This window comes from Xiphophorus maculatus, chromosome 4 (genome assembly GCF_002775205.1).
Source record: "Xiphophorus maculatus strain JP 163 A chromosome 4, X_maculatus-5.0-male, whole genome shotgun sequence".
In the NCBI taxonomy this organism is placed as follows: domain Eukaryota; kingdom Metazoa; phylum Chordata; class Actinopteri; order Cyprinodontiformes; family Poeciliidae; genus Xiphophorus; species Xiphophorus maculatus.
The window spans coordinates 12411492-12531619 of NC_036446.1; the positions used below are offsets into that span (position 1 = coordinate 12411492).

Consider the following 120128-nt stretch of genomic DNA (forward strand, 5'->3'; position numbering starts at 1 on the left):
ATTACTCCTGGTGTTCCTCTTCATGTGATTTAAAACTCATGTCACGTTCTTAGTCTCAGTTCAGGGAAAATATCAAGTGAACAAACTGAACAATGAATGTAAAGACAATCAGCCAGGAAATGTTTCTTTTTCATGCATTTATTTATTTTCATTTCTGAGGTGAAGAGAAAGCTCCATTAGGGAGGTCAAGATCATGTGAGAAAAAAAATCTATTGGTTTATTCTAATTCTTCAAACATGTGGATCAAACTGATGAAGATACAATTATAAAATTTGAGAAAGGAAATTTGATGAGAATTTTATTTCAAAATATTTTATGTTTTAGTCGATCCCAAGTGTAGTTCTAATCCAGTCCTTGTATTCACACACATTCAAGATGGTAACTGGACTCTCACATGCATTTGCTCCACCAAGAGAAATCACACCATAAATCATGTGGTTGTGCATCGCTGCTCCACCAGGGTCACCCTGTAGAAAAATTTATATCAATATATTTATTTATGTTTTAAAACATTAACGTCTAATAATTGCTGCAGAGAGATATTCAAGAAACAAACTTACATAGCAGATATCCTTGTTCGGTGCTGCAGCATAGAATACATGCCCACGTGTCGGCACGTTGAGGAAAGTCCGAACAACTCTCATGTCGACACATTGAAGATGTGGTGGAATAGCAGCACCAGGGGGTACTGTAGAGAAACATGAGAATCATAAACATGTTCTTCACTCCACCTTCTCTGTGTAACCGGGTGGTTTTATTGGAAGACGTAGTTTACATCTAGTGGTTGTAAATTCCCACCGTGGTTTGGGTCTTTGAACACATCTCGGCCCCGTTCCCCACCGTCACTTCCGTTCACAGCCTTGTCGGGCTCATTAAGCGTATATAGGCACCGGGTGTGCACGCCAATCTGTGTGTGTTTGTTTGGTCCGTTGGTTGAGTTGGCTCTCAGGGCTGATGAGCGCTGGCGCCGTGCTCATCGGGTTGCTGTGAGTGTTCGGATCGTGGACATTTAATACTGGTAGGATAAATGGGTTTTTATGTCACTACTCTACCTGTCTATTATTGTCAGCGGATGCGTCATTGTTTTCTTTTGGTATTGCAGATTGCTGCTGTTGCCTATTGTGCTCCCACAAACTATTCAGAACCACAAACCGTGTAGAACCAGAACAGCATAGCTCCTTATTTTTATTAGCGTACTGGGCACAACCTTAGGACGGGGTTGGGGCAATGCGGGATTTGTTTTTCTTTTTTTCCTAACATTATTTTGTGTTATTTTGTGTTTCTACTAATCTGGTTTGCATTCGTTTGGTTCCAATTGCTTCTAGTCTTGTCCTGGGTTTTTGAGCCTATTGCGTTTTAAATTAGAATAATAAAGTCTATTTTTAATATTGTAAAAGAATGTATAAATAAAACATATTTTGTATACTATTTCTGTTTCCTCATTCTCAGCCAGACCTACCTGGGTAACATTAATTGGGAAACTCTAGACCACTTGATATTTCAGTAGTTTACCAGTTGGCTCTAGGGCCACGTCCTCAGTCACAATCCGGGTTCTTTCCCCCGTGTTACAATTTTCTGGCGTTGTCGGCAGGATCTGGCTGTTTGAACAGATGGTATACATATTTTTACATTCATTTCTGATACCGATAGTGTTGGTTCTGTGGTAGTGGTGCTTTAGTAGAGAGCATTATTGCTGTATTTATTCATTGTTTGGAGCGCTTAGAGTGTGGGAGCATAATAGTGCAGCAGTAGGCACATCGTGGGACCTGGCTGGATATTTCCGCCTGTGAACGAGGATCAGCGTTCCTGGTGCGATGGCTGAGGAACTTCAAGAACTCCGGGCTCGAGTCCAGCAGTTGGAGGCCGAAAGGAGCCGTCTGCAGCAGGAGAGGGATTCTGCACGAGCAAATTCAAATCAACAGGATGATGAACAAGCTGGCCCGAGTACAAGTGGAGCTCCGATGAACACTAGGGCAACTGATCGCATAATCTACCTGCCGAGGGAGTGAAAGTGTCCAATCTTTCGAGGAACTCATGGTGTCGGGGTGGAGGAGTGGATAGAAGAGGTTCGCACCAGCATGCGAGTCCGCCATGTTGGACCCACAGATCAGGCTGCTTTCATTTTTGACCATCTTGAAGGTGAAGCTCGAGATGAGATTAAATATAGATCCTCAGCTGAACGTGAGAATCCAGAAACTGTTTTCACCATTTTAAAAGAACTGTATGGTTGCCAACAGTCATATGTCTCATTACAGGAGGACTTCTTTTCACGGAGACAATTAGATGGTGAATCTTTGCAGGAATTCTCTCATTCATTGTTTTGCTTGATGGACAAAGTTAAATCTAATTCTCCTCATGCTATGGCAAATGCTGACATTTTACTTCGTGATCAGTTTATTCAAAATGTTAGTAACTCTGACCTGTGTCGAGAGCTAAAGCGTTATGCTCGTGATAATCCGAGGTGTACATTACTGGAGGTTAGAGCTGAGGCAATTACGTGGGAGCGTGAGGGCGGGGTGGAAAATAAAAGTAGCGTTGTCCCCTCTTTTTGTGCTGTACAGAGTGCCAGTGTGTCCCCTCCCCAAATTGACTCTCCCACTGGTTCTGTTGCCTCTCAACTTGCTACTTTGACTGTAATTGTACAAAAACAGCAGGAACAGTTGGACCAGATTAGTCAATCCCTTGCAGCTATGCAGCAGCCCCCTGTGGCTAGGCCTCCCAGTTCTAGTAGTGTGATTTGTCACAAATGTCAGCAACCAGGCCACATTGCCCGGTATTGTACCACTCGTGGCCGTTTTAAGTCTCCACGCACAAGTGGTGCCCCTCAGGTTCAATCCACCCCTAGCCATCAGCGGGCGGAAAACTAACTCCCCCTAGTGTTAGGAGCCAGACATTAGGAGGGGGTGGTTCAGGCTCGGTGGGTCCCCAAATTGAAGAGGTGAAGGAGTGTTTAATTGCATCGTGCCCTCAAGTCACTGTAAAACTATCTGGAGTTCCAGTCCAGTGTATTCTTGACACTGGTTCTATGGTTTCTACCATTTCAGAAAGCTTCTTTAAAAAGCATTTTCCAGATAAGTTAAAAGTATGCCATTGGTTAGAGTTGAGAGCTGCAAACGGTTTGAATATTCCTTACTTGGGTTATCTCGAGCCTGATATTGAGGTGTGTGGGATGGTAATCCCCAGAAGAGGGATCCTTGTTGTTAGGGACCCTCCAGGTCAGGCTAGTTCACCTCAAATACCAGGCATAATCGGGATGAATGTAATAAAGGCCTACTATCTTCAGCTATTTGACCAGTATGGCACTGATTTGTTTAAACTCCCATCTGTTCAGGGGGCACCGTCTCCCTGGCTTCCTGCATTTCAGCTATGTCAGCAGACTGAGGTTCAAGAAGGCCATATTCAAACCAGTGTTGCAAAACTTCGTGGTAGAAGACCAGTTGTAGTCCCTGCAGGCACTATTAAGTTTGTGCCTGCCACATGTTCAGCCATGTTAGCGCTGGCTGGGGCAGCATTAATTGAGCCGTTGGATGTAAAGTTTAGCTTACCTGAGGGTTTGTTAGTGTCTCCTTCCCTTTTGCAGGTTTGTCGGGGCACTGTTTATGTTCCTGTGGTGAATGTAGGGGTGTGTACAGTCACACTAAGACCCCGTTGTGCTCTGGGTCTCTTGTCTCCTGTGAAAGTGGTCAGTTTACCGTCAGAGTTGCAGGAAGTTCCTTGTGCACAGGAGCAAGTCGTGGCTACAGTCAGGTCCCATACTGCTGAGACTGGTTCGGTTGGAGAGAAGATAACATCACTTAATCTCTCTATGCTGGACAGCGAAGAGCAGCATAAGGTGAGAACATTGTTGCTAAAGTATGAGTCTGTGTTCTCTGCTTTTGATGGTGACCTTGGTATTACTAATTTAATCGAGCATAGCATTCCATTGTTAGACAATGTTCCTGTGCGGCAGAGGTATCGGCGTATCCCTCCATATGAATATGAGGCAGTTAAGTCCCATATTAACCAGCTGCTGGCAAACCAGGTTATCAGAGAGAGCAGTAGCCCTTATGCATCACCAATTGTCCTGGTCCGAAAGAAGGACGGCAGTCTTCGCCTATGTGTGGACTATAGACAACTTAATAAAAAGACCAGAAAAGACGCTTTTCCACTGCCCCGAATAGAGGAAACATTGGACTCCCTATCAGGCGCCCGCTGGTTCACAACCATGGACCTTGTTTGTGGCTATAACCAGGTTCCAGTTGCAGAGAATGATCGCTCAAAAACAGCCTTTTGCACGCCTTTTGGCCTGTTTGAATTCAATCGCATGCCATTCGGGTTGTGTAATGCACCAGGAACTTTTCAACGTTTAATGGAGAGGATGTTCGGGGCTCAGCATGGTCAGTCACTCTTGCTATACCTGGATGATATTATTGTGTTTTCTTCCAGTGTTGACCAGCACCTGGCACGGCTGGAGGTGGTGTTAAGTCGCCTGAAACAAGAAGGATTGAAGGTCAAGTTGGAAAAATGTGACTTCTTTAAAAAGCAGGTGCAGTACCTGGGACATCTCATCTCTGAGGACGGCGTGGCCACGGACCCAGACAAGATTGCAGCAGTGTCAAACTGGCCTCACCCTACAAATGTCTCAGAGCTGCGGTCGTTCCTGGGATTTGCCAATTATTATCGAAGGTTCGTAGAAGGTTTTTCTCAACTGGCTGGCCCCCTCCATCGTCTTGTTTCAGAACATGCTGGGTCGAAGGCGAGTCGAGGATGAGGAAAACTATTGGGAGGGGCATGGTCAGAAGAATGCGAAAGGAGCTTCCAGGAGCTCAAGGCCAAGCTTGTAAGTGCTCCCACTCTCGCTTTTGCTGATTTTTCCCTGCCTTTTATTTTAGAGGTCGACGCCAGCCACCATGGACTAGGAGCTGTGTTGTCTCAGGAACAGGGTGGCCGAGTACGACCCATTGCATATGCCAGCCGCAGTTTGCATGCTGCTGAGAAGAGTTATAGCTCCATGAAACTTGAGATGTTGGCCATGAAGTGGGCTTTGGCTGAAAAGTTCAAGGAGTACCTGTGGGGCCACCGATGTGTCGTTTGGACTGACAACAACCCACTGAGCCATTTGGACACTGCCAAATTGGGTGCCACGGAGCATCGATGGGTTGCTGAACTTTCTGCATTTGACTATACGGTCAGATATCGTCCAGGCCGTGTGAATAAGAATGCTGACGCCCTCTCAAGGCAATCAACAAGTGGGGACAGAACACAACTACACCACCACCTCCCAGGGACAGCCATTCCAGAACAAATCTGTGAGATGTCGAGGGTGGTGCAGGAGGATGCTGTGCAGTTGGCGATCACTGTCCTTCCATCCCGCAGCAGAGAAGATCTGTGCCTACTTCAAGGGGCTGATCCGTCCATTTCAGCCTTCCTGGAGTTTTGGCAGCAGCACAGAGTGCCGAGCCGGGCTGAGAAGGAGCGTCTAGGGCCGGGCGCCCGTGGACTTCTGAAACAGTGGGACCGAATTGTCCAGAAGGAAGGCCTTTTGTATCGGCGCACCTGGAGACCAGATGGTGGAGAAGAAGTTCTTCAGTTTCTTCTCCCAGAGAGTCTAAAAGCAGAGGTGTTGCAGGAGCTTCATCAACATCATGGCCACCAGGGGGTCGAGAGGACGACTGATGTAGTGAAGCAGAGGTGTTTCTGGCCAGGAGTGGATAAAGATGTAAAGGATTGGTGCCAACAGTGTGAGAGGTGTACCCTTGCTAAGAACACCCAGCCAAGAGTTCGAGCGCCTATGGGTCACCTGCTTGCTTCAAGACCAAATCAGCTGCTGGCCATTGATTTTACACTTTTGGAACCAGCCCGTGATGGAAGGGAGCTTGTGATGGTGATGACAGATGTATTTTCGAAGTTCACCCAAGCCATCCCTACTCGTGATCAGAAAGCGACAACAGTGGCAAAGGTCCTGGTTCGTGAGTGGTTTTACCGTTTTGGAGTGCCGGCCCGTATCCACTCTGACCAGGGGAGGAACTTTGAAGGTGTCCTAGTACAACAGTTATGTGAGTTGTATGGAGTTCAGAAAAGTCGCACCACACCTTACCACCCGCAGGGAAATGGACAATGTGAACGTTGTAATCGAACTATGTTCAATCTGCTTCGCTCCCTAGCTCCAGATGAAAAGCGAAATTGGCCAGAACATCTCCCACAGCTGGTCTTCCACTATAACACCACTGCCCATCAGTCGACTGGTGAATCTCCTCACTTCCTTATGTTTGGACAAGAGCCCCACTTGCCAGTGGATTTTCTGCTTGGCCATCTTCCTGAGCCCACAGAAGCAAAAGTGTGTGATTGGGTGGCAGAGCACAGGAGGCGCCTAAATGTGGCCATTGATGTTGTTAAAGGCAGAGTGGAGTTGGCAGCCCACAGGAGAAAAGTGAGGCATGATGAGAAAGTCCGGTGTGAGCCACTTCAAGTTGGACAACGAGTGTATCTGCGTGATGTTGGCCCAGGGCGCAGAAAGATCCAGGATGCCTGGGGGGCTACAGTGTACAAAGTTGTGAGGGCGCCAAGTTCAGGTGGTGTTGTATATTCAATTGCCCCAGTTGATAAGCCTCACCTTGTTAGACAAGTGCACCGTACCTCCATAAAGCCTGCCCTGTCACCTTCAGAGACCTGCTATGATGACTGGCCACAGAGTGCACCAGAGGAGAACAGTGATGAGGAGGATGTGGAGTCGGGATCTTGGCTGGTGTGCCGAGAGGCTGTTGGTAATCCACCCAGGCCTGTGGTCCCAGAACCATCAGAGAGGCCTCCAGCTCGAACACCTGTTCAGGTGCCGTCAGCTTCGCAAACTCCTCAGAGCACTAGGGCTGCCCCTAGAAAGTCCACCCGTAAAACTGCAGGCAAGCACTCCAATCCTCAGCATCTCCCAAGATCAGCTACGAGTGAAGACAGAGGGGCTGCTGTTTCTCTGGTTCCAGGTGTTAGCAGCATGGCTACAGCCATTTTTCGACCTTGGTCATAGTTTTACTTAATCGGTGGGTCACCGATTCATAGAGGGGGGGTAGGATGTAACCGGGTGGTTTTATTGGAAGACGTAGTTTACATCTAGTGGTTGTAAATTCCCACCGTGGTTTGGGTCTTTGAACACATCTCGGCCCCGTTCCCCACCGTCACTTCCGTTCACAGCCTTGTCGGGCTCATTAAGCGTATATAGGCACCGGGTGTGCACGCCAATCTGTGTGTGTTTGTTTGGTCCGTTGGTTGAGTTGGCTCTCAGGGCAGATGAGCGCTGGCGCCGTGCTCATCGGGTTGCTGTGAGTGTTCGGATCGTGGACATTTAATACTGGTAGGATAAATGGGTTTTTATGTCACTACTCTACCTGTCTATTATTGTCAGCGGATGCGTCATTGTTTTCTTTTGGTATTGCAGATTGCTGCTGTTGCCTATTGTGCTCCCACAAACTATTCAGAACCACAAACCGTGTAGAACCAGAACAGCATAGCTCCTTATTTTTATTAGCGTACTGGGCACAACCTTAGGACGGGGTTGGGGCAATGCGGGATTTGTTTTTCTTTTTTTCCTAACATTATTTTGTGTTTCTACTAATCTGGTTTGCATTCGTTTGGTTCCAATTGCTTCTAGTCTTGTCCTGGGTTTTTGAGCCTATTGCGTTTTAAATTAGAATAATAAAGTCTATTTTTAATATTGTAAAAGAATGTATAAATAAAACATATTTTGTATACTATTTCTGTTTCCTCATTCTCAGCCAGACCTACCTGGGTAACATTAATTGGGAAACTCTAGACCACTTGATATTTCAGTAGTTTACCAGTTGGCTCTAGGGCCACGTCCTCAGTCACAATCCGGGTTCTTTCCCCCGTGTTACATCTGTAGAGACAGAAACAAAGATTTTATTCTTATAACTTCAATATTTCTCTCACATCGCTGATTATTGGGGCCGGTTGTTGTTGCTCCCTCTCCTGCCAGCTGAACAACATGGCCTCTAAAACACAATAAGAATAAAGTGTAAAAATACACGATAACAATGTAGAAAATGTATTACTATGAAGAACAATGAAAGAACAGAAAATAAATCCATGAAGGACTTCATCCACTGACAGGAGTGTCCACCTCCAGTCCTCAGTGTGTCCTGCGTCCTTTACATGTGTCTCTGGTCCAACACACCTGAGCTAAAGGAGTTCTGGTTCTTCTGGTGGCTGATTACCTGACTCAGGTGTGCTGAAGCAGAGGCAGCAGGACTGGAGGAGTGGAGACAGAAAACCTGAAGACATGTTTTTGATCAGAGAAAAACTTACACTCTAATTTTATGCCTGCAGTCTGGTAGCGGAGCAAGTGGGAAATCTGTTATTGATCTCTCAAGCGCCAGCAACATGATGTCGTGCTGCCTGCCTCCTTGAGTATAAATCACAGGAGCTTGTTGGATCATCCTTCTCTGCTCCCCAGCAGTCCGTGGATGAACATTTATCACTATTGCATTAGTCCTGCAGAAAATATTAGATTATAATGAACAGACAGAAAATCTGATCATCTGCAGATAAAACTGTTTTCATATCTCTTTCCTACCATCCTGGCTCAAACGCCCAGCAGTGAGCTGCAGTGAGAATCCACCAAGAGTGGATCAGAGATCCTCCACAGTGGTGCAAATGAGTACCATTGCTGCTCTCCAGCCGAACATGATAAAGACGCTCTGTGTCAGGACAGTTTTGACCTCCAATGATTCTCTTCTGCAGAGAAACATCTGAGTTCACTGAAACACCTGAAGAAGAAAAAGGAGGACTTTACTCAGAAATCAGGTGCAAACATGGCAGCAAGAACAGAAAAAGGATAAACAGTTAAAGATTAAAAAGCATCGCAATTTATATGCAAAGAAGTTTCAGCCTGAAACAGAAACAGAGAGAAGTTTGAGAATCACGTGGGCAGCAGCCTCACTGGAACCAGTGGAAGTGTGTCCAGTGTGTCCAGTGTCTCCGACTCACCCAGACCCAGCAGCAGCAGAACCTTCAGCAGAGCCATTGCTGGTCCAGCTTCCTGTGAATGTCTGCAGTCCTGCAGCAGCTTTTAAACTCTGTTCATGACTTCCTGCTGGAAAGAAAGTCACCAATCACAGGACAGACACTGATCTGTGCTCTCATCTGCATACAGAGACACTTTAACATCTCATTGTTCTAAAGAAACTTGAAAAGAGTTCTCTTTCCATTGACAGATTATTTCATTAATAACATAACATTTCCCCTCTTATAACTTAAATGACTTCATCAATATTAAGGAATTGACTCAAAAGAAGCAGCTAACCTATTTTGCCTCAAAGTTCCTTCTAAGTTAGTTTTGCTTTATCTCAAATGAACTGAGAGATTTGCAGTAAAAAATAGACTAAACATAATTTGAAATTTTCCATTTTTGAAGTGCACAAGCTTGGAGTGAGTTTTGCTCAAGGGAAAACTTGATTGTAAAGTTGATGAAATAAAACTGATTTTCTGAGTAAAGAGCGACTCACCCTTGTTTTCAGGTTGATAATTTTTTAAAAGAAAAATCTGCTTGGTTTCCAATTTACAAAAATTCACATCTGCCTTTGCTGCTGAAACTAGAATCATTTTGTTTACTGATGAGCTGTGAAAATGATCCTCTATAAAAACAGGGAAGGGTTTGCTTCTTTTATATTGAAAAAGAACAATATTACTGTGCTGGGTGGTGAAGAGCATTTGCATTTGTTGTAAATGCAAAATCACAGCAAAAAATTTAAACTCAGAAATTCACCCAATTAATTGAAAACAATTCTGATCTTTAAAACACATTCAAAAGAAACCAATGGTAAAATTTTAACTGGTGATTCTTTTTATTAAAGACACAAAAATCTTTCATCACCCATCATTCTTTGCTTTCACAGTTTTTCTTGATTGCTTTGATACATTTGTGAACACACGAGGCTGAACAGCAGCACTTAGGGTCAAAGTGACACATTTTGTTAGCAAAAGACTAAAATAATGCCACAACATTTAAAATATTACACAAAAGTAAATATCACTCTATATCAGTCTGGAAATAAACATGACATGTTCCAATTAAATTTTACATAATAAACGACAAAATACAAAACTTGATCTTCAGTGAACCTCTGAGGTTTTCAAAATGTGGGAGATCAAGTCTACATTCTAGTGTTCGTACTAGCCTCTGTGCAAGTCTCTATTTGGACAGTGATTATTGATGTCATGAGTTGTGATTGTTGCCATTTTATTTTGTGACAAAGTTAGGCTTTATTGCAATTTTCTGGCCGATCAACAATCTTTAAAAACCCTTCACTTGAAGGGGTGTGTTTGCGTGTTTCTGCAAAATATAGAGTAAACGTCGATAAGTTGGCAACCATATGGTGAATATTGTAAAACTTGAATGGGGAGAAGGCCTGGTGGCTGGGACAGCCTTCTCTCATGGTGGACAGTGGCTGATTTTTGTGACTTTGTAGGTAGATAAGGTTGGTGGATAGGATCAGGTCTACAAATAAATCACTGCCAAGTGATAGAAAGGGATATTACAGTATATATTCTGTATATATAACAAAGAAAAAACTGTGTTGTCTGTCTACCCCTTTATTATTGACACCTGTCTCTTGTTTCCCCTGATAGTTTTGGTACTATGATTAAGTCAGTGCTTCACCAGCTATGAACCTCATTGCATGTCACTGCTGTTAAATATGAAGAATAAAATGAACAACAAAATCACTACTTTAGAAAGAGTTAAATAAAATATTCATGGTTGCATAGAAATAAGTTCATATTGTTAAAACTATTTGGACAGTGATTATTGATGTCATGAGTTGTGTTATTGTTTCCATTTTATTTTGTAACAAAGTTAGTCTTATTTGTGGTTCTTAAAAAAACAATTTTTATTTATATTTAAATGTTTACATTACATATATTCATTCCAAACTGACCATGATGGACAGAGTGTCTTCAAGGTCCAATGTATTACCACCATCTCTCATGATGTGTGTGGTTGAAGTGTGAATCCAAATGCAGCAGGCAGGAGATGTAAAAGTTCTGCTGTAGATTTAATTAAAAATCAAACTTACAAAAAAACAAAATCCAAGTCACAAACAAAATAAACCAAAACCAGAGACATGGAAGAAGGGATAAGGATCAGTGGCGTGGAGTAACAAGATGAACCAGCGAGTAACAGTCTGTGATTTGACTAATTAGAGACATGATTACACATTCATCTGCTAATTGGAAAAACAAAAAACATCTGTTTTATGTGGCTAAAAGTTAGTTTGGTGTAAAGTGGAGTTAATGTGCTAACAAAGATCAAGTTAAGGACAAACATCAATACAAAAAAATAGAAAAAACCCCCCTACATTGTGAAAAACAAAAAGACTATTGTAACTAAAATGTCCTTCGTAAAAGAAACTATGAATCTTGTGATTTTATAGATAAGAAATGTTGCAAGAAATTCATAATGAACACTCTGTTATGGACACAAGGACTCTTTGTCTTTTCTCTGTTTTATCTGCTCACATGTACACAGGGTCATGCTGAGGCCTTTGGAGGGGCAGGGTCTCAAAGTTAAAAAGGAAAAGAACAAGATCTTAAAATATCGTAGAACAATATAGCAACAACCCAAATTAGCTTTTTTTTTATCTTTAAAACAGTTTGCAGCCAAGTTGTTATGAAGGTTAAACAGTCAGATATTATTAGGGTTTAATTAGTAAAATAGCAGCAAATTTACTTATTTCATAACTTCATAACCAGAGACCTTCTCTCCTCTGGTCTGTTTAACAACTTCAGTCTCAGATCAACTCAGCCCTCCAGGACTGTCAGCAGCAGAAACAGCAACATTAAACCTATCAGGGAAACATAAACTACACTTGCTTTGCATTGTCCCCACATGATGACAATGATATAGTATGATCCGATTAAATATTAGATTATTGACTAATATGGGTTGTTGCTATGTTGTTGTACAATGTTTTAAGATCTTGTTCTTTTCCTTTTTAACTTTGAGCCCCTGCCCCTCCTAATGTTTCTGCACGGCCCTGTATGCATGTGAGCAGATAAAACAGAGAAAAGACAAAGAGTCCTTTTGTCCATAACATAGTGTTCATTATGAATTTCTTGTCTATAAAGTCATAAGATTCATAGTTTCTTTTACGGAGAACATTTTACTATAGTTCCATTAGATTTTTTTGTTTTTCACAATGTTGCATCAGGGCTTTTTCCAGTATTTTTGCATCAATGCTTGTCCTTAACGTGATCTTTGTTAGCACATTAACTCCACTTTACACTATTCAATTAGCAGATGAATATGTAATCACGTCTCTAATTAGTCAAATCACAGACTGTTACTCGCCGGTTCGTCTTGTTTCTCTACGCCACTGATGCTCATCCCTTCTCCCTGGTTTCCTCATGGTCTCTTCATGTCTCTGGTTTGAATTTATTTTATTACTTGTTGTTTTTGTAAGTTTGATTTTGAATTAAATCTACAACAGAAATTGTACATCACCTGCCTGCTATATTTGGGTCCACACTTCAACCACACACATCATGATAGACGGTGGTACTATATTGGACTTTGAAGCCACTCTGTCCATCATGGTCAATTTGGAATGAATATATGTAATGTAAACATTTAGATATAAATAAAAATAGTGTTTTCAAAAACCACAATAAAGCCTAACTTTGTTACAAAATAAAATGGAAACAATAACACAACTCATGACATCAATAATCACTGTCCAAATAGAGATTTGCGCAGAGGCTAGTACGAACACTAGAATGTAGACTTGATCTACCACGCTTTGAAAACCTCTGGGCTTTACTGAAGATCAAGTTTTGTATTTTGTCATTTGTTATGCAATGATTGATTGGAACATGTCATTGTGAGGTGCGGTGGTGAAGGTGGTGAGGCAGACGCTGTAGACCCAGGTAAGATGAGTAATGAAGGTTTTAATGTAAAATAATCCAGAAAACACAGTCCAAACACCTGGCAGCACGGCTGAGCAGAAGCCAAGGCTCAACTCCGGTAGCAACAGCTTAACCCAGTGGACATAGCAACAGAATAACGCTGACAACGACGAGGACCCGACAAAGACACAGACACACAAAATACACAGGAGGTAATTAGGGAACGAGAAACACCTGGGAGTAATCGAGGAGCGAACAGGACAACACGGAGACACAGAAAACTCAAAATAAACACACAGAAAAACACGGAACATGACAATCATGTTTATTTCCAGACTGATTTAATATAATATTTGCTTTTGGGTAATATTTTAAATGTTGTGGCATTATTTTAGTCGTTTGCTAACAAAATGTGTCACTTTGACTTTAAGTGCTGCTGTTCAGCCTCTTGTGTTCACAAATGTATCAAAGCAATCAAGAAAAACAGTAAAAGCAAAGAATCATGGCTGATGAAAGAGGTCTGTGTCTTTAATAAAAAGAATCACATTGCATAAAATTTTACCATAGTTTCCTTTTGAATGTGTTTTAAAGATCAGAATTTTTTCAATTAATTGGGGAAATTTCTGAGTTTAATTTTTTTGTTTTAATTTGCATTTACAACAAATGCAAATGCTCTTCGCTAAGCAGCACAGTAATATTGTTTCTTTTTCAAAATAAAAGCAGCAAACCCTTTTCTGTTTGTAGAGAGTAATTTTCACAGCTCATCAATAAACAAAATTATTCTAGTTTGGGGAGCAAAGGCAGATGTGAATTCTTGTAGATTGGAAACCAAACAGGGGCTGCACAGTGGGCGCAGTTGATAGAACTGTTGCCTTGCAGTAAGAAGGTTTCGATTCCCAGCCCGGGGTCTTTCTGCATGGAGTTTACATGTCCTCCCTGTGCATGCGTGGGTTCTCTCCAGGTACTCTGGCTTCCTCCCACAGTCCAAAAACATGACTGTAGGTAAATTGCTCTCTCTAAATTCTCCCTAGCTGTGAGTGTGTGTGTGAATGGTTGTTTGTCCTGTCTGTCTCTGTGTTGCCCTGCGACAGACTGGCGACCTGTTTAAAAGCTGCTGCAGGACTGCAGACATTCACAGGAAGCTGGACCAGCAATGGCTCTGCTGAAGGTTCTGCTGCTGCTGGGGCTGGGTGAGTCGGAGACACTGGCGACACTGGACACACTTCCACTGGTTCCAGTATGGCTGCAGCTCTCTGTGACTCTCAAACGTCCCTCTGATTCTGTTTCAGACTGAAACTTCTTTGCATATAAACTGTGATGCTTTTTAATCTATAACTGTTTATCCTTTTTCTGTTCCTGCAGCCATGTTTGCTCCTGATTTCTGAGTAAAGTCCTCCTTTTTCTTCTTCAGGTGTTTCAGTGAACTCAGATGTTTCTCTGCAGAAGAGAATCATTGGAGGTCAAAACTGTGATGACGGCGAGCGTCTTTATCATGTTCGGGTGGAGAGTGGCAATGGTACTCATATGAGTCGCTGTGTAGGATCTCTGATCCACCCTCAGTGGATCCTGACTGCAGCTCGCTGCTGGCAGTTTGGGTCAGGATGGTAGGAAAGAGACATGAAGACAGTTTTATCTGCAGATGATCAGGTTTTCTGTCTGTTCATTATAATCTAATATTTTATGCAGGACTATCGTAGCAGTGTTAAAAGTTCATCCATGGACTGCTACTCAGCAGAGACAGATGATCCAACAAGCTCCTGTGATTTATGCTCACAATGGCCGGCACCATGACCTCATGTTGCTGAAGCTTGAGACAGCAGTAAGAGATGTCCCATTTGCTCGGATACCAGACTGCAACAATCGTCTTAAAAAGTAAGTCTTTCTCTGATCAAAAACATGACTTCAGGTTTTCTGTCTCCACTCCTCCAGTCCTGTTGCCTCTGCTTCAGCACACCTGAGTCATAACAATTAATGTAAAATGTATTGATACATTTTATTCTTATTGTGTTTTAGAGGCTATGTTGTTCAGCTGGCAGGAGAGGGCGCAACGACAACCGGCCCCAACAATGAGCGATGTGAGAGAAATATTGAAGTTATGAGAATAAAATCTTTGTTTCTGTCTCTACAGAGAAGGTCAAGTGAAGAACATGTTTATGATTCTCTTGTTTCTCTACAGTGCCCCCCAATGCTCCTATTCCAGCACATCTTCAGTGTGTCGACATGAAAGTTAGTCAGGTTTCCAGATCGTTGCAGACACATGGGCATAAATTTCTTGCTTCCGCACCGAGCAAGGATGTATGCTATGTAAGTTTGTTTCTTGAATAGCTCTCTAGAGTGAATGAGGACTTTTCTGTTTCACAATATAAATAAAAATATTGATATACATTTTTCTACAGGGCGACGTTGGTGGAGCAGCGATGTACAACGGCATGATTTATGGTGTGATTTCTTTTGGTGGAACAGATGCTTGTCAGAGGCCAACTGCAATCTTGGATGTGTGTGAATATCTGTGGTGGATAAAACATACAACTGGACTTAAATAAAACATGAACTATCATGAAATAAAATTCTCAAAATTTTTTTCTCACATATAATTTTATCTTCATCAGTTTGATCCACATTGTCAGGTCTAAATACCTATTAAACAAACACAGGAAAGACAAGAGAGTTAGATTCTTTGTTTCTCGCGAGGAGAGCAGACAGAGATGTGCTTTCAGTGACAAATCTCCAACTGCTCTGAAACACATCTGTCTGCTCCTCTCTTTTATTGCTTTTAGGAACCCTCTCACACTGAGCGCTGCAACTCTCAAAGGGCGGGGAAAACAATTCATCACATAGTTGCAGCGTTAATAACATTCACTATCTAGACACATGTTATCTACATTCTAGATCCCTTTTGCTCCAAGCACGGCGTCGAATCGGACACGTTGTATAGCTTCAAAGCAACGGCTTTGTAGCACAAAGAAGAACAAAGCAGAGTTTATTGTAGTACTGTAAAACTCTGCTGGGAGCAACTAACACCTCTGTCTTGTAGGAAGTCCTGCAGGGCAACAGCTGCTGAGAGTAGCTGTCACCTCTATTTCCCAGGGAAGCCTTAGGAAGGAATCAAAGTTATTTAACACACAGAAACATTACTTATACTAAGAGTAAAAGAGAATAAGCATATAAGTAAACATTATCTAAATGTAACTACAAGGCTACATGATACAACGAATATTTGATAATACTAATAATACAATTTACCCAACACACATGTTTGTAGAATTAGAATAAATTAATTGTTTTGTTTTTTTTCTCACCTGATCTTGACCTCCCTAATGGAGCTTTCTCTGCACCTGAGAAATGAAAATAAACAAATGAATGAAAAAGAAACATTTCCTGGCTGATTGTCTTTACATTCATGGATCAGTTTGTTCACTTGATATTTTCCCTGAACTGAGACTAAAAACGTGACATGAGTTTTAAGTCACATGAAGAGGAACACCAGAAGTAATTTATTTATTCAGTTTTTGTCTTTATTTTACATCAGAAATTAACATCCAGCATCTAAATTCTGCAGCTCTGGAGTTACTCTTCCTGATTTAGTTCTAGAGAACTTTAAACTGCAACAAATAATAATGTAATGTAAAAATAATAGAAAAAGTTATCACATTTTTAATAAAGATACAAAGAAATAAAAAGTTAAATAAAATCATTTTAAAAGTCAAAATCTGGAATGAAAAAAGTTTTAAGAAAATATTTAAAAACAGGTAAAACTAATTAATGGTAGCTTCTGGTTGCCACAAATATAACATAAAGATGATAGAAAATTGTCCTCTTTTGCAGTTAAAGTGTCATTGTTAATTTATAATTTTTAAATGTAGAACTTTTTATAGGCTTACATGAAGCTATAAAAAAGAACTATGTTAGCATAAAAATTGCCTGCAAAATAACATAGGAAGTGCAAAAATATTTATTTTCTTTCACTATTGAAATTAAAATCTAAATCACATGTTTATTATGTAAAACGTCTCAGAAATTACAATTTGATTTTCAAAAAATTAAACATAACAGAACTTATCTGTAAATTTTAAAGTACCATTTGATAAAAGTTAAAAGATGTTAGTACTGCATTAAAATATATTAAAGTAAAATGTAATTAAATACTTTGTTTTTCACTAATAATAATACATCAAATTAAACAGAAAAGAAGGTTTTCATCATCAAATATGATGGCGTTATTAATTCACAAATACAAATAATAGTATTAATTAACTATTTCAACTTATTTCTATGGAACCAGGAATATTATGCTGTTATTAAATTATACAAACTCTTTCTAGAGTAGTGATTTTGTTGTTCATTTTATTTTTCATACTTAACAGCAGTGAGGTTCATAGCTGGTGAGGCACTGACTTAATGATAATCAGATTTACAAATATAGACACCTGCTATGTTACTATTTACGTACGGCAGGTAAACCACCCTCCAGGCCCGGCCCAAGCCCCATAGGGCCCTAAGTGAAATCTGGTTTTGTCATTTGCCAGCACCGACCCCAACCATTCCAAGCTAACCGTTTCAAACAATTCGACTGTCACCTGGTCAACAGGTAGCACGGCTGATAGCATGGCTGGTTTCAAGATTCCTGGCTACCCAGCCGTCTCCAGAGCCTTCCGCTGTTCCCTGGTCTTCTGAACCTTCCTCTGGCCTTTGCCCATCTGAGATCCGTCTATGTCTCCGCTTGCCTCCATCCGCCGCAGTCCGCTCATCTCTAGTTCACAGTGGGGCCCCGTCTCCTGCCAGTGCTCCCTTCGAGTCTCCTAGTGCTCCTAGTCTGCCCAAGCTCTCCTAGCCTGCCGGAGCTCCAGATCTACCTGCCGGCGCTCCGGGTTCTCCTGTTAGTGCTCTGCAGCCTCTTCAAGGGTCTGTGCGGCCAACCTGACTGAGTTTGTTTGTTTTTTGGTTTGGACTCTTGCCTTCCATTCGACAGCCCTCTGCCCACCTTGGTTGAGTTTTTTTGTTTTGGACTTTTGGGCGTCTAGCAGCCACCCTTAGCACTAGAATGGCTAGAGTTAGTCCACTTTGACGTATACCTATATCGGCTTCGATAGTCCAACTGGCCTGAAGGATTTTATCTAGCAGGTGCTTTTGTTCAGTAAATAGGGCCATTACCTTATCAGTACCCTGGTAATGGCCTCAACGCATCTCACAGTTGCACAATAGACTTAGACTTCGACTTCGACTTAGACTGACTTTGTTGTCATTTTCAATGCACAGGGTGTATAAAGAACGAAATTTCGTTGCATACGGCTCAGGATAATGTTTGAAGTTCCAATGTTGTGAGTAAAATAAAAGTCTGATGGCAAGTAGGAAAAAGCTGTTTCGGAACCAGGTGGGCCTGCACCGGATGCTGCAGAACCTCTTTCCAGAGGGCAGCAGGGAGAACAGTCCATGGTGGGGGTGTGAGGGGTCACTGATGATGTTTCGGCCTCAGGACACGCATCCTGCATCGATGGTTGACCTGACACTTCGCCCTTTTGCCTGAGCTGGGTGTGGAAGGTTGTTGCCGAAGCAGTTTCTCCTTGTGTGCCTTCTTCTCACTCACATGAGAGTTACCGAACTCTTTTGCAAGCTCAACCAGGAAGTCCACCCGTCTCTCCTGCACCCCAATGCATGCCTGATAAAGCACATGTGCATTCAGTGCTGCCATGTCAATCATGTTTGCCAGGTTTGCTGACCAGCTGTCACATAGTGATGGAACCTTGGTCACCCCCCGCAAGATTATGACTGAAATAAATGCCATTAGTTCTTGTGAACTAAATAGGTGAAGCAGTCACCTATTTATCCTCCACAGCACAAAAGGCTGCATGCAAATTTGCATGTGCAAAGTCTCCCAGATTTCTTTTGCTTACACTTTTTGCATGATTTTTTTGAGGTGGATCAACACAATTAATTTGGTTAGTTTATTTCTAAACTGTCATGTTATACCCTCTTAGCTTTATTTCAAAGAGAAACATTACTAATTTCTTTTAGAAAAACCTTTGCATATTTTTTGAAACAGATTCTATGTTTTGCAAACTCTATGTACATTTGGCAAAATGACCTGGATAATGCAGCACAACATCATGGATCAGCTGCAAAAGGTCACATCTCTCCAAAAACACTTCATGTATGCTTCAAAACTAAACTGAAGAGCACTACCTACAGGAGACCTGATCTCCTGCAGGTATCATAGATACCCACCCCCAACATGGACTATTCACATTCCTACCTTCTGGCCTGACGGTCAACGACCACATTTACAATTGAAGAAGGGATGCTAATTTGAGCCATCAGAGTCGTCAGGGTGGACTCCGGCCTATTGGCCCTGCTGAGCCGATATGGGAAGGACTCGAAAACTGTATCATCCTAGTGTTAAAGGTAGGAGGGGTACTGTGTTGTCTCATGTGAGTTCCAGGGACTAACAGGTTTGGTCTGCTGAAGTGCATTTTCATATGCTAAGCTATTCGTATGCTAAGTAGAGTAGTTAACACCTCTCGCCAGCCTGTTGCCCCGCACCTCCACCACGCTTTTTCATCTGTCGGCCATATTGGATTTAGCTAAATTTTTCTGCACTTGCAGTTAATGGCCAGTAGTTGGCAGTGTATTGTATGATGTACTAGTGACCACTTTAGTGCTTGGTGTGCATTTACAAAATAAAAACGCATATAAACACAAGGAAATGGCTTTTGGATAGCTGTCCAGTATGCATGAAATGGGTTATATATAAAATGCATGGACTGAAATACTAACAGGGTGGTGTTTCTGGTGTTTCTCAGTCATGAAATATATTTGGAGCTTCAGTTGTGCAGAAGTTTGTGAAGTCAATATCCTACCTGTGAGACTCCGAGTGAACTTAGTTCCTATGAGTTTCAGACAAAGTGTGTAAGTTTAGGACATATTTGAAATATGTTTTTAAAAAAATGTTTAAATGATGTCATGTGGCATATTGTAATGAATCCTACAGCAAGGCTGCAGATAGTAAACCATATAAAAGGGTTTTATACAGTCTATGTTTATGTTACATTCATGGAGCAGTCTGTTGAGTCTTTTTTAAAACAATGTTGTAATTATATGTTTAATGTAAATTATAGATCATGTGTTCTTTCTTAAATCTGTATTTATCTCAAATTTTGATAACACAGGTCACAAAGTATAAAAATACCATTTTAAAATGACCAATTTTACATCTTGGTATTGATAAAGACATGTTGTGGGAATAAAGCTTGTAAGAATTATTAACCAAGACACACGTTGTTGTAGTTCACCCATTTTCCCCTCTGTGCACCACCCAGGTCCGTTTACCAGTTTAAGACCTGACTAAAATCCTAGTATCATTACCTTGAGGAATAATGAGCTTTGGTTAAATATAAATCAGGGTTTAATGCAGAAAATGTTCAAATGTTTCATGTCATCCAATTGGAACAGATACAGAGTGACTTTCACCGTCCAGCGCTGGGCTCCACTCAGCTCACCTTAGAATAAATACCAAGTGAAGCAAAGATTGTAGAGCAAGTTCTGCTTTATTTTCTCCTCATTCTGCTCTCTCTAAGGTGTTTTCTGCCTTAATCAGTTTTTGTTTATGTGTGACTGTCGTCACTCTTAAATGTTATGGTTGTGTCAGTGTGCAGCTGAGTGCATGTGAGCAGATAAAACAGAAAAGACAAAGAGTCCTTTTGTCCATAACAGAGTGTTCCTTTTGAATTTCTGGTAACATTTCTTGTCTATAAATTCACAAGATTCATAGTTTCTTTTACGAAGGACATTTTAGTTACATTCGTCTTTTTGTTTTTCACTGTGTAGCATCAGGGCTTTTTTTCTATTTTTTGTATTCATGTTTGTCCTTAACTTGATCTTTGTTAGCACATTAACTCCACTTTACACCAAACTAACTTTTAGCCACATAAAACAGATGTTTTAAAATAGTTTTTTAAGAACCACAATAAAGCTTTTTTTTTTTTTTTTTTACAAAGTAACATGTCAACAATGGATTTTTTCCTTAAATCTTCAAGTTAAGAACTAAAATATAAGGATGTTTTTATAGCCAACATATTTGCTGTAAATGGTGCATGTTGTATATATAAAGTCAAAGTAATCATCTCAGTAAATACCTGTCAAAATATTGCCACTGATGCATGACGTCCACTTTAGTGGACAGGTAATTATTTTGTAATTTCTCCAAATATAAAGTTGTTATTTTTAAACTACATCAGTAGCATCAATCTTTGGGGATTGCTTCATGTCACAATATATTTTTTACCTGCAAGAGTTTCTACAGTTGAAGGACGGACTGGATATTCTTGAGTTGGTCAGCATGCTTTTTCATCTGCTGCCAATGCTGACCACGTTAGTGTTCTGTAGTTACAAAATAAAATCCCAGATAAACAGAAGAAAATGGCTTTTGGATAGCTGTCCACTCCCTGCTATACATGAAATGGGTTATGAATATAATGGATGGTCTGAAATACTAACAGGGTGGTGTTTCTCAGTCATGAAATATATTTGGAGCCTCAGTTGTGCAGAGATTTGTGAAGTCAATATAGTACCTGTGAGACTCAGAGTGAACTTAGTTTCTGTGAGTTTTTGTCATACCAAATATGTAAGTTCAGGAAGCACAACTCACAGCTTGTTCCATGTTTACTGGATCTCAGCATTTCAGATTCTGGATCCATTTCATTTCAAGGACAATTTGACAAAAACCTATTTAGACAAGATTTTGCATTTAGCCAACTTCAACAAGACTGAAGCTAGTATGGAGGCTAGCAAGGGGGTTAGCATGAAGGCTAGCATGAGGCCTATCAAGGAGACAAGCATGGAGATTAGCATGGAAACTAGTATGGAAGCTAGCATCAGCGCTAGCATAGAGATTTGCACAGAGGCTAGTACGAACACTAGCATTTAAACTAGATCTCCCACACTTTGAAAACCTCTGGGCTTCACTGAAGATCAAGATTTGTATTTTGTCATTTATTATGTAATAATTAATTGGAACATGTCATGTTTATTTCCAGAATGTATTAGAGTAATATTTATTTTGTGTAATATTTTAAATGTTGTGGCATTATTTTAGTTTTTTGCTAACAAAATGTATCACTTTGACCCTAAGTGCTGCTGTTCAGCCTCGTGTGTTCACAAATGTATCAAAGCAATCAAGAAATATTGTAAAAGCAAAGAATGATGGGTGATGAAAGATTTTTGTGTCTTTAATAAAAATAATCACCAGTTAAAATGTTCACAATAGGTTTCTTTTGAATGTGTTTTAAAGATCAGAATTGTTTTCAATTAATTTTTGTGAATTTCTGAGTTTAAAATGTTTGATGTAATTTGGCATTTACAACAAATGCAAATGCTCTTCGCTAAGCAGCACTGTAATATTGTTCTTTTTCAAAATAAAAGAAGCAAACCCTTTTCTGTTTTTATAGAGGATCATTTTCACAGCTCATCAGTAAACAACATGATTCTAGTTTCAGGAGCAAAGGCAGATGTGTCTGTCCTGTGATTGGTGGCTTTCTTTCCAACAGGAAGTTGTGATCAGAGTTTAAAATCTGCTGCAGGACTGCAGACATTCACAGGAAGCTGGACCAGCAATGGCTCTGCTGAAGGTTCTGCTGCTGCTGGGGCTGGGTGAGTCAGAAACACTGGAAACACTGGAGAAACTTCCACTGGTTACATGGATGCTGCTCTCTGTGACTCTCAAACTTCCATTTGCTTTTTAATCTTTAACTGTTTATCCTTTTTCTGTTCCAGCAGCCATCTTTGCACCCGATTTCTGAGTAAAGTCCTCCTTTTTCTTCTTCAGGTGTTTCAGTGAACTCAGATGTTTCTCTGCAAAAGAGAATCATTGGAGGTCAAAACTGTGATGACACGCAGCGTCTTTATCATGTTCGGCTGGAGAGCAGCAAGGGTGATAATAATTACCGCTGTGGAGGATCTCTGATCCACCCTGAGTGGATCCTGACTGCATCTCACTGCTGGCAGTTTGGGCAAGAATGGTAGGAAAAGGACATGAAGACAATTTTTTCTGCGGATGATCAGGTTTTCTGTCTGTTCATTATAATCTAACATTTTCTGTAGGACTAACATAGCAGTGTTAAAAGTTCATCCACGGACTGCTGGGCAGCAGAATCAGGTTATCCGAGACAATCCTGTGGTTTATACTCACAATGGCCGGCAGCAGGGCATCATATTGCTGAAGCTTCAGACACCAGTAACAGATGTCCCACTTGCTCGGCTACCAGACTGCAGGCGTCGTCTTAAAACGTAAGTTTTTCTCTGGTCAAAAACATGACTTCAGGTTTTCTGTCTCCACTCCTCCAGTCCTGTTGCCTCTGCTTCAGCACACCTGAGTCAGGTAATCAAGCAACCAGCAGAACCAGAACCCATTTAGCTCAGGTGTGTTGGACCAGAGACACATGTAAAGGACACAGGACACACTGAGGACTGGAGGTGGACACTCCTGTGTCAATGGATGAAGTCCTTCATGGATTTATTTTCTGTTCTTTCATTGTTCTTCATAACAATTAATTTTCTAATTTGTTATCTTGTATTTTTACATTTTAATCTTATTGTGTTTTAGAGGTGATGTTGTTCAGCTGGCAGGAGAGGCAGCAACGACAATCGGCCACAATAATCAGCGAAGTGAGAGAAATATTGAAGTTATGAGAATAAAATCTTTGTTTCTGTCTCTACAGAGAAGGTTGAGTGAAGAACATGTTAATGATCCTCATGTTTCTCTACAGTAAGAAATCCTGGTATTCAAGCACACCTTCAGTGTGTCGACATGAGAGTTGTTCGGGCTTCCCAATTGCATCAAACACATGGGCATTTATTCTATGCTGAAGCACCAAACAAGGATGTATGCTATGTAAGTTTGTTTCTATAATATCTCTCTGCAGTGATTAGAAGACATTTCTGTTTTACAACATAAATAAATATATTCATATGAATATTTCTACAGGGCGACGCTGGTGGAGCAGTGGTGTACAACGACATGATTTATGGTGTGACTTATTTTAGTGGAAGAGACTATGTATGTCAGAAACCAACTGCAATCTTTGATGTGTGTGAATACCTGTGGTGGATAAAACAAACAATTGGACTTAAATAAAACATGAACTATCATGTAATAAAAATCTCATCAAATTTCATCTCACATATAATTTTATAATTGTATCTTCATCAGTTTGGTCCACATCTTTGTAGAATTAGAATAAATCAATTTTTTTCAAATTTTTTTTCTCACCTATTCTTGATCTCCCTAATGGAGCATTCTCTGCCTCAGAAATGAAAAATAAATCAATAAATGCATGAAAAAGAAACATTTCCTGGCTGATCGTATTTATTTTCATGGTTCAGTTTGTTCACTTAATATTTTCCCAAAGTCTTAAAATGTGACGAGTTTTAAATCACATGAAGAGGAACACCAGAAGTAATTTATTTATTCAGTTTTGTCTTTATTTTACATCAAAAATGAACATGCAGCATCTAAACTCTGCAACTCTGGGGTTACTCTTCCTGATTTAGTTCTAGAGAACTTTAAACTCCAACAAGACCAAAGAGCTGTGCACAAAATTAATGAAACAGAAGTTACATAATGCAACATTTAACAAGTAATAAAATCCTAATAATTTAAGATAATCATCACATTTTTAATAAAGATAGAAAGACATAAAAAGTTAAATAATTAAAAACATTTTAAAAGTCAAAATCTGGAATGAAAGACGTTCTAAGAAAATATTTAAAAACCAGTAAAACTAATTAATGGAATTTAAAAAAAAATCCTTCTTAGAGTTTTCCAGACAACAGTGGACCACACAAATTACTCACATTTATTTTTTTTGTTCTGTTTTAACCATTAAACAATCTCCTCTTCAGTTCAACCTTATAAGTGGAGACACATTGTTGATGTTATCATTATAAATTAGCTTACAATTAAGTATTGGCAAAGCTCAATGTAATTTTCACGGCAGGCGGAGCTTTGTTGTTAGCAGCTGCTGAAAGTAACTAAAAAAGTTACTTTTAATGTAGCTTAGTTACTTTCCAAATCAAGTAAACAGTAATCTAAGTTACTTTTTCAAGGAGTAATCAGTAATCCGATTAAAGTTACTTTTTCAAAGTAACTATGCCGTTAACTTGGAGACGCATCCGCCTTCACCAGCTTGGTTCTCAAAGCCGATGATTCTTTTCTTGTTTTTAACTGAAGTTCTTCCAGCTCGAGCGCATGATTTTCTTGCAGCGCATCCACCTCTGCTTTCAGAGCGGCTCTTTCCACCTCGGCTTCCATCAGCGCCATTGAAGCCACATGGGAACTCTTACTCCCTGCACTAGAAGCTTTACTCATTATACTCAGCGCTGTCCTGGCTGCCTTGCTGCCTGGTTTAGCTGCGGACCCAGATAGCCTTTCAGAGTCTTTGCCGATCGTTTGCTGCGCAGTCAGAAATGCCTCAGAAATGAAAAATAAATCAATAAATGCATGAAAAAGAAACATTTCCTGGCTGAAACGTTATGGTCATGAGATGCCGCCTTTGATTCAACGTCAAATGCTGAACATACTTCGCTCCTCTGTGCGTCTGGATCTGGCATAGTTACCGGAAAATCCATCCAATTTTTGATTTTATCCAAGAACTGCACACTTCTTTCAAAGTAAAATAAAAAAAATTTAGGTAAAGCTTAAGACTTTCACCTGATTGATGTTTATAATTACTTACATTTTATATATGTATGTATATTTCTAAACTTTGACTCAATTCCTTATTAAAAAATAAATAATTAGAGGGTTTTCATTCCAAGCTAACAGTCTGCCGTCTTGTTATTCCACGCCACTGATCCTCATCCCTTCTCCCTGGTTTCCTCATGGTCTCTTTGTGTCTCTGGTTTGGGTTTATTCTTATTCCTTGTACTTTGTTTTTTTGTAAGTTTGATTTTGAATTAAATCTACAACAGAACTTTTACATCTCCTGCCTGCTGTATTTGGGTCCACACTTCAACCACACACATCCTGACAGATGGCGGTAATGCATTGGACTTTAAAGCCACTCTGTCCATCATGGTAAGTTTGGAATGAATATATGTAATGTAAACATTTAAATATAATTAAAAATAATTTTTTTAAGAACCACAATAAATCCTAACTTTGTTACAAAACAAATGTCAACAATTGATTTTTTTCCTTAAATGTTTAAGTTAAGAACTAAAATATTATAATGATTTTATAGCCAAAATATTTGCTGGAAGTGGTGCATTTTGTATATATATAGTCATTGGTGGCATAGTTACTTTGAAAAAGTAACTTTTGGCATGCTGTGGAGGCGTAGGGGATAGCGTGACCCGCATTTGGAGGCCTTGAGTCCTCGACGCGGCCGTCGCGGGTTCTAATCCCAGACCCGGTGACATTTGCCGCATGTCTTCACCTTCTCCTTCCACCTTTCCTGTCAGCCTACTGTCATATAAGGGACACTAGAGCCCACAAAAAACCCCTTGGAGGGGAGAAAAATAAAAAAGTTACTTTAATTGGATTACTGATTACGCCTTGACAAAGTAGCTTAGGTGATTACTGATTACTTGAATTGGAAAGTAACTAAGTTACATTAAAAGTAATTTTTTAATTACTTTCAGCAGCTGCAAACAATGCTCCGCCACCTGTGAAAATTACATTGATCTTTCCCACTACTTAATTGGAAGTTATTTTTTAATGGTAACATCAACTATGTATCTCTGCTAATAAGGTTGAACTGAAGGGGAGATTGTTTAATGGTAACGATAGTACAAAAAAACCTTTGTAATTTATGCGTGTTTTAGTGTGTTACACTATTGTCTGGAAAACTCTAAGAAGGACTTTAGAGTCCCCTCTCCCACCAGCCTCCATGTTCTGAGTTACAACCCTGTGTTTAGTGTCAGAGAGCAGCGCAACTTGTGCACTGCAAAAACAAAATTTACCAATAATTTTTAGTCTATTTTCTAGTTCAAATCTCTCAGTTCACTTGATATGAAGCAAAACTAACTTACAAGTAACTTTGCTGCAAAATATATGAGCTGTTTGTTTTGAGTAAATTCATTAATATTGATAAAAAGTTCTTTCATTGGTTGATAATTTAAGTTATAATGGGGAAATGTTTGGTTAGTGAAAGAATATGTCAATGGAACAATAACTTTTTTTAGAACGATGAGATCTTAAAATTTCTCTGTATGCAGATGACAGCGCAGATCTTTGTCTGTCCTGTGATTGGTGGCTTTCTTTCCAGCAGGAAGTCATGAACAGAGTTTAAAAGCTGCTGCAGGACTGCAGACATTCACAGGAAGCTGGACCAGCAATGGCTCTGCTGAAGGTTCTGCTGCTGCTGGGGCTGGGTGAGTCGGAAACACTGGACACACTGGAGACACTGGAGACACTCCCACTGGTTACATGGAGGCTGCTGCTCTCTGTGACTCTCTAACTTCCCTCTGATTCTGTATCAGGCTGAAACTTCTTTGCATATAAACTGTGACGCTTTTAAATCTTTAACTGTTTATCCTTTTTCTGTTCTTGTTGCCATGTTTGCACCTGATTTCTGAGTAAAGTCCTCCTTTTTCTTCTTCAGGTGCATCAGTGAACTCAGATGTTTCTCTGCAGAAGAGAATCATTGGAGGTTATGACTGCCATGACACGGAGCGTCTTTATCACGTTCGGCTGGAGAGCAGCAAAGGTGATAATAATTACCGCTGTGGAGGATCTCTGATCCACCCTCAGTGGATCCTGACTGCATCTCACTGCTGGCAGTTTGGGCCAGGATGGTAGGAAAAAAACATGAAGACAATTTTATCTGCGGATGATCAGGTTTTCTGTCTGTTCATTATAATCTAGCATTTTCTGTAGGCATAACATAGCAGTGTTGAAAGTTCATCCACGGACTGCTGGGCAGCAGAATCAGGTTATCCGAGACAATCCTGTGATTTATACTGACAATGGCCGGCAGCAGGGCATCATATTGCTGAAGCTTCAGACACCAGTAACAGATGTCCCACTTGCTCGGCTACCAGACTGCAGGCGTCGTATTAAAAGGTAAGTCTTTCTCTGATCAAAAACATGACTTCAGGTTTTCTGTCTCCACTCCTCCAGTCCTGCTGCCTCTGCTTCAGCACACCTGAGTCAGGTAATCAGGCCACCAGCAGAACCAGAACCCATTTAGCTCAGGTGTGTTGGACCAGAGACACATGTAAAGGATGCAGGAAACACTGAGGACTGGAGGTGGACACTCCTGTGTCAGTGGATGAAGTCCTTCATGGATTTCTTTTCTGTTCTTTCATTGTTCTTCATGACAATTAATTTTCTACATTGTTATCTTGTATTTTTACATTTTAATCTTATTGTGTTTTAGAGGTGATGCTGTTCAGCTGGCAGGAGAGGCAGCAACGACAACCGGTCCCAATAATGAGCGATGTGAGAGAAATATTGAAGTTATGAGAATAAAATCTTTGTTTCTGTCTCTACAGAGAAGGCCGAGTAAATAGCAGGTTTATGGTTCTCATGTTTTTCTACAGTAAGAAATCCTGCTATTCCAACACATCTTCAGTGTGTCGACATGGAAATTGTTCGGGTTTCCCAAGTCCATCAGGCACATGGCCATGTATTCTATGCTGAAGCACCAAACAAGGATGTATGCTATGTAAGTTTGTTTCTTCAGTACCTCTCTGGAGTGATTAAAACACTTTTCTGTTTTACTACATAAATAAATATATTGATAGAAAGTTTTCCGCAGGGAGATTCTGGTGGAGCAGTGGTGTACAACGACATGATTTATGGTGTGATCTCTTTTGGTGGACCAGACTACGCATGTCAGAAACCAGCTATCAACATGGATGTGTGTGAATACCTGTGGTGGATAAAACAAACAATTGGGCTTAAATAAAACATGAACTATCATGTAATAAAAATCTCATCAAATTTCATCTCACATATAATTTTATAATTGTATCTTCATCAGTTTGATCCACATCTTTGTAGAATTAGAATAAATCAATAGTTTTTTTTCTCACCTAATCTTGACCTCCCTAATGGAGCTTTCTCTGCCTCAGAAATGAAAAATAAATCAATAAATGCATGAAAAAGAAACATTTCCTGGCTGATCGTATTTATTTTCATGGTTCAGTTTGTTCACTTGATATTTTCCCTGAGTTTCCCTGATGTGTTTTAAATCACATGAAGAGGAACACCAGAAGTAAATTATTAACCAAACAACATAATTTTTAACTATTAATATAATTATATTCCTCTACAAAGTTAAATAATTAAAAACTTTTTAAAAGTCAAAATCTGGAATGAAAGAAGTTTTAAGAAAATATTTTAAAAAACTAAATTAGGTAAAACTAATTAATGGTATCTTCTGGTTGCCACAAATTTAATATAAAAATGACAGAAAATGTTCCTCTACTGCAGTTAAAGTGTCATTGTTAATTTAAATTTTTAACACCTTCTATAGACTTATATAAAGCCATAAAAAAGAATTATCTTAGAAACATTAACATAAAATTGGCCTCCAAAATAAAGAAGGAAATACAAAAATATTTATTTTCTTTCACTGTTGAAATTAAAATCTAAATTACATGTTTATTATGTAAAATTTCTCAGAAATTACAATCTGGTTTTCAAAAGTTTAAACATGACAAAATGTCTGTGTAAATTTTATAGTATTAAAAAAGAGGATCAATTAATGCTAGCTTTGGACAAAACGTTTGGCTCTTTTCCTCTTTAATCTTCCGAGTCCTTGGCGAGTGACGCTCTCCGTGCAGCGACGTGTAGCGACCGCGTGCGGCTAAAACGAAACAACAACAAAGCGTGTTGACGTCACAGATCACAGAGTTTAATCTCATACAAAGCAATCGATAACAAAGCTGCAGAGGAACAGAGATATGCATTTTCTCATAAAAATAAAAAACACACAAGGGGGAAGACAGACAAACATAGAACACAGACAAAAAAACAAAAATTAGCAGCCGCTCTCTCTCTCTCTCTATCTCAGCATTGACCCAAATTTTATAGTCAGTGGGTGTTCCTTCAATTTAATATATGCAGTCAAGGCGCTCCGTTCTTTGACCAATTAGAAACTCCCTCAGCCCTCAGAGAACTTGAAAAAACTCCCCTCATTGTAGCAAAGGTGTCTGTTTTTTGTCCAAGCAAAAAAAGGGGGGGGGACCACTTCGTCTTGGGCCGTGCCAGGTACGGGGAGAGGCGCCAAAGAGTCTCCTGCTCTATCGGAATGTAAATTTTATTGCTCTGTCTGTCAGCGGGGGAGGAAAAGGCCCTGCTTCCCCCTGCTCAACAGAAAACTGTTCCAAACAAGAGCGTTGGGCATCCCTTTACACATGTCGCAAGACTAACTGTATTAAGCATTAAAAAATAGTAATTTTTCTTAACAATAGTAACATCTGGAAAAAGTAAGAAGATGTTAGTGCTATTAAAAATGTCATTAAATACTTTATTGTTATGTTTTTCACTGATAATATTACATCAACAGGAAAGAGGGTTTGCTTCACAAATTCCTCCTGGTCCGCATCTGCAGAGAAGTCTGAGCTAGTTCATCGGTCAGTTGGACTCTGCAACCGATCAGTTGAACTCTGCAAGCTTTTTACCGTGTTTTTTTATTTTATTTTTTTTGGAAAAGCCAGTCTTTACTTGTGTACAACCCTGTTTGAAAACACCGGGTGCCATTCTGTCTCGTAGTTTGAAGCAAACCTTTCAGCTCTGGTCTTCCTTTAGTATTACTTCCTGCTTCAATTGAAAATCCACTTTAGAAAAGTGTAGAAATGTAAATGTTTTTTAACCATCTATAGGCAAGAATGTTTTTTTTTATTTTTTTTTCAAGCAGCAGGAGCCCGGCGTAGAGTCCAGCAGTCTTCCGGCACGGGGCTCCTTACACCTCTTTCACAAAAATCCGTGAGGACGACTCCGCCGTCCCTCACAGATTTTTGTGCAATTCTACGGTACCTGTTAGTGTCTAAAATTTACAGGGTTTGTGTTATGCGCAGTGACCCCCAGTCGTCTATTCTATTATAATACTAACTTAGAAGTGACTTTACACAAAATATAGGAGCTGCTTGTTTTTTAATTTATAAGAGGAGAAAATATTTTGTTAGTGAAATATTGCAGATGCAGATGACAGCGCAGATCAGTGTCCGTCCTGTGATTGGTGGCTTTCTTTCCAACAGGAAGTCGTGAACAGAATTTAAAAGCTGCTGCAGGACTGCAGACATTCACAGGAAGCTGGACCAGCAATGGCTCTGCTGAAGGTTCTGCTGCTGCTGCTGGGGCTGGGTGAGTCGGAGACACTGGACACACTGGGGACACTGGAAACACTTCCACTGGTTCCAAGGAGGCTGCTGCTCTCTGTGACTCTCAAACTTCCCTCTGATTCTGTTTCAGACTGAAACTTCTTTGCATATATACTGTGATGCTTTTTAATCTTTAACTGTTTATCCATTTTCTGTTTCAGCAGCCATGTTTGCTCCTGATTTCTGAGTAAAGTCCTCCTTTTTCTTCTTCAGGTGTTTCAGTGAACTCAGATGTTTCTCTGCAGAAGAGAATCATTGGAGGTCAAAACTGTGATGACACGGAGCGTCTTTATCATGTTCGGCTGGAGAGCAGCAGGGGTAATGAAAGGATCCGCTGTGGAGGATCTCTAATCCACCCTGAGTGGATCCTGACTGTAACTCACTGCTGGAAGTCAGAGCCAGGATGGTAGGAAAGAAACATGAAGACAGTTTTATCTGCAGATGATCAGGTTTTCTGTGTGTTCATTATAATCTAATATTTTATGCAGGACTAACATAGCAATACCAAAGGTTCATCCACGGACTGTTATACAATACAATATCCGATACAATCCTGTGATTTACGGCCAGTGGCATGGCATTATGTTGCTGAAGCTTCAGACACCAGTAACAGATGTCCCAGTTGCTCGGCTACCAGACTGCAGTTATCGTCTTAAAGCGTAAGTCTTTCTCTGATCAAAAACATGACTTCAGGTTTTCTGTCTCTACTCCTCCAGTCCTGCTGCCTCTGCTTCAGCACACCTGAGTCAGGTAATCAGGCCACCAGCAGAACCAGAACCTGTTTAGCTCAGGTGTGTTGGACCAGAGACACATGTAAAGGATGCAGGACACACTGAGGACTGGAGGTGGACACTCCTGTGTCAGTGGATGAAGTCCAGATTTATTTTCTGTTCTTTCATTGTTCTTCATAACAATTAATTTTCTACATTGTTATCTTGTATTTTTACATTTTATTCTTATTATGTTTTAGAGGCGATGCTGTTCAGCTGGCAGGAGAGGGAGCAACGACAACCGGTCCCAATAATCAGCGATGTGAGAGAAATATTGAAGTTATGAGAATAAAATCTTTGTTTCTGTCTCTACAGAGAAGGTTGAGGGAAGAACATGTTTATGATTCTCATGTTTCTCTACAGTGCCCCCCGATGCTGCTATTCCAGCACATCTTCAATGTGTCGACATGAGAGTTGCTCATGCTTCCCAAGTCCATCCAACACATGGGCATTTATTATATGCTGAAGCACCGAACAAGGACATTTGCTCTGTATGTTTGTTTCTTCAATTTTTGTCTACAGCAATTAGAAGACTTTTCTGTTTTACAACACATAAACATATGTTTATATAAACTTTTCTACAGGGCGACGCTGGTGCAGCAGCTGTGTACAATGACCTGATTTACGGTGTGATTTCTTTTGCTGGAACAAAGGCATGTCAGAGATCAACTGTAATATTGGATGTGTGTGGATATCTGCAGTGGATAAAAGCAACAACTGGGATTCAATAAAACATAAACTATCATGAAATAAAATTCTCATCAAATTTCTTCTCACATATAATTTTATAGCTGTATCTTAATCAGTTTGATCCACATCTTTGCAGAATTAGAATAAATCAATAGTTTTGTTTTTTCTCACCTGATCTTGACCTCCCTAATGGAGCTTTCTCTGCACCTCAGAAATGAAAATTAAATCAATAAATGCATAAAAAAGAAACATTTCCTGGTTGATCGTCTTTACATTCATGGTTCAGTTTGTTCACTTGATATTTTCCCTGAACTGAGATTAAAAACGTGACACGAGTTTTAAATCACATGAAGATGAACACCAGAAGTAATTTATTTATTCAGTTTTGTCTTTATTTTACATCAAAAATGAACATGCAGCATCTAAACTCTGCAGCTCTGGAGTTACTCTTCCTGATTTAGTTCTAGAGAACTTTAAACTCCAACAAGACCAAAGAGCTGTGCACAAAAATAGTGAAACAGAAGTTACATAATACAATTAACAAATAACAAAATTATAATCATTTAAAAATAATCCTCACATTTTTAATAAAGATACACAGGAAACAAACAGCTAAATGATTAAGAACTATTTAAAAGTCAAAATCTTCAATGAGAAGTTTTAAGAAAATATTTAAAAACAGGTCAACCTAATTAATGGTAACTTCTGGTTGTTACAAATTTTACATTAAAATGATAGTAGAAAATTATCCTCTATTGCAGTGTCATTGTCAATTAAAATTTTTAATTTTAACACTTATATATATATATATATATATATATATATATATATATATATATATATATAATATTAACAGAAAAATCACCTGCAAAATAAAGAAGGAAGTGCAATAATATTTATTTTCTTTCACTGTTGAAGTTAAAATCTAAATTACATGTCTTATGTAAAATTTCTCAGAAATTTATAAAAACAGTTGAGACTATTCCTTATATCAAAGCATACAAGTTTTAAAGAATAAGTCTAAACATTTTGAGTAATTGAATAAGACCCAAAGTAAAATACTTATATTAATATTGGTTTACTTGTGATAATACTGACATTTAGACTTACATTTGTGGGAACACTTACAAGTAAAACAAGTAACTGTAACTTTGGTATCAAATAATTACAATAATAGATTATTCTTGGTTTCTTTTCAGAAGGCCATCAGTAACTAATAAGTTATGGTTATCATAAAATTATAAATGAATGCTAAATCAAAGAAACTGAAAGGGTTATGAATGTATTTCATAACTTCATAACCAGAGATCTTCTCTCCTCTGGTCTGTTTAACAACTTCAGTCTCAGATCAACTCAGCCCTCCAGGACTGTCAGCAGCAGAAACAGCAATATTAAACCTATCAGGGAAACATAAACTACATTTGCTCTGCATTGTCCCCACATGATGACAATGATATAGTATGATTCAGTTAAATATATTGTTGAGTAACTTGGGTTGTTGCACAATGTTTTAAGACCTTGTTCAATGTGCCCCTTTTTAACTTTGAGCCCCTGCCCCTCCAAAGGTCTCTCCACAGCCATGTGTCAAGCATGGAGCTGTGTGCATGTGAGCAGATAAAAGACAAAGAGTCAATTTGCTCATGACTGCGTGTTCCTTAAGAGTTTCTTGTAACATTTCTTGTCTATAAAAAAACATCACAAGATTCATAGTTTCTTTTACTAAGGACATTTTGGTTCCATTATTCTTTGTTTTTCACAATGTAGCATCAGGGATATTTTTTCTGTTTAGGTTTGTCCTTAACTTGATCTTTGTTAGTGTCGCAACACAAGGGTATGAAATGGTTTGATTCTCTGCCCCTTAAATGCACATCTCAGAGCAGGGTAAATAGAAGGTGTCAACAACGCCACCTTGGGAATTGCACCCAAGGAAATAGAGCACCAGTAACGCACTTAAGGTTGGTAAACCAATGAGAACAAGACTCGATTCCAACAAAACAATTTACATGTTATTGTTCCATGTTGTTTAAAAGACAATTAACATATAAAGAACCACAGAAAAATAAAGAAACAAAGCAGCAGGCTATCCACCGAGGTGCAGCAGCTTTGCGTCTGAAAAACAAACTATTTAATTGGTGATTTCAGAAAATTGTAGAATGCAAATAAAGGCATTGTCACTCACCAGAGCTGGATGACTCCACCCCAACCAGAGAGCCCCTTCCGGCCCAACAGCAAGAGGAGCAGCTGGCTATTATTTTCTATATATGGACAATTTTCATGTTTTTTGTACTCTTGAACTTCATGGGTGAATTAAAAAGTACATACTCGTTTTATTTATTTAGCTAATATCAACTGGGGAGGTGAAATTACAGCCACACCCCTCTACTAAGCAGGAGACTCCAGGCAGTTTCTAAATCCAAACAATTTGAGTTAAACAACTGCTATTTCAGGTCTTATGCAGGAGAAATATTACTTACTGATGTTACAGATATGACTACTGCCAGCCAACCAACCAAGCAACCTTCTTACTAAAGCGTGACCATGTCCAGGCATATAGAAAATCGGTGAAAAAATCTCCTTTTATGTTCCTCGCCCTGTTAGAAATTAATTGGGTGCCAGGTGTCCTCAATCCTGGAAGGCACGCTACATCCTGCTCAGGGCCGGATTTAGGACAGTGTGGGCCCCTGGGCTTGAGCCAAGGTCTGGGCCCTACTTAATCATGGTTATACAGTTGCACATTAATGTGCACACACACACACACATATATATATATATATTTCCTTCCCTTTGGGTAGTCGCCGCTTGGCCATGACTTACTTGTGGAATTGATCCTATCCACCAACCTCGTCTACCTACAAAGTCACAAAAATCAGCCACTGTTCAACATGAAAGGGCTGATGGACAGTCACTAGGTCATCTTCCCATGGAAGTGTTACATCAGTCACCCCATGGTTGCCAACTTAGTGACTTTTTCGCTATATTTTGCACACACACACACCCACGCACACCCCCACACCGACACATACACAAAATCAGCAATTTGGGTTTTTAAAGATCTGTGATCTGCCAGAAAATTACATTTGGTGCACAGCTGCTTTCTTTTCAATATTGCGATCTGTCTGTAGAACGGTTGATTACGGTAATCAATGTAAAGACCATTACTACAAATAAACACATTTTGTAGTTATTAAAGAAGTACTTGAACGTCTTGAATATGTCTACATATTTGACAGAACATTCCTAAGGAAGAAAAACTTGACAATGTTCTCTATTCATTCTCTATGTACTGTATTTATTTATCCTTTACATCTATCTTTTTCATCTGTCTCCCTGCCTCTTTCAATTTTTATCAAATAAATCGTTCTAATTATCAGGTTTCAATTTCAGATAGTCAGGGTTAGTATTTCCCTCTCACACAGCTAAACCTGGTCAAACCTTTTACTCGATGATGACTGGATTTCAGTGCCCTGTGTCCAGGGTGTACCCTGCCTCTCGCCCGAAACGTTAGCTGGAAATAGGCACAAGCGCCACTCCCAACCCCAATAGGGACAAGGCTGTACAGAAAGTGGATGGCTGGGTGGATGGATGGATGGATGGACAGGATTACAGCTGTGTGTCAGGGCAAGACATGACACACTTTAGCTATTTTGTATACTTTGGACATTCACCTGTTGCAGTAGGACAGTTCCTCCTGCCACTGGTAGCAGGAGGCTAAATCTAGTTCCGCTTCTTTAACTTCGCATTGAGCGCGCGAGCAGAGCAGTCTCTTTACTTTTCTGTGACTTTCACTGTTTTCTTTCTCCTTCAGTCGTTCTGTTGCATTTTTCCAGTCATGAAATCCGTTTTAAAGCATCACTGACTTTTAGCATAATTGAAAATACAAAACACTACCGCGATGGATGGAGGATAAATCAGCCTGTGTTTTGATGTACTCACTTTTTCACATGCACAGATACTTTTACACACATACAGATATTTTGAGACTATTTTCACTCCATAGATCTGGAAAAGATCGTGTCTGATGTTTGTGAACTTGTCCCGGGGCTTTAAAATTAACATAAAAAGCGTAAGACACGTCCAACTTGAACCAGTAACAATCAAGCATTCATGATGGACGTTTTCCAGAACAAATCAGACAATTTTTCAACAACACCACCAAAATCCAATTAGCCAGTGATAAAATTAATTAGGCATTAATGGCATTCTGACCTTATTCATTCACAAAAATACAAAGCATCTATCGGGGCCCCCAAAGTGCCAAGGCCCTGGGCTGCAGCCCCGGTAAGCCCATGCTAAAATCCGGACTTGATCCTGCTACATTAGCTCCACTTTACACCAAACTAACTTTTAGCCACATGAATCAGATGGCTTTTTTTCAATTAGCAGATGAAAATGTAATCACGACTCTAATTAGTCAAATTGCAGACTGTTACTCGCCGATTCGCCGCTGCTCCTCATCCCTTCTCCCTGGTTTCCTCATGGATCCTTCATGTCTCTGGTTTTGGTTTATTTTTATTCTTTGGACTTTGTCTTTTTTTTTGTAAGTTTGAATTTGAATTAAATCTACAACAGAACTTTTACGTCTCCTGCCTGCTGCATTTGGGTCCACACTTCAACAACACATATCATGACAGACGGTGGTAATGCATTGGACCTTAAAGCCACTCTGTTCATCATGGTCAGTAATCCAGTGTGTGTTACTACAGCAACTGTCATCACACAACACAGTATCTACCTACCTGCAATATGGAGACAAAGTCAATGTCATTAAAGACAAGGTCTTATGCTTTTATGTCATCCACTCATTCCAGTGGAACAGCAACTAGCGCTGCAGCTGCAAGAGCCAGGGCTAATGCTGAAGCGGTAAAGGCACGTTTAGTATTTGCAGAAAAAGAGGACTTGCAGTCCCTTGACGACTGGAGTTTGAGACCCCTGCTCTAATGCCTTCACAAAGTTCCACTGTAAATCAGCAGCCATGTGACACCAACAATGCGATGGAAGCTCGTTCCACATCCCAACGTGGTAACTCCCAGCAGCCTGCTCCCTCAACTGATTCGCAGATGACAGACTTAGTCAGATGTCTAGCACAACGAGAGCATGTTGCAACAGGTCTATTATAGTTTAACGACAGACCAGAGAACTACAGGGCATGGCGACTTTTATTCCAGAATGCTATAAAAGACTTAAACCTAACGTGATCAAGAAATGGACCTGCTTGTCAAATAGCTGGGAAGTGAATCAACTGAGCATGCAAAACACATAAGATCTATCCATATAAACCAGCCAGCTAAAGGGTAGAACATGATCTGGAATAGGTTAAATGCTTGTTATGGTATATCTAAAGCTATTAAGAAAGCTTCATCCGCACTACACCCAGGTCAGGCACCATGGGTTAAAGACAGAAACACACCATTAGAGCACTGCAGGAAGCCATAATCCATTCAAACTTCAGAAGTTAATTGTTGCATTATGTGACTTCTGTTTCATTATTTTTGTGCACAGCTCTTTGGTCTTGTTGGAGTTTAAAGTTCTCCAGAAGTAAATCAGGAATAGTAACTCCAGAACTGCAGAGTTTAGATGCTGCATGTTCATTTCTGATGGAAAATAAGGACAAAATCTTAATAAATAAATTACTTCTGATGTTCCTCTTCGTGTGATTTAAAACTCATGTCATGTTTCTAATCTCAGTTCAGGGAAAATATCAACTGAACAAACTGAACCATGACTGTAAAGACAATCAACCAGAAAATGTTTCTTTTTGATGCATTTATTGATTTATTTTTCATTTCTGAGGCAGAGAAAGCTCCATTAGGGAGGTCAAAATCAGGTGAGAGAAAATAAAACTATTGATTTATTCTAATTCTACAAACATGTGGATCAAACTGAAGAAGATACAATTATAAAATCATATGTGAGATGAAAGTGAGTTTTCATCAAGTTTACAATCAAGTTTCCCCTATGGCAAACTCACTGCAAGCTTGTGCACTGCAAAACCAGAACATTTACCAATTATTTTTAGTCTATTTTCTACTGCAAATCTCTCAGTTCATTTCAGATAAAGCAAAACTAATTTACAAGTAACTTTGCATAAAAATATGTGAGCTGCTTGTTTGAGTCAATTCCTTAATATAGATGAAAGAGTTCTTGTTTCATTGGCTGATTATTTAAGTTATAAGAGGGGACAATGTTTTATTATTAGTGAAATAATCTGTCAATGCAACAAGAACTTTATTCAAGTTTCTTTAGAACAGAGATGTTAAAGTTTCTTTGTATACAGATGACAGCACAGATCAGTGTCTGTCCTGTGATTGGTGACTTTCTTTCCAACAGGAAGTTATGAACAGAGATTAAAAGCTGCTGCAGGACTGCAAACATTCACAGGAAGCTGGACCAGCAATGGCTCTGCTGAAGGTTCTTCTGCTGCTGCTGCTGGAGCTGGGTGAGTTGGAAACACTGGAGACACTGGAGACACTTCCACTGGTTCAGGGAGGCTGCTGCTCTGTGTGACTCTCAAATGTCCCTCTGTTTTAGGCTGCAACTTCTTTGCATATAAACTGTGATGCTTTTTAATCTTTAACTGTTTATTCTTTTTCTGTTCCAGCTGCCATGTTTGCATATGATCTCTGAGTAAAGTCCTCCTTTTTCTGCTTCAGGTGTTTCAGTGAACTCAAATGTTTCTCTGCAGGAGAATCATTGGAGGTTATGACTGTCATCACACGGAGCGTCTTTATCATGTTCGGCTGGAGAGCAAGAATGGTACTCATATGAAGCGATGTGGAGGATCTCTGATCCACCCTGAGTGGATCCTGACTGCAGCTCGCTGCTGGAAGTCACAGCCAGGATGGTAGGAAAGAAACATGAAGACAGTTTTATCTGCAGATAATCAGGTTTTCTGTCTGTTCATTATAATCTAACCTTTTCTGCAGGACTAACAGAGCAATGGTAAAAGTTCATCCACGAACTGTTATACAGTACATTCAGGTAATCCAACAAGCGCCTGTGATTTATAATGACAACAACCAGTACCATGACATCATGTTGCTGAAGCTTCAGAGACCAGTAACAGATGTCCCACTTGCTCAGCTTCCAGACTGCAGTTATTGTCTTCAAAAGTAAGTCTTTCTCCAATCAAAAACATGACTTCAGGTTTTCTGTCTCCACTCCTCCAGTCCTGCTGCCTCTGCTTCAACACACCTGAGTCAGGTAATCAGGCCACCAGCAGAACCAGAACCCTTAGCTTAGCTCAGGTGTGTTGGACCAGAGACACATGTAAAGGACACAGGACACACTGAGGACTGGAGGTGGACACTCCTGTGTCAGTGGATGAAGTCCAGATTTATTTTCTGTACTTTCATTGTTCTGCATAATAATTAATTTTCTACATTGTTATCTTGTATTTTTACATTTTATTCTTATTGTGTTTTAGAGGCGATGTTGTTCAACTGGCAGGAGAGGCAGCAACAACAGCGGGCCCCAATAATGAGCGATGTGAGAGAAATATTGAATTCATGAGAATAAAATCTTTGTTTCTGTCTCTGCAGAGAAGGTTGAGTGAAGGACAAATTAATGATGCTCTTGTTTCTCTGCAGTACCTGCAGCTCCTATTCCACCACAACTTCAGTGTGTCGACATGAGAGTTGTTCAGTTTTCCGGCTTCATCCCAACATATGGGCATGTATTCTATGCTTCAGCAGCGAACAAGGATATATGTCGTGTAAGTTTGTTTCTTCAATATCTCCCTACAGTGATTAGAAGTCTTTTCTGTTTTACAACATAAATAAATATGTTGATATTAATTTTTCTACAGTGCGACACTGGTGGAGCAGTGGTGCACAGCACCATGATTTACGGTTTGATATCTGTTGGTCAACCTGATTACGCATGTCAGAGACCAACTGCAGCCCTGGATGTGTGTGAATATCTGGGGTGGATAAAGCAAATAACTGGGATTCAATAAAACATAAAGTATCATGAAATATAACTCTTATATTTCATCTCACATATGATTTTATAATTGTATCTTCTTCAGTTTGATCCACATGTTTGCAGATTTAGAATAAATCAATAGTTTTGTTTTCTCTCACCTGATTTTGACCTCCCTAATGGAGCTTTCTCTGCCTCAGAAATGAAAAATAAATCAATAAATGCATCAAAAAGAAACAAAAAATTATTACTACATAACAACTAAATCAGGCAAAACCTTTCCAGGTCAATTTAAAATAAAACTTTCACAAAAACTGCAGGTGTGTTTCTGTGTCTGGTGAATGTTTGATAAAACAAGCTTGTTCTTCGTTCAGTGAAGTTATTCACACTGGATAGAGGATCCACAAGTTTTAATCCACAAGTTAGAATAGAAATACTTCATGATAAAATTAATCAAATAAAAGTACATTTATGTCTTTATGTAGATTCATGTGAGCTTAATCTTTGCTTTGAGATCTGTTTTATTGCATCTTGAAATCTATTTTGATAGAGATCTTAATGGCTTTCTTACACAATCAGATAGTATTTTGCAAAGATTTGTAGATCTTTAAGTTTATAGCATTTTTTTATTTCCTGGTTCAGTGAAGGGATCCTAAAAAGCCACGTTCACAGAAACATCTGCCTCTCCCAGCTGCCGCCTTCCCTTCTTGAGAAAAAAATATACCTACACGTTTTGTTTTACTACCTGTATGTGTCATTAGCAGGAGAAGATCTATTGTTGGCTTTACCATGGGACAAATGCTTAATTTATCCTCTATATTGTTTCTTGCAGACAGATCATATTCCTCTAAATGAATTGGACTGGTCCCAAACCAGTTTACAGTTTGGAACTGAGACAAACTCCATAAAGGTGCAGAGCCCTTTATCTTCAAACATGTTCAACCTGCAGCCGTGTGCATGTGAGCAGATAAAACAGAGAAAAGACAAACAGTTCTTTTGTCCATAACAGAGTGTTCCTTATGAATTTCTTGTAACATTTATTGTCTATAAAATCATAAGATTCATAGTTTCTTTTACGAAGGACATTTTTGTTACGTTAGTCTTTTTGTTTTTCACAATGTAGCATCAGGGTTTTTTTTTCCTATTTTTGGAAATTCATGATTGTCCATAACTTGATCTTTGTTAGGGCATTAGTTCCACTTTACACCAAACTAACCTTTAGCCACATAAAACAGATGTTTTTTCTTCAATTAGCAGATTAATATGTAATTACGTCACTAATTATTTAAATTGCAGACTGTTACTCGTCAGTTCGTCTTGTTACTCCACGCCACTGATCCTCATTCCTTCTCCCTGGTTTCCTCATGGTCTCTCCATGTCTCTTGTTTGGATTTATGTCCCTTGTACTTTTTGTTGTAAATTTGATTTTTAATTAACTAAAGAACTTTTACATCTCCTGCCTGCTGCATTTGGGTCCACACTTCAACAACACTCATCCTGACAGACAGTGGTAATGCATTGGATTTTAAAGCCACTCTGTCCATCATGGTCAGTGTGGAATGAATATATGTAAACATTTAAATATAAATAAAAATAGTTTTTTTTAAGAACCACAATTAAGTCTTACTTTGTTACAAAATAAAATGGCAACAATGGACTTTATCCCTTAAATCTTCAAGACCTAAAATATAAAAATGTTTATATAGTCAAAATATTTTCTGGAAATGGTGCATATTGTATATCTATTATATAGTTTCCATTTGGAAACTACATCAGTAGTATTAGTCTTTATGGGTTGCTTCATGTCATAATATATTTTTTTACCTGCAAGAGTTTCTACGCTGTGTACCACATTATTATGCAAATTGGATTTAGGTGTCATAAAGATTAAATTTTTTGTTGTGCTATTACATTTATAGATGATTTTGTGTGTCAGGGCTCTTTGAATCACTATAATTAATTTCAGAGAGCTGGATTCATTAGTTTGTCTGGTGATCTCAATTAAAGGAAATCTACTTAAGAAAGATGTTCCACATTATTAAGCAGGCCGGAGGTTTCAAGCAATACGGGAAAGAGAAAGAATCTCTCTGCTGATGAAAATCATCAGATAGTGTAGTGCCATATGACAAGGTATGAAAACATTAGATATTTAACAAAAACTGAAGCGTTATCATCGTACTGTTAAGAGATTTGTGGCTGATTCAGAACAAAGATGGGTTTGTACAGATAAAGGCATAATGAGGAAGGTTTCTGTTAGACAAATTCATCGGATTAAGAGAGCAGCTGTTAAAATGCCTTTGCAAAGCAGCAAACAGTTATTTGAAGCTGCTGGTGCCTCTGGAGCCTCAAGGTGGAGGATCCTCCAGAGGCTTGTGGTGCATGAACCTACTATTGGGCCACTAACCAGAACTCACAAGCAGAACCGGTCGCAGTGGGTCCAGCCGTACATGAAGATTAATTTTCAAACAGACTTGTTCACTGATGACTGCTGTGTTTTGAAAATCAGAATTGTTTTCATTTAATTAGGTGAATTTCTGTGAGTTTAATTGTTTTGTTGCAATTTTGCATTTACAACAAATGCAAATGCTCTTCACCACCCAACACTGTAATATTGTTCTTTTTCAAATTAAAAGAACCAAACCCTTTTCTGTATTTCACGGCTCATCAAAAAACAAGATGATGCTAGTTTTGGGAGCAAAGGCAGATGTGAATTCTTGTAGATTGGGAACCAAACAGTTTTTCTTAAAAAAACATCAACCTGAAAACAAGAACAAGTCGTTCTTTCTTCAGAAATTCAATTTTATTTCATCAAGTTTATAATAAAGTTTTCCCTTGAGCAAAACTCACTGTAAGCTTGTGCACTGCAAAAACAGAACATTTACCAATTATTTTTAGTCTATTTTCCAGTCCAAATCTCAGTTCACTTGAGATAAGGCAAAAGTAACTAATAAGGAACTTTGCAGCAAAATACATGAGCTGCTTGTTTTGAGTCAATTCCTTAATATTGATGAAAAAGTTTTGTTTCATTGACTGATTATTTAAGTTATAAAACTGGGAAATGTTTGGTTATTAGTGAAATAATCTGTCAATGGAACAGATTGACAGATTCTGTCAATCTGTTCCATTAAGTATATTTATAATGATGAGGTGTCTGTCCTGTGATTGGTGGCTTGCTTTCCAGCAGGAAGTTGTGGACAGGGTTTAAAAGCTGCTGCAGGACTGCAGACATTCACAGGAAGCTGGACCAGCAATGGCTCTGCTGAAGGTTCTGCTGCTGCTGCTGGGACTGGGTGAGTCGGAAACTGGAAACACTGTTTTCAGTGTTTCCAGCTTCCACTGGTTCCAGTGAGGCTGCTGCTCTCTGTGACTCTCAAATTTCACTCTGTTTCTGTTTCAGACTGAAATGTCTTTGCATATAAACTGTGATGCTTTTTAATCTTTAACTGTTAATCCGTTTTCTGTTCCTGCAGCCATGTTTGCTCCTGATTTCTGAGTAAAGTCCTCCTGTTTCTTCTTCAGGTGTTTCAGTGAACTCAGATGTTTCTCTGCAGAAGAGAATCATTGGAGGTCGAAACTGTGATGAAGGTGAGCGTCTTTATCACGTTCGGCTGGAGATCACAAGGGGTGAGAGAAAGGAAGGATGTGGAGGATCTCTGATCCACCCTGAGTGGATACTGACTTCAGCTCACTGCATGGCTGAGCCAGGATGGTAGGAAACAGACATGAAGACAGTTTTATCGGCAGATTATCACGTTTTCTGTCTGTTCATTATAATCTACCCTTTTCTGCAGGATTATTGTAGCATTGTTCAAAGTTCATCCAAGGACTATTATACGTTACAATCAGGTAATCCAACAAGCTCCTGTGATTTATACTCGTGATGGCCAGCAGCATGACCTCATGTTGCTGAAGCTTGAGACACCAGTAACAGATGTTCCACTTGCTCAGCTACCAGACTGCAGGCGTCTTAGTAGGTAAGTCTTTCTCTGATCAAAAACATGACTTCAGGTTTTCTGTCTCCACTCCTCCAGTCCTGCTGCCTCTGCTTCAGCACACCTGAGTCAGGTAATCAGGCCACCAGCAGAATCAGAACCCTCAGCTTAGCTCAGGTGTGTTGGACCAGAGACACATGTAAAGGACGTAGGACACACTGAGGACTGGAGGTGGACACTCCTGTGTCAATGGATGAAGTCCTTCATGGATTTATTTACTGTTCTTTCATTGTTCTTCATAATAATTAATAATTAATTGTTATCTTGTATTTTTACATTTTATTCTTATTGTGTTTTAGAGGCGATGTTGTTCAGCTGGCAGGAGAGGGAGCAACAACAGCCGGCCCCAATAATGAACGATGTGAGAGAAATATTGAAGTTATGAGAATAAAATCTTTGTTTCTGTCTCTACAGAGACGGTCGAGTTAAGAACATTTTTATGAATCTCATGTTTCTCTACAGTATCCGCTAATCCTATTCCACCACAACTTCAGTGTGTTGACATGAGAGTTATTCAGTTTTCCGGCTTCATCCCAACATATGGGCATGTATTCTATGCTGAAGCACCTAATAAGGATATATGTTTTGTAAGTTTGTTTCTTATATACCTCTCTGCAGCGATTAGAAGATTTTTCTGTTTTACAACATAAATAAATATGTTGATATGAATTTTTCTACAGGGTGACACTGGTGGAGCAGCGATGCACAACGACATGATTTATGGTGTGATTTCTCTTGGTCAACCAGACCATGCATGTCAGAGACCAGCTGCAATCCTTGATGTGTGTGAATATCTGGCATGGATACAACAAACAACTGGGATTCAATAAAACATAAACTATAATAAAATAAAATTTTCATGAAATTTCATCTCCCATATAATTTTATAATTGTATCTTCATCAGTTTGATCCACATGTTTGTAGAATTACAATGAATCAATAGTTGTTTTTTTTCTCACCTGATCTTGACCTCCCTAATGGAGCTTTCTCTGCCTCAGAAATGAAAAATAAATCAATAAATGCATGAAAAAGAAACATTTCCTGGCTGATCGTCTTTATATTCATGGTTCAGTTTGTTCACTTGATATTTTCCCTGAACTGAGTCTAAAAACGTGACATGGGTTTTAAATCACATGAAGAGGAACATCAGAAGTAATTCATTTATTCAGTTTTTGTCTTTATTTTCCATCAGAAATGAACATGCAGCATCTAAACTCTGCAGTTCTGGAGTTACTCTTCCTGATTTAGTTCTAGAGAAATTTAGACTCCAACAAGACCAAAGAGCTGTGCACAAAAATAGTGAAACAGAAGTCACATAATACAGCAATTAAAGAAAATCACAAGTTGAACATAACACAAAAAACATCACATTTTTAATAAAGATACGAAGGAAATAAAAAGTTCAATATTCAAAAAAAATTTAAGAGTCAAAATCTGGAAAGAAAGAAGTTTTAAAATAATTTAAAAACAAGCAAAACTAATTAATGGTAGCTTCTGGTTGCCACAAATGTAACATAAAGGATAAAAAAATTATCTATTGCAGTTAAAGTGTCATTGTTTATTTTAATTTTAACACTTTTTATAGGCTTACATGAAGCTATAAAAAAATAATAATCTTAAAAACATTAACATAAAATTGCCTGCAAAATACAGGAGGAAGTGCAAGATATCAAATGTGGTAGTGTTTTAATGCAATAATCACTGTCCAAATAATAGTGTTAATTAACAATTTGAACTTATTTCTATGCAACCAGGAATATTTTCTTATGTTATTAAATGACACAACCTTTTTCTAGAGTAGTGATTTTGTCGTTCATTTTATTCTTCATACTTAACAGAAGGATGTTCATAGCTGGTGAGGCACTGACTTAATCATAATCAGATTTACAAATATAGACACCGGCGTAACAGAGAGAAAAACTGTGTATGTCAATTTTACCCAAAATAACAATAATAATAATAGTATGTATTTATGATGAGATTTTTAATCGATGCATATGTTTAGTACCACCTAGTGGTGTGATGAGTAACCCCTTCAGGCGCTCATGGCTCCTCCACCAGAATTCTGAGGAATGCTGGTGGAGGTGGGTGCGAGTGAAGCAGCTCTTCACTACTTTCTTTTACTTGGGGTTATATTTTTCTAGTTCAACAATTAACGAAATACTGTAAGAACATCTAACATGTCGGCCTTCTCTCACCTGAAGAACATTTCCAGGATTAAAGGACTAATGTCTCAGCCAGATCTAGAGAAACTAATCCATGCGTTCATCTTCAGTCGTATTGATTATTGCAGCAGCGTCTTCACAGGTCTGTCCAACAAATCAATCAAACAGCTGCAGCTGATCCAGAATGCTGCTGCTCGCGTTCTCACTAAAACCAGGAAGATAGAGCACATAACACTAGTTTTAAAGTCCCTACTCTGGCTCCCTGTAGCTCAAAGAATAGACTTTAAAATACTGTTGTTAGTTTATAAATCACTGAACGGCTTAGCACCACAATACATTAAAGATATGCTGTTGTTGTATCAACCTTCCAGACCTCTCAGGTCTTCCGGTTCTGGTCTGCTCTGCATCCCCAGAACCAGAACCAAACGAGGAGAAGCAGCTTTCAGCATCTATGCACCACAAATTTGGAACAAACTTCCAGAAAACTGTAAAACAGCTGAAACACTGACTTCTTTTAAATCTCAACTGAAAACCCACCTGTTTAGAATTGTATTTGAAATGTAATCAATTACAAATTTATTCATGTAACTTGACTTAATGATTGATTCCATATTGCATTGTGATTCTGTGTTTGTTATGATGTAAAGCACTTTGAAATGCCTTGCTGCTGAAATGTGCTATACAAATAAAATTTGATTGATTGATGTACGAATATAATTTGTAAAGTTTTCTCATGGTTGGGCTGGAAAAATATGACCCTATGAGCCAGTTGGTGTTCATAGCTGACCACTCAGTCACGACATATTGTCTTCTTTTATTTTCAGCTGTGGGGCCACTTGCATGCAGTTAGAAGTCACATTGTGAAGAGTGATTTATTCTGTGTCATACTAGGTCAGTTCAAACTCTAAATTAATGAACATATTTTTAACCCTTTCATGCATAGTGGTCACTACAGTGGACAGCTATCTAAAAGCCATTTTCTTGTGCTTCCTGTGGATTTTTATGTTATAAATGCACACAGACCACTGAAGTGGACACTAATGCATCATAAAATATATCATCAACTACTGGCCAACAGCTGCAAATGCAAGAAATTATTTTTGTTAAATACAATATGGCCGACAGACAAAAAAGCATGAGAACAGACCTGGTCCCTCCTTCTACTGTAGACGACTCTTGCAAGTAAAAAAAATATTGTGACATCAGATAACCCCTAAGGAACAATACTACTGATGTATTTTTCAAATAACAACTTTGTATTTGGAGAAAATTACAATTGATCACATAAAAATAAAAATAAATAAAAAAATAATTTTTACAAAAAAATTTTCCTACCTTTTATATGCCTTAAGAAAAGAATTTTAAAAAATGGAAAAAAAATTCTGATACAAAGGATCATAATTCATGCATGAGAGGGTTAAAAATGTGTTGTTGGATGTTATTTTAAGTGATTTGTGGAATAAGAATATTTTGTTATGTTTTTGAGGAATTGCCGCGCTGCCACCATAGAATTCTGTTAACTCAAAGAAACCTGGAAATGTAAGTATTTTTAATTTACTGCTATGCTCCACAGCAAAGGGGAAAACCGTTGCAGTACAACTCAAAACCACTTCTTTCTCGCCCTCTGTATCAGAAAAACTACACTCTCACCCGTTGGCATAGCAACTGACAACAACGCCACTATATGTTTCAGGATTCAACACCAAAAAACACTAAATATTTCCCACACAAAGAACAGAACATTCAGTCTGTTGCAGCAGTATGGCTTTAGGCTTAATGTTTCTTTCACGATTATTAATAAGTGATTAATAATCATTGTAGTAAATTATAGCTAAAACTGCTATTAGCTAATCTAACATAGCAGTTTATGGGTCATGTTTCTTCTGCTTTCTTTACACATATACAAACTGTAACTCACAAAATGCACAATTCAATAAAAAAACTAAACAAAAATTTTTATTGCCGTCTTACCTTTACTTTTAAATGAAGTCCATGATGCTCTGCTCATTCTACACAAAATATGAGTTCATCCAAAGCCAAGTCTGTCATCTGACACAAGTTAAGAGAAGAATGCAAGGTAAGCAGAAAAGGCCGTTTCTAGCAGGACATCCACAAGGACGGTGTTTTCTTGTGTACCACCCTGGTGTACCACCCAAGTACCCTTCTGCCTAGTAGTTTGAAACAAACTTTTCATCTGTCTGCAAGAAGCAGTATAGGGGATAAGTTATGCATTTGTCCCATGGTAAAGCCAACAATAGAACTTCACCTGCTAATGACACATATAGGTAGTAAATGGGAGAAATATGCCAACTTGTGTAAGGTACACAAGTAAAAGTACAAGTTTTGAAATGTACGAAAAGTAATTTTTATCTTCAAGAATACAAAATGACTTGGGAGTAAAAGTAAAAAGTCGTCAGTAAGAAAGTTTTTCCAAGTACAGATACGTAGAAAAAAAAAAAAAAAAAAATATATATATATATATATATATATATATATATATATATATATATATATATATATATTTTTATATATATATATATATATTTTTTTTTTAATTCTCAGTAATACCTACTGTTTTTATTCTGCATATATTCATATGTGGCACAGGTTATATTTTCACAAAATATATTTTTGCTAATTTTGTTGTTTCAAAAAGTAAACAATTAGAATGAGAAAGGTTCTAGACACAGTATTTCTTATTTTTTGTGTTTATTCAGGAAGATATTTTTTAGCATACAACAACACAGAAATATTGGGGATGTTGTTAATTATGACATTGTGCTAGATCTCACCTTCCAACATTTATAGAAAATCAGCTCAAAGAAAAAAAGCTGTTTTATTAAATTAATTATGCATACAAGTTTAAACTTGGCAGTAATTCGGTTATTTCTATGAGCTAAGAAAATAAGTTAGAAAACAACAGAGGCACCAACAGGAGCAGAAGGTAGGTAAAGGCTCTACTGGCGCTGTTGCAGTAGTCGCCCTGGCAGCAGCTAAGCTGTTCTGTGCTGAACTGATTCACCCGTGAAGCTCGCTGATTTGAGCAGATCAACTTGGAGGCACATCCCTTCAGCGTCACATTTTTTCCTTCTACATTCATTGAGGAAATGAAAATAAAGTTACCATGTGAGTAGCATGTTTGGATCTGGTCTTAACATTCTTCTGAGGATAAATATGAAGCATGCAAAACCATATTGGGCTCTTGTTGCTGTGACGCAGTAGTTTTCATTCCCTTCACATTTAAGAGTTTTCATGCAGTTTTCTCCCTCACACGTGAAGCATTTTTTTCCATTTGGAGTGGACTTGTACTCTAACATACAGAGATAGTTATTCCATTGAAAAGAAATGCAAAATTATAACAACTTTTCGTTCAAAGCTTTAATTTTTTTTAACTACTTGTTTCACCCATAATATGTGGAAAAAGTTTGAAACTGAAGTTTGAAAAAAAGGTTTTGAAAAAAAAAATTCAAAACTACTCAGATTGAAGTTCAGATTCAGCTCCAGATTTATTTATTTTTTTGCTTTTTTTTTTTTTTTAGATTGAAGCTTTTCCACTGTTTTAGGGTAGGATGTCGATAAAAGGGATCTGAAATCATGACTGACAGCTCTGCAGGCCAGGAATGTCAATCATGGTGTTTCAATCTGAAAAAACGTTTGAAGCCTAAAAAAAAAATTTTAAAAAAATCTGAAAATAAATAAATAAAATGACCTCCAGGTTAAGGTTGAAAAATAATTTTAAATCTTTTTTTTTAGTTTTAAACTTTTTTTTATGGCATCAATTTAGCTCCATACTAGAATCACAAAACTACCTGCAGACTAATCTTTAGACCACTTCTACAATGGTTGCTTAAAATGTTGTACATTTTAAGAAGCAAGAGGTTTGTGAGTATTGTAAATTAAAATTGTGCAAAGTATTGAAAAATGTCGTCTCTAAATTAATTACCAGGTATTTGAGCGTTGCAGAGGTCTCCATTGCAGCAGACGCTATTTTTCACCACTTTGTAAGTTCCGTAGTTGACGGAGTTTTCAACACATAGTTCAGGCATCATGCAACCTTTGAAGTTGACAATAGGAACCACGACGCCATCTACAGTAAAATAACACAAATTTTAAGTGTGACGTTGCCAAAGTAATAAACAACAACTGGAAACCATACAAAGACGTACTACCTTTAATTGCGACTTCTGTTGTTACTGCTGAACAACGATAATCCTGTGAGGGACACTCAGTTGTTTTCCCAGTGCAAATTCCAGGGCTACTTGATAAACATTCATAACATTTCAGGGTGTCAGCTAATTAAAACAAAGAGAAAATGCACTTTTATTGTCAACAAAATATGAAAAGGAAATAGCAAAATCATGTTCTTAGAAGACAAAAGAGGTTGAATCAGCACAATATACAGAGTGGGAAGGAAACGTTTGAAAGGCTTAGCAGGAAATTAGATCATTATTGCAGTTTGCAATGGGATCAAATGTAAATTGAATGAAATAACACTAATTAATGCAACAATAGAATAATATTAAATGTGATTTTAAAAATAAATAAATAAATAAAAAACTTGCCTTCCGGTAGAAACAGTAACACCAAAGTGAAGAGGAACATTTTGCTGGTGAATTATTAGCGAGTTATAATTGTCTCCGCTGAAAAAATATATATTGAAAGTTTAATTCCTGGGAGGGGCTCTACTCTCAGCTTTACGCCTCCCCTAAATAAGCAGATCCTCCTGTTTGTAAATGGTAGATTTTTTTTTTCTGGCTTTCTGACGGTTATGCTACGCACAGACCCGTTGCCATAGCAACTGACAACAACGCCACTGCAAGTGTTTCAGGATTTAAAAAAAAACATTTCTTAACCCTGGTCCTCAAGTTACACTGATTGCCCCGCATGATTTAGTTATTTCCCTGCTTCAGCACACATGTTTTCAATTGATCGCTGATTAACAGGCCGTTGCTGAATTGCAATCATTTGAAAAGGCCAGTTGAAGCAGGCGCGCAGGTGTCAAACCCCAGTCCTCAAGGGCCGGTGTGTCCTGCAGGTTTTTAGATGTGCCACCGGTACAAAACGCTGGAATGAAATGGCTTAATTACCTCCTCCTTGTGTAGATCAGTTCTCCAGAGCCTTAATGACCTAATTATTCTATTCAGGTGTGGAGCAGCAGAGGCACATCTAAAAGTTGGAGACACCCCAGGGAAACATCTAAAGCAGGTCAGTGTGCCTTGAGTACCAGGGTTGGGAAACCTTGGTTTGCAGTTCACAGTGGAGATCGCATTCAAGTCGCATATACGTCGGAAGTGTGAACGACCACTCCAAAAAGGAGAAGTAGGCTTAATTTACTTTGACATCCTTAGCGTGATGTGAAATTCATTTTGTTTCTGTTCAGTTAAATTTTTAAAAAGACGACAAAAAGACGCAACTCTGACAGATCATGAGTAAAGCAGGTGTTTAAATTGGCTAATCAACCACCGCTGTTAGCGGTAGTTAATCTGCCACAGATATCTATCTCTTATTAATAATCACAAAATACACATAAAGCCTAAAAACATAATATTGTACCGGTCTGAATGTTCTGCTCTTTGTGTGGGGAAATGTTTGAGCATTTTGAATGATCACGTAATGGCGTTGTTGTCAGTTGCTATGGCAACGGGTGTGTAGCGCAACTGTCAGAGAGCGAGAAAAAAACATTAGGATCTGCTTAGTTAGGGGAGGCGTAAAGCTGAGAGTAGAGCCCCTCAGAAATAAAACTTTCAATATATTTTTTCAGCGGAGACAATTATAACTCGCTTATAATTCACCAGCAAAATGTTCCTCTTCCCTTTGGTGCTTGGAGTGCTGTTTCTACCGGAAGGCAAGTTTTTGATTACGATTAATATTATTGTAACGTTGCATTTAGTGTGATTTTATTAAACTAAGCTTTTCTTCCATTTAAAAAACTACATTAATAATCTAACTTATTTTTCTCCCCACGCATTGTGCTGATGTGATTCCGCCATTTTTTGTTGTCTTAAGAACAGGATTTTGTTGTTTCATTTTCGTGCATTTTCTCTTTGCTTTAATTAGCCAACAGCCTGAAGTGTCATGAATGTTTACCGGCTCCCTCTGGAATTTGCACCGAGAAAACAGCTGAGTGTCCCTCACAGGATTATCGTTGTTTAGCAGCAACAGAAGTCGCCATTAAAGGTAACTCTTTGTTGTTTCCAGTTGTTGCTTATTAGTTTGGCAACGTCACACTTAAAATTTGTGTCATTTTACTGTAGATGGCGTAGTGGTTTCTGCTCTCAACATCAAACGTTGCATCATGCCTGATCGATGTGTCGAAAACTCCGTCAACTACGGAACTTACAGAGTGGTGAAAAATAGCGCCTGCTGCAACGAAGACCTCTGCAACGCTCAAATACCTGGTAATAATTCCCTTATTATATTTGTCAATACTTTTGCACAACTTGAATTTACAGTTCTCACAAACGTTTTTGTGGTCTACAACCATTGTAGAAATTAAAATCGAATGTTCAGACGACATCCTCTGAACGTTCGTTCACCAAACATCAAAATGAAACGCTCGGACTTTCAGCGAACATTCGCAGTATTTCAAAATAAAATGGTACATCTATCGTTTAAATAGGTCTGTGGAAATGCTAATGTGGCGGCAGTTTTCATTTCATTCAAACAATTGTCTTCCATTTCCTATGGAGATCGATCCAATCTTGTAAAAAATTGGAAAATTGATTACAACCACTTAAAACACTTTGTAAAGAATTCATTAATTTTACAGTATTAACATCAAAGACTACCAAGATAAAATATGATTTTTAAAAACATAATATGGCGTAGGGGATGGCGCGACCCACGTTTGTAGGCCTTGAGTCCTTGACGGCATGTCTTTCCCCTTTCCTGTCAGCCTACTTTCATGTAAGGGACACTAGAGCCCACAAAAGACGTCCTGGAGGGGAAAAGAAAAAAACAATTACATGAATAAAACCCTCTTTAAAACAAAATAAAATGGTACAGTATTAATTTTAATACCATAGGTTTTAGAAAAGACAATCACAATAATAATAATAATAATAATAATCAGAATGTGATACAAAAAATATGGAAACCTGTAACCTACTGAACAAAGTAGAGCCCATTGGTTTCAAATGAAATGCAGAAGCATTGTTTCTGGTGTAGGACAGCAGAAAGCCAGTGGCGTCACTCCTCAGACTATATATAGTATTTTAAATTCAAATGAAAGTAGTTTGTCTCACCTCTTGGACATATAACCATTGTTTTAATGTAGAGAGTAAGGTTTGGCCTGTGGTCAGCTCACCATGGCAACCACCTGTCATGGTGAGCTGTCAGTCATGAGTTCACATCCCACCCTAAAACGGGGCCAAAAGTTTGAATCTGAAAAATAAAGCATAATTTCAAACAGAAAAAGTCTTTAATCTGAAAAATAGTTTTGACAAATTTTTGTTTCCATTTTTTTAGTTTCAAATCTTTTATTTAAAACTTTTTATGCAGTTTAAATTTTTTTCAACTATTTTAAGTGAAATAAGTTGTTGACAAAAAATATATCTGATTCTGCATTGTTTTTCAATGGAATAACTATCTCTGTATCTTAGAGTACAAGTCCGCTCCAAATGGAAACATGTGCTTCACGTGTGAGGGAGAAAACTGCATGAAAACTCTTAACTGTGTAGGGAATGAAAACTACTGCGTCAAAGCAACACGTAAGAGCCCAATATGGTTTTGCATGCTTCATATTTATCCTCAGAAGAATGTTAAGACCAGATCCAAACATGCTACTCACATGTTAACTTTATTTTCATTTCCTCAATGAATGTAGAAGGAAAAAATGTTACTCTGAAGGGATGTGCCTCCAAGTTGATCTGCTCAAATCAGCGAGCTTCACGGGTGAATGAGTTCAGCGCAGAACAGATTAGCTGCTGCCAGGGCGACTACTGCAACAGCGCCAGTAAAGCCAGTACCTACCTGCTGCTCCTGTTGGTGCCACTGTTGTTTTCTGCCTTATTGTCTTAGCTCATACTGCATTGCTGCCATGTTTTCTTTTTAATCACAATTAATTTTATAAATCTGTTCTTTTTATTTGATTCTATAAAAATGTGGTTAGCTAAAAAAACACTTTGTAATTAACAACATCCTCTATATACTTTGTTGTTGAATACAAAAGAAAATATTCCTCAATAAGCACAAAAAAATTAGCTTATTGAGCACCTGCAAAACTTGCAAAAACAAAGTTATCATTAGTAAATGTGTTCAAGACTCTTAGAATTTACCAGAATAAATCCAACATATCCATGCAGATATTATTGTTTTCTACATGAGCTGTCTGATGCAAATTTGAGTTTTGTTTTCTTTAATGACGAGGTTAACAGTTTTTAAAACTAAAAATGTGCTTCAGATTTTATTGGAAATCCATTATTTTTTTCATTAATAACCAGAAATAAACACAAGAGTTGCAATCTAGTCAGACAACAGACATTTATTTTCTAGTTATGACAGTGGATATTATTAAGTAATTATAACAAACAGCCGGTTTAGTTATATAGAAAAACGATATACTAATTGTTTAATTTACAAAATAACTTTAATCCCCAAATAATCCAAAACTGGTTGAAATATGCCTCATCTTCATCCAAGATTAATATGTTTGTGGTACAATTATGAATTTGAAACTTTCATTTAATGTCTGTTAAGTATGAAGAATAAAATGAATGATAAAATCACTACTCTAGAAAAAGGTTGTATCATTTAATAACAACATAATAAAAATATTCCTGGTTCCATAGAAATAAATTAAAATTGTTAATTAATACTATTATTTGGACGGTGATTATTGAATTAACAAGGCCATCATATTCGATGATGAAAACCTTCTTTTCTGTTTAATTTGATGTAATTATCAGTGAAAAACATTGTAAGAAGAAAGTGAAATTTTACATAATAAACATGTAATTTAGATTTTAATTTAAACAGTGAATGGAAATAAATATTTTTGTACTTCCTCCTTTATTTTGCAGGCCATTTTTATGTTAATGTTTTTAACATAATTCTTTTTCATAGCTTTATCAAAGCCTATAAAATGTGTTCAAATTAAAACTGACACTTTAACTGCAATAGAGGAAAATTTTCTATCATTAGAATGTTAAATTTGTGGCAACCAGAAGCTGCCATTAATTAGGTTGACCTGTTTTTAAATATTTTCTTAAAACTTCTTTCATTCCAGATTTTGACTTTTAAATTGTTTCCTTTGTATTGTAGTGGGAACGTTTTAAGGTTGCTGTGATTAATAACTGAATCTATGCATAGCAGTATGATGATTCTTGTGTGACACAAGAGTCTTTCATGAAAAAGACTTCTGAAAGAGTTCAGTTTCTCTGGCCTTAGCATTACAATTAAGTCATTGGATTGTTTCTTTATCTCTCATGGCTCCTAGTGAAAGCAGATGTGTGGTTGCTGTCTGTTCTGTAACCAAGTAGATTATCAAACTATGTGACTGGAATGAAACTCTGACTGTTAAACTGTAAGCTGTGTTCTGCTCGGGGCTCTTTCTCCTGACTGCTATCAGTGAGAAGAGCCTTCGAATAAATACCGATAAAGAATATATTCGATCTCTGGTTCTTGAAACAGTTTTTCCACACTCTTTGTTAAAGGAAAATTTCCACAACAGCATCTTTATTATTCTTATATATATATTATATCTTTAATATATTAGGATATTATTTGTTAATTGCTGTATTATGTGACTTCTGTTTCATTAATTTTGTGCACAGCTCTTTGGTCCTGTTGGAGTTTAAAGTTCTCTAGAACTAAATCAGGAAGAGTAACTCCAGAGCTGCAGAGTTTAGATGCTGCATGTTCATTTCTGATGTAAAATAAAGACAAAAACTGAATAAATAAATTACTTCTGGTGTTCCTCTTCATGTGATTTAAAACTCATGTGACATTTTTAGACTCTGTTCAGGGAAAATATCAACTGAACAAACTGATCCATGAATGTAAAGACGATCAACCAGGAAATGTTTCTTTTTCATGCATTTATTGATTTATTTTTCATTTCTGAGGCAGAGAAAGCTCCATTAAGGAGGTCAAGATCAGGTGAGAAAAATATAACAAAACAATTAATTTATTATAATTCTACAAACATGTGGATCAAACTGATGAAGACATAATGATCAAATTATATATGAGAGGAAATTTGATGAGAATTTTTATTTCATGACAGTTTGTTTTATTGTATCCCAGTTTTTTGTTTCATCCACCCCAGGTATGCACACACATCTATTAAATAACTTGGTTTCCGAAATGCATAGTTGTTTGTAACAAAAGAAATCACACCATAAATCATGTCATTGTACACCACTGCTCCACCAGAGTCGCCCTGTAGAAAAATTTATATCAATATATTTATTTATGTTGTAAAACAGAAAATTCTTCTAATCTCTGTAGGGAGATATGTTGAAGAAACAAACTTACAAAGCACATATCCTGGTTCAGTGCTTGAGCACTGAATACACGCCCATATTTCGGCCGGACAATGGAAGCACCAATAACTTTCATGTCGACACATTGAAGATGTGCTGGAATAGCAGAAATTCTCACTGTTGAGAAACATGAGAATCATAAACATGTTCTTCACTCGACCTTCTCAAGGGAGACGGAAACGAAGATTTTATTCTAATAACTTCAATATTTCTCTCACATCGCGCTCTACGGTAGTCGACTGTTGTTGCTCCCTCTCCTGCCAGCTGAACAACATCGTCTCTAAAACACAATAAGAATAAAATGTAAAATATAATATAACAATGTAGAAAATTAATTATTATTAAGAACAATGAAATAACAGAAAAGAAATCCATGAAGGACTTCATCCACTGACACAGGAGTGTCCACCTCCAGTCCTCAGTGTGTCCTACGTCCTTTACATGTGTCTCTGGTCCAACACACCTGAGCTAAATGGGTTCTGGTTCTGCTGGTGGCCTGATTACCTGACTCAGGTGTGCTGAAGCAGAGGCAGCAGGACTGGAGGAGTGGAGACAGAAAACCTGAAGTCATGTATTTGATCAGAGAAAAACTTACGTTTTAAGAAGATAACTGCAGTCTGGTAGCCTGGCAACTGGAACATCTGTTACTGGTGTCTCAAGCTTCAGCAACATGATGTCATGGCCCAGGTCATAAATCACAGGAGCTTGTTGGATTACCGGATTGTACTGCCCAGCAGTCCGTGGATGAACTTTTAAAATTACTCTGTTAGTCCTGCAGAAAAGGTTAGATTTTAAGGAACAGACAGAAAACCTGATCATCTGCAGATAAAACTGTCTTCATGTCTCTTTCCTACCATCCATCCTCCGACTTCCAGCAGTGAGCTACAGTCAGGATCCACTCAGGGTGGATCAGAGATCCTCCACAGCGGTCCACTTTATTACCCTTGCTGCTCTCCAGCCGAACGTGATAAAGACGCTCCGTGTCATGGCAGTTTTGACCTCCAATGATTCTCTTCTGCAGAGAAACATCTGAGTTCACTGAAACACCTGAAGAAGAAAAAGGAGGACTTTACTCAGAAATCAGGTGCAAACATGGCAACAAGAACAGAAAAAGGATAAACATTTAAAGATTAAAAAGCATCACAGTTTATATGCAAAGAAATTTCAGTGTCAAACAGAATCAGAGGGAAGTTTGAGAGTCACAGAGAGCAGCAGCCTCACTGGAACCAGTGGAAGTGTCTCCAGTGTTTCCAACTCACCCAGTCCCAGCAGCAGCAGAACCTTCAGCAGAGCCATTGCTGGTCCAGCTTCCTGTGAATGTCTGCAGTCCTGAAGCAGCTTTTAAACACTGTGTACAACTTCCTGCTGGAAAGAAAGCCACCAATCACAGGACAGACAAAGATCTGTGCTGTCATCTGCATACAGAGAAACTTTAACATCTCATGGGTGTTGGGTAAAGCAGAACACCTTGGAGCGGGGGGCTCTAAAAGCGGGGAAACTCCATACATTTGCGCTTTGGCATGTTGTTGGCGTACTGACAGCCACGATATCTACCTCCTGATTAAGAACAGGGCTGCCCGCACTGACGTGGCTCAGGGATTACGTCACACGCAGGGCCGTGCGCAGTGCCCTAGTGCCTGCATTTAATGGTCCAATGAAGGAAATTTAAAAAAACAGGATATTTCCTCACTTTCTAAAAAAAACCCAGGACGCCCGGGACAGGACGTGAAATATGGACATGTCCCGGGAAATACGGACATTTGGTCACCCTAATTAATAGTAGTATTAATAGCTTACTTCTTTAGTGACAAATTCCTTAACCCTCTCATGCATGAATTATCATCCTTTGTGTCAGATTTTTTTTTCCATTTAAAAAAAAAAATTCTTAAGGCATGAAAAAAGGTAGGAAATGTTTTTGTAAACATAATTTATTTTTTGTGATCAATTGTAATATTGTCCAAATACAAAGTTGTTATTTGAAAAATACATCAGTAGTATTGTTCCTTAGGGGTTATCTGATGTCACAATATTTTTTTTATTTGTAAGAGTCATCTACAGCAGAAGGAGGGACCAGGTCTGTTCTCATGCTTTTTTGTCTGTCGGCCATATTGTATTTAACAAAAATAATTTCTTGCATTTGCAGCTGATGGCCAGTAGTTGATGGTATATTTTATGATGCATTAGTGTCCACTTCAGTGGTCTGTGTGCATTTATAACATAAAAATCCACAGGAAGCACAAGAAAATGACTTTTAGATAGCTGTCCACTGTAGTGACCACTATGCATGAAAGGGTTAAAAGTGCCGAGCCCTTTATGTTCAAACATGTTCAGTGTGCAGCCGTGTACGTGTGAGCAGATAAAACAAAGACAAAGAATCCTTTTGTCCATAACAGAGTGTTCCTTATGAATTTCTTGTAACATTTCTTGTCTATGAAATCACAAGATTCAATTTTCAATTTAATTTTATCAGGCTGCCCAGTGCTGGACTAAATGCCCAGTTTGCTACAAGCAGCCTGAGTCGATCCCACCAACAGCTATAAAGAATGTCTGGCTTTATATCGGATTTTCTGATATAGAGAACACCACCTGCTCACTGTTTGCTTTCTCCTTCACCTTAACGTTACTATCAGGCGGTCTAAAGCCGCTGCTTAGGGGATCTGGGCTGGAGGTTCGCGGTTGTGAATAGAAGTTACTGCAGAACCTCAACTGTTACAGGAAGACTCAGCCCATGGCATTTGGAGCTCACAAAACATCACATAAACGTTAATGAAAATACTTGTCGCGGCCTTCTACGCTCCAAAACCAAACATTTACAACAAATGCTGTGGGTGGTAACAGGTGGTTTGATTCTTGCATGTACTTCCAAATTGATTGTTTGAAAAAAAAAAATTCTTTATTTCTTGTAAAAGTATCGACAAAATTATTACTAAAGATCTCTTACAACTTAGCTGAAAACTAAAGTTAACTGAATCTGACATGTCAAGTTTAAAATGTGGTCAAAAAAATCATTTTACAAAACCTCCTGTCATCACACCAGACATTTGCCCAAACAATGAACCTGCACCAAGCACCTGGTGTGTTATTAATCACTTAAATTAATGGAAGAGTCTAACAGTTTACCAAAGTAATCTAAACAATTCCAAATATAATAAAACTAATTACATATTTTGGCTTTAAACTAACATAAATATATTCTAACTGCCCAGAGAAAAACACTAAATTGGTAGAAATTACAATTCACAAAATTTAATATAAATGGCCACAACAATACAGTAGCAATAATTTGAATTGCAGCATAGAGCCAAACATGCCACAATTAAATAAATCAAAATGTCCCAAAAGCATAGAGCAACTGGCATAAGGGCCACCGGGGTATTCCAAGAAGATTCAGGGCCGGCCCAAAGTAATATGGGGCCTTAGACAGATTCATGATTTAGCCCCCCGACCCCTTCTATTAAGAACATCAGCATCACTAACTGTTTAAATCAGGGGTGGGCAACTCCAGGCCTCGAGGGCCGGTCTCCTGCAACTTTTAGATGTATCTCTACTTCAACACACCTGAGTCAAATAATAAGGTCATTAGCAGGACTCTGGAGAACTTGACTGCACTTAGGAGGTGATTCAGCTATTGGATTCAAGTGTGTTGGACCAGGGAGACATCTAAGAGGTGCAGGACACCAGCCCTTGAGGACCAGGATTGCCCACCCCTGGTTTAAATATACACTGCTCAGAAAAATAAAGGGAACACTCAAATAACACATCCTAGATCTGAATGAAAGAAATATTCTCATTGAATACTTTGTTCTGTACAAAGTTGAATGTGCTGACAACAAAATCACACAAAAATCATCAATGGAAATCAAATGTATTAACCAATGGAGGCCTGGATTTGGAGCCACACACAAAATTAAAGTGAAATAACACTACACGCTGATCCAACTTTAATGTAATGTCCTTAAAACAAGTCAAAATGGGGCTCAGTATTGTGTGTGGCCTCCACGTGCCTGTATGACCTCCCTACAACGCCTCCTGATGAGGTGGCGGATGGTCTCCTGAGGGATCTCCTCCCAGACCTGGACTAAAGCATCCGCCAACTCCTGGACAGTCTGTGGTGCAACGTGACGTTGGTGGATGGAGCGAGACATGATGTCCCAGATGTGCTCAATCGGATTCAGGTCTGGGGAATGGGCTGGCCAGTCCATAGCTTCAATGCCTTCATCTTGCAGGAACTGCTGACACACTCCAGCCACATGAGGTCTAGCATTGTCCTGCATTAGGAGGAACCCAGGGCCAACCGCACCAGCATATGGTCTCACAAGGGGTCTGAGGATCTCATCTTGGTACCTAATGGCAGTCAGGCTACCTCTGGTGAGCACATGGAGGGCTGTGCGGCCCTCCAAAGAAATGCCACCCCACACCATTACTGACCCACTGCCAAACTGGTCATGCTGAAGGATGTTGCAGGCAGCAGACCGCTCTCCACGGCGTCTCCAGATTCTGTCACGTCTGTCACATGTGCTCAGTGTGAACCTGCTTTCATCTGTGAAGAGCACAAGGCGCCAGTGGCGAATTTGCCAATCCTGGTGTTCTCTGGCAAATGCCAAGCGTCCTGCACGGTGTTGAGCTGTGAGCACAACCCCCATCTGTGGACGTCGGGCCCTCATACCATCCTCATGGAGTCGGTTTCTAACCGTTTGTGCAGACACATGCACATTTGTGGCCTGCTGGAGGTCATTTTGCAGGGCTCTGGCAGTGCTCCTCCTGTTCCTTCTTGCACAAAGGCGGAGGTAGCGGTCCTGCTGCTGGGTTGTTGCCCTCCTACGGCCTCCTCCATGTCTCCTGGTGTACTGGCCTGTCTCCTGGTAGCGCCTCCAGCCTCTGGACACTACGCTGACAGACACAGCAAACCTTCTTGCCACAGCTCGCATTGATGTGCCATCCTGGATGAGCTGCACTACCTGAGCCACTTGTGTGGGTTGTGGAGTCCGTCTCATGCTACCACGAGTGTGATAGCACCACCAACATTCAAAACTGACCAAAACATCAGCCAGACAGCATAGGTACTGAGAAGTGGTCTGTGGTCCCAACTGCAGAACCACTCCTTTATTGAGTGTGTCTTGCTAATTGCCAATAATTTCCACCTGTTGTCTATTCCATTTGCACAACAGCAGGTGAAATTGATTGTCGATCAGTGTTGCTTCCCAAGTGGACAGTTTGATTTCACAGAAGTTTGATTTACTTGGAGTTATATTGTGTTGTTTAAGTGTTCCCTTTATTTTTTTGAGCAGTGTATATTTGGAGCCTCAATTGTGCAGAAGATTGTGAAATCAAGATCCTACCTGTGAGACCCAGAGTGAACTTAGTTCCTGTGAGTTTTTGTCAGTCAGAGTGTGTAAGTTTAGGACATATTTGAAATATTTTTTAAAATTTTTAAAAATTATTTCATGTGGCATATAGTAATGAATCCTGCAGCGAGGCTGCCGACAGTAAACAAATAAAAGGTTTTTATACACTCTATGTTTAAGTTACATTCATGCAGCAGCCCACTGCAGGTCAAGGACTATCAAACATGTTCAAGATTATTTCAATACAGCAGTGGAATAAAGTCATCCCAAGTGACGTCTCAAGTCTGAAACTTGGAATTTCAAGTCCTTTCGAGTCTTTTTTTTTTAAAACAATGTTGCAATTATATGTTAAATGTAAATAATAGATCATGTTTTTGTAAAATCTGTATTTCTCTCAAATCTTCATAAAATGGGCAGCTGAATACGAAGTATAAAAAAATACCATGACCAATTTCACATCTTGGTATTGATAAAGACAAGTTGTGGGAATAAAGCTTGCAAGAATCATTAACCAAGACACAAGTTGTTGTAGTTCACTCATTTTCCCCTCTGTGCACCACTAAGGTCCGTTTACCAGTTTAAGACCCGACTAAAATCCCATTGTCATTACCTTGAGAAATAATGAGCTTTGGTTAAATATAAAACAGGCTTTAATGCATAAAATGTTCAGATGTTTCACATCATCCAATTGGAACAGATACAGAGTGACTTTCACCGTCCAGCGCTGGGCTCCACTCAGCTCACCTTAGAATAAATACCAAGTGAAGCAAAGATTGTAGAGCAAGTTCTGCTTTATTTTCTCCTCATTCTGCTCCCTCTCTAAGGTTTTCCTGCCTTAATCAGTTTTTGTTTATGTGTGACTGTCTTCACTCTTAAATGTTATGGTTGTGTCAGTGTGCAGCTGAGTGCATGTGAGCAGATAAAACAGAGAAAAGACAAAGAGTCCTTTTGTCCATAACAGAGTGTTCCTTATGAACTTCTTGCAACATTTCTTGTCTATAAATTCACAAGATTCGTAGTTTCTTTTACAAAGGACATTTTAGTTACATTAGTCTTTTTGTTTTTCACTGTGTAGCATCAGGGCTTTTTAAAAAATTTTTGTAATTATGTTCGTCCTTAACTTGATCTTTGTTAGCACATTAGCTCCACTTTACACCAAACTAACATTTAGTCACATAAAATAGACATTTTTCTTTTATTAGCAGATGAATATGGCAGATGAGCCTGGTGCCGGAAGAAAAACGACGAGTGGCTGAGGGTCACTGCGTGTAACACAAACTCTGTAAATTCTAGACACTAACAGGTACCATAGAATTGCACAAAAATTCGTGAGGGACGGCGGAGTCCCTGCTCGAAATTCTGTGAACGAGGTGTAAGGAGCCTCGGGCTCCTTACACCTCTTTCTGTTTACAAGGCTGTTGAAAGGCTGTTTACATCGTTTTAAACTGTGTGTTTGTGAGCGTGAGTGGGAATAAAAATAGCAATAGGTATTTTGTTCCATATAACACAGTAGGAGTGTAACAGGTAAACCTTTTATGGATGCAAACTCGACTAAAAACCCACCTGTTTAGGATTGTATTTGAAACGTAATCAATTACAAATTTATTGATGGAACTTGACTTAATGTCATGTTTTGATTGTTGATTCTATGTTGCTTTGTGTTTCTGTGTTTGATATGATGTAAAGAACTTTGAAATGCCTTGCTGCTGAAATGTGCTATGCAAATAAAATTTGATTGATTGATTTGATTGATATGTAATCATGTCTCTAATTAGTCAAATCGCAGACTGTTACTTGCCGGTTCATCACACACAGTGTGTAAGTTCAGGAAGATTTGGTTTATGTAACCCCCATTTATGTGTGTAATATTATTGTTAGTAGTACTTTATATTTTGTTTCTATTGGATTTTGTCTTGTAATTAATGCCCATAACTTGATGTTAGAGGGCACAGATCTGCCCCCTTCTCCTGACCATGGACCCGGTGTCTGAGTATCATGGAGGCAGAGAAACTGAGAATTCTCATTATTAGAGCGAGGGCAGCCAGATTGATGTATTTTGCTGAATTCTTATATTTAGCAAAATATTATTGTTGAGGGGCACAAGCAGGCCTCCTGACTCACAGATAAAAAAAACAAAAAAAAACCCTCAAAAAGGGCACTAGAGGCATCAAGGATAAAAGGGACAGAGGCTCAAGCTCTCTCCTGCCCCCCCACTGCACGTGCCTTCTCCTGTCTGTACGTCACCAATAAAATGGTTAAAAAACATTTAATATAAACTGATTCTCCATAATTTTGCTTTTATAATGTACAGTGTTTTTTGTCACTAACTTTGTGTGTAATGTGTTTTGTGTGGTGAGGATCAATTATAAACGGCAGAGAACAGATTCGAGGTGAGGCAGGCAGTTCTCTTGACTCATGGCAGGGGGCGCTCATGATCCCAGACATTGATCTCCACAACTGCAGAGTAAGAGACAGCGAGGTAGCCATGAGTACTAAGTGCAGCAATATATTTATTGTTTTCTCTGCCGATGTCAACATGGATGACTACATTTCTACACTTACACAGTTTTCTTAAGTGGATTTTCAATCGAAGCAGGAAATAATACTAAAAGAAGAGCAATACTGGAGATGAAAGATTTGCTTCAAACTATGAGACAGAAGGGTACCCCGTGTTTTCAAACAGGGTGGTATGTGGATGTCTTTCTAGAAACGGCCTTTTCTGCTTCCCTTGTATTCTTTGTGTGACTGGAAACTGCATGGAAGAGCCTTCAAAGCTCTACCAGCATTCATAAGAATTCTTTATCTGTAATTTTTTTTACATGTGATCGTATAATTTAAACCAACATTTAACAATTCCTCAAAATAAAACAAAGCATTATTTTTTCATGAATTATTCAAAAATAACATCCAATAATATAAAACAGTAAAATAACTGTCAACTGCCACAGCAGCTGCAACAGTCAATCACCATGTCAGTCACAACACAACTTTACATATACATGAATTTTTCACCCTGAGCTCACCTAGTGTTGAAGACTGTAAAAACACTCTTCAATATGTGTGACTAGAAACTGCATGCAAGAGCCTTCAAAGCTGAAAAACAACAGAAGACATAGTTAGTATTATAACTGAGTGATCAGCCACGAACACCAACCGGCGCAGCTCCCTGTCATAAAGTCATATTTTTCCAGCCCAACCACGGGAAAACTTTACAAATCATATCCATAGATGTTATATGTCCTCACAATATTTTATGGATGTGTTGAACTAAAAAAATATGACCTTAAGTAAAACATGTAGTAAAGAAATGTCTCACTAGCACCTACCTCTACCAGCATTCATAAGAAATCTTGTGGGGGAAGCTGTTTAATGCACTAAAGTGGTAATATTTTGACAGGTATTTTCTGACATCATTACTCTGACTTTAGATATACAACAAGCACCATTTACAGCAAATATTTTGGCTATAAAATCATTCTTATATTTTAGTTCTTAACTTGAAGATTTAAGGAAAAAAGTCCATTGTTACCATTTAATTTGTAACAAAGTTAGGCTTTATTGTGGTTCTTTAAAAAACTATTTTATTCATATTTAAATATTTACATTACATATACTCATTCCAAACTAACCATGATGGACAGAGTGGCTTTAAAGTCCAATGCATTACCACCATCTGTCATGATGTGGTTGAAGTGTGGACCCAAATGCAGCAGGCAGGAGAAGTAAAACTTCTGTTGTAGATTTAATTAAAAATCAAATGTACAAAAAAAAAAGTCCAAGGGACAAAAATAAATTCAAACCAGAGACATGAAGAGACCATGAGGAAACCAGGCAGAAGGGATGAGGATCAGTGGCGTGGAGAAACAAGACGAACCAACATTAGTCTGTGATTTGACTAATTAGAGACGTGATTATATATTAATCTGCTAACTCAAAAAAAAAACAAATCTGTTTTATGTGGCTAAAAGTTAGTGTGGTGTAAAGTGAAGCTAATATGATAACAAAGATCAAGTTAAGGACAAACATGAATACAAAAATAGCAAAAAAGCCCTGATGCTACATTGTGAAAAACAAAAAGACTAATGTGACTAAAATGTTCTTTGTAAAAGAAACTATGATTTCTTGTGATTTCATAGACAAGAAATTCATAAGGAACACTCTGTTATGGACAAAAGGACTCTTTGTCTTTCCTTTGTTTTCTCTTCTCGCATGCTGACACAGGGCCGTGCAGAAACCTTTGGAGGGGCAGGGGCTCAAAGTTAAAAAGGGGCACACTGAACAAGATCTTAAAACATTGAACAACAATATAGCAACAACCCATATTAGTCAAGAACCTAATATTTAATCAGATCATACTATATCATTGTCATCATGTAAAGACAATGCAAAGCAAATGTAGTTTATGTTTCCCTGATAGGTTTAATGTTGCTGTTTCTGCTGCTGACAGTCCTGGAGGGCTGAGTTGATCTGAGACTGAAGTTGTTAAACAGACCAGAGGAGAGAAGGTCTCTGGTTATGAAGTTATGAAATAAGTAAATTTACTTCTATTTTACTAAATAAACCCTAATAATATCTGACTGTTTAACCTCCATAACAACTTGCATGCAGACTGTTTTATAGATCAAAAAAGCTCAGAGGGGTTAACTCTAATGGTGGGGGTCATTCACAGGCTCCTATAAGTGCTTGAATTGTAACACAGAATTGTTTTAAATCTAAAAATTTAACATTTATTTATTGTGAATGGCAGTGCTATTAAATTTCATTTAATGCATTCAGCAAAGAAAAAAATCAAAAGTACATTGAGGATTTAATTAGGAAGTTTGTCCACAAATGTATCACAGCAAATAACAACCAATGATCAGTGATTGATTTTAAACTCAGACAATTAATCTGGGCTCTAAATCTAAACAGTTAGTGATGCTGATGTTCTTAGTAGGAGGGGTCGGGGGGCTAAATCATGAATCTGTCTCAGGCCCCATATTAGTCTGGGCCGGCCCTGAATCTTCCTGGAATACCCCGGTGGCCCTTATGCCAGTCGCTCTATGCTTTTGGGACATTTTGATTTATTTAATTGTGGCATGTTTGCCTCTATGCTGCAATTCAAATTATTGCTACTGTATTGTTGTGGCCATTTATATTAAATTTTGTGAATTGTAATTTCTACCAATTTAGTGTTTTTCTCTGGGCAGTTAGAATATGTTTATGTTAGTTTAAAGCCAAAATATGTAATTAGTTTTATTATATTTGGAATTGTTTAGATTATTTAATTACCGTAATAAGAGGGGAAATGTTTTATTATTAGTGAAATATTCTGTCAATGGAACAAAAACTCTTTTCAAGTTTCTTTAGAACAATGAGATGTTAAAGTTTCTCTGTATGCAGATGACAGCACAGATCTTTGTCTGTCCTGTGATTGGTGGCTTTCTTTCCAGCAGGAAGTTGTACACAGTGTTTAAAAGCTGCTGCAGGACTGCAGACATTCACAGGAAGCTGGACCAGCAATGGCTCTGCTGAAGGTTCTGCTGCTGCTGGGACTGGGTGAGTTGGAAACACTGGAGACACTTCCACTGGTTCCAGTGAGGCTGCTGCTCTCTGTGACTCTCAAACTTCCCTCTGATTCTGTTTGACACTGAAATTTCTTTGCATATAAACTGTGATGCTTTTTAATCTTTAAATGTTTATCCTTTTTCTGTTCTTGTTGCCATGTTTGCACCTGATTTCTGAGTAAAGTCCTCCTTTTTCTTCTTCAGGTGTTTCAGTGAACTCAGATGTTTCTCTGCAGAAGAGAATCATTGGAGGTCAAAACTGCCATGACACGGAGCGTCTTTATCACGTTCGGCTGGAGAGCAGCAAGGGTAATAAAGTGGACCGCTGTGGAGGATCTCTGATCCACCCTGAGTGGATCCTGACTGTAGCTCACTGCTGGAAGTCGGAGGATGGATGGTAGGAAAGAGACATGAAGACAGTTTTATCTGCAGATGATCAGGTTTTCTGTCTGTTCATTATAATCTAACATTTTCTGCAGGACTAACAGAGCAGTGTTAAAAGTTCATCCACGGACTGTTATACAGTACAATCCGGTAATCCGACAAGCTCCTGTGATTTACGACCCGGGCCATGACATCATGTTGCTGAAGCTTGAGACACCAGTAACAGATGTCCCAGTTGCCCGGCTACCAGACTGCATTTATCGTCTTAAAAAGTAAGTTTTTCTCTGATCAAAAACATGACTTCAGGTTTTCTGTCTCCAGTCCTGCTGCCTCTGCTTCAGCACACCTGAGTCAGGTAATCAGGCCACCAGCAGAACCAGAACCTGTTTAGCTCAGGTGTGTTGGACCAGAGACACATGTAAAGGACGCAGGACACACTGAGGACTGGAGGTGGACACTCCTGTGTCAGTGGATGAAGTCTTTCATGGATTTATTTTCTGTTCTTTAATTGTTCTTAATAATAATTAATTTTCTACATTGTTATATTATAATTTTTACATTTTATTCTTATTGTGTTTTAGAGACGATGTTGTTCAGCTGGCAGGAGAGGGAGCAACAACAGTCGACTACCGTAGAGAGCGATGTGAGAGAAATATTGAAGTTATTAGAATAAAATCTTCGTTTCTGTCTCCACAGAGAAGGTCGAGTGAAGAACATGTTAATGATTCTCATGTTTCTCAACAGTGAGAATTTCTGCTATTCCAGCACATCTTCAATGTGTCGACATGAAAGTTATTGGTGCTTCCATTGTCCGGCCGAAATATGGGCGTGTATTCAGTGCTCAAGCACTGAACCAGGATATGTGCTTTGTAAGTTTGTTTCTTCAACATATCTCCCTACAGAGATTAGAAGAATTTTCTGTTTTACAACATAAATAAATATATTGATATAAATTTTTCTACAGGGCGACTCTGGTGGAGCAGTGGTGTACAATGACATGATTTATGGTGTGATTTCTTTTGTTACAAACAACTATGCATTTCGGAAACCAAGTTATTTAATAGATGTGTGTGCATACCTGGGGTGGATAAAAGAAAAAACTGGGATACAATAAAACAAACTGTCATGAAATAAAATTCTCATCAAATTTCCTCTCATATATAATTTGATCATTATGTCTTCATCAGTTTGATCCACATGTTTGTAGAATTATAATAAATTAATTGTTTTGTTTTTGTCTCACCTGATCTTGACCTCCCTAATGGAGCTTTCTCTTCACCTCAGAAATGAAAAATAAATCAATAAATGCATCAAAAAAAACATTTCCTGGTTGATCGTTTTTATATTCATGGATCAGTTTGTTCAGTTGATATTTTCCCTGAACAGAGTCTAAAAATGTCACATGAGTTTTAAATCACATGAAGAGGAACACCAGAAGTAATTTATTTATTCACTTTTTGTCTTTATTTTACATCAGAAATGAACATGCAGCATCTAAACTCTGCAGCTCTGGAGTTACTCTTCCTGATTTAGTTCTAGAGAACTTTAAACTCCAACAGGACCAAAGAGCTGTGCACAAAATTAATGAAACAGAAGTCACATAATACAGCAATTAACAAATAATATCCTAATATATTAAAGATATAATATATATAAGAATAATAAAGATGCTGTTGTGAAAATTTTACTTTAACAAAGAGTGAGGAAAAATTATTTCAAGAACCAGAGATCGAATATATTCTTTATCGGTATTTATTCGAAGGCTCTTCTCACTGATAGCAGTCAGGAGAAAGAGCCCCGAGCAGAACACAGCTTACAGTTTAATAGTCAGAGTTTCATTCCAGTCACATAGTTTGATAATCTACTTGGTTACAGAACAGACAGCAACCACACATCTGCTTTCACTAGGAGCCATGAGAGATAAAGAAACAATCCAATGACTTAATTGTAATGCTAAGGCCAGAGAAACTGAACTCTTTCAGAAGTCTTTTTCATGAAAGACTCTTGTGTCACACAAGAATCATCATACTGCTATGCATAGATTCAGTTATTAATCACAGCAACCTTAAAACGTTCCCACTACAATACAAAGGAAACAATTTAAAAGTCAAAATCTGGAATGAAAGAAGTTTTAAGAAAATATTTAAAAACAGGTCAACCTAATTAATGGCAGCTTCTGGTTGCCACAAATTTAACATTCTAATGATAGAAAATTTTATTCTATTGCAGTTAAAGTGTCAGTTTTAATTTGAACACATTTTATAGGCTTTGATAAAGCTATGAAAAATAATTATGTCAAAAACATTAACATAAATATGGCCTGCAAAATAAAGGAGGAAGTACAAAAATATTTATTTCCATTCACTGTTTAAATTAAAATCTAAATTACATGTTTATTATGTAAAATTTCACAGAAAATAAAATTTGGTTTTCAAACGTTTAGATATGACAGAAGTTCTCTGGAAATTTTATAGTAAAATCTGGAAAAGTAAAAAGATGGTAGTACTGCTAAAATATATAATTAAATACTTTCTTCTTACAATGTTTTTAACTGATATTTACGTCAAATTAAACAGAAAAGAAGGTTTTCATCATCGAATATGATGGCCTTGTTAATTCAATAATCACCGTCCAAATAATAGTATTAATTAACAATTTTAATTTATTTTTATGGAACCAGGAATATTTTTATTATGTTGTTATTAAATGATACAACCTTTTTCTAGAGTAGTGATTTTATCATTCATTTTATTCTTCATACTTAACAGACATTAAATGAAAGTTTCAAATTTATAATTGTACCACAAACATATTAATCTTGGATGAAGATGAGGCATATTTCAACCAGTTTTGGATTATTTGGGGATTAAAGTTATTTTGTAAATTAAACAGTTGGTACATCATTCATAAAACAAAGAGACAATTATTATTTTCACAATTAACCAATACTTATGAACAAATCTTGTCTGAAACACAGTGTACAAAGATAATAATAGCTTAATCTATGAACTGTTCGGTGTTGCGTTCCACCATCTTGGATCTACAGTATTTTCTTTTGTAGCATCACCAAAACATAACAAAATATCCACCAGTGGGCATTCTAGTGTGGTTTTCAACCTTGCTGGTCCAGCTTAACTTACAAAAGGCAGCACACTCAATCAACCTTGAAATAAGCAATCAATAATTACATGATAAATGACAAAATATAAAACTTTATCTACTGTGAAGCATGTGGGAGAGTGAACTTACACATTTTGTCTGACAAAAACTCACAGGAACTAAGTTCACTCTGAGTCTCATAGGTAGGATCTTGACATCACAAACTTCTGCACAACTGAGGTTCCAAATATATTTAATGACTGAGAAACACCGTCCTGTTAGTACCTCAGATAATGCATTATATATATAAAAACCCATTTCATACATACCGAGCAACGGACAGCTATCCAAAAGCCATTTTCTTGTGTTTATATGCGTTTATGTTTTTGTAAATGCACACAGTCCACTAAAGTGGTCACTAGTGCATGATACCAACTGCTGGTCATTAACTACAAGTGCAACAAAATGTAGTTAAATTCAATATGGCCAACAGATGAAAAATCACGCCGACCCACTCAGGAATATCCAGTCCGTCCTTCTACTGTAGAAACTCTTGCAGGTAAAAAATATATTGTGACATGAAGCAACCCCTAAAGATTAGCACTACTGCTGTAGTTTCCGAATAACAACTTTCTATTTGGAGAAATTACAAATGTACGTACTTCATGCATTATGGTAATATGGTAATATTTTGACAGGTATTTTCTGACATCATTTCTCTGACTTTAGATATACAACAAGCACCATTTACAGCAAATATTTTGGCTATAAAAACATTCTCATATTTTAGTTCTCAACTTGAAGATTTAAAGAAAATAGTCCATTGTTACCATTTATTTTGTAACAAAGTTAGGCTTTATTGTGGTTCTTTAAAAACTATTTTATTCATATTTAAATTTTTACATTACATATATTCATTCCAAACTAACCATGATGGACAGAATGCCTTTAAAGTCCAATGCATTACCACCATCTGTCATGATGTGTGTGGTTGAAGTGTGGATCCAAATGCAGCAGGCAAGAGACATAAAAGTCTAATTTAATAAAAAATCAAACTTACAAAAAAAAAAAAACAAAGTCCAAGGGACAAAAATAAATTCAAACCAGAGACATGAAGAGACCATGAGGAAACCAGGGAGAAGGGATGAGGATCAGTGGCGTGGAGAAACAAGACGAACCGGCAAGTAACAGTCTGTAATTTGACTAATTAGAGATGTGATTATATATTTATCTGCTAACTGAAATAAAAACAAAAAAAATATCTGTTTTATGTGGCTAAAAGTTAGTGTGGTGTAAAGTGGAGTTAATGTGCTAACAAAGATTAAGTTAAGGAGAAACATAAATACAAAAATAGAAAAAAGCCCTGATGCTACATTGTGAAAAACAAAAAGACTAATGTGACTAAAATGTTCTTTGCAAAAGAAACTATGAATCTTGTGATTTTATAGACAAGAAATTCAAAAGGAACACTCTGTTATGGACAAAAGGACTCTCTGTCTTTTCTCTGTTTTATCTGCTCACATGCACACAGGGCCGTGCAGAAACATTAGGAGGTGCAGGGGCTCAAAGTTAAAAAGGGGCACACTGAACAAGATCTTAAAACATTGTACAACAACATAGCAACAACCCATTTTGGTCAGGAATCTAATATTTAATCAGATCATACTATATCATTGTCATCATGTAAAGACAATGCAAAGCAAATGCAGTTTATGTTTCCCTGATAGGTTTAATGTTGCTGTTTCTGCTGCTGACAGTCCTGGAGGGCTGAGCTGATCTGAGACTGAAGTTGTTAAACAGACCAGAGGAGAGAAGGTCTCTAGTTATGAAGTTATGAAATAAGTAACTTTGCTGCTATTTTACTAAATAAACTCTAATAATATCTGACTGTTTAACCTCCATAACAACTTGGCTGCAGACTGTTTTATAGATCAAAAAAGCTCAGAGGGGTTAACTCCAATGGTGGGGGTCATTCACAGGCTCCTATAAGTGCTTGAATTGTAACACAGAATTGTTTTAAATCTAAAAATTTAACATTCATTTATTGTGAATGGCAGTGCTATTAAATTTCATTTAATGCATTCAGCAAAGAAAAAAAATCAAAAGTACATTTAGGATTTAATTAGGAAGTTTGTCCACAAATATATCACAGCAAATAACAACCAATGATCAGTGATTGATTTTAAACTCAGCCAATTAATCTGGGCTCTAAATCTATGTATTTCATGACTGAGAAACACCACTTTAGTATCTCAGACCATGCATTATGTATATAACCCATTTCATGCATAATGGGCAGTGGACAGCTAACCAAAAGCCATTTGCTTGTGTTTATATGGGGTTTTATTTTGTAAATGCACACAGACCACTAAAGTGGTCACTAGTGCATCATACAATACACTGCCAACTACTGGCCATCCACTGTAAGTGCAAGAAAATTTAGTTAAATCCAAATGAAAATTCAGACAGATGGAAAAACCATGCCAACTCACTGAGAAATATCCAGTCCCTCCTTCTACTGTAGAAAGTCCAAGGAACAAAAATAAACCTAAACCAGAGACATGAAGAGACCATGAGGAAACCAGAGAGAAGTCATGAGGAGCAGTGGTGTGGAGTAACAAGACGAACCGGCGAGTAACAGTCTGAGATTTGACTAATTAGAGACATGATTACATATTCATCTGCTAATTAGAAAAAATAATTTCTTTTATGTGGCTAAAAGTTTGCTTGGTATAAAGTGGAGCTTTACACCAAGTGCTAACAAAGTTTACACAATGTGCTAACAAAGATCAAGTTAAGGACAAACAAAATACAAAAATAGAAAAAAGCCCTGATGCTACATTGTGGAAAAACAAAAGGACTAAAGGGACTAAAATGTCCTTCTTAAAAGAAACTATGAATCTTGTCATTTTATAGACAAGAAAATGTTACAAGAAATTTTTAAGGAACACTCTGTTTTGGACAAAAGGAATGTTTGTCTTTTCTCTGTTTTATCTGCTCACATGCACACGGCTGCAAGTTGAACATGTTTGAACATAAAGGGTTCGGCACCTTTATGGAGTTTGTCACAAAAGAATTAAACTATTTCTACCAAGGGCGTATATTCCATCTCAGTATTGGGGGGAACCATAAACAGGCACATTTCTTAAGAGCAATTCTGGGGGAGTCGACAAAGTTACATTGAAATATAATGTAAAATGTGGTTTAAAGAGGTTTTAAACCACATTCAAGCTGCAAGGCCAAAACTGACAAGTAATGCACATCAAACATGTTTTTCTCAGTAAAAAAAAACTGTTGAGAAGTAAAACTAAAATTCAAATGTTGCTTAGAAACAAGTTTTGTTCAGTCTTACTGATCTAATCTCTGCTACCCCTTTACAAAAATTCAAGGTTCTAAATAAAAAAGCTTTAATGAATAACTGCTCTTAATAAAATTCTTCATAAACATTGATTTATTGAAATGGCTCCCAATACAAAATATGGGCTATTTAAATTATAACTTGTTAAGTTGGTTTATTTTTAAGCCTTTTTTTAGTTTTGCCATATCCTGGATGACTGAGAACCAACAAGTAGATAGAAATGAATATCTGGGGAGTATCATAACTTAAACGTAACTCTTAAAGCACCAGGGTTTATATAGAAACATATTCAGATTTTATTTTGTGGTTTTAAATGCTCTGTGTTGAAGACAATGAGAAACTAGAAAGTGTGCATTTCCTATGAAAATGCAAGTGTGACTGCTGTGCGTCACACGTGCGGAGGGGCGGGGGGGGGGGGAAGGGGGCTTGAGCCCCTGCCCTTTTCATGCCTGATGCTCCTAGTGCCCTTTTTGAGTTTTTGGGGTCTTTTTTCGAAAACATTTTTTTTAAATCTGTGTGTCAGAAAGCCTGTTTGTGCCCCTCAGCAATAATATTTAGCTAAATATAATAATGTAGTAAAAATAAACTGGTCTGGCTGCCCTCAGTCTAATAATGACTCTCAGAGCCTCCATGTTGTTCAGAACTGAGTCCATGGTAAGGAGGAGGGGGCGGATCTGTGCCCTCTAACTATCAAATTATGGGCAAGAATATTTTTTCATACACTGGTTTGTGAATAAAAATGTAGGTCTGATGTTGACGTTAGAAAAATTGTTTCTATTTATATTTTTATAATCGTCCTTGCAATAGCGGGACAAAACCCGCCTCGCCCCTAAACCCAGAAATGATTCAGCTGCAGAGAAAGTTTTGACTTTAACTGCATCATTCTGCTAAATGTCCGGTTTGCTACAAGCAGACTGAGTTGGTCCCAGTGACAGATAGAAAGAATGTCTGTCTTTATCAGACATCCTGATATAAGACACGATACCAACTGTCACTGCGAGTCGCAATGCAGCTCAAAGCCCCGGTACCACCTGATACCACCTGAAACCACCTGGTACCACCTACTGACTGTTCGCTCTGCTTCTCTTTAACGTTACTACCAGATGGGTTAAAGCCGCTGCAGATGGGATCTGGGCTGGAGGTTTGCGGCTGTAAATAGATGTTACTGCAGTTACTGCAAAATATATGAGCTGCTTATTTGAGTCAATTCCTTAATATTGATGAAAAATTTCATTGGCTGAATATTCCGCCAACAGAGGGGGAAATGTTTTGATAGTGAAATAATCTTTCAATGGAACAAGAACTTTTTTCTAATTTCTTTAGAACAATTAGATGTTGACATTCCTCTGTACGCAGATGACAGTGCAGATCAGTGTCTGTCCTGTGATTGGTGGCGTTCTTTCCAGCAGGAAGTTGTGAGCAGAGTTTAAAAGCTGCTGCAGGACTGCAGACATTCACAGGAAGCTGGACCAGCAATGGCTCTGCTGAAGGTTCTGCTGCTGCTGGGGCTGGGTGAGTCGGAAACACTGGAGACACTGGAGACACTTCCACTGGTTCAGTGAGGCTGCTGCTCTCTGTGTGACTCTCAAATGTCCCTCTGTTTTAGACTGAAACTTTATTGCACAAACTGTGACGCTTTTTAATCTTTAACTGTTTATTCTTTTTCTGTTCTTGCTGCCATGTTTGCTCCTGATTTCTGAGTAAAGTCCTCCTTTTTCTTCTTCAGGTGTTTCAGTGAACTCAGATGTTTCTCTGCAGAAGAGAATCATTGGAGGTCAAAACTGTGATGAAGGTGAGCGTCTTTATCATGTTCGGCTAGAAAGCAGCTATGGTAATGAAAAAATCCGCTGTGGAGGATCTCTGATCCACCCTCAGTGGATCCTGACTGCAGCTCACTGCTGGAAGGCTGAGCCAGGATGGTAGGAAAGAGATATGAAGACAGTTTTATCTGCAAATGATCAGATTTTCTGTCTGTTCATTATAATCTAACCTTTTCTGCAGGACTACCGTAGCAACTTTAAATGTTCATCCACGGGCTGTTAGGAAGCAGATACGGGTAATTAAATACGCTCCTCAGATGTTTACACTCTTGGGCCAGCGGCATGACATCATGTTGCTGAAGCTTGAGACACCAGTAGGAAATGTTCCACTTGCTCAGCTACCAGACTGCAGTTATCGTCTTCAAGTGTAAGTGTTTCACTGATCAACACCATGACTTCAGGTTTTCTGTCTCCACTCCTCCAGTCCTTCTTCTTCTTTCCTTTTTTTATGGTGGTTGGCAAACAACTTATAGGTGCATTACCGCACCTTTCATACTGGAGTATGGATCAGATGTTTAATCTAATCGTTAATTATAATCTCCCCATAATGCCCATTCGTCTTAGAAAACTAAAATGCTGCTAAAAACTACATCCCCAGATGATTTCTGAAACAATTCCCTAATATCAAATTTATTTTTATTCCTTCTTAAATCTCTAAGTAACTCATCTCTTTCCTGAACATATTTTTTGCATTCTAAAAAAATATGTTGTACTGTTTCTAATTTTCCACAATAATTACAACAACCGGTATTATGTGTATTAATTATTTTAATTCTGTATATCCACATCTGATTCTACATATAACAGCTTCTTCTTCTTTTTTTAATTCTATTACATTTCCTTAATTCTCCAACTTTTTTTGGATACTATAATAAAACCTATTGCCTCCTCTATAGCAGTGCTCTTGCCATTTCTTCTTGATATACATTTTAATAATATTCTTTACCTCATTTTTACTTATTTTAATATTTAAATCAACAATATATATTAAAATATCAATATATTAATATATTAGAATAATATTCTTTCTATATAACTTTCCACCTCTTTCTTTTCTGTCTCCCTTTTTTCAATAAGTTTAAATCAACTTCAACCTGTCCAAAGATCCATGATGGAATAACAACAACAAGACTAATTAGAAAGTTATCTATTCCAACAGTTAATTATTATTATTATAAATATTATAATGGTTAACTATTTATAATAAAAAGACAGGACAACACAGAGACTCAAGACACAAAGAAACCCAAAATAAACACACAGAGAACTCAAATCAACACAGAAAAACCCCAATCCCGAAAAGTTCTACATCTGCAATAACTGTCTTTAATCCATTTGACAAACTGATTGACGGAATATGATTGACAAACTCCAATCATATCTTGTCCAGCCTTAAATTTTAATAAAACTTTAAAATCTTCCATCATTATTTTCTTGCTTATCTCAACTCTTTCTTCCTCATCCTCGAGTGATTCTTTTACCAGCATTTAGTCCCCTTTTAACCTTATCTTTCCCCCTTCCTCTCTTCTATTTTCTATCATAGATCATCCTATGTCTACATTTTCATCTTCTGAAAGCCCCCCACTACAACTAGCCATCTTGATCCACTCACAATCCAGTTTATGCCAAAACCACCTTTAAATTCAATTTATTACTCGCCAGATAACATTTGAGCGCTTTCCCTTTCAAAGAATCTGCATTCTTTTATCAGCAACAGCCACATCCTCGACTCCCTCCTCCAGTCCTGCTGCCTCTGCTTCAGCACACCTGAGTCAGGTAATCAGGCCACCAGCAGAACCAGAACCCATTTAGCTCAGGTGTGTTGGACCAGAGACACATGTAAAGAGCGTAGGACACACTGAGGACTGGAGGTGGACACTCCTGTGTCAGTGGATGAAGTCCTTTATTGATTTCTTTTCTGTTCTTTCATTGTTCTTCATAACAATTCATTTTCTACATTGTTATCTTGAATATTTACATTTTATTCTTATTGTGTTTTAGAGGCGATGTTGTTCAGCTGGCAGGAGAGGGAGCAACAACCACTGGCCCCAATAATCAGCGATGTGAGAGAAATATTGAAGTTATGAGAATAAAATCTTTGTTTCTGTCTCTACAGAGAAGGTTGAGGGAAGAACATGTTTATGATTCTCATGTTTCTCTACAGTAATAGATGCTCCTATTCCAGCACATCTACAATGTGTCGACATGAGAGTTGTTCAGGTTTCTGTTGTCATGCCGACATTTGGCCTTTTATTCTATGTTCAAGCACCGAACAAGGATGTATGCTATGTAAGTTTGTTTCTTCAATATCTCTTTACAGCGATTAGAAGACTTTTCTGTTTTACAACATACATAAATATATCAATAAAATTTTTCTACAGGGCGACGATGGTGGAGCAGTGGTGTACAACGGCATGATTTATGGTGTGATTTCTTTTGGTGTAGCATACTATGCATGTCAGAGTCACGCTACAGTCACGGATGTGTGTGAATATCTGGGGTGGATAAAATCTACAGCTGGGCTTATTTAAACATAAACTATCATGAAATAAAATTCTCATCAAATTTCCTCTCACAAATAATTTTATAATTGTATCTTCATCTTTTTGATCCACATGTTTGTAGAATTAGAATAAAGTAATTGTTTTGTTTTATTTTTCTCACCTGATCTTGACCTCCCTAATGGAGCTTTCTCTGCCTCAGAAATGAAAAATAAATCAATAAATGCATGAAAAACAAACATTTCCTGGTTGATCGTCTTTACATTCATGGTTCAGTTTGTTCACTTGATATTTTCCCTGAACTGAGTCTAAAAATGTGTCGAGTTTTAAATCACATCAAGAGGAACACCAGAAGTAATTTATTTATTCATTTTTTTTCTCCTCACTGGCAAGAACTTTATATATGTGTCACATGCAGATGAAGTAAAGATGAACACAATGAGATGCTGATTATTCTGAACTCTTTTACCAGGGGAACCAAGACAAAATGACAAAAATATAACTTGAATTAGACAGAGTATTTATCCATTCATCCAGGGCCGTGCAGAGACCTTTGGAGGGGCTGGGGCTCAAATTTAAAAAAGGGGCACATTGAACAAAAGCTCCGTACAACAACATAGCAACAACCCATATTAATCAAGACTCTAATTGGATCCTACTATATCATTGCCATCATGTGGGGAAATGCAAAGCAAATGTAGTCTAAAATTTCCCCAACAGGTATAAAGTTTCTGTTTCTGCTCCTGACAGTCCTAGAGGGCTGAGCTGATCTGAGACTGTAGCTGTTAAACAGACCAGAGGAGAGAAGGTCTCTGGTTATGAAGTTATGAAATAAGCAAAATTGCTGCCATTTTACTAATTAAGCCCTAATAATATGTATTTAACCTCTAGAACAACCTGGCTGCAGACTGATTTATAGATACAAAAACTCAAAGGGGTTAACTCTATATGATAGTTTGATGTTAAACCTCTAGATCTAGAATTATAAGACTGGAATATCAAGGCAAAGAAAACTCAATAGCTGCTGGTAGGGGCCATTCAGGGGCCTCCAAACATTCAGGGGCCTCCAGACACTCAGGGGCCCCTAGAAATAGTCTAATTGTAACAAAGACAATAGATCTAAACCTGTAGCATCATTTATAGAGAATGACAATGTTATTACATTTTATTTAATGCATTCAGCTGAGAAAAATAAATAGTACATTTAGGATTTAATTAGGAAGTTTACTTTGTAAAAGTTTAAAGAATCATCTTGACAGTTTTATTGTTGTGTTACCATGGCTACAATATGGTGTAATCTTTGCGCTTAATTGGGTTTGTTCACAAATACATCACAGCAAATAACCAATAATCAGTGATTGATTTTAAACTCTGCCAATAAACCTGGTCCCCTCTCACAGATTCACCTTATCTATATATAAACATGTTAGTGATGCTGAGGTTCTTAGTAGGACGGGTTCTGGGGGGAGGGGGGTTCTGTCTAAGGCCCCATATAACCTTGGGCCGGCCCTGCATGAACAGCCGCTGCGTTGTGCATCTCTGGAATCTACCTTGAATCTACCTGGAATCTACCTGGAATCCCCCGGTGGCCCCTATCAGTCCGCCGATGCTTTGGAGACATTTTGATTCATTTCATTGTGGCATGTTTGGCTTTATGCTGCGGTTCTAATTATTGCTACAGTATTTTCTCTGATGTTTATTTTATGAACTCTAAATGCTCTGGGCCGAATCTTCCTTAACACTTGAGGTTCTGCTTCTATTTACAGCCGCGGACCTCCAACCCAGATCCCATCAGCAGTGGCTTTAACCCGCCTGGTAGTAACTGTTAGAATAATGTTATTATCATTGTTATGTTAGTAGTGTTACTAAGGTCATCTATTGCTTAAGTGTGAACATGTGTGTGAGACAGAGATGACCTCCTTTTAACCCTTAAAACATGTTCTTTGAAGATGGTTTTCTGAGAGTTTTAGACTACATTTGCTTTGCATTTCCCCACATGATGGCATCTCATTGTGTTCATCTTTACTTCATCTGCATGTGACACATATATAAAGTTCTTGCCAGTGAGGAGAAAAAAAATGAATAAATAAATTACTTCTGGTGTTCCTCTTCATGTGATTTAAAACTGGTCACATTTTTAGACTCAGTTCAGGGAAAATATCAAGTGAACAAACTGAACCATGAATGTAAAGACGATCAGCCAGGAAATGTTTCTTCTTCATGCATTTATTGATTTATTTTGCCTTTCTGAGGCAGAGAAAGCTCCATTAAGGAGGTCAAGATCAGGTGAGAAAAATACAACAAAACAATTAATTTATTCTAATTCTACAAACATGTGCATCAAAAAGATGAAGATACAATTATAAAATTATTTGTGAGAGGAAATTTGATGAGAATTTTATTTCATGATAGTTTATGTTTAAATAAGCCCAACTGTAGATTTTATCCACCCCATATATTCACACACATCCACGACTGCAGCGTGACTCTGACATGCATAGTGTGGTTGACCAAGAGAAATCACACCATAAATCATGCCGTCGTACACCACTGCTCCACCATCGTCGCCCTGTAGAAAAATTTTATTGATATATTTATGTATGTTGTAAAACAGAAAAGTCTTCTAATCGCTGTAAAGAGATTTTGAAGAAACAAACTTACATAGCAGACATCCTTGTTCGGTGTTTTAACATAGAATAAAAGGCCAAATGTCGGCGCGACGACAGAAACCCAAATAACTTTCATGTCGACACATTGTAGATGTGCTGGAATAGGAGCATCTATTACTGTAGAGAAACATGAGAATTATAACTTGTTCTTCCCTCAACCTTCTCTGTAGAGACAGAAACAAAGATTTTATTCTCATAACTTCAATATTTCTCTCACATCGCTGATAATTGGGGCCAGTGGTTGTTGCTCCCTCTCCTGCCAGCTGAACAACATCGCCTCTAAAACACAATAAGAATAAAATGTAAATATACAAGATAACAATGTAGAAAATGAATTGTTATGAAGAACAATGAAAGAACAGAAAAGAAATCCATGAAGGACTTCATCCACTGACACAGGAGTGTCCACCTCCAGTCCTCAGTGTGTCCTACGCTCTTTACATGTGTCTCTGGTCCAACACACCTGAGCTAAATGGGTTCTGGTTCTGCTGGTGGCCTGATTACCTGACTCAGGTGTGCTGAAGCAGAGGCAGCAGGACTGGAGGAGGGAGTCGAGGATGTGGCTGTTGCTGATAAAAGAATGCAGATTCTTTGAAAGGGAAAGCGCTCAAATGTTATCTGGCGAGTAATAAATTGAATTTAAAGGTGGTTTTGGCATAAACTGGATTGTGAGTGGATCAAGATGGCTAGTTGTAGTGGGGGGCTTTCAGAAGATGAAAATGTAGACATAGGATGATCTATGGTAGAAAATAGAAGAGAGGAAGGGGGAAAGATAAGGTTAAAAGGGGACTAAATGCTGGTAAAAGAATCACTCGAGGATGAGGAAGAAGAGTTGAGATAAGCAAGAAAATAATGATGGAAGATTTTAAAGTTATATTAAAATTTAAGGCTGGACAAGATATGATTGGAGTTTGTCAATCATATTCTGTCAATCAGTTTGTCAAATGGATTAAAGACAGTTATTGGAGATGTAGAACTTGTCGGGATTGGGGTTTTTCTGTGTTGATTTGAGTTCTCTGTGTGTTTATTTTGGGTTTCTTTGTGTCTTTAGTCTCTGTGTTGTCCTGTCTTCCCCTTGTTTGTTCCCAGGTGTGACTCGTTCCCTGATTTCTCTCTGTGTATTTAATCCCACCTGTGTTCCTTGTTCCTCGTCGGGTCCTTGTCTTATCTGTCTAAACTGTTGCGCTGTTAAGTCTGTCGTCTTGTCCATCCGTCAGTGCTACCTCTAGCTCCAACCCCAGCTTCTGCGTCTCCGGAACCTGCCACACCTCTCGCCGACACTGCACCTATCGTCTCTGCCCCTGTAAGTGACTTATCTGCCCCAGTCAGTGGGTTCTCTGCCTCTCCCCGTGGTCCCTCGCTGCCCCCTAGTGACTCCTCGCTGCCCCCAGTGCTCCCTTCGAGTCTCCTTACAACATTACAAAGAAATATTTAATTATTTCATAATGATGAAGATTATGATGATTGTTTTAATATGAAGTTTTCTTTGTTAGAATTAAATAAAGCACTGAAGAATTCCAGTAAGTCAATTAATGGGAATGATCAAAACAGTTAAGTATGTTAAATAAACTTAGTGATGTGAGTATAGAAGTATTATTAGAATTTTATAATAGGGCGTTGGAAGAAGGGTTATTACCTCTTAAATGGAAAGAAGCCATTATCATACCCATTTGTAAACCTAGTACAGATCCTAATTCAGCTGAAAGTTATAGAGCAATAGCTCTAACATCATGAATAGGTAAAATTATGGAAAAAAATGGTAAATAATAGATTAATTTATTTTTTAGAATCTAAGGAGAAGATTAAGTCTTCTCAATTTGGATTTAGAAAAGGCAGAAGTACAATTATGTCTGGAACATGAAAGTAGACGGGCTCAGATTAATAAGGATAATGTGATAGCAGTCTTCCTGGATATGGAAAAGGCTTACGACATGTTATGGACAGAAGGGCTGTTGATGAAAATAAAACAAATAGGAACAAGGGGTAAAATATATAGATGGTTAAAAAAACGTAACTGAAAGAAATATTAGAGTAAAAATAAGAGGGCAAATAAGTTCAAAATATCAAGTAGAGAATGGTACTCCCCTAGGTAATATAAGTTCTATGCTATTTATTATAATGGTTAATGATATTTTTAGTAGTATAAATGTTTTGGTGTCTCATTATTTGTAGATGATGGTATTATTTGGAAGAGGGGAAAAATACAGAATTTGTAAATAGGAAACTACAAGAAGCATTAATAGTGTAGAAGCTTGGGCCTTAGGATGGGGATTTAGATTCTCAACGTCCAAGCCTAAATTTGTTGTTTTTACAAATAGAAAATTAAATATTAATGTAAATCTCAAATTATATGGGGATGTTATAGAAGGATCAAATTAAATGTTTCGGTATCTGGTTTGATAAAAAAAAAAAGTTACATGGAAAATACATGTAGGTAAAATAGTTGAAAAAAGTAAAACAAAAAAATGAATATAATGAGATGTTTGAAAGCAAAGAATGAGGGGAAGATATGAATGCATTAAAGACCATTTATATTGGACTAATTAGATCAGTTTTTGATTATGGATGCATTTTATACAATTCAGCTTCAAGTAGTTCATTAAAAAAAACAGAAGAGAATATCAGGCATTAAGACTTTGTTGTGCAGCGATGAAAACTACTCCAGATTCAGCTCTACAGGTTGAGATGGGTGAGATGCCACTGGAGCTCAGGAGAGAACAACTAGCCATAATTTACTGGACAAATATTAAAGGACATAATGAAGTTCATCCTTCATATGTTACACTGCAACCTTGTCAAATTAATAGTTTTGGCTGGTTAATCATAAATAATTAACCATTATAATAATTATGATAATAATAATTAACCATTGGAATAGATAACTTTCTAATTAGTCCTGTGGTTGTTATTCCATCATGGATCTTTGGACAGGTTGAAGTTGATTTAAACTTATTGAACAAAGGGAGACAGTTAGAAAAGAAAGAGGTGGAAAGTTATATAGAAAGAGAATATTCAGAGTATATATAAATATATACAGATGCTTCTAAAATGTTAAATGATATATAATTTGTAATTCCAGATTTAAATATTATGAGAAATAAAAGAATAACAGATAAATTGACAGTGTATACAGGTGAATTAATGGCTATTTTAATGGCTTTAGAATGGATTGAGGAAACAAGAGAGAGAGGTTTTAATTTGTTCAGATTCAAGTAGTGCATTAATAAGTATTCAAGAGTTAAATTCAGAATCAAGGCAAGATATTATATTGGATATAATTCTCTCAATTTTTAGAATTAAAAATTATGGTTCTCATGTTAGACTAGTTTGGATTCCTGCCCACATTGGTGTGGTAGGAAATGAGTTGGCCGATAGTTTTGCTAAGAGTGCAGCAAAAAAGAATATTGTTGATTTAAATATTACAATAGGTAAAAATGAGGTAAAGAATATTATTAAAATGTATATCAAGAAGAAATGGCAAGAGCACTTTGATAGAGGAGGCAATAGGTTTTGTTATTGTATCCAATAAAAGTTGGGGAATTAAGGAAATGTAATAGAATTAAAAAAAAAGAAGAAGCTGTTATATCTAGAATCAGATGTGAATATACAGAATTAAAATAATTAATACACATAATACCAGTTGTTGTAATTATTATGGAAAATTAGAAACAGTACAACATATTTTTTTAGAATGTCATAAATATGTTCAGGAAAGAGATGAGTTACTTAGAGATTTAAGTAGGAATAAAAATGAATTTGATATTAGGGAATTGTTTCAGAAATCATCTGGGGATGTAGTTTTTAGCAGCATTTTAGTTTTCTAAGAAGAATGGGCATTATGGGGAGATTATAATTAACGATTAGGTTAAACATCTGATCCATACTCCAGTATGAAAGGTGTGGTAATGCACATATAAGTTGTTTGCCAACCACCATAAAAAAAGGAAAGAAGAAGAAGGACTGGAGGAGTGGAGACAGAAAACCTGAAGTCATGGTGTTGATCAGTGAAACACTTACACTTGAAGACGATAACTGCAGTCTGGTAGTCGAGCAAGTGGGACATCTCTTACTGGTGTCTCAAGCTTCAGCAACATGATGTCATGCAGCTGGCCCAAGAGTTTAAACATCTGAGGAGCGTATTTAATTTCCCATCTCTGCTTCCTAACAGCCCGTGGATGAAATTTTAAAGTTGCTACGGTAGTCCTGCAGAAAAGGTTAGATTATAATGAACAGACAGAAAATCTGATCATTTGCAGGTAAAACTGTCTTCATGTTTTATCTGCATTCCTACCATCCTGGCTCCGACTTTTGGCAGTGAGCTGCAGTCAGGATCCACTGAGGGTGGATCAGAGATCCTCCACAGCGGATTTTTTCATTACCATAGCTGCTCTCTAGCCGAACATGATAAAGACGCTCACCTTCATCACAGTTTTGACCTCCAATGATTCTCTTCTGCAGAGAAACATCTGAGTTCACTGAAACACCTGAAGAAGAAAAAGGAGGACTTTACTCAGAAATCAGGTGCAAACATGGCTGCTGGAACAGAAAAAGGATAAACAGTTAAAGATTAGAAAGCATCACAGTTTATATGCAAAGACGTTCCAGTCTGAAACAGAGGGAAGTTTGAGAGTCACACAGAGAGCAGCACCCTCACTGAACTAGTGGAAGTGTCTCCAGTGTCTCCAGTGTTTCTGACTCACCCAGCCCCAGCAGCAGCAGAACCTTCAGCAGAGCCATTGCTGGTCCAGCTTCCTGTGAATGTCTGCAGTCCTGCAGCAGCTTTTAAACTCTGCTCACAACTTCCTGCTGGAAAGAACGCCACCAATCACAGGACAGACACTGATCTGTGCTGTCATCTGCGTACAGAGGAATGTCAACATCTAATTGTTCTAAAGAAATTAGAAAAAAGTTCTTGTTCCATTGAAAGATTATTTCACTATCAAAACATTTCCCCCTCTGTTGGTGGAATATTCAGCCAATGAAATTTTTCATCAATATTTGAATTGACTCAAATAAGCAGCTCATATATTTTGCAGTAACTGCAGTAACATCTATTTACAGCAGTAAAATAACAGCAGTATTTTACAGTCTCTGAGCTACAGGGAGCCAGTGTACTGACTTTAAAACTGATGTGATCTGCTCAAACTCCCTGGTTTTAGTGAGAACTCCAGCAGCAGCATTCTGGATCAGCTGCAGCTGGAGGATTGATTTGTTAGGCATACCTGTGAAGACGCTGTTGCAGTAATCGATACGACTGAAGATAAATGCATGGAAGAGTTTCTCTAGATCCTGCTGAGCCATCAGTACTCTAATCCTGGAAATGTTCTTCAGGTGATAGACAATCAAAAAGAATATAAATGTCTTTACATCCAGTTCGAACATCCAGCATCTAAACTCTGCAGCTCTGGAGTTACTATTCCTGATATATTTCTAGAGAACTTTAAACTCCAACAGGACCAAAAAGCTGTGCACAAAATTAATGAAACAGAAGTCACATTAAACAACAATTAACAAATAATAAAATCCTAATTTAAAAATAATAAAGCATAACAATTTTAATGAAGATACCAAGGACGTAAGTTCAATAATTAAAAACAACAATAATCTGGAATGAAAGAAGTTTTAAGAAAATATTTAAAAACAGGTCAAACTAATTAATGGTAGCTTCTGGTTGCCACAAATATAGCATGGAAATGATAGAAACTTTTCCTCTAATGAAGCTAAAAATTCATTGTTAATTTTAATTTTTAATTTTAACACTTTTTAAAGGGTCACATAAAGTTATTAAAAATAATTATCTTAAAAACATTAACATAAAAATCGCCTGCAAAATAAAGGAGGAAGTGCAAAAATATGTATTTTATTTCACTGTTAAAATTAAAATTTATATAACCTGTGTATTATGTAAAAATTAACAGAAATTACAATTTGATTTTCAGAAGTTTAAACATGACATAAGTTCTCTGTAAATTTTATAGTAACATCTGGAAAAAGTTAGTACTGTTAAAATATGTCATTAAATAATTTATTGTTATGTTTTTCACTGATATTAAATCAAATTAAACAGAAAAGAAGGTTTGCATCATCAAATATGATGGCCTTATTATTTCAATAATCACAAATATTATTGTGATTATATTTGTATTAATTAACAATTTTACCTTATTTCTATGGAGCCATTTTTTTTTTTACAAAAAAAAGTTAACCTTTGTTGAAAATGTGAATCTCTGCTGAAGATGAGGCATATTTCATCCACCTCTGGATTATTTGGGGATTAAAGTTATTTTGTAAAATGAAGCCTAGGCGCAAATTCAAACTGGAAGACTCCTTCATCCCCACCGGGACCCGTTAATTGAAGCGACCTGCCCACAATCGTCGACCTATCAACGCCGGACCAAGCCACGTCATGTCCAATCATCGACCAAGTCCCAGCTGATAAGGACCTTCATTCATGGCGTCCTTCGCTCTCCAGCCGAGCTCAACCCACCGCCACCCCTTCTCCTCCATTCGCCCGGTCACCCTTCTTCAACCTCCACCACCAGTGCCGGGCCCTGGGGGATGACGTTCCTAACAGCATCGGGGATGCTCATCTGAAGCCTATCGCTAACGCTGCGATAACCGTTATCCCCAGCCGGGGCCCGAGCGCCAAAGACTTTAAATTCTGTTTGTCAATAAACTCCTCTAATTGTCTTCTTATCTCCGTCTGAGTCTCTCCAGATTGAATTAAACTGTGAGAATATCTTGTTTCACATTCTTGTCACTTTCTGAATAAATAGAAAGCCTTTTTTGCTGTTAAGATTGATGTAATATTATCAGTGAAAAATGTGACAAGTATTTAAAGACATATTTTAGCAGTACTTCCATCTTTTTACTTTTCCAGATTTTACAGTAAAATTTCCAGAGAACTTCTGTCATATTTAAACTTTTGAAAAGGAAATTGTAATTTCTGAGAAGTTTTACATGATAAACATGTAATTTACATTATAATTTCAACAGTGAAAGAAAATATATTATTGCTCTTCTTCCTTTATTTTGCAGCTAATTCTTATGTTGTTTTTTATGATAATTCTTTTTTGTAGCTTTATGTGATCCTTTAAAAATTGTTAATTTTAAAATTAACAATGAATCTTTAGCTTCAATAGAGGAAAAGTTTCTATCATTTTCATGTTAAATTTGTGGCAAACAGAAGCTACCATTAATTAGTTTGACCCATTTTTAAATATTTTCTTAAAACTTCTTTCATTTGAGATTTTTACTTTTGAATTGTTTTAATTTTTGAACTTTTTATTTCTTTGTATCTTTATTGAAAATAGGATGTTTTTTATTATTTTTAAAATATTAGGACTCTATTATTTGTTAATTGCTGTATTATGTAACTTCTGTTTCATTAATTTTGTGCACAGCTCTTTGGGCTTGTTGGAGTTTAAAGTTCTCTAGAACTAAATCAGGAAGAGTAACTCCAGAGCTGCAGAGTATAGATGCTGGATGTTCATTTCTGATGGAAAATAAAGACAAAATCTTAATAAATAAATTACTTCTGGTGTTCCTCTTCATGTGATTTAAAATTCATCACGTTTTTAGACTCAGTTCAGGGAAAATATCAAGTGAACAAACTGAACCATGAATGTAAAGACGATCAGCCAGGAAATGTTTCTTTTTCATTCATTTATTGATTTATTTTTCATTTTTCAGGTGAAGAGAAAGCTCCATTAGGGAGGTCAAGATCAGGTGAGAAAAAACAAAACTATTGATTTATTCTAATTCTACAAACATGTGGATCAAACTGATGAAGATACAATTATAAATTTATATGTGAGAGGAAATTTGATGAGAATTTTAGTTTATTATAGTTTATGTTTTATTGAATCCCAGTTGCTGCTTTTATCCACTGCAGATATCCACACACATCCAAGATTGCAGTTGGTTTCTGACATGCCTTTGCTCCACCAAAAGAAATCACACCATAAATCATGTCATTGTACACCGCTGCTCCACCAGTGTCGCCCTGTAGAAAAATTTATATCGATATATTTATTTATGTCATAAACAGAAAAGTCTTCTAATCGCTGCAGAGAGACATTAGAGAAGCAAACTCACACGACATATATCCTTGTTCGGTGCTGAAGCAAGGAATATATACCCATACGGCGGCATGATGACGGAAATACGAATAACTCTCATGTTGACACATTGAAGGTGTGCTGGAATAGGAGCATTGGGTGATACTGTAGAGAAACATGAGAATCATTAACATGTTCGCCCCTCGACCTTCTCTGTAGAGACAGAAACAAAGATTTTATTCTCATAACTTCAATATTTCTCTCACATTGCTCATTATTGGGGCCGGCTGTTGTTGCTCCATCTCCTGCCAGCTGAACAACATCGTCTCTAAAACACAATAAGAATAAAATGTAAAAATGCAAGATAACAATGTAGAAAATTAATTGTTATGAAGAACAATGAAAGAACAAAAAATAAATCTGGACTTCATCCATTGACACAGGAGTGTCCACCTCCAGTCCTCAGTGTGTCCTACGTCCTTTACATGTGTCTCTGGTCCAACACACCTGAGCTAAACAGGTTCTGGTTCTGCTGGTTGCCTGATAATCTGACTCAGGTGTGCTGAAGCAGAGGCAGCAGGACTGGAGGAGTGGAGACAGAAAACCTGAAGTCATGTTTTTGATCAGAGAAAGATTTACGCTTTAAGACGATAACTGCAGTCTGGTAGCCGAGCAACTGGGACATCTGTTACTGGTCTCTGAAGCTTCAGCAAAATGATGTCATGGTCTGGGCCGTAAATCTCAGGAACTTGTTCGATTGACTGTATGTACTGTATAACAGTCCGTGGATGAACTTTTAACATTGCTCTGTTAGTCCTGCAGAAAAGGTTAGATTATAATGAACAGACAAAAAACCTGATAATCTGCAGATAAAACTGTCTTCATGTTTCCTTCCTACCATCCTGGCTCCGACTGCCAGCAGCGAGCCACAGTCAGGATCCACTGAGGGTGGATCAGAGATCCTCCACAGCGGCTCATATGAGTACCATTGCGGCTCTCTAGCCGAATATGATAAAGACGCTCCGTGTCATCACAGTTTTGACCTCCAATGATTCTCTTCTGCAGAGAAACATCTGAGTTCACTGAAACACCTGAAGAAGAAAAAGGAGGACTTTACTCAGAAATCAGGTGCAAACATGGCAACAAGAACAGAAAAAGGCTAAACAGTAAAAGATTTAAAAGAATCTGTTTATACGCAAAGATGTTTCAGTCTGAAAAAGAAACAGAGGAAAGTTTGAGAGTCACAGAGAGCAGCAGCCTCACTGGAACCAGTGGAAATGTCTCCAGTGTCTCCAGTGTTTCCGACTCACCCAGCCCCAGCAGCATCAGAACCTTCAGCAGAGCCATTGCTGGTCCAGCTTGCTGTGAATGTCTGCAGTCCTGCAGCAGCTTTTAATCTCTGTTCATAATTTCCTGCTGAAGAGAGACACCAATCACAGGACGGACAACCATCTGTGCTGTCATCTGCATACAGAGAAACTTTAATATCTCATCGTTCTAAAGAAACTTGGAAAAAAGTTCTTGTTCCATTGACAGATTATTTAACTAAAAACAAAAACTTTCTCCCTCTCCTAACTAAAATAATCAACCAATGAAACAAAAGTTAATCAATATTAAGGAATTGACTCAAAAAAGCAGCTCATAAATTTTGCTGCACAACCTTACAGTGAGTTTTGCTCAAAAGAAAACTTGATTGTAAACTTGATGAAATAAAAATGATTTTCTGAAGAAAGAACGACTCGTATTTGTTTTCATGTCAATGTTGTTTTTAAGAAATAACAGTTTGGTTTCCAATCTACAAGAATTCACATCTGCCTTTGCTCCCAAAAGTAAATGGCCCTCTACAAACCGATTCTTTTATTTTGAAAAAGATCAATATTACAGTGCTGGGTGATAAAGAGCATTTGCATTTGTTGTAGGTCTGAAATTACAACAAAAAATTAAACATCACAGAAATTCACCCAATTAAATTAAAACAATTTTGATTTTTAAACACATTTAAAAGAAAACTATTGTAAAATTTTAACAGATGTGATTCTATTAAAGACACAACCTCTTTCATCACCCATGATTCTTTGCTTTTACAGTTTTTCTTGACTGCTTTGATGCATTTGTGAACACAAGAGGCTGAACAGCAGGACTTAAAGTCAAAGTGACACATTTTGTTAACAAAAGGCTCAAACTGTGCCACAGCATTTAAAATATTAAATGTTTCATGACTGAGAAACAACCCCTGTTAGTACTTCAGACCTGCATTATATATATAACCCATTTCATGGGCAGTGGAGCCAATGTGCTAACAAAAATCAAGTTAAGGAAAAATCTGAATATAATTTTTTTTAAGAAGTCCTGATGATACAATGTGAAAAACCAAAAGACTAATGTAACTAAAATGTCCTTTGTAAAAGAATCTTGTGATTTTATAGACATGAAATGTTACAAGAAATTCATAAGGAACACTCTGTTATGGACAAAAGGACTCTTTGTCTTTGTTTTATCTGCTCACATGCACACGGCTGCAGGCTGAACATCTTTGAACATAAAGGGCTCGGCACCTTTTGTCATGTTGGATTTTAATTTCCTTGCCCACATGCAGGTGCGCACAGAAGAACAGATTTGACAGTTAAGAGGGTTTGTTTTAATGAGGTCAAACAATGGTTCGAGAATTGAGACTGGGGGACGTCAGGAGGGAACGAGAGTCCAGGTAGGTTCGGGGGTCCCGGGCCGCAGCGGATCCGAACTGCTTGGAGGTGCCAACCAACGAGACGCGCCTGACCGGTGAAGTTCCAGGCTTGGCTCCGGGAAGCGGGATCAACATCAACAAGTGGTAACCATCGAGCGATGACTGGTGGTTCCACCGCTTCTTAAGAAGCCTGCCGCTGGTTACCGGAATCCGATGCAGGTGCATCAGGCTGTCAAACTCCTCCGCGTAGCTCGTCTCTGGAAAGAACCCTCACTCCAACCTGAATCCTGACACCTTTATCTAGTTTGTCACAAAAGAAATAAACTATTAATAGTGCTACTGGTTTCAAACCAGTCCAGTTTATTTAGAGGTAAAGATAATATCATCTCTCTGCAAGAAACAATATAGGGGATAAGTTATGCATTTGTCCCATGGTAAAGCCAACAATAGATCTTCTCCTGCTAATGACACATACAGGTAGTAAAACAAAACGTGTAGGTATATTTTTTCTCAAGAAGGGAAGGCAGCAGCTGGGAGAGGCAGATGTTTCGGTGAACGTGGCTTTTTAGGATCCCTTTACTGAACCAGGAAATAAACAAATGCTATAAACTTAAAGATCTACAAATCTTTGCAAAATACTATGTGATTGTGTAAGAAAGCCATTAAGATCTCTATCAAAATAGATTTCAAGATGCAATAAAACAGATCTCAAAACAAAGATTAATGCCACATAAATGTACATAAAGACATAAATGTACTTTGATTAATTTTATCATGTAGTATTTCTATTCTAAATTGTGGATTAAAACTTGTGGATCCTCTATCCAGTGTGAATAACTTCACCGAATGAAGAACAAGCTTGTTTTATCAAACATTCACCAGACGCTGAAACACACCTGCAGTTTGTTGGAAATGAGGTGTTGACATTCACAAATGACATTGAAATAAAATCCAGTCCATCCAGTCCTGGTTTGAGGCGATTCCTCCGGATCCTGATTGAGGAAAAATATCCCAACTTCACAAAATGTGCTTTTATCTAAGCAGAGCTCTGTGGTTCTTCCTATAAGTCTGAAATATCTCACATTGAGGTCATTAAACCGAAGTTCAGATCTACCATAACTGACTGATTCCTGCTTGCCTCAGGTTTGCAACCAGCTTCTGAAACCAGTAACCTCCTCCCAGTGTCAGAATCTCACTGAGGAACAAACTTCATTAGGTTTTCTATCACTTTAATGTTTCTGCTATAACTGATGGATATTTGCATATGAAATTAGTCAATAGAGTTTCATTTACAATTTTTATATCTTCGTGTTATGAGGTAGATCTCTGCCGGCTGGTGACAAAAAAGTAGATCTTGGTCTCAAAATGTTTGGGCACCGCAATATTAAACCCATCAGGGAAACATAAACTACATTTGCTTTGCATTGTCCTTTCATGATGACAGTGATATAGTATGATCCGATTAAATATTAGATTCTTGATTAATATGGGTTGTTGCCATGTTGTTGTACAATGTTTTAAGATCTTGTTCAGTGTGCCCCTTTTTAAGTTTGAGCCCCTGCCCCTCCAAAGGTCTTTGCACGGCCCTGTGTGCATGTGAGCAGATAAAACAGAGAAAAGACAAACAGTCCTTTGGTCCATAACAGAGTGTTCCTTATGAATTTCTTGTAACATTTCTTGTCTATAAAATCACAAGATTCATTGTTTCTTTTACGAAGTCTTTTTAGTGACATTAGTCTTTTTCTTTTTTTTCTATTTGTAACTTTAGTTAAATATGAGCAAACTGTCTTCAAAAACTCAATAAAGTTCACAGTTTCCTAACATTAAAGTCCAGACCGGATGTTTTCAAAGCATCCAAGTTTATAGAAAGCCAACAAGCTCACATATACATAAAACATGATTTTTAACACGTAAGCAACTCTTTATCTGCGAGCTGCACATGTGGTTTTTGTGTTAAACTTCTACAGGCTGTTCTTGAGAAAACATGCAGTTGTTTGTATTACTCAACTCCATGCACACCTGCTTGCAGCTTGATACAGTCTGCAGGGTCAGTGCTGGCATATTTATTTCCCGTCTCGTTTTACTACCTGTCTGTGCAGGTGAAGTTCTGTTGTTGGCGTTATTTCTTACAGGTACAGATCACATTTTCTCCATCTCTTAATGAACTGGACTGGATTCGTCTGGTGAGTGTTTTTTTAAAACAAGCTTGTTCTTCATTCAGTGAAGTTATTCACACTGGATAGAGGATCCACAAGTTTTAATCCACAAGTTAGAAAAGAAATACTTCATGATAAAATTTATCAAATAAAAGTACATTTATGTGTTTATCTGCATTTATGTGGCATTAATCTTTGTTTTGAGATCTGTTTTATTGCATCTTGAAATCTATTTTGATAGAGATATTAATCGGTTCCTTACATAGATTTCACTATAAAATTTCCAGAGAACTTCTGTCATATTTAAACTTTTGAAAAGCAAATTGTAATTTCTGAGAAGTTTTACATAATAAACATGTAATTTACATTATAATTTCAACAGTGAAAGAAAATATATTATTGCTCTTCTTCCTTTATTTTGCAGCTAATTCTTATGTTGTTTTTTATGATAATTCTTTTTTGTAGCTTTATGTGACTCTTTAAAAATTGTTAATTTTAAAATTAACAATGAATCTTTAACTTCAATAGAGGAAAAGTTTCTATCATTTTCATGTTAAATTTGTGGCAAACAGAAGCTACCATTAATTAGTTTGACCCATTTTTAAATATTTTCTTAAAACTTCTTTCATTTGAGATTTTTACTTTTAAATTGTTTTAATTATTGAACTTTTTACTTATTTGTATCTTTCTTAAAAATATGATGTTTTTTATTATTTTTAAAATATTAGGAGTCTATTATCTCTTAATTGCTGTATTATGTGACTTCTGTTTCATTATTTTTGTGCACAGCTCTTTGGTCTTGTTGGAGTTTAAAGTTCTCTAGAAATAAATCAGGAAGAGTAACTCCCGAGCTGCAGAGTTTAGATGCTGCATGTTCATTTCTGATGGAAAATAAAGACAAAATCTTAATAAATAAATTACTTCTGGTGTTCCTCTTCATGTGATTTAAAACTCATGTCGCGTTTTTAGACTCAGTTCAGGGAAAATATCAAGTGAACAAACTGAACCATGAATGTAAAGACGATCAGCCAGGAAATGTTTGTTTTTCATTCATTTATTGATTTATTTTTCATTTTTCAGGTGAAGAGAAAGCTCCATTAGGGAGGTCAAGATCAGGTGAGAAAAAACAAAACTATTGATTTATTCTAATTCTACAAACATGTGGATCAAACTGATGAAGATAAAATTATAAATTTATATGTGAGAGGAAATTTGATGAGAATTTTATTTCATTATAGTTCATGTTTTATTGAATCCTAGTTACGGCTTTTATCCACTGCAGATATCCACACACATCCAAGATTGCAGTTGGTTTCTGACATGCCTTTATTCCGGCAAAAGAAATCACACCATAAATCATGTCGTTGTACACCACTGCTCCACCAGTGTCGCCCTGTAGAAATATTTATATCAATATATTTATTTATGTTATAAACAGAAAAGTCTTCTAATCGCTGCAGAGAGATTTTGAAGAAGCAAACTCACACGACATATATCCTTGCTCGGTGCTGAAGCAAGGAATATATACCCATACGGCGGCATGATGACGGAAATACGAAAAACCTGCATGTTGACACATTGAAGATGTGCTGGAATAGGAGCATTGGGTGATACTGTAGAGAAACATGAGAATCATTAACTTGTTCTTCCCTCAACCTTCTCTGTAGAGACAGAAACAAAGATTTTATTCTCATAACTTCAATATTTCTCTCACATCGTTCATTATTGGGGCCGGCTGTTGTTGCTCCATCTCCTGCCAGTTGAACAACATCGTCTCTAAAACACAATAAGAATAAAATGTAAAAATACAAGATAACAATGTAGAAAATTAATTATTATGAAGAACAATGAAATAACAGAAAATAAATCCATGAAGGACTTCATCCACTGACACAGGAGTGTCCACCTCCAGTCCTCAGTGTGTCCTGTGTCCTTTACATGTGTCTCTGGTCCAACACACCTGAGCTAAACAGGTTCTGGTTCTGCTGGTGGCCTGATTACCTCACTCAGGTGTGCTGAAGCAGAGGCAGCAGGATTGGAGGAGTGGAGACAGAAAACCTGAAGTCATGTTTTTGATCAGAGAAAGATTTACGCTTTAAGACGATAACTGCAGTCTGGTAGCCGAGCAACTGGGACATCTGTTACTGGTGTCTGAAGCTTCAGCAAAATGATGTCATGGTGCTGGCCGTAAATCTCAGGAACTTGTCGGATTACCTGAATGTACTGTATAACAGTCCGTGGATGAACTTTTAACATTGCTCTGTTAGTCCTGCAGAAAAGGTTAGATTATAATGAACAGACAGAAAACCTGATAATCTGCAGATAAAACTGTCTTCATGTTTCCTTCCTACCATCCTGGCTCCGACTGCCAGCAGCGAGCCACAGTCAGGATCCACTGAGGGTGGATCAGAGATCCTCCACAGCGGCTCATATGAGTACCATTGCGGCTCTCTAGCCGAACATGATAAAGACGCTCCGTGTCATCACAGTTTTGACCTCCAATGATTCTCTTCTGCAGAGAAACATCTGAGTTCACTGAAACACCTGAATAAGAAAAAGGAGGACTTTACTCAGAAATCAGGTGCAAACATGGCAACAAGAACAGAAAAAGGCTAAACAGTAAAAGATTAAAAAGAATCTGTTTATATGCAAAGACGTTTCAGTCTGAAACAGAATCAGAGGAAAGTTTGAGAGTCACAGAGAGCAGCAGCCTCACTGGAACCAGTGGAAATGTCTCCAGTGTCTCCAGTGTTTCCGACTCACCCAGCCCCAGCAGCATCAGAACCTTCAGCAGAGCCATTGCTGGTCCAGCTTGCTGTGAATGTCTGCAGTCCTGCAGCAGCTTTTAATCTCTGTTCATAATTTCCTGCTGAAGAGAGACACCAATCACAGGACGGACAACCATCTGTGCTGTCATCTGCATACAGAGAAACTTTAATATCTCATCGTTCTAAAGAAACTTGGAAAAAAGTTCTTGTTCCATTGACAGATTATTTAACTAAAAACAAAAACTTTCTCCCTCTCCTAACTAAAATAATCAACCAATGAAACAAAAGTTAATCAATATTAAGGAATTGACTCAAAAAAGCAGCTCATAAATTTTGCTGCACAACCTTACAGTGAGTTTTGCTCAAAAGAAAACTTGATTGTAAACTTGATGAAATAAAAATGATTTTCTGAAGAAAAGCGACTCGTATTTGTTTTCATGTCGATGTTTTTTTAAGAAAGAACTGTTTGGTTTCCAATCTACAAGAATTCACATCTGCCTTTGCTCCCAAAAGTAAATGGCCCTCTACAAACCGATTCTTTTATTTTGAAAAAGATCAATATTACAGTGCTGGGTGGTAAAGAGCATTTGCATTTGTTGTAGATCTGAAATTACAACAAAAAATTAATCCTCACAGAAATTCACCCAATTAAATTAAAACAATTTTGATTTTTAAACAATTAAAAGATAACTATGGTAAAATTTTAACAGATGTGATTCTATTAAAGACACAACCTCTTTCATCACCCATGATTCTTTGCTTTTACAGTTTTTCTTGACTGCTTTGATGCATTTGTGAACACAAGAGGCTGAACAGCAGGACATAAAGTCAAAGTGGCACATTTTGTTAACAAAAGGCTCAAACTGTGCCAAAACATTTAAAATATTAAATGTTTCATGACTGAGAAACAACCCCTGTTAGTACTTCAGACCTGCATTATATATATAACCCATTTCATGGGCAGTGGAGCTAATGTGCTAACACAGATCAAGTTAAGGAAAAACCTGAATATAATTTTTTTTTAAGAAGTCCTGATGATACAATGTGAAAAACCAAAAGACTAATGTAACTAAAATGTCCTTTGTATAAGAATCTTGTGATTTTATAGACATGAAATGTTACAAGAAATTCATAAGGAACACTCTGTTATGGACAAAAGGACTCTTTGTCTTTGTTTTATCTGCTCACATGCACACGGCTGCACGCTGAACATCTTTGAACATAAAGGGCTCGGCACCTTTTGTCATGTTGGATTTTAATTTCCTTGCCCACATGCAGGTGCGCACAGAAGAACAGATTTGACAGTTAAGAGGGTTTGTTTTAATGAGGTCAAACAATGGTTCGAGAATTGAGACTGGGGGACGTCAGGAGGGAACGAGAGTCCAGGTAGGTTCGGGGGTCCCGGGCCGCAGCGGATCCGAACTGCTTGGAGGTGCCAACCAACGAGACGCGCCTGACCAGTGAAGTTCCAGGCTTGGCTCCGGGAAGCGGGATCAACATCAACAAGTGGTAACCATCGAGCGATGACTGGTGGTTCCACCGCTTCTTAAGAAGCCTGCCGCTGGTTACCGGAATCCGATGCAGGTGCGTCAGGCTGTCAAACTCCTCCGCGTAGCTGGTCTCTGGAAAGAACCCTCACTCCAACCTGAATCCTGACACCTTTATCTAGTTTGTCACAAAAGAAATAAACTATTAATAGTGCTACTGGTTTCAAACCAGTCCAGTTCATTTAGAGGTAAAGAAAATATCATCTCTCTGCAAGAAACAATATAGGGGATAAGTTATGCATTTGTCCCATGGTAAAGCCAACAATAGATCTTCTCCTGCTAATGACACATACAGGTAGTAAAACAAAACGTGTAGGTATATTTTTTCTCAAGAAGGGAAGGCAGCAGCTGGGAGAGGCAGATGTTTCGGTGAACGTGGCTTTTTAGGATCCCTTTACTGAACCAGGAAATAAACAAATGCTATAAACTTAAAGATCTACAAATCTTTGCAAAATACTATGTGATTGTGTAAGAAAGCCATTAAGATCTCTATCAAAATAGATTTCAAGATGCAATAAAACAGATCTCAAAGCAAAGATTAATGCCACATAAATGTACATAAAGACATAAATGTACTTTGATTAATTTTATCATGTAGTATTTCTATTCTAAATTGTGGATTAAAACTTGTGGATCCTCTATCCAGTGTGAATAACTTCACCGAATGAAGAACAAGCTTGTTTTATCAAACATTCACCAGACGCTGAAACACACCTGCAGTTTGTTGGAAATGAGGTGTTGACATTCACAAATGACATTGAAATAAAATCCAGTCCATCCAGTCCTGGTTTGAGGCGATTCCTCCGGATCCTGATTGAGGAAAAATATCCCAACTTCACAAGATGTGCTTTTATCTAATCAGAGCTCTGTGGTTCCTCCTATAAGTCTGAAATATCTCACATTGAGGTCATTAAACCGAAGTTCAGATCTACCATAACTGACTGATTCCTGCTTGCCTCAGGTTTGCAACCAGCTTCTGAAACCAGTAACCTCCTCCCAGTGTCAGAATCTCACTGAGGAACAAACTTCATTAGGTTTTCTATCACTTTAATGTTTCTGCTATAACTGATGGATATTTGCATATGAAATTAGTCAATAGTTTCATTTACAATTTTTATATCTTCGTGTTATGAGGTAGATCTCTGCCGGCTGGTGACAAAAAAGTAGATCTTGGTCTCAAAATGTTTGGGCACCACACAGCAACATTAAACCCATCAGGGAAACATAAACTACATTTGCTTTGCATTGTCCTTTTATGATGACAGTGATATAGTATGATCCGATTAAATATTAGATTCTTGATTAATATGGGTTGTTGCCATGTTGTTGTACAATGTTTTAAGATCTTGTTCAGTGTGCCCCTTTTTAAGTTTGAGTCCCTGCCCCTCCAAAGGTCTTTGCGTGGCCCTGTGTGCATGTGAGCAGATAAAACAGAGAAAAGACAAACAGTCCTTTGGTCCATAACAGAGTGTTCCTTATGAATTTCTTGTAACATTTCTTGTCTATAAAATCACAAGATTCATTGTTTCTTTTACGAAGTCTTTTTAGTGACATTAGTCTTTTTCTTTTTTTCTATTTGTAACTTTAGTTAAATATGAGCAAACTGTCTTCAAAAACTCAATAAAGTTCACAGTTTCCTAACATTAAAGTCCAGACCGGATGTTTTCAAAGCATCCAAGTTTATAGAAAGCCAACAAGCTCACATATACATAAAACATGATTTTTAACACGTAAGCAACTCTTTATCTGCGAGCTGCACATGTGGTTTTTGTGTTAAACTTCTACAGGCTGTTCTTGAGAAAACATGCAGTTGTTTGTATTACTCAACTCCATGCACACCTGCTTGCACCTTGATACAGTCTGCAGGGTCAGTGCTGGCATATTTATTTCCCGTCTCGTTTTACTACCTGTCTGTGCAGGTGAAGTTCTGTTGGCTTTATTTCTTACAGGTACAGATCACATTTTCTCCATCTCTTAATGAACTGGACTGGTTTTGTCTGGTGATTGTTTGGTTAAAACAAGCTTGTTCTTCATTCGGTGAAGTTATTCACACTGGATAGAGGATCCACAAGTTTTAATCCACAATTTAGAATAGAAATACTACATGATAAAATTAATCAAAGTACATTTATGTCTTTATGTACATTTATGTGGCATTAATCTTTGCTTTGAGATCTGTTTTATTGCATCTTGAAATCTATTTTGATAGAGATCTTAATGGCTTTCTTACACAATCACATAGTATTTTGCAAAGATTTGTAGATCTTTAAGTTTATAGCATTTGTTTATTTCCTGGTTCAGTAAAGGGATCCTAAAAAGCCACGTTCACCGAAACCTCTGCCTCTCCCAGCTGCTGCCTTCCCTTCTTGAGAAAAAATATACCTACACGTTTTGTTTTACTACCTGTATGTGTCATTAGCAGGAGAAGATCTATTGTTGGCTTTACCATGGGACAAATGCATAAATTATCCCCTATATTGTTTCTTGCAGACAGATGATATTTTCTTTACCTCTAAATGAACTGGACTGGTTTGAAACCAGTAGCACTATTAATAGTTTATTTCTTTTGTGACAAACTAGATAAAGGTGCCGAGCCCTTTATATTCAAAGATGTTCAGCCTGCAGCCGTGTGCATGTGAGCAGATAAAACAAAGACAAAGAGTCCTTTTGTCCATAACAGAGTGTTCCTTATGAATTTCTTGTAACATTTCATGTCTATAAAATCACAAGATTCTTATACAAATGACATTTTAGTTACATTAGTCTTTTGGTTTTTCACATTGTATCATCAGGACTTCTTAAAAAAAAATTATATTCAGATTTTTCCTTAACTTGATCTTTGTTAGCACATTAGCTCCACTGCCCATGAAATGGGTTATATACTGTATATAATGCAGGTCTGAAGTACTAACAGGGGTTGTTTCTCAGTCATGAAACATTTAATATTTTAAATGTTTTGGCACAGTTTGAGCCTTTTGTTAACAAAATGTGACACTTTGACTTTATGTCCTGCTGTTCAGCCTCTTGTGTTCACAAATGCATCAAAGCAGTCAAGAAAAACTGTAAAAGCAAAGAATCATGGGTGATGAAAGAGGTCTGTGTCTTTAATAGAATCACATCTGTTAAAATTTTACCATAGTTTTCTTTTAATTGTGTTTAAAAATCAAAATTGTTTTAATTTAATTGGGTGAATCTCTGTGAGGATTAATTTTTTGTTGTAATTTCAGATCTACAACAAATGCAAATGCTCTTTACCACCCAGCACTGTAATATTGATCATTTTCAAAATAAAAGAATCGGTTTGTAGAGGGCCATTTACTTTTGGGAGCAAAGGCAGATGTAAATTCTTGTAGATTGGAAACCAAACAGTTCTTTCTTAAAAAAACATCGACATGAAAACAAAAACGAGTCGCTCTTTCATCAAAAAATAATTTTTATTTCATCAAGTTTACAATCAAGTTTTCTTTTGAGCAAAACTCACTGTAAGGTTGTGCAGCAAAATTTATGAGCTGCTTTTTTGAGTCAATTCCTTAATATTGATTAACTTTTGTTTCATTGGTTGATTATTTTAGTTATGAGGGAGAAAGTTTTTGTTTTTAGTTAAATAATCTGTCAATGGAACAATAACTTTTTTCCAAGTTTCTTTAGAACGATGAGATATTAAAGTTTCTCTGTATGCAGATGACAGCACAGATGGTTGTCCGTCCTGTGATTGGTGTCTCTCTTCAGCAGGAAGTTATGAACAGAGATTAAAAGCTGCTGCAGGACTGCAGACATTCACAGGAAGCTGGACCAGCAATGGCTCTGCTGAAGGTTCTGATGCTCCTGGGGCTGGGTGAGTCGGAAACACTGGAGACACTGGAGACATTTCCACTGGTTCCAGTGAGGCTGCTGCTCTCTGTGACTCTCGAACTTTCCTCTGATTCTGTTTCAGACTGAAACGTCGTTGCATATAAACAGATTCTTTTTAATCTTTTACTGTTTAGCCTTTTTCTGTTCTTGTTGCCATGTTTGCACCTGATTTCTGAGTAAAGTCCTCCTTTTTCTTCTTCAGGTGTTTCAGTGAAATCAGATGTTTCTCTGCAGAAGAGAATCATTGGAGGTCAAAACTGTGATGAAGGTGAGCATCTTTATCATGTTCGGCTGGAGAGACGTAACGGTACTCATATGAGCCGCTGTGGAGGATCTCTGATCCACCCTCAGTGGATCCTGACTGTGGCTCGCTGCTGGAAGTCAGAGGATGGATGGTAGGAAGGAAACATGAAGACAGTTTTATCTGCAGATTATCAGGTTTTCTGTCTGTTCATTATAATCTAACCTTTTCTGCAGGACTAACAGAGCAATGTTAAAAGTTCATCCACGGACTGTTATACAGTACATACAGTCAATCCGACAAGTTCCTGAGATTTACGGCCAGCACCATGACATCATTTTGCTGAAGCTTCAGACACCAGTAACAGATGTCCCAGTTGCTCGGCTACCAGACTGCAGTTATCGTCTTAAAGCGTAAGTCTTTCTCTGATCAAAAACATGACTTCAGGTTTTCTGTCTCCACTCCTCCAGTCCTGCTGCCTCTGCTTCAGCACACCTGAGTCAGGTAATCAGGCCACCAGCAGAACCAGAACCTGTTTAGCTCAGGTGTGTTGGACCAGAGACACATGTAAAGGATCTAGGACACACTGAGGACTGGAGGTGGACACTCCTGTGTCAGTGGATGAAGTCCTTCATGGATTTATTTTCTGTTATTTCATTGTTCTTCATAATAATTAATTTTCTACATTGTTATCTTGTATTTTTACATTTTATTGTTATTGTTTTTTAGAGACGATGTTGTTCAACTGGCAGGAGAGGGAGCAACAACAGCTGGCCCCAATAATGAACGATGTGAGAGAAATATTGAAGTTATGAGAATAAAATCTTTGTTTCTGTCTCTACAGAGAAGGTAGAGGGAAGAACATGTTAATGATTCTCATGTTTCTCTACAGTGCCCCCCAATGCTCCTATTCCAGCACATCTTCAATGTGTCAACATGCAGGTTTTTCGTATTTCCGTCATCATGCCGCCGTATGGGTATATATTCCTTGCTTCAGCACCGAACAGGGATATATGTCGTGTGAGTTTGCTGCTTTAATGTCTCTCTGCAGCGATTAGAAGACTTTTCTGTTTATAACATAAATAAATATATTGATATAAAAATTTCTACAGGGCGACACTGGTGGAGCAGCGGTGTACAACGACATGATTTATGGTGTGATTTCTTTTGCTGGAATAAAGGCATGTCAGAAACCAACTGCAATCTTGGATGTGTGTGAATACCTGTGGTGGATAAAAGCCGTAACTAGGATTCAATAAAACATGAACTATAATGAAATAAAATTCTCATCAAATTTCCTCTCACATATAAATTTATAATTTTATCTTCATCAGTTTGATCCACATGTTTGTAGAATTAGAATAAATCAATAGTTTTGTTTTTTCTCACCTGATCTTGACCTCCCTAATGGAGCTTTCTCTTCACCTGAAAAATGAAAAATAAATCAATAAATGAATGAAAAAGAAACATTTCCTGGCTGATTGTCTTTACATTCATGGTTCAGTTTGTTCACTTGATATTTTCCCTGAACTGAGTCTAAAAACGTGACATGAGTTTTAAATCACATGAAGAGGAACACCAGAAGTAATTTATTTATTCAGTTTTTGTCTTTATTTTACATCAGAAATGAACATGCAGCATCTAAACTCTGCAGCTCTGGAGTTACTCTTCCTGATTTAGTTCTAGAGAACTTTAAACTCCAACAAGCCCAAAGAGCTGTGCACAAAAATAATGAAACAGAAGTCACATAATACAGCAAGTAAGAGATAATAGACTCCTAATATTTTAAAAATAATAAAAAACATCATATTTTTAAGAAAGATACAAATAAGTAAAAAGTTCAATAATTAAAACAATTTAAAAGTAAAAATCTCAAATGAAAGAAGTTTTAAGAAAATATTTAAAAATGGGTCAAACTAATTAATGGTAGCTTCTGTTTGCCACAAACTTAACATGAAAATGATAGAAACTTTTCCTCTATTGAAGTTAAAGATTCATTGTTAATTTTAAAATTAACAATTTTTAAAGAGTCACATAAAGCTACAAAAAAGAATTATCATAAAAAACAACATAAGAATTAGCTGCAAAATAAAGGAAGAAGAGCAATAATATATTTTCTTTCACTGTTGAAATTATAATGTAAATTACATGTTTATTATGTAAAACTTCTCAGAAATTACAATTTGCTTTTCAAAAGTTTAAATATGACAGAAGTTCTCTGGAAATTTTATAGTAAAATCTATGTAAGGAACCGATTAATATCTCTATCAAAATAGATTTCAAGATGCAATAAAACAGATCTCAAAACAAAGATTAATGCCACATAAATGCAGATAAACACATAAATGTACTTTTATTTGATAAATTTTATCATGAAGTATTTCTTTTCTAACTTGTGGATTAAAACTTGTGGATCCTCTATCCAGTGTGAATAACTTCACTGAATGAAGAACAAGCTTGTTTTAAAAAAACACTCACCAGACGAATCCAGTCCAGTTCATTAAGAGATGGAGAAAATGTGATCTGTACCTGTAAGAAATAACGCCAACAACAGAACTTCACCTGCACAGACAGGTAGTAAAACGAGACGGGAAATAAATATGCCAGCACTGACCCTGCAGACTGTGTCAAGCTGCAAGCAGGTGTGCATGGAGTTGAGTAATACAAACAACTGCATGTTTTCTCAAGAACAGCCTGTAGAAGTTTAACACAAAAACCACATGTGCAGCTCACAGATAAAGAGTTGCTTACGTGTTAAAAATCATGTTTTATGTATATGTGAGCTTGTTGGCTTTCTATAAACTTGGATGCTTTGAAAACATCCGGTCTGGACTTTAATGTTAGGAAACTGTGAACTTTATTGAGTTTTTGAAGACAGTTTGCTTATATTTAACTAAAGTTACAAATAGAAAAAAAGAAAAAGACTAATGTCACTAAAATGTCCTTCGTAAAAGAAACAATGAATCTGTCAGGATCTGTGTTTATTTAGAGTTTTCTGTGTCCTTAAGTCTCTTCGTTGTCCTGTCCTCCCCTTGATTGTTCCCAGGTGTGTCTCGTCTCTGTGATTACCCTCCCGTGTATTTAACTCCACCTGTGTTCCTTGTTCCTCGTCGGGTCCTCGTCAACGTCAATGTTATCTTCTTCGTCGTCTGTGTTTCCATGTGCCTGCTGTTCGTTGTATGGACTGAGCTTCTTCATTAAAATCACCATATTCCTCATACCTGGGTCCGCTGCCTCTACCTCACCACCTCACACCCGCACTTCATGACAGAAGGACCCGACCAAACCGAATGGTGAGAAATATGACCCAGTACGACCAAGAGGCATGGTTCCAGCAGCAGTTGGAGTTGGCTCAGCGGGATCTCTACAAGGACGTAGAGATCCTGCCATCTCCGCTGCTGCTGGAAGAAATGGGACTGGACTCGGACTACACCCTGGCGATTAGAAAATGTCAGATCCGACCAGTCACCAACCCGGAACCCCCTGAATTCGGCCCCCGCCATTACTCACGCCGGGGGAGAAAGCGACGTGAGCCGCCGGTGAACCCGGCCCCTCCCGGATCCGTCACCTCCGCTGTCTGCCCGGAGACAGCGACGTGAGCCGCCGGTGCACCCGGTCCCTCGTCGCTTTCTGGAGCCGCCACCTCCGCTGCCAGCTCGGAGACAGCGACGTGAGCCGCCGGTGCACCCGGCTCCTCGTCGCTTTCCGGAGCCGCAGCCGCTTCCAAGGCTTCGCTGCGGCTCGCCCCCGCAGCCGTTTCCAAGGCTTCGCTGCGGCTCGCCCCCGCAGCCGGCCCCGAGGCTCCGCTCCGGCTCACCTCCAGCCGGCGCACCGGAGGCCGAATCAGCCGGCGTTCCTGCCGGCGAACCGGAGGCCGAATCAGCCGGCGTTCCTGCCGGCGCACCGGAGGCCGAATCAGCCGGCGTTCCTCCCGAGACCCCGACTCCCGAGACCCTCTACGTTCCCTCCGAGACCCCGACTCCCGAGACCCCCAGTGTTCCGACCGAGACTCCCTGCGTTCCTACCGAGACCGAGACCCCCTGCGTTCCACCCGAGACCCCCTGCGTTCCACCCGAGACCCCCTGCGTTCCACCCGAGACCGAGACCCCCTGCGTTCCACCCGAGACCGAGACCCCCAGCGTTCCACCCGAGACCGAGACCCCCAGTGTTCCACCCGAGACTCAGACCCCTTGTGCTCCGACCGAGACCCCCTGTGCTCCACCAGAGACCCTACCTCGGGGGGCTCGTCATCGCCGTCTGTGGGCGGCCCCCGGGACTCCCCATTGCCACCTCCAGCGCCGCGGACGGCCGCTGGACCGCCTCCGGGGTTCCCGCCTCCAGCGCCACGGATGGCCGCCGGACCGCCTCCGTGGTTCCCGCCTCCGTGGTTCCCGCCTCCGTGGTTCCCGCCTCCGGCGCCGCGGACGGCCGCCAGACCGCCTCTGTGGTTCCCGTCTCCAGCGCTGCGGACGGCCGCCGGACCGCCTCTGTGGTTCCCGCCTCCTTTGCCTCCGCCCACCCTGTGGGGAGTTTTTTGTTGTTTTTGGACTCTTGGCCCTCCCTGTGTTTCCGCCCACAACGGTGGGTTGTTTTATGTTTTTTCTGGACTCTGGCCCCCCCGTCCGGCGCCCCTCCGCCCACCCTTGTTGTGTTTTTTGTTTTGTGGGCGCCTGGTAGCCGCCCTTGAGGGGGGGGGGTACTGTCAGGATCTGTGTTTATTTAGAGTTTTCTGTGTCCTTAAGTCTCTTCGTTGTCCTGTCCTCCCCTTGATTGTTCCCAGGTGTGTCTCGTCTCTGTGATTACCCTCCCGTGTATTTAACTCCACCTGTGTTCCTTGTTCCTCGTCGGGTCCTCGTCAACGTCAATGTTAGCTTCTTCGTCGTCTGTGTTTCCATGTGCCTGCTGTTCGTTGTATGGACTGAGCTTCTTCATTAAAATCACCATATTCCTCATACCTGGGTCCGCTGCCTCTACCTCACCACCTCACACCCGCACTTCATGACAGAATCTTGTGATTTTATAGACAAGAAATGTTACAAGAAATTCATAAGGAACACTCTGTTATGGACCAAAGGTCTGTTTGTCTTTTCTCTGTTTTATCTGCTCACATGCACACAGGGCCGTGCAAAGACCTTTGGAGGGGCAGGGGCTCAAACTTAAAAAGGGGCACACTGAACAAAATCTTAAAACATTGTACAACAACATGGCAACAACCCATATTAATCAAGAATCTAATATTTAATCGGATCATACTATATCACTGTCATCATGAAAGGACAATGCAATGCGAATGTAGTTTATGTTTCCCTGATGGGTTTAATGTTGCTGTGTGGTGCCCAAACATTTTGAGACCAAGATCTACTTTTTTGTCATCAGCCGGCAGAGATCTACCTCATAACACGAAGATATAAAAATTGTAAAATTAAAATCCAACATGACAAAAGGTGCCTAGCCCTTTATGTTCAAAGATGTTCAGCCTGCAGCCGTGTGCATGTGAGCAGATAAAACAAAGACAAAGAGTCCTTTTGTCCATAACAGAGTGTTCCTTTTGAATTTCTTGTAACATTTCATGTCTATAAAATCACAAGATTCTTATACAAAGGACATTTTAGTTACATTAGTTTTTTGGTTTTTCACATTGTAGCATCAGGACTTCTTAAAAAAAATTATATTCAGATTTTTCCTTAACTTGATCTTTGTTAGCACATTAGCTCCACTGCCCATGAAATGGAGCCTTGGTGAAAATTCAAACTGGGAGACTCGACCAGCTTCACCACGTCATCTAATCACTACGCCCGACCGCAGCCAATCCGGACCGGAGCTTCACGCCGCTCCAGCCAATCGTCGTCCAAAGACACCTTCAAAAGTCCAAGCTACCCTGGGGTCTTCCTGCTCGTCAGCCGTGCTTCGAACCTACGTGAACGCTTCTCCTACCTCTCCGACATTCAGTCAACAAGTTTCAGCTAGTGATGGTGAGATGAAGCCTCATGAGGCATTGAACCACTTGAGCCAAATGGTTCGAGAAAGGGTTCATTTCTTGAGGCTTCATGTGCACACGAAACCACCTACTGGCCAGGTGTATAATCACAGCCAGCTGTATCTTAACACGTGTGATGCATTGAATTTTTGTCTATTATGGCTCTTGGGAATGACTTCACAAAAGGTGTAGGACGAAATCATTTGTCTACATAAATTATGTATACACATATGTGTATAATAAAATATTGTTTGAATGTATCCTCTGTGTGTAATTATTCCCAAAATAGTCATGTGTCATGTGATATGGCATGTTGTGTAATAAAGTTTTTCTGTGACTCTAGAAAAATGGCATGGACTTAATCAGGCAGAGGACAGTGAAAGTGCTTGTGGAACTAGGGAGGGGGTGGTGAATAGGCTAATGCTTGTGTAACTTGGATGATTTCATGCATTTTTATTAAGAAACAACAATTTCTCCACAGTTTTTGGTTTCAAACGATTTCTCTTTTTTGACACTACATGGATGAGGTGTTATTATTGTACCCCAACTCCTTGGAGCACAATAAACACCTCACCTTTACAGAAAATAAGAAACAGTGAAAAATACAGTTCCTCATAAGCAAACGTAATGCATCTGCAAATGTTCAGTTCACCTTACCTTGTTAGGGCTTATCAAGTCAAAATCGAAAGAGGAGGGGAAATCCTCCTCTTTCTCGCCGGCTCCATCCTTCTCCTATCCTGTCCTCGTGCTCCTAAATCTCCTATCTATCTATCTATCTATCTATCTATCTATCTATCTATCTATCTATCTATCTCTCCTAAACTCTCCAAACACCAAACTAACTGTCTCAAACTAAATAACCATTATCCAAACTCTGCTATCCAAACTATCAAAACTCTATCCACTCTCTCAACTGACCGCAACTCGCCTACAACATGTTAAGAAAAATGATTATTTTGGTGTTTAATACAGTTAATCTACGACATGTGTAACAGTTATATACAATACTCTTATTTGGAACAGGTCTCGTCTGAGATGCGGTAAGCAGACAGAGCAGGGCCCTTTGCCTCCCCCACACCAGAGCAATAAATTTGCATTCCAATGGGAGTGGGGGCTACGGAGGTGTCTGTGAAATCTCATCTTAGGACGTTTGGCGCCAGGGATCTTCCGTATCAGGCAGCGATGGGCACGAAGTGGTCCGCCCTCTTACTTAGATAAAAAACAGACACCTTTGCCACAATGAGGGGAGTTTTTTTCAAGTTCTCTGAGGGCTGAGGGAGTTTCTAATTGGTCAAAGAACGGAGCGCCTTGACTGCATATATTAAATTGAAGGAACACCCACTGACTATAAAAATTTGGGTCAATGCTGAGATAGAGAGAGAGAACGCGGCCGCTATTTTTGCCTTTTTGTATTTGTTTTGTGTTTGTCTGTCTTCCCCCTTGTGTGTTTTTTTATTTTCATGAGAAAATGCATATCTCTGTTCCTCTGCAGCTTTGTTGTCGATTGCTTTGTATGAGATTAAACTCTGTGATCTGTGACGTCAACACGTTTTGTTGTTGTTTCGTTTTACCAGCACGCGGTCGCTGCACGTCGCTGCACGGAGAGCGTCACTCGCCAAGGACTCGGGGAGAAAAGAGGAAGAGCCAAAACGTTTTGTCCAAAGCTAGCATTAAATGATCCTCTTTTTTAATAAACAACCCACATTTTGAATGGAGCTTGTGGGGTTTCTAAAGCTGTCAAACCCCGCGCCAACATCTGAGCCACTTCCCGAAGCAGTCACGTGATACAGCCAGGCAGCGAGGCTTCGGACGTCATCGTTTTTGGCTCCTCCCCTAAATGAAGCAAGCCTCGATATGCGCTTTACGGAAACGCCCCCTCCATTACTCGACACACGCCTCGAAGCCTCGGCACATCACGTAACATCACTAGTTTCAGCTGCCTTCCGTCCGCCCAGATCCAGGGAGTATCCTTCACCGGCCAGCTGTGCTCCTGTCGACTCCCCGCTACCCCTCACCAATCTAACCGCCCTCATCACGCCTTCCTTCGGCCTCCATCGGCGACGACGAGCCGGAATTTTCCGTCCTCCCCTCGTTGACGTCACAGTCCTCCGCTATCTGCCCGGTTCCCCGCTCCGGCTCACCATAGGCTGCTGCGGCTCATTGGCGCTGTCCCCCGCAGCAAGCGCTGGTTGTCTCCACGATCCGCCGTGGCTGCTCCGACGCACGTCGGCTCTTCCTGCTCGTCCCACCATGGACTCGATCCGTTGCCCGATCGTCTCTCCCAGTTCACCTCCGAGAGGACGTCGCATCAGACCGCTACGCTCACCTCCACCTATCTCGGCTCGCAGCTGGCTTGTCAGCCTCATCAACCCGCAGCTTCATCTGCGCCCATTGGGCGTCGTCTAGGTAAGACGTACCTGCTCCTGACTCGTTCATTCTCCCTTCGCTTTAGTCTCTGTCAGCGTACCAGTGCCTTTAACTCATGTTTACCACGCCTCCTATCGCCGGTCAGTCTTGGCATTTCCAGGGTCGCGACTAGCTCGTTCCGTTAGTTCCCCGCTCAGGCCGCCGTAGCCCTCTCTTCCCTCTGTTGCTAAGATCGCTCCAAATTCTGTCAGTAGTTCCAATTTGCATTTCAGCTCATTCTGGCCTCCGCCCCAGCTGCCGCTGGTCTCCTAATCGCAGCACCATTTTCTTAAAGCTTTTCATGACTAGTAGAGGGGATCCGCCTAAAGTTCCATATAAAACGCACCTGAAAACAAACGGAGTTATGGGCAATCTTTTATTTACAATTTCTCTTTTCTGTAAAAAAAAAAAAAAAAGCCGTGCTGCCCCTTCTACTCCAGATCCATTCAAGCAGCCCATCCACACAGACGGCAGAGCGTCCGAGCGCTGCAGCTCCAAAATGGTGCAGTCATCAGGTATCTGAAAGAGAAAATACCTTAACTATGGACCCAGCAGGTAGATTACCCGAGAGCAGAGACGCAGCCTACCTAGATCCGCGCTTATCATCTGGTGAACCAGGTGGAAACGTAACAATGCTGCAGGAACACACGAATGGCTTCATTAGTAGGTCCAGCATCCACAACAACCGCAATCCCAGCCATTGACTGTAGATGGCTTGACGATCTCAGTTGAGCAATCAGGAACACAAGCCACTCAGGCAGCCAACATACACGGGGAGAAACAGTCACGCACACACACCTTAGCAGCACTATCAATCACGGGGCCGCTCCTGGTGCACAAAGCGGGGAGGATGGTTCTCCTTCCCCCTCAGTCGGGCCAATGTCGCACCCCGAGTAGTCTGATCATCAGAAGCCGCTCGTAGGCTCTCTAATTTTGCAGCTTCATTGCGGATCTCATCTGCGTACTTTCCAGTCGTCAATCTTAACCTCCACCCTCGAACAGTTAGCTTCACCTGCACAGTGATCCGAACTTCACGAGTCCTCTTTCAAGTGATTCATAGTTCACAACGCCGCTCGCTCTGACAGCTTTCTTTCCTCGTCATCCATTGGTTCCGACCCATATCAAGGAGGCATACCCACAGTTAGTACGCAGACATGCGCGCTAGGTGGTCAGCGTCATCTGTACAGTTGACACACGCGACGGGATAAAACCAGCCAACGTTCTTCTGGTAAATGGATGGTCAGTAATTACCGCCGGAGCTAGTCGTAGCCGACCACAAAGCTCGCTCGTATAAAACAAGCCTCCCGTTCCCCGATAATCCGACTGCTTACCACCAAGCCGGACCGTCACTGGCAATATGGCTTACAAAGATCTAACTTCCCTGTTATGTGGCCGATTACCTAAAAGCGTTTCGGTAATCCCCTTCTGTCGGTCGCTACCAGCCGTTGGAGCAGGACGTATGGCGATCCTCATTGGCAGGAAACTAAACTCCGGCCCGACGTCGACTTTCGGTCTCGTGTCCGTGCTGTAGTCTACCCTTTTCCTTGCGTTCTCTAAAGAGCTTTTGGGGGATTTACAGGCCCCTATTATTTAGCGATCCAACTTCGTCTCATTGCCCCCAGCATAAGATAAAAACACTCCAGGATTTTGAGAATTACATCCATGCATTCATCCGTAGTTGCATTAATTAATTAATTAGTTAAGCAGGATTCGTATATCCGTACAACTTAATCATATTACAGCAGATCACAGGCAGCCAGTCTGTCCCTCCAGGTCCCGTTATAACTCCCACATCTGCGTCCGTGCAAAGCATTCCTACAGCTTCCCTTCTTCAGTTCTTTCCTACATCCGCAGTCTGCTCGCTGGAAGCAACTTTCACGCTAAGCTTTAGCAACCTACCACATCATCTAGTCTAGTCTGGTCATCTAGTCTAGTCGAACCCCGCTGTGAATCGTGGGTCGCGCTATCCCACAGCACGCCCGAAAGTTTTATTTTAAAAGAAATTGATCTGGAAAAATTTAGCCTGATTTTGTAACATTGACACCAGTTCTGGTGCATGTAACAATGACATTGATTTTCTTTGCTGTTCTTTAACCATGATTTGTCTCTGGTTTTCGCTACTGAAGCAGTGGAAGCGGACGCAACAGTGCAGGCTGCGTTGGCCTCACTTCCAAATATTTAATTAACATTAACAGCCGCCTCGTTTGGCTCAGAACTTTTCTCTTTGCAGATGAAGAAGGTTGTTTACAGCAAAGCTATAGTCGGCTGGTCCCAGGTGACGGTCAGTGTTGTCCGCCAGTAGTAGCAGAAGAAAGGCCAAGTCTTCTTCTCAAGCCCTTGCATGATTTAAAGGTGCAGATGGCTCTGAGTCACCAGGAACTGAGAAATAAATAATAAAATTCACATGTCAAAGAAAATGGAAAAAATATCAAATATAAAACAGTTCACACCTAAATCAATGTGATTTTTTTAAAAAAGGAAAAAAAGGTGCTGTGCACTCTTTTCACCACTAGGGGGCACTAACGACTTGCACTCTGCATTTTCACACTTTCTAACTCAACACGGGCAAAAAACTTGTACATTTTTTCATCTTCCTGGCACATTTTGCGTCAGTGTCGTCTTTCACAAAAGATATTTTAGTGAAAGAGCCAGCAAAAGCTTACAGCACCTGGTGGGAGTCGCTGGACCGGCGGCCTACTCCTAAAGTATGCTCCGCTGATGAGGGTAATCGATGACAGCTGAGGATGATGATGACACCACCGCACTCCAACCGGAACCTGTCGCCATCTGGTGGTAAGAGGTGGAAAAGGCGCACAGGAAAAAAACCCACCAAGAAAACCAGAGAACCCCGGAACATAACAAATCCGTTTTCAGATGTATGATGTAAGATCTGTTATTGAACGGCATTAGCTCCAGTTCATACTCCAGACCAAATGGTGGCGGTATTGCACACTTTCAGTTTTTTTTAAAACCGCCATGAAAAGAAGAACAGCCATGAAGCCGGAGAAGATAAGATATGATGTTCATATTTACCATTTTTACTCGCATAATATCGCCTTAAAAGTAGAGAGGGCCTCAGTAGCCTGATGTGTTTGCAGTACTGTAGTGTGTATGAAGCATGTAATGTACAAAGTGGCAAAGCAGAATAATAAGACATTAAGTTACTAAAAAGTACTACTTCATTAACAATTATAATAAACCAAAAGTGTAATTGTAGCATACTGTAATCGCACTACTAATATATAAAATATGTAATGCCAATATACTTAAAATACATTGTAAGTATATTTTAAATGTAATTCAATCACAAAAATAGTACACTCAAAATATACTAATCAAGAACTTTTATATTACATTAAAATCAATATTAAAGTACACTAATTTTAACATAAGTTGTCAAAAAAGTACGTTGATGTACACTTAGTACACTTTAAATTGTGCTTTGGTACAATTTAAATGCTATTAAAGTACATTAAGCACAAATTTAGTTGTTCCAAAATATCAACTAATCCTAAGTGAACTTGAAATATATATGATTAGTCTGACTTAAAGTATCCTTGAATTATTTGACCAGCTCATTATGCTAACCGGTGCAGCCATCTCATTGGACACTTAAGCAAGAAGCTTGCTGAACAGCGTTCAATGATTGGTCGGCAGGTGCTGTAAGCTTTTGCTGGCTCTTTTACTAAAATATATGTGTGAAGGATGATGCTGTAGTAAAAATGTACCAGAGCAGAGATATGAAGAAATGTAGAGAGGGTTTGTTTGAGTTAAATAGTGTGAAAATGCAAGAGTCTTTAGTGCCCTCTGGCGGTGGTGAAGGATTAAAGCACCTGGTATAGCACCAGGTTCCACCGCCAGGGGGCACTAACAACTCTGGACCTCAACATATTCTCACTTTGTAAATCAGCGCGGATTAAAACTAAATGTATTCATACATCTGACACCTGTTGGTTTAGTTCTATCACAATACCAAATAGATTTTTGCTAATTTTGTTGTTTCAAAAAATAAACATTTAGTATCAGAAAGGTACTGGTTTCTTTATTTGTCAACAATAATGTAACATTGTGGATCTTGTTAATTACAAAACGTTTGCTTGGTTTTAGGTTTTTACAGTTTATAGAGAAAAAGCTCAAAGAAAAAGAGCAGATTTCTGAAATGAAATATGGTTAAAAAGAAAACATGGCAGCAATGCAATTGTTTCTATGAGCAAAGAAAATAAGACAGACACGGATAAAAGCCGTTTGCTGGTTTCCTGACATTTTCTATCTCCAGGCTGCAGGTGTGTTGCAGACAAAACATGAAGGATGTCATGAATTAAATTGAAAACTAAATAAAATAATGAAACCAAAATATCATACCTGGGTTCTACTCTCTGTAAAAATTATTTTTGCAGGTTGCTTTAACGGTTTTACGTTGAATATGCAAAAATCAACTAAATGTTTTAATTTTAGCTAATTTTTTAGGGTAAGAACCTGCTGGCAATATTACAGTACTTTCTATGAATTTTACAACTTCTAATATTTCCACAGTGAATTTTTGTGGTTTCAACATTTCATAAAAGTAAAACTGACGTAAAATTTATATTTCTTGAGTTATGATATTTAAATGTTTTTTTACAGTAACGTAATGCTTTGGATTCTGTAACTGTTAGCATTTTACAATTTTTTATCATAAATTTTACAGATTTTTAAAAAACATTTACAGTGTAGGAAGGCAGTGGCCAGGCTACTAAAATGCACATGGTAATTGATTTAATCATGTTTTTGAGATTAATAATGAGGTGATTAACTGAGCAGGTGAAAAGAAAAGCATCTTCCAGTTTGAATTTACACCAAAGTTCATCACAGGGCATTTTATGCTTTATGTTTTAATTTTAAAGACTGATGATTACAGCTCACAGATTTTTAAATGAACATGATTCATTATTAATTCTAATTTCGTGTGACAAACTAAACTGAGGTTTTCTGTTAGATATTAGGCACAGAGACATTTGTAGACATGTGGTTTTAACCTTATTTCCTCCATGTAGAAAACTATTTCCATATAGAGGAAATTATGTTCCACATGGAGGAAAAGGCTTTCAATTTTGAATAACTTAACACGTATTCATAAAATAGTATTATTTTATTTTGTTTGATAAAAGATCAAACAGAAAATGTTAACAGTTTTTAGATATTTCAACATAAAATGCTTCACAAATGAAACAAATGTTTTGCATCATCAGAAACTCCTCTGATTCTGTGTATCAGTGTAACGATGTATCCTGGCTGCTTCGCCTCATCAACGTTTATTAAATTTTAATTTCCTTGTCTACAATATTCACAAGCAACATGATGGGTAAAAATCCTCAACACAGTCTTGAAAATATGCTGATAAATGTTGATACATTTGTCTCGATGTTCAAGAGACCAAAGAGACGTTTAGGGAGGACGCGGCCTCTAGAGCCTGAGTCCATTAGAAAACTTGTTTTAATGGTGAATTTCAAGGTGTGAGATTTGTTTCAGTATATTTCTGGAATATATTAGCCATCTTTATCAATTTACAACAAAATGAATTTCATGAATTATTTAAAAATCAAATCAGAAGAACATTAAAAATACACCAGTTTCCATATATTTTTTTCTAGAAATATTTAGTTTTTGGCACTAAAATGAAGTGAATAGTCACAATAAAATCATTTTTACATTTTGATCAAGCACATTTAAAATACTCATTTCAACAGTTTTTTTTTTTTGCTTCTTAATTTTGCAGAGAAAATTAATAAAATAGTAAACAAGAGCTTATTTGTTTAATATAACAGATTTGCGTGTGACAAACTAAACTGATGTTTCCTGTTAGATATTAGGCACAGAGACATTTGTAGACATGTGGTTTTAACCTTATTTCCTCCATGTGGAAAACTATTTCCATATAGAGGAAATTATGTTCCACATGGAGGAAAAGGTTTTAAATTTTGAATAACTTCACACGTAAAGTTACAAATACATATTTACATACAACAACATATATATTTTTTTATCACATCTTAAGTTAAATCAGACTAAAACTCTCTTGTTTTATGTCAGAATTATTGAAGTTATTTCTATTTGCTAAATGCCAGAAAACCAGGCGACAACATTTTTTAAAAATTGTTTTGAAACTTTCCTCCTATTCAAAAGTTTACATACATTTAGTCAGTATCACAGATAACTGTCTCTGACTTGGGTAAAAACGTTGTGGGTTTCCTTCCACAAACCTCAGATTGATTCACTGACACATTTCAGTTAATTTGAGTCACACCAAATCTAAAACACACTGATTTCTTTGTTGACACGATGAGAAACTCAGGAGAAATCAGTCAAACTATCAGGAAGAGAAATGAAGTTTACAACCCCATATGTATCAGTATTTATGCAGGTTACGTAAATACTCTTCTCCTCGCTGAGTTACAGAAAATGATGGGTCACAGATTTTGCTGCAGCACCTGCCCTGCTCAGCACGGATAAAAGCTGTTTGCTGGTTTCCTGACATTTTCTATCTCCAGGCTGCAGGTGTGTGCAGACAAAACATGAAGGATGTTATAAATTAAATTGAAAACTAAATAAAATAATGAAACCAAATTATCATACCTGGGTTCTACTCTCTGTAAAAATTATTTTTGCAGCTTGCTTTAACGGTTTTACGTTGTGTAAACAAAAATCAGCAAAATGTTTTAATTTTAGCAAAATTTTTAGGGTAAGAACCTGCTGGCAATATTACAGTACTTTCTATGAATTTTACAACTTCTAATATTTCCACAGTGAAGATTTATGGTTTCAACATTTCATAAAATTAAACTGACGTAAAATGTATATTTCTTGAGTTATGATAATTAAATGTTTTTTTACGGTAACGTAATGCTTTGGATTCTGTAACTGTTAGCATTTTACAATTTTTACTGTAAATTTGACAGATTTTTAGAAAAAAAACTGTACAGTTTAGGAAGGCATTGGCTAGGCTACTAAAATGCACATGGTAATTGATTTAATCATGTTTTTGAGATTAATAATGAGGTGATTAACTGAGCAGGTGAAAAGAAAAGAATCTTCTAGTTTGAATTTACACCAAAGTTCATCACAGTGCATTTTATGCTTTGTTTTAATTTTAAAGACTGATGATTACAGCTCACAGATTTTTAAATGAACATGATTCATTATTAATTCTAATATGAAGCCTAGGCGCAAATTCAAACTGGAAGACTCCTTCATCCCCACCGGGACCCGTTAATTGAAGCGACCTGCCCACAATCGTCGACCTATCAACGCCGGACCAAGCCACGTCACGTCCAATCATCAACCAAGTCCCAGCCGATAAGGACCTTCATTCATGGCGTCCTTCGCTCTCCAGCCGAGCTCAACCCACCACCACCCCTTCTCCTCCATTCGCCCGGTCCTGAGGCCCGCGCCCTTCTTCAACCTCCACCACCAGTGCCGGGCCCTGGGGGATGACGTTCCTAACAGCATCAGGGATGCTCATCTGAAGCCTATCGCTAACGCTGCGATAACCATTATCCCCAGCCGGGGCCCGAGCGCCAAAGACTTTAAATTCTGTTTGTCAATAAACTCTTCTAATTGTCTTCTTATCTCCGTCTGAGTCTCTCCAGATTGAATTTCGTGTGACAAACTAAATTGAGGTTTCCTGGTAGATATTAGGCACTGAGACATTTGTGGACATGTGGTTTTAACCTTATGTCCTCCATGTGGAAAACTATTTCCATGTAGAGGAAATCGTGTTCCACATCAAGGAAATGGTTTTAAATTTTGAATAATCTAACACGTATTCATAAAATAATATTATTTTATTTTATTTAATAAAAGAGATGAAACAGAAAATGTCCTGTGACAGACTGGCGACCTGTGAAGGGTGACTCTGCCTCTCGCCCAGAACATTAGCTGGAGACAGTCACCAGCATCTCCTGACCCCACTAGAAACAAGGGTGTAAGAAAATGAATGTATGGATGGATCAAATGGAAAATTATAACAGTTTTTACATATTTCAACATAAAATGCTTCACAAATGAAACAAATGTTTTGCATCATCAGAAACTCCTCTGATTCTGTGTATCAGTGTAACGATGTATCCTGGCTGCTTCGCCTCATCAACGTTTATTAAAATTTTAATTTCCTTGTCTACAATATTCACAAGCAACATGATGGGTAAAAATCCTCAACACAGTCTTGAAAATATGCTTATAAATGTTGATACATTTGTCTCGATGTTCAAGAGACCAAAGAGACGTTTAGGGAGGACGCGGCCTCTAGAGCCTGAGTCCATTAGAAAACTTGTTATAATGGTGAATTTCAAGGTGTGAGATTTGTTTCAGTATATTTCTGGAATATATTAGCCATCTTTATCAATTTACAACAAAATGAATTTCATGTATTATTTAAAACTCAAATCAGAAGAACATTAAAAATCCATCATTTTCCATATATTTTTTTCTAGGAATATTTTGTTTT

General features: G+C 38.4%; 15 protein-coding genes and 1 pseudogene across 15 annotated transcripts; 10 read left to right on the forward strand and 6 right to left on the reverse strand.

Annotated features, from left to right (window-relative positions):
• Positions 1–320: 320 nt before the first annotated feature.
• LOC106699977 (anionic trypsin-2-like) lies at positions 321–9013 on the reverse strand. The gene is made up of 6 exons (XM_014473034.1): positions 8977–9013; positions 8564–8756; positions 8296–8481; positions 7921–7982; positions 561–688; positions 321–467 (listed from the first exon to the last, which is right to left on the reverse strand). Exons 1-6 carry the CDS (start codon positions 9011–9013, stop codon positions 321–323), a joined length of 753 nt encoding a protein of 250 aa, XP_014328520.1.
• Positions 9014–14044: 5031 nt separating this feature from the next.
• LOC106700009 (trypsin-like) lies at positions 14045–15434 on the forward strand. The gene is made up of 6 exons (XM_014473265.1): positions 14045–14081; positions 14303–14495; positions 14578–14763; positions 14905–14966; positions 15068–15195; positions 15288–15434. Exons 1-6 carry the CDS (start codon positions 14045–14047, stop codon positions 15432–15434), a joined length of 753 nt encoding a protein of 250 aa, XP_014328751.1.
• A 7062-nt stretch (positions 15435–22496) lies between these two features.
• Positions 22497–24220, forward strand: LOC106699981 (trypsin-like). Its single transcript, XM_014473048.2, has 6 exons — positions 22497–22533; positions 22709–22901; positions 22984–23169; positions 23486–23547; positions 23649–23773; positions 23867–24220. The coding sequence occupies exons 1-6, from the start codon at positions 22497–22499 to the stop codon at positions 24014–24016; spliced, it is 753 nt and encodes a 250-aa protein (XP_014328534.1). The 3' UTR covers positions 24017–24220.
• A 2998-nt stretch (positions 24221–27218) lies between these two features.
• Positions 27219–28979, forward strand: LOC106699982 (trypsin-like). Its single transcript, XM_014473055.2, has 6 exons — positions 27219–27255; positions 27486–27678; positions 27761–27946; positions 28263–28324; positions 28426–28550; positions 28644–28979. The coding sequence occupies exons 1-6, from the start codon at positions 27219–27221 to the stop codon at positions 28791–28793; spliced, it is 753 nt and encodes a 250-aa protein (XP_014328541.1). The 3' UTR covers positions 28794–28979.
• Positions 28980–31155: 2176 nt separating this feature from the next.
• LOC106699986 (anionic trypsin-2-like) lies at positions 31156–32713 on the forward strand. The gene is made up of 6 exons (XM_014473061.2): positions 31156–31195; positions 31426–31618; positions 31701–31871; positions 32183–32244; positions 32346–32473; positions 32567–32713. The coding sequence occupies exons 1-6, from the start codon at positions 31156–31158 to the stop codon at positions 32711–32713; spliced, it is 741 nt and encodes a 246-aa protein (XP_014328547.1).
• Positions 32714–39065: 6352 nt separating this feature from the next.
• On the forward strand, positions 39066–40626 carry LOC106699980 (annotated as a pseudogene).
• A 3216-nt stretch (positions 40627–43842) lies between these two features.
• On the forward strand, positions 43843–45414 carry LOC102235201 (blarina toxin-like). Its single transcript, XM_014473059.1, has 6 exons — positions 43843–43882; positions 44112–44301; positions 44384–44566; positions 44884–44945; positions 45047–45171; positions 45265–45414. Exons 1-6 carry the CDS (start codon positions 43843–43845, stop codon positions 45412–45414), a joined length of 750 nt encoding a protein of 249 aa, XP_014328545.1.
• Positions 45415–49646: 4232 nt separating this feature from the next.
• Positions 49647–51374, reverse strand: LOC111608407 (urokinase plasminogen activator surface receptor-like). The gene is made up of 5 exons (XM_023332376.1): positions 51313–51374; positions 50920–51042; positions 50694–50837; positions 49941–50060; positions 49647–49840 (listed from the first exon to the last, which is right to left on the reverse strand). The coding sequence occupies exons 1-5, from the start codon at positions 51350–51352 to the stop codon at positions 49647–49649; spliced, it is 621 nt and encodes a 206-aa protein (XP_023188144.1). The 5' UTR covers positions 51353–51374.
• A 1175-nt stretch (positions 51375–52549) lies between these two features.
• LOC111608406 (urokinase plasminogen activator surface receptor-like) lies at positions 52550–54769 on the forward strand. The gene is made up of 5 exons (XM_023332375.1): positions 52550–52595; positions 52808–52927; positions 53005–53148; positions 54352–54460; positions 54568–54769. The coding sequence occupies exons 1-5, from the start codon at positions 52550–52552 to the stop codon at positions 54767–54769; spliced, it is 621 nt and encodes a 206-aa protein (XP_023188143.1).
• A 2117-nt stretch (positions 54770–56886) lies between these two features.
• Positions 56887–58530, reverse strand: LOC111608398 (trypsin-like). The gene is made up of 6 exons (XM_023332365.1): positions 58494–58530; positions 58089–58281; positions 57830–58006; positions 57453–57514; positions 57227–57351; positions 56887–57131 (listed from the first exon to the last, which is right to left on the reverse strand). Exons 1-6 carry the CDS (start codon positions 58528–58530, stop codon positions 56982–56984), a joined length of 744 nt encoding a protein of 247 aa, XP_023188133.1. The 3' UTR covers positions 56887–56981.
• Positions 58531–68080: 9550 nt separating this feature from the next.
• On the forward strand, positions 68081–69820 carry LOC111608397 (trypsin-like). Its single transcript, XM_023332363.1, has 6 exons — positions 68081–68117; positions 68330–68522; positions 68605–68781; positions 69091–69152; positions 69254–69378; positions 69474–69820. Exons 1-6 carry the CDS (start codon positions 68081–68083, stop codon positions 69621–69623), a joined length of 744 nt encoding a protein of 247 aa, XP_023188131.1. The 3' UTR covers positions 69624–69820.
• Positions 69821–76441: 6621 nt separating this feature from the next.
• On the forward strand, positions 76442–79511 carry LOC102230607 (anionic trypsin-1-like). Its single transcript, XM_023332362.1, has 6 exons — positions 76442–76478; positions 76693–76885; positions 76968–77153; positions 78788–78849; positions 78951–79075; positions 79168–79511. Exons 1-6 carry the CDS (start codon positions 76442–76444, stop codon positions 79315–79317), a joined length of 753 nt encoding a protein of 250 aa, XP_023188130.1. The 3' UTR covers positions 79318–79511.
• Positions 79512–81706: 2195 nt separating this feature from the next.
• LOC106700231 (trypsin-like) lies at positions 81707–86693 on the reverse strand. Its single transcript, XM_023332371.1, has 6 exons — positions 86657–86693; positions 86248–86440; positions 85974–86159; positions 82174–82235; positions 81949–82073; positions 81707–81856 (listed from the first exon to the last, which is right to left on the reverse strand). The coding sequence occupies exons 1-6, from the start codon at positions 86691–86693 to the stop codon at positions 81707–81709; spliced, it is 753 nt and encodes a 250-aa protein (XP_023188139.1).
• Positions 86694–89814: 3121 nt separating this feature from the next.
• On the reverse strand, positions 89815–91363 carry LOC111608403 (trypsin-like). Its single transcript, XM_023332372.1, has 6 exons — positions 91327–91363; positions 90915–91107; positions 90656–90832; positions 90283–90344; positions 90054–90181; positions 89815–89961 (listed from the first exon to the last, which is right to left on the reverse strand). The coding sequence occupies exons 1-6, from the start codon at positions 91361–91363 to the stop codon at positions 89815–89817; spliced, it is 744 nt and encodes a 247-aa protein (XP_023188140.1).
• A 4548-nt stretch (positions 91364–95911) lies between these two features.
• Positions 95912–97655, reverse strand: LOC111608399 (trypsin I-P1-like). Its single transcript, XM_023332367.1, has 6 exons — positions 97619–97655; positions 97207–97399; positions 96948–97124; positions 96570–96631; positions 96341–96468; positions 95912–96248 (listed from the first exon to the last, which is right to left on the reverse strand). Exons 1-6 carry the CDS (start codon positions 97653–97655, stop codon positions 96102–96104), a joined length of 744 nt encoding a protein of 247 aa, XP_023188135.1. The 3' UTR covers positions 95912–96101.
• A 5313-nt stretch (positions 97656–102968) lies between these two features.
• LOC102223784 (trypsin-like) lies at positions 102969–104725 on the forward strand. Its single transcript, XM_005817261.3, has 6 exons — positions 102969–103005; positions 103225–103417; positions 103500–103676; positions 103993–104054; positions 104156–104283; positions 104376–104725. Exons 1-6 carry the CDS (start codon positions 102969–102971, stop codon positions 104520–104522), a joined length of 744 nt encoding a protein of 247 aa, XP_005817318.2. The 3' UTR covers positions 104523–104725.
• Positions 104726–120128: the final 15403 nt, after the last annotated feature.

Bases quoted from the DNA above. Each gene is read 5' to 3' on its own strand.
- LOC111608403 (XM_023332372.1), bottom strand. From the start codon at position 91,363: ATGGCTCTGCTGAAGGTTCTGATGCTGCTGGGGCTGG. The intron at 90,345-90,655 runs GTAAATCTTTCT...ATTGTGTTTTAG, and splicing joins TGCAGTTATCGTCTTAAAGC to AGACGATGTTGTTCAGCTGG. The intron at 89,962-90,053 runs GTGAGTTTGCTT...ATTTTTCTACAG, and splicing joins CGAACAAGGATATATGTCGT to GGCGACACTGGTGGAGCAGC.
- LOC106699977 (XM_014473034.1), bottom strand. From the start codon at position 9,013: ATGGCTCTGCTGAAGGTTCTGCTGCTGCTGGGTCTGG. The intron at 8,482-8,563 runs GTAGGAAAGAGA...TATTTTCTGCAG, and splicing joins TGGGCGTTTGAGCCAGGATG to GACTAATGCAATAGTGATAA. The intron at 7,983-8,295 runs GTAAGTTTTTCT...ATTGTGTTTTAG, and splicing joins TGCAGGCATAAAATTAGAGT to AGGCCATGTTGTTCAGCTGG.
- LOC106699981 (XM_014473048.2), top strand. From the start codon at position 22,497: ATGGCTCTGCTGAAGGTTCTGCTGCTGCTGGGGCTGG. The intron at 23,548-23,648 runs GTGAGAGAAATA...GTTTCTCTACAG, and splicing joins CGGCCACAATAATCAGCGAA to TAAGAAATCCTGGTATTCAA. The intron at 23,774-23,866 runs GTAAGTTTGTTT...ATATTTCTACAG, and splicing joins CAAACAAGGATGTATGCTAT to GGCGACGCTGGTGGAGCAGT.
- LOC106699982 (XM_014473055.2), top strand. From the start codon at position 27,219: ATGGCTCTGCTGAAGGTTCTGCTGCTGCTGGGGCTGG. The intron at 27,256-27,485 runs GTGAGTCGGAAA...TTTCTTCTTCAG, and splicing joins TCTGCTGCTGCTGGGGCTGG to GTGCATCAGTGAACTCAGAT. The intron at 27,679-27,760 runs GTAGGAAAAAAA...CATTTTCTGTAG, and splicing joins TGGCAGTTTGGGCCAGGATG to GCATAACATAGCAGTGTTGA.
- LOC102235201 (XM_014473059.1), top strand. From the start codon at position 43,843: ATGGCTCTGCTGAAGGTTCTGCTGCTGCTGCTGGGACTGG. The intron at 44,302-44,383 runs GTAGGAAACAGA...CCTTTTCTGCAG, and splicing joins TGCATGGCTGAGCCAGGATG to GATTATTGTAGCATTGTTCA. The intron at 45,172-45,264 runs GTAAGTTTGTTT...ATTTTTCTACAG, and splicing joins CTAATAAGGATATATGTTTT to GGTGACACTGGTGGAGCAGC.
- LOC102230607 (XM_023332362.1), top strand. From the start codon at position 76,442: ATGGCTCTGCTGAAGGTTCTGCTGCTGCTGGGGCTGG. The intron at 76,886-76,967 runs GTAGGAAAGAGA...CCTTTTCTGCAG, and splicing joins TGGAAGGCTGAGCCAGGATG to GACTACCGTAGCAACTTTAA. The intron at 79,076-79,167 runs GTAAGTTTGTTT...ATTTTTCTACAG, and splicing joins CGAACAAGGATGTATGCTAT to GGCGACGATGGTGGAGCAGT.
- LOC111608406 (XM_023332375.1), top strand. From the start codon at position 52,550: ATGTTCCTCTTCCCTTTGGTGCTTGGAGTGCTGTTTCTACCGGAAG. The intron at 52,596-52,807 runs GCAAGTTTTTGA...TGCTTTAATTAG, and splicing joins AGTGCTGTTTCTACCGGAAG to CCAACAGCCTGAAGTGTCAT. The intron at 52,928-53,004 runs GTAACTCTTTGT...ATTTTACTGTAG, and splicing joins AACAGAAGTCGCCATTAAAG to ATGGCGTAGTGGTTTCTGCT.
- LOC102223784 (XM_005817261.3), top strand. From the start codon at position 102,969: ATGGCTCTGCTGAAGGTTCTGATGCTCCTGGGGCTGG. The intron at 103,418-103,499 runs GTAGGAAGGAAA...CCTTTTCTGCAG, and splicing joins TGGAAGTCAGAGGATGGATG to GACTAACAGAGCAATGTTAA. The intron at 104,284-104,375 runs GTGAGTTTGCTG...AAATTTCTACAG, and splicing joins CGAACAGGGATATATGTCGT to GGCGACACTGGTGGAGCAGC.
- LOC111608399 (XM_023332367.1), bottom strand. From the start codon at position 97,655: ATGGCTCTGCTGAAGGTTCTGATGCTGCTGGGGCTGG. The intron at 97,125-97,206 runs GTAGGAAGGAAA...CCTTTTCTGCAG, and splicing joins TGGCAGTCGGAGCCAGGATG to GACTAACAGAGCAATGTTAA. The intron at 96,249-96,340 runs GTGAGTTTGCTT...ATATTTCTACAG, and splicing joins CGAGCAAGGATATATGTCGT to GGCGACACTGGTGGAGCAGT.
- LOC111608407 (XM_023332376.1), bottom strand. From the start codon at position 51,352: ATGTTCCTCTTCACTTTGGTGTTACTGTTTCTACCGGAAG. The intron at 51,043-51,312 runs GCAAGTTTTTTA...TGTTTTAATTAG, and splicing joins GTTACTGTTTCTACCGGAAG to CTGACACCCTGAAATGTTAT. The intron at 50,061-50,693 runs GTAATTAATTTA...TCTGTATGTTAG, and splicing joins CTGCAACGCTCAAATACCTG to AGTACAAGTCCACTCCAAAT.
- LOC111608398 (XM_023332365.1), bottom strand. From the start codon at position 58,530: ATGGCTCTGCTGAAGGTTCTGCTGCTGCTGGGACTGG. The intron at 58,007-58,088 runs GTAGGAAAGAGA...CCTTTTCTGCAG, and splicing joins TGGAAGTCGGAGGATGGATG to GACTAACAGAGTAATTTTAA. The intron at 57,132-57,226 runs GTAAGTTTGTTT...ATTTTTCTACAG, and splicing joins TGAACCAGGATATGTGCTTT to GGCGACTCTGGTGGAGCAGT.
- LOC106700231 (XM_023332371.1), bottom strand. From the start codon at position 86,693: ATGGCTCTGCTGAAGGTTCTGCTGCTGCTGGGGCTGG. The intron at 86,441-86,656 runs GTGAGTCAGAAA...TTTCTTCTTCAG, and splicing joins TCTGCTGCTGCTGGGGCTGG to GTGTTTCAGTGAACTCAGAT. The intron at 82,074-82,173 runs GTGAGAGAAATA...GTTTCTCTACAG, and splicing joins TGGCCCCAATTATCAGCGAT to TAATAGATGCTCCTATTCCA.
- LOC111608397 (XM_023332363.1), top strand. From the start codon at position 68,081: ATGGCTCTGCTGAAGGTTCTGCTGCTGCTGGGACTGG. The intron at 68,782-69,090 runs GTAAGTTTTTCT...ATTGTGTTTTAG, and splicing joins TGCATTTATCGTCTTAAAAA to AGACGATGTTGTTCAGCTGG. The intron at 69,153-69,253 runs GTGAGAGAAATA...GTTTCTCAACAG, and splicing joins CGACTACCGTAGAGAGCGAT to TGAGAATTTCTGCTATTCCA.
- LOC106699986 (XM_014473061.2), top strand. From the start codon at position 31,156: ATGGCTCTGCTGAAGGTTCTGCTGCTGCTGCTGGGGCTGG. The intron at 32,245-32,345 runs GTGAGAGAAATA...GTTTCTCTACAG, and splicing joins CGGTCCCAATAATCAGCGAT to TGCCCCCCGATGCTGCTATT. The intron at 32,474-32,566 runs GTATGTTTGTTT...ACTTTTCTACAG, and splicing joins CGAACAAGGACATTTGCTCT to GGCGACGCTGGTGCAGCAGC.
- LOC106700009 (XM_014473265.1), top strand. From the start codon at position 14,045: ATGGCTCTGCTGAAGGTTCTGCTGCTGCTGGGGCTGG. The intron at 14,082-14,302 runs GTGAGTCGGAGA...TTTCTTCTTCAG, and splicing joins TCTGCTGCTGCTGGGGCTGG to GTGTTTCAGTGAACTCAGAT. The intron at 14,967-15,067 runs GTGAGAGAAATA...GTTTCTCTACAG, and splicing joins CGGCCCCAACAATGAGCGAT to TGCCCCCCAATGCTCCTATT.